A 144,179-nucleotide genomic window follows, 5' to 3' on the forward strand; every position below is an offset into this window, starting at 1 on the left:
CCCTCTCATTATCGTCATGTACCAGGGAACCTCTTTTAATTGTACGGAACTATAACCTGTATTTTAAGCAACGTGTCGTTGTAAAAGAGCGAAAATTATGGCCCCATACAGGGTGTTCGTCCTGCGTGTCACGCCCGTGTGCCCACTTCAAATAAAATATTCAGGTCCTCATAGCGATTAGCCTTACACTCCGCTTTACAAGTGTGCAACCTTGGTCTCTCATGCAGTCGTCGCTAGAGGCCGCTTTTACAGCGACGTTATCCAACTTCTTTCACAGTGCGGCTACGGTTTATTTATTGCCGCCATGGTGGCAAGCAACACAGCACGTTACAAGCAGCGAGCTACATATTGCTATGGCGCTAGCTTAGGACATCTGTGAAGAATGTCGTGGAAAAATTTGTTGCAGGAGTGCGTTTATTCAAGAAACCAAAATGGATCGAGCTGCTTACGAGGAACATGCAGCGGAGCGTCAGGTGTGGAAAACCACCACGACAGCGACGAACTTCCACCAACGCACTGGTGCATGCTGGTTGCTGTATCGATGACGATTACCACACTAAATCACACTCCCCCCCCCCCCCCCTCCTCCCTTCCCGGTATATAAGGACCCATCCTGGCTACTTATGGTGCCAAAAAGGACAGAAGGGTCGTAGTAGGGCTTCAGTCGGTTGACATGGCTGGGCGGCCGGACATCAGCGACCTTGTCTTGCACGACACGCCATATAGTAGGGGCCAAAGATAGAGCCAAGTCAAAAATCGAGGCAGCCAGTATCTTGTAATTCAGGGATCAGGGACAGCTGGCGGGCGATTTTTCGCGAATAGAGACTTTGTTTTGTTGAATCAAAGGGTACCCTCTGCAGGAGTAGAACCGCCCAGGGCTAGTGTGGAATGTGTGTCATCGCAGACAACAGATCGCCGAGTAGAAATGCACTGCTTCGCGAACTCGTCGTAGCTCTGGCAAAGTTTGATGACATCACTGATGGTGGCAGGATTTTTCGACAAGAGTATTTGAAACGCGTCGTCCTCAATGGCTTTTGGGATGTATTGTTTTTATCCGCTCAAACTTGAGCGGGTTGACAGGTTTGCAAAGGTCAACGATGTCTTCAGTATAACTGGTGAAGGCCTCTTCGGCATGCTGAGCCCGCTCTCGCAAGCGTTGTCCGGCCCAGAGCATTCGCACTGCAGGACGGTCCAACACTTAAGCAAAATTATTCTTAAATGCAGACCAAGATGGCAGGTCTCCCTCATAATCGCGAAACCAGATGTTTGCCACGTCAGTCAGATATATTACATTACTTAGCTTGATAATGTCATCCCATTTGTAGTAGCTACTGACGCGTACACATGCCGACAACCAATCGTCGATGCTTTGGTCGGTCGTAGGACGCCAGGATCCAGGACCATAGTTGGGACGGCTGGCGGTGTCGAGGTGGTCTCGTCCGGCATGATGGACGCAGAGGGCAATGTTCAGCGTTGGAGTTCTAGGGTGAATGGGAATGTACCCAACACCTGCATTAATTGTACGGGTGCGTTTATTCAAAAAGCCCAGATGGATTGAGCTGCTAACGAGGCGCTTGCATTGGAGTGTCAGACTTACAGAACCACCAAGATGGCTACCAAATTCTTCGTATTCTGACTCACCAACACCCTGGTGCATGTCGGTTGCTGTATCAATGACGATTAGTACAGTACATTGCAAATAAGAGCACGTCAAGTGTCCTACTAACAACTGGCGCTGTAAAGGGGATGCCGAAATTAAGTCTTCAACAAATGAAAGCAAATATTATATACGGTGACACAGTATCACAGAAACATTTGTTTGCCTTGGCTGTGTGCACTCTTTGAAATTTCTTCCTTTTCTTTCTTCCCTTCTCATGCTTTCCGACGTGGTGGTGCAGACAAAGGTACGCCAGTTTTCATTATTTTTTTGTTTGGTATAGCCTGCTGATTACTGCTCACTTAGAAGTAAGCTCGAAGGAAGACGAGACAAACATTCCGAGAGCACTGAAGAAGCTACACTGCAGAAATTCGAAAACCTGATTGTTGCTGCTGCACAGGATGCGTCACGTTTGCTTTGAATATCATTATCAACTAAATGCACCATCATTATCATTGCTAATGTCATGCTCACGATAGAGGAGGAGAATTACGATGTGTTTCTCACAATGTCGGGCATGGCTTCGATGGCAGCATCCATGCCATGGCCAGATGCACTTGCCCCAGTCCACTCCGCAACCGGTAACATGAGAGAACTCACGGACACAATTGACAGCCTCTGTTATGCTGTCCCTGTCAACCGTAAAATCAGCCACATTGTCTGCGTATACCGGTAGCTTCATTTCGGGGCTGCCTGTAATTAAACCTATTAATATTGTCGTTTTCATTATTTTGATGCAAAAGTGTCAATGTGAATACAAAACAAAAGAAGGCTGAAGGGACAGCTCTGCCGTACCGATCGCTTCAAGCTAATGGGTGCCCCAGTTCTTGTTTATTGCCAACCGTGTCGTACAGTTTCGATACGCTAATCCCAAGCCCTTGCAGACAACTGAATCGACGTTTACGTAATCTAGAATGGAAAACAAAATTTAGTAAGAGACACAATCAAATGCATTTCGAAGTCGATCTGGAGCATTTACCACTCGACTATCCCAATCCCCCCCCCCCCCCCCCCCCCCCCCCATCGCAACACTCAAGAACACTTCGCACCTTATGAACTTTGGAAACAGCCGAGCTTCCTTTTATACCACACGTCTAGTGGTAGACAACTGTGTTCTTAATCACGGTCTGCAGCATTCTAGCTAATATACATGCGCTTTAAAATGGCAGGCTATCACTGTGACAAGGATGCAAGGCCTGCCAAAATTTATTTTCCAGACAGTATGCATTAGTTTATCGCCATACAAAAAGCGCCTGCAAAACCACTCGACTGGCTCTCAAGGGTAGAGCCTTTATTGTCGTTTCGGAAGTTTCAATGTCATGAAGCTAAGCTAACATTGGCTGATCATAATGTCCCTATATGTGCATAGTCATGTGCTATTCTTGTTGTAATTGATGTTTCATTTTGTGAAATACTTTGTGACAAATCCAGGCAATAAAGAAAAAAGGTAATGCCGGGCGGGGTGCAGTTGGTGAAAGAGCTAGGCGGGTGTACGAAGGATTGAGGTTCGATAGCCCGTGGAGACAGGATATTTACCTTTCTGATGATTGACATATAGAGAGGACACTTTCTGTCCACAGTTTTTGTGGTCGCCACTCATGAGCTGTTAGATGATTTCGCATTAAAATATCTGAATATTATGCTTAACGTAACCTGAAATAGGCGCTGGTTGTAACTGCTCGATGTAGAGATGGCTTATTCTTTGTTTCCATCATTCTGGCCATGCTTGTTATACTTAGATGCTGGCCTTATATACTGCCTACAGTCTGGTTATGCGACGTACAGAACAAATATACAGTCTAATACATCAATAGCCATATAACAAAGGCGCAAAAAAATCGAAGCCGTTGAAAGGGATTAACCGCAATGGGTAACATCGCGAGAACCCACAACTCAGCTTTTCTTCATAGAATGAGCAATGTTGAACGGCAATAAAAAGCTGTTATTCTTTACTACAGACAAGATAGGCGATTAAAATTCGCCTTGTAGACTTACCAAGATACTTTGTTGGGCGAGTTGGTACTTATTCATTATCTTGTCTTCGTGTTCGCGCTGTTTAAATTAATAATGAATAAGTTACATTATAGAGTTGGTACAGGGGCACAGAAGGACAGTTTGGCTCTGAATCACTTGTCCTCGAACTTTAAATATAAATGCAGTTTTAGTATTGATAATAATAATAATAATAATAATAATAATAATAATAATAATAATAATAATAATAATAATAATAATAATAATAATAATAATAATAATAATAATAATAATAATAAAAAACTAGGAATTACTAAAGAACACTTCGAATCTGATTTCATGCTTCAATAATATAAAAGTCACGGTTTCATCAAGGCAAGACTTAGACGCATAGCTCCGGTATATGTGCGCAGTAGAATCGATGTGACTTATCGCTTGCTAGCAGTCTTGCCAAGATAACGGCAATGTAAATATGTTTTGCAATCTCGCATAGGGACAGGGTTTCGCTTCGTTGGTACTGGGCCCAGAATTATTCGTTGCAGCTTCAGGGCGAGAGTATTAGCGATAACAGAGATTTAAGCACTCTCTTTGCCAGTGAGACGAATGTTGAGAATGAACAAATTACTTTTACTTAATATTTGAGACGGTCTAAAGCGTGTGCGTCACGAGTTTCTCGACAAATTGTTTCCTCAAATGGCACTACACCTGAATGGTAAAACCACGGTAAATAATATATTGTATTTTTGTCCTTCTAGCACAATACAACCAAGAATTCCAGAAATTGCAAGCATGGAGTTGGAAGACCTGCTTTCTGTGTCTTTTTTTCTTTTTTTACTTACGTTATGCGCACTTGCGGTGAGAGGATACAAAATAAAATTATAGATTCACAACAGCTGCTAATGGAACATTGAATGTTGCGAGCAAACCCCGGAAGAGAGAAAATGTTTGAATAAAAAATGGCGTGGGTCAGCGACCTGTTCCTCGACACGATGTTGGAATGAGCGCTGGTGGGAATTACCCTGAGCTTGCGCGGAATAACGTAAGCTCACGCATCGCTCTCCTGTTAATCCCGTAATCCCTAAAACACGATGTTGCATCCCTTCTCACACTTTCACTGCCGCGTGCAGTAGACACCCGAGCCACGCTATTTCTTTCTGCGGCCAGATTATGTGTACGCATGCATATGTGTTTGTATTCGTAGGGAAGGGGAGATGGGGGGGGGGGGGGGGTGAGTGTGTGCGCTTGAGTGCTTGTGTGCGCGTGGCTTTGCGTGTGCGTGCGTATGGGAGTCAAAACGTCCGTGATAAGCTGAGCTGTTCCCTGGCAAGTATTTACTTAAGTACAGTCAGTGAGGGTGGTTTGTTGACAACGATCTAGCCATTCTACCGCCGCAAAATCCAGTTACGCAGTCGGGTCTAACAGAAATCAAAGAACAGTATGGTCTCTTGATAAACAAAATGAATAAACACTTCACCAATGGTAAAGATATACTTTTTTTGATTGCGTAAGTGAGAATCTAAGTGTTAATTTTGACCCTAACCTTCATATTTTTGTTTCCTTTTGTGGTAGTTGAAATGCCTTCAGTGATCGAACGAGGAGGAAAGACGGCGGCATCAAGAAATGCTGCTAACCTAATGCAAAATTGGAGCACAAGTACCTAGAGTGCCTGGCTATTGTCCAGGTTATTATGACGAGGCTATGCGCTTGCACGGAGCATGGAAGAAGACGATGTTAGTTTGTTTTTGTTTAATTTATGAAACTTTAGGCAGGAAGGAGGAATATGAAGAGGAATTATGAAGCTTCCCAAAGTGACTGTGGCTATGAGAGACGCCTTAGTGAGCGGCCAACTCTGAACATTTCTGTCACCTTAGGTTCATTATCGTACACAGACATCGCAAAGCACACGGGCTTCTTGGTTTTCACCCCCATCGAAGTGTGGCCGCCGCGCCCGTGGCTCCTTCCCACATCCTTGGGTACAGCAGTCTAGCACGCTAACCACTGCGCCACTGCGGCGGGGCGAAAAAAGACAATGTGCATCTATAAGTCTAACTCTCGTTTTTCTTAGTTGCTGAATTGAAACCCATATTGCATTGGAGTTAGTAGCCGTCTTATGACACCTTGAAGCACTAGAACCCCTGTCTTACTTTTTTTTTCCTCATACCTGCAGCTGATGTTGTTATCATGAAGTAATACGGAAAGTTGAGCTAGTTGGTACATGATTGCAAATTCTCCGTCGCATTGTTGTCCGATTGTTGTTCTCCGTCGCAGCGCTCGTAATTTGCAATTGTTATCATGAACTACCGGTATTTGTTAGCATTCAGTTGTTCTGTGAACACTCAAGCACCTGCAAGTGTTTTCTGAATTTCTATTGCGAATAAGTGTTTATAATGAACTCGAGAAGAGCCCTACTGCAAGGCAGTGGAACAATTGGCCGCTGGAAGGGGACCACGTGTATTCCTAAGTAATCGCAGGGACCATTTCAAATAGCTTGTCTTGCGAGCACTTAATCGGCTCAAGCATTAGCCAGGAAGCATTGTCTGAGTGCGAACTATCGAACTTTCTCACTGCTGTTGCTCGCTAAGAGCCACGAGAGTAGTTTTACGACGCCGAATTTTCTTGACCTATATTTTTGTACAACACTGTCTTATCCACAGTTGAATTTGTATGTTCGTTTTCTTTTCATTTAAGTTGGTGTATATTTTATTTTCGTTGAAAATATAAAGCAATCTTTTAGCACGAATAAAGCTGCTTGGATATAATTATGGTGTCGCAACGCTGGCAGACAAGGACAAAAAGACTAGGGACACACACAACTGCGCTGTTATGTGTGTCCCTATTCTTTTTGTCCTTGTCTGCCTGCGCTGCGACACCATAATGTTTGACAACCACCACCAACTAGTCCAGCAGTATACCCTACATTGAATATAATACCACAGCAGCACATTGTCTAAAAATTCATTGCCTGCTAACGTCTATTTACGTTTGAGATAAATAATGTCTCTTGGCTGCTGATTACAGCAATAAGTTTGGCGAAGTACATAAATGAGTACCTAGGCAAGTAAGTTAAGTAAGTAAACAATACGTATACATAAATAAGCATTGGGGGTGCTCGTTGCTAAAGTAAGTTGAAACAATGTCTCTACAGCTTTAGATTTTGAGAAACGTCCGCGCTTCTGCCATTTTAGTACAATGTTTTAGTGCTCGGAAATCTACAATTATTGGTGTTGGTTCAGTTTCGCTTTCTTTCTTTGAAAAGGAATAGCGATCACCTATTTATGACAGAGCATGTCTCTTAGGACATTTAGGTATATTTCATAAAATTCTCTCGTTTCCTTTCTTTGGACGATATGTCTTCACTGAAGTATTTTACTATCTTAGTGCTCTAAACAAGTACTTCCTGCAATAAAAGCTAAGCAGATCTTCGCCCCTGTTTGTGGGCATGTTCAAAGGCGCAGGCTTCAAGGGCAAACCGACTGGACAAAGTTGGATTGAGGGCAAACAGCGAGAAAATCCTGTCTTTGTGGCTGAGTAAAAATGCAAAAACCCTCAACCTACTCAGATGTCTACAAAAAAAAAATGACCTCCACAACTTTCTCAAATTTACGCACGCCGTCGTCTGATGCCATTTGGCGAGAATTCGAATTAAAATAAATTAACTCACGCATTTGTGCTATTATTGCAGTTTTTCATTTACCGGCCACATTTTCAACTTCATTTTTCGATGTTGTTGTGGCTCACACAAAAGCTCTAAAATTCGCGTATAGTTTTTCTCAGTACCAATTCGAAAATATATTCAAGTAAACTGGACTAATCACTACCAGATATTTTATTTACATATATACAAAAACAATATTAATATTGTGAAATGCAGAACATAGTATGAGAGAATTTCTAGCGCGTGTGCCCCGAAACCGTAAATGTAAATTGGTTTATAAGAAAGGAAAAGCGCAGTATCTGTCACACATCTTCCTGGTCACCTTTGAACTGAGCTCTAAAGGAAGGGAGGAAAGTGGTCCCCAAAGAATTAGAAAGAACTACCGCAATTTGGTTTGTGGTCTATAGGGTTTTATTTTTTTCCAAAGCGACTCAGGCTATGGTGACGCCATAGTGAAAGGCTCCTGAAATTTTGACCATCTGGGGTTCTTTCGAGTACTGACTTCGCACAGCACGCAGGCACCTAACATTTCATCTTCGCCGAAAAGCAGCCACCTTAGTGAAGGGCTCAGCAATCATGTCAACACTTGATGCATTCACACAGGCTCACATTTGTTCGCTTGCGGACGCGCGCACTGCCCGGCGGCCACAGGAGCACAGCTAAACTGTCCGGGATTAACCCCTGCGCTCTGTAAGCCGCCAGAAACTCACGGCGTGGTCGGCTATCGCGGGGAACTGCATTAGAAGATGTTCGGGAGTTTCTACCGCGGCACCTATTTTTCTTGTTTCAGTTTCACTCCCATCTTTCTCCCATCCCTTACGGCGCGGGTCAGGTGTCGATAGAGCGAATGAAAAATACTGCGCCTTTCCTTTCCTGTAAACCAATTATAAGAGAAATGGTGTAAAAACCACAGATTAGAAAGGCGATGCTACAGAGGCTATCGACTCAACACTCGCCACTTTCGCTCTATCAGCAGGTTTAAGGCATGCTTAAACCACCCAAATTATTATTATTTATTTAAGGTGCGTTGCCATCGCACAGTACATGCAAGTGTGCGTTTCGCCTCCATCGAAACGCGGCCGATGCATTGCTCAGAAACTGAACGCACCCCTCATCATCGTGGGAACTTTAATGTCTACGCTATTCAATGTGGATGCCAGTGTTCATGTTCGAGCTACTTGGTGTCATATAGTTTAACAACCGACTGGAAACCTCTAGAAGTCCATCTTGCATTGATTACATCTTTGCAAGATGTCTCAGCTGCGCGAAAGCACGCTATACGGGGGATTAAAACAAACTTTCCTCTCAATCTGTATTTGCGTATGCCAGCGGAACATGAGCCAGCACCCATGCATTCCTGCGTTAGCATAATCTAGTGGTAGCATGAATTAGATCGGTAATTTTTACTGTAATCCTAATGTACTACATACGTTAGAGTGCGCTTGGTTTTAAAAAGCTCCTCTGTATTACCCTTTCTGTGATTGCATTAAGCATCGTAAACGAAGTACAGGCCTCAGTGTAGTGGACATTTTCTCATTCGTGCTGCAAGCTCCATTAAATAACTGCTACAGTTGTTATGTGGGTGCAAGAGGGAAAGGCGCGAAATCTTGCAGAGTTGACTTCAATACTTGAGCGCACGTATTGTCCTCTGCACTGTCAATGTCGTGCCCATGGACCTAAACTCTACAAAGAACGTTTGTGCGTTGCGTATGATACATAGGACAGATTGGTATCAATGGCTCGTTACTAGAGTACCCCGCCGGGGTGGCGCAGTGGTTATGGCGCTCGACTACTGTTCCCAAGGACGCGGGATAGAATCCCGGCCTCGGCGGCAGCTTTTCGATGGAGGCGAAAAGCAAGGCGCCCGTGTGCTGTGCGATGTCAGTGCACGTTAAAGAACCCCAGGTGGTCGAAATTACCGGAGTCCTCCACTTTGGCGTCTTTCATAGCCTGAGTCGCTTTGGGACGTTAAACCCCACAAACCAACCAAACCAACGTTACTAGAGCCCCGAATGTGATGCATTAAAGCTGTAGCACCGCTGCCTTAATCCTGGTGCTCACAAGACATTGTTCTCTCTCAATGCGGACGCCGTCCTAAGCAGCCTTACAACATTTGTGCGATCCAAAAGATAATACTTGTGTTATCCTCTTGCCCCTTATAAGTTAGAACTTTTCTTAGTGTGCATGTGGGTTTTGCGCTGTCAAAATCACGCTTTCACGGAAGAAGTCACGTGAATCCACGCTGATCCGTCTATCTTTTACATCGTTTCTCGCGTTTTTTTTTTTTTGTTTATTCGCCACTTGGTAAACACCAAGCTTTCCGGGTTGCGTATATGTTCACTGTTGTGTAGCACGATATGTGTTCCGGGCCGTTTACTTCTGGACATCCTCTTGTGATCGCGAGTGAGCTAGTCGTCCATCAAGAGCGCCGCACGCTAGGTTTCATTTACACTGCTTGGCCCCGACTCTTGGAAGTGCACGCTGTCTTGAGCTTCATGGCTGGTATTCGTTAGCGCAAAGAGGGAACGTTAACCTTACACACAGCAGTTCGCGGTAAACAGCGGTCAAATCTCGGAGGCTCTTTCGGTTATCTGACACCATAAGATGTGTGGCCTAGTGCGGAAGAAGGGCTGATTTTTTTCTCTCTTTTTGTTGGTTCTCCTCTTAGTAATGGTTCGTCAGACAACACCATCATTACTAAAGTGGCGTTAGCAATGCTCGGTGAAGATTATGTTCGGTCCATCGGATGAACGCTATACACTTAAACGCGCTCTAGTACCTTTCTTTTTGTTCTGAGTGCATGGCTTTTCGTGACTTAAATGGCACCGTCAGCTGTGCATTCCCTCAGTATAACATTTGTCCCAGTCTGTGCTTCCTATTTGTTCGTAAGAGAAGTCACTAATTTAAACTTTTTGCAGCGTTGCTTCCGTCTTCCCTTCTTTGCAGCTTTTTAATACTTGTAATTATTCATATGCCTTTTCTGTTCTCATTACATGACACAAACCTGGTTCAGAGAAAAAATAGTCCATTTCAAATCAAGTCAATAAAATGAGCATCATCATAGCAGGCGATGAATGCTAAGACATCAGCCGGTTTAAAATTTGTCATTCTGATTGTGTAAATGCCCTTCTTTCTTACTTACTTTGACGCGCATAGTTGCTTCTTGTAAAAGTTGAAAGTGGCATGACCGAAACGTTTTGCATGGTGCCCCATTCTGTCAGACAAATAGAATAAATAAGGATACGACTAGAAAGCAGATGGCTGTAAAGAGATGCACTATCATATGTAAAATAGCTACTTAAAAACACCAAATTGAACGATGTGATTTAAAATTTATTACCTTTGATACCATGCCTTCGCTTCATAGCATGGGTGATAACTTGTCGCATAGAAGATAACGTTTGTTTTTAAAACACGTTTCCGGGTGAAATTATTCCGCGAATTGTTTGAAAACTGACTTGCAATAATAGCAGTGAAGTTCCCGTACTGCGAAAATGGCTAAAAGGCATCAGGCCAACATTTTTCAGCTTTTTTGCTAGACCTGCAAGCATCAAGTGAGAATTAGGCACTTCTGGTTCAGTCCTAATAATCACAAAATTTAAAATATCTCGCCGTTACAGAGACCGCGCACCTGCAGCAACAAAATTTTGCTGAATGTGGCACTAAAAAATGTAGCACTTGTGTGCAGATACAAGAGACGAGAGAATTTCACTTACCACAGCATACTTTTTTTTTTCTTACCCATTCGTCACCCGCTTCTCCCTCTGTCTCCTTGCGAGAGGAACTTTAGCGATACGCCTAGAAAAAAAAAAAGAAAAAAAACACCAGATGCATAGGGTTCCATGTTTCGCTTTTACATAGATTACTTTGAATTTCTTCTTTTGTCGATGAAAATGCGAAGTCTGGGTGAAAGGTTGGGTGACATTTCCGCCTTGTGACCGGGAAAAGGAAGAAAGGCTTCAGAAGACCGGAAAACTGTCCTATCGACCGCAAACATTCTCACTCGTCACTGTAGGCTAGACATACTCGCAATCGATATAAAAGGAAAAAAAGGGCTGTGTTGGCAGGGGTACCATCTACTTTTTTCTTCAGCCTCTTTCCTTCAAGGGCTACCGTCTCTCTTGAGTGACCTGCTGAGGTTGTGTCGTATTTAAAGACAAAGGGGGAGGACAGAGCGGTGTCAGCACCACCAGAGCTCTCGCTTGTTCGGTTCGCCACTGTGGACGCTCCGCGTTTCTCAATACTTTGAGTGCTTTCCTTGCGTTACACGTTTCGCATTACATTTGGTTGTTGTGTGGTTTGATATGAAGATGCGACGTTCATCGGCACTGTCCATTTTTTTTTCTATTCTTTTTTACCCATTGCGTCTTTATTCCCTGCGTATCCTACACACCTAATATGTTCATTCGCTTTGCGTTTTTGGGGAAAAAATTATAAACGTACCCTTTTGAGTCGCAAATTATACAGCTGCTGCTGCTGCAGCATCAAGCTAACTATTATCTGTCTAAATTGAGAGAAACTTCGCGGTCCCAAATAGTATATTGCTCTGCGTTAATCGCATGAGTGGAGCACATGCATTGATAGTTACGAAGATATTTATTTGCAGGTGAATTTTGTTAGAGATTTTAAGCTTTAAACCGAACTAACGAGAACAACTTTAGATATTTAAATAAGACACTATTCCTTTAATGCATAGTTACGGTTAATTTTAGGAGCCTCTGCTGTTTCAGAAAGGAGCTAGAGCTGTTCAGCAGCCCGAAATATGATCTGAGTTCAGATTTAGAGCCTACTTTGTCTTTTATAGGGTTTTCTTTAGATGTTTGATTAGTCAAATTTAGAGAAGAGGAGGCTTGAGAACACTCTGTGATGTTATCCTATGCGAGAAAGAAGCTGCCGTATTATTTGACACTCAGTCTCATGTGGGGACAAAATAATCTAATCATTACATCAGCTGCTGAATGTCAGAGGTGACGTTGTTATTGTCATAGTTTATTTATTGCAGATTTTAGCTAAACATAATTTTGCCGTGAGACCGGGGCAAAAGGTGACATAGAAGTCACCTGCATGGGAATCCGACACCACAGATGGCATGTGCAAAACAACTTAGCAGGCACAGAGCAGCACGAAATAGTCTGTCACATGTCAGGATGTAATGCAAATCAAACGGGGAGCACTGACATACAGATGCAACCATTAGCGTACCTCAAGAGAGGAGTTTCATGAACAGTACATGCGAGGACACAAAAGAAACAGCTAAACTATTGACGTAAGTTGCAGAAAGTGTACCTTAGAATTTTTTACTAAGGATAACAAGGAGGTTGAGGGATCACGTAGATCAAATATTTCAGGGTGATAAGTTTGGCTTCGAAGTGACTGCATTCAATACCCGGTCCTTGTTCGAGGCTTCAGAAAGTTTACAGTTTTGAAGGCGTAGTGGGAATTTGTGACAATAAACGAGATTTTAAATTTCATAATACTCTTCCTAAAATCATTCGATACAATCGATTCACGCGTTAGGGTGTGATCAACGAGCGGCGAGAAAGTGTAAACGTCCAGTAACTACGTTACCTTGTAATGAAGAGCACGGCAGTCATGTGTCCATGGGGTTTTCTTAGAAGCAATACGCTGCAATAGCGATACAGTTCTTTTGTAGAAATAAATCAAATCAAATTTTATTTCACTCCTCACAAAGATAAAGCTGTTCAAAAAATCTACTCATTATTAGCTTGAAAGGTGACTGCTCTTACTTCTGAAAACATTTGCATGCACGCGACAAGCACACATGGGAGATAATCCACGCTCTGCGTCCCTTCTTTCTGCCGCTCTGGTAAACGTCGCAACGTATCGTAATCCTTCGCAGACGTTCGTGGTTTTTGGAGATCTTAGATGCTTAAGGTTTTTAATAAATACCAGTTAAGGAATTTTTAGAGTAAAAGCAAGTTTCAGGAAATCCGCTCCTGAAAAAGTAAAAGTGTGCTGCCCTAACTTTGGCAACTGTGAGCTGCTGGAGCGTAACCTGATTTCGGCTATGAAAACTCGATTACTCGACAAACAGAGCAGTCATCTGTCACACGGACGTCCAGTCTGGCGCTCAAACGCAGGCAAATGCACAAGTTTGTTTTTCCTTCCTCGCTAGAGCAGAGTGGGGCTTCCATCACGTTGCAGGCTAACAAAAAAAGTTTGCCAAGTTTTTTGACATTTTCTGCTTTGCATGACACAGAGCGTGAACTTACTTACCATGCAGAACACTGCTCAGATGCGTGGGGATGCAGCAGCAATTTGTAAATATTTTCTTCTTCTGCTGTGTCCTCTCGACGAAAATGTTTTCTGTCCATCTAGGATTTCGAGAATCGGGCTGCGTTAATTGGATGATGTTTTTTAAGAAGCGATGCATTTGTGTTCATTAAGAAAATGAAACGCATGCAGTGGTCATGTCTGCAGTTATAAAAGAAATCATGGCTACTGTCAATGCACGACTAAGCGCCGCAGATTGGTAATAACACTACGGAGAACTAGACTATGTCTACGAGAGCACTCCACCATAAATCTGGCGAATGTGCAACCTATGCATTATAAGCTAAGAACGATCACTAAAATTCATTAAAGGGATCTCATTGCACCCTGTCAAAATCCCGGCTGCTTATGCACGTGCTAGGGGGTTTTGTTGTAGACACGCTCTCATTCAACTCTATCTCCCTCATCTGCAGAAGCTAAAGGTATAATGTAGGTTTATGATTTAGCGGTAAATAAAACGTACGACAGCATCACTCTCCGCTTGGACCGACTAACTAGCTAAAGCTAATTTGCGGCGTACATAGTGATAAGGTTGCTGGCAGCTACAATTTTAATTTTCAAGGGATGTCTCCTTTTACAACCTAACCTAACTCATAGATAATATCTCAGCATGGTAACTTTTTTTATGATTGAGGTTGCGAAGGAGCACAAATAATGTTCTGTACTCGCCTTACACTACTCGACTCCAATGGAACTGCCTTTGTGATTACAGATCAGTCATTAGGAAAAGTAAATATTTGGTGCAAGGATAATCATAGTTAATCAGGAGCTGAACGTAGATGCTTTTCTAAATTTCAGGACCAAAGTGTGGTTTGAAGAGAATCGAGGTTTAATCACTACCATGCCAAGCCTCTTGTTTATTCAGAAACTAAGTACGGTGAAGCCTTTTCACACATCCGCCCAGATATTTGACTACCCTTAAAGGGAGCAGGTCATTTCCTCACCGAACCAATAAAAGGAGAGCAAAGCGGCTGATTAGTTTTCCAGGGGACTGATTGCACCCTGAAGCTGTTTGCCTGTGGTTAAATTCAGTGCGGTGTAAGGTAGTTTAAAGTTTATGCCAAGCTGAGTTTGAATAATCTGTATAGTGGTTCCACGGCATTCACGATAAATAGGCGAAAAATAGGCGGTAGCTAAGTTCACTGGTTCCACGATAGATAGGCGCAGGTGTTGATGGTTCAGGTACGTTCAGCATCAATGAACTCAAAATAAGGTCTCACTCCTTACGTTTCGGCAATGGTTCATTACCCATGCAGAAATGTTCATTATTTTGTAACATAGAAGGAGGAACTTCGAGATGGGAATCAAGGTGTCCATCTAAAGCCGAGGAAGAGAAACCATGTGAATGGCTTAAAGTAAGCAGTAGTTGTAGAAACTGTAGTGTAGCAAGAAAAGAACCTATCTTCTATGCATGGGAAAATGCCAGTAAATACGTTACTTTATTGCCCCTGTTTTTGTGTTTTTGTGGACAAATAGGAGAAATTAAATGCCTCAGTGGAAGTTGTGGTAAACGCGCTACAATTGTATATTATTTTGTTCAGACTGCCAAACAAAACGAACCGTTGCTTGACCACGAAACGCTGTCGATGGGTCTTAATTACTCGGTGATGTGATAATGCGTGCTAAATAATTCTTCCGCAACAAGAGCGCTCCGCTTTGGAACAAGCCACTGAGCTTTTTACGTTCTTAGCGGTTCGGGAGAAGCTATTCGACGCTATTTTGTTTCCCTCCATTTGGCGCGCCATTTCGCCCACTATTTAGTGTTGGTAAACAATGTGCACGCCGCACGGAATGCCTCCTGCCCAATCCACTTGGGAGCTTCAGTACTGGTGGGAAGTGCGGCGCAGCTCTCCGGAATGTTTCAGAAAAACTTCGGCGCGCCGCTGTTCCGATTAATAAACATGTCATAATCCAAGAGCACATTCTACAGTTACCGCCGCGCTTCAGGAACCCGGAGCGCGTTAACGTCCAGAACCACGTTCGTTCCGGGTTTGCGGTCAAGTCCGAAGACATATGATGCCTATAAAGGCTGTTGACCGTTGGCGGACGCTAAAACACGGCGGTCTTTAAAACAGGAATGTTGGCGGAGTCAAATTTAGAGGTATATGAGAGTGCGGCTTCCACTCGGGACCGTTATCGCGCATGCGCAAAGCTAGCACTCGTGGAAGAGAACTCTTTAGCTGCAGTGGAGTGCGCTGCACGCCATCTAGCGTGCCAGCGTACGTAACAAGTGGAGAGTAATGGAAGCGTGTCGGCGCGCCTGTGTGTTCGGGACGGCCGATCAGTTAGCGCTATCTCTACGCCAGCGCCGCGAAATGAGATTTTTCATGCGGCCCGGAGCGAAATGAAGGCAAAGAGGATATGGTGAGAGAGAGGAACAGAGGCTGTCATCTGCGCTTTAACCCCCTCCTAATATATGCGATATGCGGAGCACCAATATTTCGGCTGGAGGATTGTTGAAGCTTATTTTTCTTATTAACGTTCGCGGCGCTCCGCCCTCGGTTCGTTGCACTGTACTCTCACACATCGTTCCGCCAGTGTGTGACCCAGATTCAGCGGCGCATATTTCCAAACGTTTCAACAATTTTTGTTTTTTTAGTAGGTGCGTTTCTTAGTCCGCTGTTAAAATTACCCTTTGAGGTATCGCTTATTCGAACAACGAGGCTATTAGGGTGTCATGCCCTTAGCTCCACCAAGAGGGCTGCGTTAGGACATTTCTAATAGGCTACAATGATGTAGCGATTTCCGTTAGCAAGGAAAGTCTTATAGGCGAAGTTACTTTTCAGTGTAGCTTTTAGTCGTACCAAAGTGCCGCTCAGAAAGGCGTCTAAAAAGGAGCATGGTGATGTTCTTGGAAAAAAATCAAGTAATACGTCAACTGCCTGACGCTGACGAACTACCCCGCAGAAAAAAAATCATTTTTACTGATTTTCTATCACCTGTTGGAACTGAAAATATAATGTTAATTGTGAAAAAAAAAATACGGCTTGGTGTTTAACCAATTTTCAGCAGCAAGGGCCGGTTACTCCGATCTGAGCGTTTTATTACTAATCCCAAACACACACGTATGATTCTTTTCTCAACGTAAAAGTTTGACCAGTTGTCATTAGCTTTCTTCTTTTTAGGCTCTTCTTCATGTAATAAATATACTCCGTATTTAAAAAGAAATTGACACATATTTCAACAGCTGCCTTGCTATACGTTTGACCGCATGCATGTATTACATTCTTGGTCACTTGAGCACAAGGAGTACAGTCCTGTTCCTGTGAATGAGAGCTTTCAGAATGCACAGGGGCAGAGGTTGCTGCGTTAACATCCGCACCAAACTTTATGCAGAAGTGGAACTCGCCAGTAGAGTTCTCTTTTCAAACAAACAAATCTATATTATGCACAAGCAAAAGATGTACAAACCGTGTTTCAGCTAATGTCGAAATTGCATCCGACCTGCGCTTGTTTCATCGACGGTATAAATCAAAGAAATTGTTGCGCAGCTCTGTTCATTTTTTGATACGTTGATTATAGGGGCCGGTCGCCGGTCGAAAGAGGGCGTTTACTTTCTGTCCTCCTTGTTGTTGTCTTAGTGGCCCTTCAGTAGGTATGAGACAACGATTGTGAGATTGTAGAATACTGATGCTACTTAAATGCAGTGAACTTCGGGTATATGCAAGAATGTGACTAAAGCAGGTCTCAGAATTTCACGCGATATATCCAGGAACGCCAATCTGTGTTGTTGCTAGCTTTAAACACGTTTGGCTGGGATTCAAGTTGCAGTTCGTTACACATTGTGACAGCCACTTCATTGGAAGCATGAATTCCTTGGGGCTCCGTTTTATTTAACCTGCTTTTCGTACCCAAAGGAGATCAATATGTAAAGCTACTCCGTTCGCTTCTAGGAAATGAACGTTACGTGCGCTGACTGCGCAACAAGACAGGCGAGGAGGAGAAGAAAACAAATCCATGAATTTCGCGCTATAAATCCGAGGACGACAGATCTGCATTGCTGCTTACTTACTATACGTTAAGGTGCTTCTGCTGTGTTCTTCGCGTTTACCCAACGAACCTTTCAAGGAAGCACTTTGCAAGAAATAGGGAGAGAGAGAGAGAGTCGCGAAGAGAAGCGAGAGCAGAAATGGGCAAGGTTAGCGCTGAGCTGCGCCAGCAATGCGATTCACACCTGCGATCGATTTCACTTAGGCGTGCGCGAGCGGAGGAAAACGGGAAGAGCGGGGGGGGGGGGGGGGGGGGGGGAGAGAGAAGTGGGCGTGCGCAGGAGAGGCGGCGATGGCGAGTAATCGCAGGTTAGACCTTATCTCGCTCGCGCACCAAATGAGACGGAAAAATGAATCGCGATCTTCCCACGGCACGTGGTTTCTTCGCGCTAGCCAAACCAAGCGGCCAGCTATACGGTACGCTACAACCGCCCCGCGTTCTTCCCTGCGGCTTTCCCGCACGAGTAGCGCGTGACAAGTACCAATTTGGGATTCGCGTTCCTTTCGCTTCCCCTCTTTCGACCGACATCCTTTTCGGAAGAGGGGCCGTATTTGGCAATCCGCGTACGGAGCCCTGGAATGAAGTTGCACTGGCGAAAATATATACATATGTTTACGCTTCCTTTTTACCCGATGCAACTCAGAGCTTCTTACTTCTGTAGTGTTAGCTCTTTTCAAACATTCGTGGAGGTTTAAAAATATTTCTTTGTATCGATAGTTTGTTCGAGCTCTGCTTGGGAAGCTGTATAAATTGGCACCTCAGGCTAAAACTGCAAGTTAGCGTTGAAGCTATAGGTGCAGAACAATTCATCGGTGTTCTTATATAAAAATTATGTATATTGCTCATCTCGTAGATTGGTGTTAAAAGTAAACGATATGGTAGTACTGAGGTAAAAGAAAGGGTAAAGGCGCTTTCGATACTCTCACTCTGAATCTTATTTGGCAAGAAAGCCATAAAACAGCGTTCTAGGGAAGAGCAGCCTTGGTCTTACTAAAAGAACAATAAAAAGTAAAGATGGCAGCATCAATAGTACATGAGGGCTATATATTTGATGTAATAGTTTTTGATGACACGATTTTACTGTGAGCCAGAAAAATATTTGCTTGAAAAAAATGACATTTAGTATATTGCGCCAACTAAAGTTAACAATGTCCTCGCAGAAGCATTGCCGTTTCAAACTAATGCCTTCTTTCCACCAGATGGTGAGACGTAACCACATATCTAAGCGGTTTGCCACTCTGCTATCTAGAGATTTATCTTGACAAAGGTGACGCTCGAATGCATCATTGGCCAGTCCAACACAAATTTGGTTTATAAACACGAGGCTGATTAGTTTTCCTTGAATAACACACTTACCAATACCTCAAATAAAGTGTTTGATCAAACTCGGCTTTTTCTATAATTTCAACTCGTAGCAACCACAGCATCATGCCGCGAGATGCTTGTGTCTGTCTCAAACATCAATGGGTACATATAAGATACAACTGTCGAAATCATCAAGCTACAGTTGCGGTCGTGTTCTAGGAAAGGAGCCAGTTTGAAATCTTCGTACTGTAGGAAACGGCTTGCATTTACAATGCAACACTACAAACTATTATGGAGGCCAGGTACCTGCAAACCTCATGGTAATGAGTTTGAGCGTTTGATGAAGTGAAACATGCTACACGCCTATGTAAAACTGAATGCAATGCAAACATTTGATCACCCTGCCCACTTAAAGCGGTGTTCTCCCTTTCTGGGTCGCTGTGATTCCTGTGGCTCCATGTATTCCTTAGAGTATGCCGAGCCAGCGGTCTCGGCTTGACTTTTTGAACAGCCATACCTAACTAGTTATGCATCGTCACGGACTATGGTCGCTACGTATTTTAGAAAATATGTAATACCTTCTGATAATGTCTTCATAGCATGGTTTGCAATACTGATACTTCATCTTGGAAGTCATCCTGACATCGTTGGTACCACTGTCAATAATGGCCGAGAACAATTAAAGTAAATTGGCGCAGTTTAAGAACAGTGCTCCGTGAACAATGTTCTGACCCCCAACCCCCGAAAAAAAAAAATTGTTGAGTTTGCATTGCAAGCAAGAAAGGAAACTGTTTTTGATGTGCTAAAAATAGAAGGGAAGGTAGTAAAGAAAATCAACTTTACCAGCTGTGGCACATTTTCATTACTGATCTCTTTTTGCAGTTAAACTTTTTAACACTTGTACTAAGGTGGTTCAGCCGCAGCAGTACAGTGGTTAAGATGCTTGACTACTGTACCGGAGTACCCGGGTTCAATCCCGACCGCTGGCGGTTGCGTTTTGATGGAGGCGAAACGAAAAGACGTTCGTGTACCAGCGATGCTGTTGCTGTTGAGGCTGTCAGACGAAGGTAAAGAAAATGCATGGGCCCGACTGGTTCTGTAGCTGAGCCGCTACCGCTGCCTGATGTATTAAAAAAAAAAGCCGTGCGGACAGAAAAGAAAATAGAGAAGAAAGAAAAAGAGGAGGGAGAGAAAGACGCGTGACGCAACAGCCGTAGTCCACCACCGAAGCGGTGGCGGGTGCAATGACGGCCTACAACATGTCAGAAAGATCCCCAGATGGTCTAAATTACTCCGGAGCCCTCCACTATGAGACCCTTTTATCTAATTCCGATTTCACTCTCATTTTTCTCTATTGCCTCACTGCATGGTCAGGTGTCTACAAAAAATGTGTGCAGATACTGCGTCTTTCCTTTCCTGTAAACCAATTTATTATTTAAATTGACTGAGACAGCTTTGTTTCGCATCCTCTTGCTTGCTACACTGGCTCATTTATGAATATGAGATAGCTCCATCACATGGCAGGCGTTAGCGTACTTTTAAGAAAAAATTGTTGGCTGCTCTGAAATCTTTGCTTATATACCTGGAAGGAAACAAGCGTACTGCGTAAAATGCAAGGAAAACGTCTGAGCGCTATACAAAATAATGACCATATCCCCTTACACTCCTAAGAAGGGCATCTTGTCTGTGAACTTAAAATTTATGTAGGTATGATGCAAGATGGCAGTGCCATCTTTTGTTAGTGTGCTTTACGCATCTAGGTGCTGCGCCCTGCTAAACTATGGTCTCGTTGCAGCGAATTATAATTGCAGGAATCGGTGTCATGAAGACGATAGGGAGAAAAAAACTTCCATATGCGTATAACTGCTTCAGGTTTTACTTTCTTTTTTTTTATTGCTGCGGAAGCAGGACGTGAAGATCGCCGGCAAGCTTTTCGTTTGCCTAGAGGGGCGTGAATGAAAAACGAACGCCCCATTCGCTCGACAGAACGCAAGGATCTGGACGGGAATAATCGCACTACGACACGAAGCGTAAATAAAAAGAATAAAAGCGCAAGAAGAGCTGAGAAAATGAGACGAATAGTAAGAAAAAGAGGCACGGAGCTGTAGAGATGCTAATGACGACCAGTGGAAAAGAAGAATGCGAGACGATCCGCGATGTAGGAAGATATTTTGCTTAGGCAGTGACAAATCTGCCTTTGCCCCCGGCTGATACCTCCATTGCTCCGGCCTCACTCTCGAAGCTGAAGCGGGGTCGGCGCGATGCTCGGGAATATACGTCGGTGTGGGAAAAAGACGTGAGTGAAGGTAGGAAGTTGATGCCGGTAAAAAGGGGGACGGCGGTGAACAGAGCACACGGAAAGAGACGAATACGGTCTATTTTCACGTCGCTGCATCGAAAAAGTCCTGGCCATTTGTTACGTTCGGACTGCACCTCTCCTATTCAATGGAAAATACAAATATAGGAAAAAGCGAGCACCACGGTACTGCATGAATTTCCTTCTCAGATTTTAAAGTTGAAGCTCACGTTTCACACCGACCTTGCCGTTCCTCTGTTTGCCTTCCTTCCTCTTCAATCTGGCGCTTTTCTCTGCCGTCTTTTATCGTCATCTGGGTCATCTTGGCCTCGGGATTCAAAGCCCCGTCGCTCTCTTTTTCGAAAATTTCCTCGTTTTTTGTCTTCCACTGCCGGTATAGCACTTATATACCCAGGCTAGCAACCATTGTTGAATTTCTCTTGATTTTTGTGCGTATATATATATATATATATATATATATATATATATATATATATATATATATATATATATATATATATATATATATATATATATATATATATATATATATATATATATATATATATATATATAATGCCACGTGCCTAGCGCCGCGCGACAGCCGTGTTTGGGGCCGACGACAACGAAGCGGTGGTTGGCACGAGCGGCGCGCTGGTGCTGGACGCTGTGACTCTGTGTTCGAAACGACAAGCCGACCTCATTCTCGGGTCCTTGGCTACGTGGTACTTTCACGGCTCCCTCGGACTTCAGTCGTGACACTGGTGGAGGTGCGATCGATGATCCCTTCTCCTGCGGACGACCCTACGCGGCCGCCTCTCGTGACCACTCCGGTTCATCGTACCAGCCGACGGCTCCGAGGCTTGTCCCCCGAGGCCTTCCCTCTTGACGAAGAGACTCTGGCTGTGGCAACGACACCGCCCGCTCGTACCATGACTGTCCCTTCCACTCCTTCGTCCTGTCTCATCCTTCAGACCCCACGTACCCCTAAACCATTTCACGGTGAGCAGTTTGAAGACGCCGAGGACTGGCTAGCTCACTATGAAAGGGTCGCGACGTTTAACGGCTGGGACGACGCTGCGAAAATGCGGAACGTCTACTTCAGCCTTGAAGACGCTGCTCGGACATGGTTCGAGAACCGCGAGGCCACATTCTCTACGTGGCCGGCCTTCCGAAGTCACCGCCGGCCTTCCGCCACCACACCGTTCACTTCACTCCGAACCGACGTCGACAGGCCCTGGTCTTGGCCGGGTCTCCCTGGACATCCCTATTATCGTCGACACGAAGGAGGTCAGCGCTTTAGTTGATACGGGAGCCGATTATTCTATCCTTAGTGGGCGGCTTACAAGGACACTGAAAAAGGTGATGACGCCATGGAACGGACCAGACATACGTACGGCAGGCGGACATGTGGTTGCACCACTGGGTATGTGTACAGCCCGGGTTACGGTGAGAGGCTGCACCTTTGTTGCGACTTTTCTCGTTCTACGCGAATGCTCTCGTGATGTTATTCTTGGCATCGACTTCCTTCGTGAGCACGGTGCCACTATAGATCTACCGAACCGCTTGGTGACGTTTTCCGCCAAACTGGCCACTGAAAAGCATGAGTACCGCGGGTCCCACTCCACGCTGCGAGTCGCCGATGATAGCCTCACAGTGCCACCACGCGCCAGCATCCTCGCCAGAGTTACTTGTGACGAGCCACATCACGGCCTCCGGGTTGTTGAGCCTAATGTCTCCCTCTCACTCGCCTTGGGAGTTTCTGTGGCAAGAGGTCTTTGTTTCCTTCGTGGAAGAGAGACGGAGGTACTTGTCACCAATTTCTCCAATGAACATCGACACCTGTTCCGTGGCACTGTCATTGCTTACGTCGACCATCTGCACGAAGTCGCCGAATGTTTTGCTTCAGAGGAAGCTACGCCTAGCACTGAACCGGATGATGCCGTACACGCTGTCGACATCAATTCTAGCCTTTCCTCCGTTGAAAAGAGGCAACTTCAAGATCTATTGCTGGAGTTTCGTGTGTGCTTCACGTCTTCATCTAAGGTGCAGCAAACGTCGGTCATTAAACACCGGATTATCACGCATGAAGGCACTCGACCCATCCATCAGCAGCCCTATCGTGTGTCTCCTCGGGAGAGAGAAGCTATCCAACAGCAAGTCAAGGAGATGCTCGCCGATGGCGTCATTCAACCTTCAAACAGCCCATGGTCCTCGCCTGTAGTCCTCGTTAAAAAGAAAGACGGAACACTTCGTTTCTGCGTTGACTATCGGAAACTGAACAGTATGACAAAGAAGGACGTCTATCCGCTACCACGGATTGATGACTCTCTCGACCGACTTCGCCGAGCCAAGTACTTCTCCTCCATTGACCTCAGGAGTGGTTATTGGCAAATTGAAGTTGATGAGAGGGACCGTGAAAAAACTGCCTTCGTAACACCAGATGGGCTCTATGAATTCCGCGTCCTCCCATTCGGGCTCTGCTGTGCTCCTGCCACCTTCCAGCGGATGATGGACACTGTGCTCACAGGTCTTAAGTGGCAGACATGCCTTGTTTATCTCGACGACGTGATAATTTTTTCAGCGACGTTCACGGAACACCTACGCCGCCTGAGAACTGTTCTCGAAGCTGTCCGGTCTGCCAACCTTTCTCTCAAGCCTCAAAAGTGCCACTTCGGGTTCACCGAATTGAAGTTTCTTGGGCACATCGTGAGTGCTGATGGCATCCGAGCTGACCCTGAGAAACTTGCCGCCGTTGCTGCCTTTCCTGTCCCCGCCCATAAAAAAGCAGTCCGACGGTTTTTGGGGCTGTGCTCCTATTATCGTCGCTTTATCAAAAACTTTGCACAGATGGCCAGCCCTCTGACTCTCCTGACTCGAGATGACGCATCATTTTCCTGGGGCGCCGAGCAGCAGATGGCTTTCGACGAGTTACGACGCCGGCTCCAGTCACCCCCGATCCTGGCACATTTCGACGATGATGCCGACACAGAATTACACACGGATGCGAGCAACGTCGGCCTTGGTGCCGTTCTAGTTCAGCACCAAGACGGGGTCGAGAAAGTAATTGCCTACGCCAGCCGTGCACTTTCCCGTGCTGAGTGTAACTATTCCACCACTGAAAAAGAATGTTTGGCGGTAGTATGGGCCGCTGCCAAGTTCCGCCCGTACCTTTATGGCCGACCGTTTCGCGTCATCACTGACCATCACTCGTTGTGTTGGCTGAAAAACTTAAAGGATCCTTGTGGCCGCTTAGCACGTTGGGCATTGCGCCTACAGGAGTTCGATTTCGATGTTATTTATAAGTCTGGCCGGAAGCACACCGATGCCGATAGCCTGTCCCGCGCGCCCGTCGGCCCTCCTTCGTCAGATGCCACCGACGACGATAGCTTCCTCGGAGCAGTCACTACGTCCGATCTCGCCTCCAGACAGCGTGCCGACGGCGAGCTGCGACTGATTATTGACCATCTTGAAGGTGGGCATCCTACAATACCCCGGTACCTTGCTCGGGGGTTGTCGTCGTATTGCCTCCGCAATGGGGTGCTTTATAAGAAGAATTCTACGTCGAGTGCGAAAACATACCTGCTAGTCATACCAGCTGATCTAAGGCACGAAATCCTCCTGGCCTGCCACGACGAACCAACTTCAGGGCATCTTGGCTTTACACGCACCCTAAACCGAGTCCGGCAGAACTACTACTGGCCACATCTTTCTCCGAGCGTTAGACGTTACGTACAGACCTGTCGACAATGCCAGCGACGAAAAAAACCCACGCTCAAGCCATCCGGTATGTTACAATCTATAGAACCGCCCCTCACACCCTTCGAACAAGTGGGCATGGACCTTTTAGGCCCATTTCCTTTATCCTCGAACGGACACAAGTGGATTGTAGTCGCCACAGACTACTTAACACGCTACGCTGAAACGAAGGCCCTTGCCCGAGGTACTGCCGGCGAAGTTGCTCGATTCTTTATGAACGACATTGTGCTCAGACACGGTGCACCGTCGACCATCATTACTGACCGAGGAAAGGCGTTTACAGCTCGGCTACTGCGGGACACCTTAACTCTCAGCCATACCGAGCATCGCACAACAACAGCGTATCACCCTCAGACAAATGGATTAACGGAACGACTAAACAAAACTTTGGCGGACATGATCTCAATGTACATCGACGTTGAGCATAAAATGTGGGACGAGATCCTGCCGTATGTCACCTTCGCCTACAATACGGCGCCGCAGGAAACCACGAAGTTTACGCCGTTCCGTCTCGTATATGGCAGAGAGGCCCGCACGATGTTGGACGCGATGCTCCCGTGCTTGGAAGAAGCGGTCGAACCCGACGCCGCCCATTTCGCGGAACAGGCCGAGCAAGCCCGTCAGCTGGCCCGCTTACACATCAAGGAGCAGCATGCCACCGACGCGCGACACTATAACCTTCGGCACAGGGAGGCCCACTACGAACCAGGTGACCAAGTGTGGGTGTGGACCCCCGTGCGTCACAAAGGCTTGAGCGAGAAACTACTCCACCGCTATTTCGGACCCTATAAAGTCTTGCGCCGCTTAAACAACGTTAATTATGAAGTCGTTCCAGATGGAACTGTGACCGTCGGTGTTCGACGCCAGCGGCCTGAAATTGTGCATGTGGTGCGCTTAAAGCCGTATTTTTCGCGTGACTGAGCGTTCCCTGCAAGTGAAACCTTGCGTTATTGTACAGTTCACCTCACGCCTAATTTTTTTTCTCCTATCACCTTGTCATCGGGACGATGTTTTCTTTCACGGGGGGGAATAATGCCACGTGCCTAGCGCCGCGCGACAGCCGTGTTTGGGGCCGACGACAACGAAGCGGTGGTTGGCACGAGCGGCGCGCTGGTGCTGGACGCTGTGACTCTGTGTTCGAAACGACAAGCCGACCTCATTCTCGGGTCCTTGGCTACGTGGTACTTTCACGGCTCCCTCGGACTTCAGTCGTGACAATATATATATACTTTTTTTTTCAATGGCATTGAGACTTCTCAGCTCACCATTTCTGTTTAAGCTGTTTTGACCAGCGGCGGATTGGTGCTGAGAACTCCCACACGCGATCATGAAAGACACCTCACGTTGCCGTACATACCTTTCAAGCTCGGAAGAATAACCCCGATTCTCAGCCTAGCTATTACCGACAGGTAGCCACCTGGCGTGCAAGTATGCAGAATGAAGTGGTGCACTGCTTGGCTTGCACTGAGGCGGCTTTTTGCGCGGTGTTTTTCAGGCTCTATTCTGGCGATAAGAGCCCTTTATAGTTGTTGAGAGAGGCTAAAAGACCGAAGTTCAAAAGAACGAAGGGGAAGCCAAGTAACAGACGAAACTAAAAAGGCGGGATCGCGAAGTCTTTTTAAAAAGCACAGTTGTTTTTTTGTTTTTTTTTTGTTTTGTTTTTTGCAGGGGGGAGAATTCTAAATCTAAACTGCCCTAAGGGAGTCTGTTTTCTGAAATATTCACAGAAAGCACCTCACAAGAAACGAGCAGGTTCATTTCTACACATATGCAAGCGAGAATGAGACAATAAAGGTTAAAGTGAAAACAGCGGAAATTCAAAAAACAGCTTTTCTTGATCGCCCTGGAAACTTTAATAGGGAGCTCTAAATAATGTGCTGAGAATAATACTGTATTTCTATGGCTGCATAAGGAGATTTCATATTCTCAGTTAGTCTTTTTCAATGAACAGTATAAGGCAAAAATTTAAAAAGGTGAAAATCGAAATCAGGGTTGGGTTTGGGGTATAATTTTAAGTTTAGAGAAAACCTGTGCAACTCAGCGTAACATTAATAAGAAAGTGGACATGTTTGTCAGCTACTGGCTGTAAGGGCGAGGGTAAGATTGCATTCACCTGGCAGAACGTTACTTATTCATTGTAATATTTATTGTTATAGCTTGTCTTCCTTTTAAGACGTTTGGCACGTCCATGGCGTACGAAAAAAATTCGGAGCGCTTAACACTAAGGGGTATTTATATATCTTAGCATGTACAGTTTTGCTTAAACGGCAATGTGGAACCATCTGCCGCAGGAGCTGATCTGCAGCGAATTTCACCGACTAGCCCCAAGGCAACTGTTTCGATCGTGCCCTAGATGGCAGCATTTGAACCGAAGCGAAATACAGACTCCCTTTGCTGTGCAGTGGCCGCGCAGGTTAACCCCAGGCAACTGGAAACTTTCTTCGAAGGTTTCGTTAACCCCAGGCAACTAGGAACCCCCTTCGATAGTTTCAGTCACGACTCCTGTGTTGTTTCGGAATATTAATTCCAACATAAAAAAAAAACTGCAATAACTAGCCCTTATGCACTCTACTCAGCGTAACTTGTCAGCCGCAGGGCTAGCTGCCACAGCTGTTGCCTTAAACTAATATCTTGTGAAGAAAGCCTTAGTAAACTGCTTCAGGTGCGACTATAGCGCCTGTATTTTTGGCCCGCGCCAGATCAATACGCCGTCATCTCTATGTTGCGGCGACGGTAGCTGTACGGGAAGCGTCTTCCTCAGTTTGTCTCTGCAGTAAATGATCCCTGCAGAATCAATTGCCGACAGAAGTCAAGCCGGTTGCTTCATTGCGTACACCAAACCCAGTAGAACATGCGCATTTATCAATAGCTGTTATGGTATATTTCTGCCTAAGAACCATCTAGAGGGCTAAAGCTAGTTCTCGAGCCAAGGTTGCTGTAAGGTAAGTAAGGCTGCAATTTGTTTTGACCTTTTTCAATCAAATCGTCTGTTGAAGTTGCTCTTGTCTATAGGCGACGTTCTGTTGACTAGTTATTGCTTATTTTTCTTAACTAAATTCATGCATTTGAAAAAGAAATGTATTTCTCCATATATCTATGAATAAATTCTTCACTCTAAAACTGCAAGGTCAAGCGACAATGCGTTCTTGCAATTTACCTTGCAGAACAATGCAGAATTGCAGAACCAGCCTCACAAAGCTACGGTTCTTAACACTTCCGCTTTCGTGCCAGCAGTACACAAGCAATGTTTGGCTTGAAGGATTCTCGAGATAGACAGCAACAACAGTGGTTCTAACGCGAAAGCCCCACAAGAACCCTTTGGAGTTGTTTGCTTTTATAGCTGTAGTGGTTATTGTGGCTCTTGTCAACGAACGTTGGAACTAATAAACGTGCCGTAATAAACAGTTTACTGGCGCCAAATTTCGATTTTTGCGTATCAAAACTCTTACGCCATCGTTAACTGCGCTTTATTACAGTTAATGTCATACCATTTAACTTCCGGATTAGCATGTAATTGCTTGTTAAATTCGAGGCTTGATTTCTCAAGAAATTCGAACGGACGGCATATGTATTTAATTCCAAAATCACTTCAAACTCCAAACGACATTACACAGTAGGCGCCGTCAGAGAAGAATGATGAGTTGAGAAGCGATACAAATAGAAAGAGTACGGAGGCGTCTTGCTATCGGCAGCGCCACCTAGAATTCTATATGGCGCTGCTATTGGGCGCATGGTGGCGCGCTTCAGGAGGAAGCGATAGCAACTGCTACCACCCCGTTTCAAAGAGGAAGCTCCTATATTCCATCTATCCATCCATTCATTGATCCAGCGAGGAGCAGCCATCGCGACAGTGGACCGCGTGAGACAGCTTTCGCCTACATACACGTAGGTGTCCATAGTGTACCTGCCGAATTTCTAAGGCGGTATCAAAACACTTTCATTTCAGACATCAAAGGTGATTCCAGTTCAGGTTTGTGGTACTAAGTTTTCTTAAGTCCGTCGTGAAAAAGAAACTTGATTAAGGGAAGTAACAGCTACCAGTGTATGCAGCATAGTAAATTAGGAATCAATGGCGAGACCCCATGGAAAGAGAATGTGGTCGGTTTACCAAGGAAAAATGGCCATTTAAAAAAAAAATGAAACGCGCGATAAAAGATTGTCGACCGAAGCAACCTTATACCTCCACCTCACGACTTGACCCAAAGCATTTGTAAAAAAACATACGCAACCCGTATAAGCTTCGAAGTACAATGCGCAACTTATTCTAAAATAAAACTTTTGGGAGTATGGACAGCTCGTCCAGGACGAAGTTTGCATGGTCATTGAAGTTTATCGTTCATGCTGTTCTACATGCAAACGCAACTCAAGGTATAAGGGGCGCTGTTTAGTGAACGGCTCCGCATCACTTTGCCTTCCGGGATTACTTGAACGCAGACGGTCATCCCTCAGCATACAGCGCTTTAAATTCCAGTTCCAACCGAGGAATTTAGGTGATCATGGCACTCATTAAACGATAGTCGCTGGATTACGATTTCATTTGTTTTGTGAACCTCTCACTGTGGCTGTTTTGTTCTGATCATGCAGGTCATTTATTTCTAAATACTGTACTTGGTAATTAATGCTACCGCTGTAAACGCATGCCATTCACCGTATAATATTCGCGTTGAGGGCAAATATTTAAGTTTGGAATTAAATGCATGCATTCTGGCTAGTTCACGGAATCGAAAAAAAAAAAGGCCTAAGGTGCAACCAGGAAGGACGGAGGCAAAAAAGCGCAGTCTTTCCTTTTCCTTTTCTTCTGCGTTGTTTATAAGAATTTGAGATAGGAGCGGTTTTCTTGAAGCAACGCGAGTAGGATAACAAAAGTGTCGAGCACCCCGGTTACCAGCAAGGTTGTCTCAAGAAAATGAAATTCTCACCTGCATAGGAGAGTCTAGCGCGAACGAGGTTATTGAGGAAAGAACAAAGATGCAAAGGAATTCCCATGGCGCGACTACCGAACGCGTGGAGCAGATCGACACAACAACCCAGACCCCGGCCGAAACGGTACGTCGCGTCACGACAACTCTGGGCTGCCACGCTGCCATGGTGGAGTGCTTTCAGCGACGAAGGAGCGAAAGACAAAAAGGTGGGAGGAGGGTTAAGGGGAGATCAACCAATATCAAAGAAAGGCAGGTTAGGAAGCAGGCGCGCGAAAGAGAGCTTGGAGCGCACGAAAGAGAAACTTTGTAGCGATAACAGGCGACTCAACCGTGGCAACGTACCGTACAGCGTACGATCGGGGCGCTGTCCGGAAAAGAACAATGTCGCGGCGGCGGCGGAGGCGGAAGCACGACACGGCGTACGGCCGTCTTGCTTAGGTGTAGGAGAAAAAGGCTGGGTTCTTTAGGAGGCGACGCGGCCGAAACAAGGGGTAAGTTTGGTGGCTTCGCGATGCAGCCGGGCGCAGCATTCTCTTCTTCCTCCTATAGTAGTCCCGAAAAGAATCATCGATCGAGGAAACTTGCCTCCATCTCTGCTTCCTCGGTAATCCTTTCTTGCTCTTGGTCTCCGTCTCGCTCGGTTAGCGAGGAGAATGCGAGACACAGACACACCCTACCTTTGTCTACACAAGCTCCCCAGTATCTTAGATGACTACTTTTAAAACCATTGAGTAATGCGCAGCGAGATCTAGAATGCTTGCTTTCCCGCTAACCAAGCATCACACTCTCCTCCGAGCCAAGCTAAAATGGCGCTCAGCGTAGGTGTTCAAGAGCGACCAAAAAGACCAAAAATGATCTGGTAAACACACAGCCAATTGAAGAAGAAGCTGGAATTTAATTGAGAGTTTTTTGACCAGCTAAGATAGCATTGGCGTAAGTGGCATGAGCTTGTAATATTGACTGGTAGTACGTGTTAGAAAAGAAAATGGCAACGAAGCACATGATAGAAAGATTACGATCCTGCTTCACTAGTGAGGCGCTATAGACGCAAGGATAATGTGGAACTTACAAAGGTGATAAGCCAAAACATGTATTTCAGTGCTCTGCAGGTTGTGAAGAATGCAGCGGATCACTCTTCTACCTCCGGCGATTTGTACTACCCCCCCTTATCTACCACTACCTCTATGTACTACCACTTATCTGTATGATAACAAAATTTAGAACATTTCCAATGAATCTGTGTATAAATATTTGATGCCCTCAATGGTGCTTTTTTTATAATTGCCGATTTTCACTTTAGGGGCTGAGTGCGGGCCATTTTGTGAACGCAATGTAAATATTATTACAGCTGAGAAAGCGAAGCTGTAAATCGATGGAAACAGCTTGGCGCCAGGCTTATTCATAGATGGCGCCATCATCTGTCAACCTCCCTCACGTAGCACCAAGATAAGCGGAGTCGCGAATAAAGCGTGCAAAAGGGCTCTGAAAGATCCCTGAGGTCGCTGTCACGTACATCATGAATGTTATTCCTCCCACGCGTACAATTGTACATTTCTTTTATATCGATGCTCAATGATATAGCGAGTAACTCTCTTACTACAACCAGAATTCGATAGTGGCGCGGCCCGCTGCGGCCACGGCCTGAGTGGTGGCAGTCTCGTTATACCCGTTTAGGAAGGATGGATGGATGGATGAATGGATGGAATATAGGAGCATCCCCTTTGAAACGGGGTGGTAGCAGTAGCTATCATGTTCATGCTACGGCGGTGCCACGAACTAGGCTAAGAAGGATAGGCGGCGCGCGTGAAACGTTTCATTGTTCCTTTGCAATGCCTTCATCGCGGCGTTCACTCGGCTTTGCCAAATTTTTCTTGTGAAAATATTGGCCACGTTCGCGGCATGCACGCCACAGTGCGCCGCGATTCAGTCACCCGAAAACTCATTCGGCAGATTCTAGCCATGTGCTGCGTAGCATGCATTTTAGGATGACATCCCGGAGAGTTGTAGAAAACTGAGAGCTTCATTCCAGTGCTGCTTCCCTCCTACAAGCCTGAAAAAAGATAGCAGCTCTGGGCGCAGAAACTGGGCATTAGCAAGCCGCAAGCCAGGAACAGCATAAATTTTATGGTCGTGTGTTCGCGGAATGTTATGGGAACAGTGTTTTTCTTCCAAGTGAGACCTTTATCTCGTTAAAGTTTTGTTTTCTTTCGGTCTAAAGGCTTGAATTTCTATCGCGACTAATAGTTGTAACTGCAGCTTCTATTGAACCTTACACCTCCTTGAAACTAAAGTTGCGAAATATGTACTTGTTTATTCAAAACATTTGTTTCTTTTTTTAAAATAAAACATCAGACTGAAGAGAATGAAGGGACGAGAGACGAGCGCAGCTGATGAAGGAGCCGGCGAGCAAAGAAAATTACAGTGGTTTAGCAGGCTTATTCAACTGTTCGGAATGGGCTGCACTAACGTGCTAGACCTGACTGGTGACTTGCACTTCATCCGTTTCCAGCTTGGGGTTTTTATTAACAGCTGCTGAAAAAGTAGCACATATTTAACTCGGCATGGTCCGACATCAATTTGCTTGGCGTTTTAGCGTTAAGAAACTGGAACAAAGTTTGAAAAATGCTACAGGTCTTTATTGCATGGTATTCAACTGGAGGTACATATGTCTTCGGTTCGGATGTCTTTCGCAAACTACCTTCTAACCTGACTAGCAGAAGGATGCTAAACGCGAAGTGAAATGGTATGTCCCCGCACTAAACGCCATGCGAGGAATGGTTGCGCCACAATTTTGACACAAATAGTAGGCAGTCTGGCTCAACATAGTGGTCCGAGGGGGAAGGCGATAAGGGGGAGAGGCTTGGCCATATTAGTATCTGTTGTGAAAACCGTCTTCCCGGTCACCACTTCGCTAGCTCGTGTCGCAGCTCTTATGATCACCAGCGAGACAAACAACATTTCTGTTCGGCTCCGATGATCATAAGTTCAGTTCAGTTCAGTTCAGTCGTTCAGTCGTGTCCGACTGTTCGTGGCCCTATGGACCATGAAACGCCAAGCTTTCCGGTCTCTCACTATCTTCCTAACATCACATAACTTCATCTGCAGTGCCTCGAAGATGCCATCTAACCATCGCGTTCACTGCCTACCCCTTCTCCGGCGACCCTCAACCTTTCCTAACATCAAATCTTTCTCCAGCGACTCCTCTCTTCTCATCAGATGACCAAAGTAGCTGAGCTTTAACTTTAGAATTTGACCCTCCAATGAGCAGTCAGGGTTTATGGTCGACAATATCGGCTGGTTTAATCTTCTGGCAGTCCAAGGAACTCTCAAGAGTCTTCGCCAGCACCACAATTCAAACGCGTCAATTCTTCGGCGGTCAGCCTTTTTCACAGTCCAGCTCTCGCATCCATACATCACAACTGGAAAGACAATAGCACGAGTTATACGGATCTTGATTGGCAGACTAATGTCTCTGCTCTTTACTAGGCGGTCAAGGCTAACCATTGCTCTCTTTCCCAGAAGCAGGCGTCTCCTAATTTCATGGCTGCAGTCTCCTTCCGAGGTAACCTTGGAGCCCAAGAAGAGAAAATCTGTCACAGCTTCCACTTCTTGTCGATTGATGCTCCAGGACTTGATAGGGCAAGACGCCATGATCTTTGTCTTTTTAATGTTCACGTTAAGCCCAAACTTCTCACTCTCTTCTTGTACGCGCATCAGAAGTCTCTTGAGTTCCACTTCACTTTCTGCCATTAACGTGGTATCATCCGCATATCTAAGGTTGTTGATACGTTTTCCAGCAACCTTCACTCCAGCTGAAGACTCGTCCAGACCGGCCTTCCTTCTGATGCACTCTGCATGTAGGTTAAATAGGCAGGGCGACAGTATGCAGCCTTGCCTCACTCCTTTTTCAATCGGAAAACAATCACTAAGACCATGCCAGTTCTGACTGAGGATCATATCAGTGCCCTAAATGAGGATTAGAAGCCCGCCTCTATTACTCATGTTGTCGTGGTTCTGAAGCACAGCTCGAATTCATTGTATCGAGTATCCTTCGTAACGCAACAGACGTGAACAGGCTTGCCTCAATATCCTAGAGCAGTTCTCTGCAGGGCAAACTAGATTTTAACCGTATCTACAGGGTTACACACATTTTATTCCTGCAGTTGTGCAATAATCAAACGTAGACGTGCTAACATTTTTATGCGTTGCGTTTCCCTAATCGAAGAAGCATCAGCGCTGGCGATTTTCATATCTCAAAAACGACTTGAAGACGGGCAGCGATCATGTGCGGTTCGATTATCAAGAGGGTTGATAGCAGTCACAGGCAGTCGATAACAGTTTGTCATCGGTTCACTGTTTTATTCCGACTGATGCAAACAGTTTAGCCAATACTATGCCGTCACATTCAGTGAAACATAAAACAATCGTCAAATACAGGAAACTTGTTATTGCGCTAAGGTTGACCATAGATAGAGTTTTTCTTACAGTTTCAATAACCGCTCAACTGCAGTACCGCCTATAGTTCATGAAAGCCGGCAATAAAATATATACAGTTTCATCTTTCTCGTCATCTTTGTCACTAGCAACAACACGAAAGACAGCTGTACTGAAATATTGTCCGGCATTGGAGGCAAAGATTTCAGAATATAATGCGCATGATACGCTCTAATTTTCACGTCGTTTTATTTATTCTTCCTTCTATAATTCTTCTTTAATAACATTGTTCAATACCTCAGGACATAAAGGAATATGTAAAAAGAAAATTATAAGGGGTATTTTTAATGCTAATCATTTTCCATGCAGTTTTAATAATAGTATTATTTTTCTTTGTAACTGCAGGCATCATGGCAGGAAGAAGTCGAAATTTCAATGAGAAACACACACACGCACACGCACACGCACACGCGCACACACACACACACACACACACACACACACACACACACACACACACACACACACACACACACACACACACACACACACACACACACACACACACACACACACACACACACACACACACACACACACACACACACACACACACACACACACACACACACACACACACACACACACACACACACACACACACACACACACACACACACACACACACACACACACACACACACACACACACACACACACACACACACACACACACACACACACACACACACACACACACACACACACACACACACACACACACACACACACACACACACACACACACACACACACACACACACACACACACACACACACACACACACACACACACACACACACACACACACACACACACACACACACACACACACACACACACACACACACACACACACACACACACACACACACACACACACACACACACACACACACACACACACACACACACACACACACACACACACACACACACACACACACACACACACACACACACACACACACACACACACACACACACACACACACACACACACACACACACACACACACACACACACACACACACACACACACACACACACACACACACACACACACACACACACACACACACACACACACACACACACACACACACACACACACACACACACACACACACACACACACACACACACACACACACACACACACACACACACACACACACACACACACACACACACACACACACACACACACACACACACACACACACACACACACACACACACACACACACACACACACACACACACACACACACACACACACACACACACACACACACACACACACACACACACACACACACACACACACACACACACACACACACACACACAAAGTTATTGCCGGTTCAGTAGCTTTACCCTCCTCTATCGTTCATATCACAATAGACATGGTCATCCGCGCAACCTTCGGATTGGTAAGGCTTTCGAGTCAGCGAGTTTTCATCAGGAGGAAAATACAGACCAGCACATTTCTTGATCTTCGCGTGTTAAAGAAGATCAGTCCAACAAAATATCCAAGTTACTGTTCATGATGCACAGCAAGCCCCATACTGTACGATACCTCTTGGGAATGTCAGGACAAAGCTGACAAAACATTATTAGTGCCACACCAGACGCATTAGCAATGGAAGGCAGCAATGCAGCAAGTCTTAATCATCCAGCTTGTCTGCAAGTCGGATGCCGCCAGTGGAGTCCTAGATTAGAGACACCGACTGTCTAGCTCTTGATAATTATTATCTTTATTAAAATGTTCTGTCACTATCTTGATCAAATTTCTTTAACAGGTTAATACACTGCCGTTTAAGACGTATGCGTCAATCCAAAAAACACAACCAGTGCTTACCTGCTAGTCCTTTGTGTCTATTAGTCGCTTGCAAACTTTACCGCAATAACATGTACGATGTAACTAGGCACATTAGAACTAATTAGGAAGAAATCTTCTTTTTTTCTCATTGTCAAAGTACTCAAATAAATAGCAATTTTAAATGACCAATATTTTTCACATCTAAGGTAACAAAAGTTTGCAACATAGCACTGAGGGTTAAGTCTTTAGAAGCAAATTGTCCATTTTAAGAGGGCATGCTAAAATCAAAATCTTACTGTGAGGCGTTAAACATTGGTTCGCACAACTCTTCTTCTTATTTCAGCGGATATCAGGAAAACAGAACGCATTTACCCTTCGAAAGAGATTTCATTCTGTTTCATATATATCTACTTTTTCGCTGTCGTCATGGTCACATTGGAATGAAGCTTTGTGACGACGTACCCAGAGAAATCTGAGGCGCATTTATAGTTAAGTATGCCTGAGCTGTAATTATTTGACCTACGCCATCCCATCAGATATATGACACAATAGAACAGATAAAGAACAGTACAACGTGGCCAATCTTTATGCTTTTTTTTGTGGCATATTTAAGGTCTCTGGCAAAGTAAAGCAAAAATAAAAAGTACAATGCTGAAATCTGACAAGACGAAATGGAAATGGAAGTCATGTAAAAGAAAAGCTGAACGTGGGGAGCGAAAGTGCAGAAATTTAACGAACAAGTAGGAAAAAATACGTGTAGCGCGGTTTGGAAACAGGCCTGATAGCCCTTCTTATCGCGCCAGTATGGCCTAAAATACCGGCGCCCAATGCGGCATCCCAAGGAAAGCGCTCCAGGATGGGAGAGGAAGAAAGTGTAAACGGCGAAACAAGAAACCAAGTCTGTAAAAGTGAACGCACAGTTTTCGCCTTTTCCTTCTGCGGACGAGAAATCGACTGACAGCAGAGCAGGAGCAAAGAGATATAGAATGCTTCTGGGCGAGGAGCCTGCTGCGACTCATCTATCTCGGAGGTTTTTCTCCTCCGAGCCGGAACCGTAGGAACTACGGCACTGCATGCCCTAGGTAAGGGAGCGGGCGGGGAAAGGGGGTGTTCACAGGAGAGAACGGCAGGTCATCGGAAGAGGTGCGAAGCACGCAAGATGCGCTATTGAGTGGAGAGAAAGAAAAGAATGGAGCGGCTGTGTTTTCTGCATATTTTATCTTTCTTTTTACTATCCTCCTCTTCTTTGCGAGCCCCTTCCCTACGGGCAAAAGGTGATTCGAACCGTGATAAGCAAGCGCTATTTTCAGAGGGCCTCTCACTTTGTCTTCGTGCTTCGACGGGTCCTTTGCTTCTTTATTCATCTCTTCCCATTCTCGCCTCGCACACACCAGCTCGATATGCCATGGCGTGGAGTTGTCGCGCTCATAAATGCCTGCTTCTCTTTATTTTGCTACATGCACCGCCATTCGCAATCTCCAGCAGCGGCGAGAGGTTTGGTGATTATTAGGAGTGTCGATGATGAGCGTCTTCTAGTTTTTGTTTTATATCAGCCGGTCGCATCCTTGCTAAAGCAAAGCAGCGGATCGATGTTATGAGAAAGATTTGTGGTAGTTCGAGATGAGAAATGTGCATCTTTTCATCAGTTATTAATTGCTGGTTTTTATTGAAATGATAATTTACCTCACCCTACAGTATTACTCATACATTTTTATGCGTATATTGCACGTACAAGGACTCCACGAACAACACGTAAAGTTATAAGCAGTATGCTAGATGTGCAAGGCTGGAGCGTATCATATGGCGAAGATCGAAGAGGTATTAAAACTTCTGCACATCTACTTTGTACATTGGAGATAAACTGATGTTTTCGTTGTTCGACTGGTAGTACAATAAAAGCGCGTAAATTTCTACATACGCATGTCATAATGAACGGCTGTTACAGCAGAAAGGAGATGCTTAAACATGAAACCTCCGACAATTCAGAGTGCCGGCTTCACCTTATAGGCACATATGCTGTGGAAAAGCCTCTTTACACGTATAAACTGAATTGGAAGCAGACTCGACAAGAAACAGCCTGCTTTTTGGTGAACGTTGCGCAGTTTCAACTACGTCCTATTCAGTGCGTCGCATGCTCAGAGTTGTGCCATAGAATAGAGGGAGGTCGTATGGCCTAGGTTTAAGAACGAGGGCTGTGCTGGTGCACATGCTGACCACTTTATTGATAATAGACCAAAGGAAGGCAGGGAGCACGGGTGAGAGCGCATTACTCGCCCCACTCGTTCCATAGGAAAGATTATTCCCAACTCATATTTTTTTATAGTCATCATCTTTATCTCGTCAACACTTTACATTACTGGTTCAAAGCTCTGAAATATATATTTTAGATCTTCACTAACCAGTATCAATAATGCATAAACGCGTACACTTTGCTGCCCAGAATGAGTTTAAAAGAAGGCATAACATAAGTAATATTACTTCGCACAAGATATCCTCAGCAGCTTAACGTGAACAAATTCATCCGCCCAACCATCAGGTCATTTTCAATGAAACTGGGATGGAGCTTGCGCATTGCGGTAACTTTTGTCCTGTACTAAGTATGACAATGGAAGCTACCTGTCTGACAACCACAAGGAAACGCATAATCGTCTGTGGCAAGATCAAGGAAATAAAACTGCAAATGCAGAGTTGCCCTCTTCAGCGAATTCATAGCCATGCAACTCTACCGTCGGCGGCGCCTGCTTCATCCAGGGACTTTTCTTTCAAGGAACTAATTGCTTCAACGCCTAAGCCCGTTTTACTTAGCGCGGGTAAAACCATGCTATCTTTATTACTTTTGTCCAACCTCACCATATTATATGTCCTTGGAAGTAGCCAGGCCATGTTGACTTGGTTCGAAAGAGAGAATAATGCTTTTGCATCATATGTGGCCTAAGCAGTGTAAGTACTTAGCCAAGTTTGCTGCAAGGCAAAACTTGCCACAACGTGCAAGCTCCGTGGATAGTTTTGAACGCAATGAAATCAGAGGCTGAGGCGAAAAAATGTTTTCGGCGTTTTCGCAATAAAGATGTATACATCATAGAACATAGCAAAACGCATTTGTATTATTACGGGTTCACGAAGATTACTCGGTATCTCCCAATATACATTTCTGTTTTGTCTGCACGAAGCTTTTTCCAAAGATGCAACCTTTGGAAAAATTATGCTCTGCTATATAAACATAAAAGAACAACTATAACTCCAAGTTCAGAGTTCTAAGATCATTTTTTTTTCTTCGATAAAGGTAACTTTAATCAGGAGACAAAAAAAAATGATTATAATCACAGGAACAAGCGAAACATACTGTGTATTCATAGAAGCTATGTTGCGCATATCAGGTTTTTTTTTTTCTGTTTCAGTGATTGACAAATAAAAATAATATTTGCTTATATTATTGCAAACAGATCTTAAGCAATAAAGGCAATTTGAAAGTTCAGGAATCCATACAGGAACGTATTCTATATTTATTTGTGGTAGTTCGAGCTCCAAGTGCATTTTTCTTCCCCCCTCTAAGCAAAGCTCACGAGGCACAGCAAATACCACGTGGCTAGCGCATTAGAGCTCTGCGAACACGCTGCTCGTTGCTGGCTTTGATTTTAGTGAAATAAATGAGGGACGAGAGCGGCAAGCCAATACTTTTGCAATAATTTCAACATGCGCTTGGGCTCATATGGTGCAAGATGCAGCGATAGCACCGGATGTTTAATGTTACTGGCACAGACGAGGTCTCGAGATGTTCCCTACATGTCAATATGTTAACAAAGCGAGATTATTGGACCATTGAGAAACAAAATGAAATTAGAAGACAAGCTATTTATTTGGAGCTGGAGAGGGAGGAGGGTGGGTTATTTCCGGAATTGTGTCATTTCGTAAAATGATTTTGAAACCTGGAAGCAGCACTTAAGCCGATCTTGTCAACTACTCACGTAAAAGACTGGAGCTTAGGTGCAGCAATGTTTAACCTTTCAGACATGCCGTTCACGGTAGAGGAGAAAGCGCGCACAAATCTTGCTCCGCGAGAATCTTATGAAAACAGAAGACGCGCTGCAGTTTTTGTGTAAATATGACGCCTAACAGGCGGCCAAATTTAATGGAAATGCTTCGCCCCTACTAGACCCTGCAGATGATAGACGGTTTCACGTAGACATGACAGAGCGCTGCATTTTTTTGTGAATACATGGAGGTGTACATATTGTCGTTATTTGCTTTGAACAACCAAACAAGCATCCGTCCTGGCATGAGCCAGGATACTTATGTTTCAAAGACATCACTTGTGCCGTTAGTGCAGAAATAGCACTTGTAACCATACCATGAGCTGCTGCATGAATATCGGATTTTACGAGGCGTTTAAGGTAAAAATGTGCCGGTTTAATTATCATATATAGATGAAAAGCAATCTAGATTTCTTGAGAAAAAGGATGTGGAGTGAAGCCGCAAAATGTAGCATGAAAAGAACTGCCAAACACAAACAAAGCTCGCTACGGAGAGTCAAATTACCATTGGATTTGTCAAGCGAAGTATCATTACCAATGGTAGCTTGCTTGCACCTCTGCGTGTTGACCTAAAGCTTATTGCATGGCTCTGTAAGTCACATCCTCAAAGAAACAGTCCATGAGCCTTGCGAAGTTACCACTCGCCAGGATCACTGACGTATAGTTTAAGAAAGGTGGCGCTCCTGCACATAGCAGAGACAAGGCTTGTACTTCGACCTTGGTTTTTGTAGAAATGTAGAGTAAGGCTAGATCCCTTGCATTGGCCAGCCAGGTAGCCTGATATGGCACCGCCATTGTGCATTTTAATGGTATTACGTGAACTATGTATACATACATACTACGAATCTATCGGTAAGGTATGAATAATAAATAGGCTGATCGGCTTGGTTTAATTTAGGAGGATTAACGTCCCAAAGCGACCCAGGTGATAAAATGGGGTAAGCGGCACGATGGGATCAAAGGCCGCTATAATGCAGCGGCGAACGTATAAGCAAGATGAGCGAGTTGTATCGTTGGAGAAGGTGGCCTGTTCACTTGCACATTATAGACATATCAGCCGGAATGAAAGATGCAAAAAATGAAATACACGGCATTGCCCACCTAACCTCGATAGGTTATTTACTTTGGTGTCTTTTTTTATAAGAAATAGAGCTCCGCTTATGTGTATCCTTCCGTTTTCTTAAGGCTAGGGCTTAGCGCAGCGTTCTCTTTGTATCTCGCACAGACTTGCGCGCTAACTTCCTACGACGGATCTAATATTCTAGAGCACTATACCACGGGTGCAGAAACCATCGCCGAAGCATCGGTTTACCAATGTAACGGGGTTGAGATGCAGCGCCTGCCACAGTTTTCTTTCGTTCACGAGATTGATGTATGCACTTGTCTTTTTTTTTTTTAACGTGAAAAGAGGGGGGGGGGGGCACATTTATTGCGCTCTTACGAGTTGAGAAAAAGGATTCCCAAGGGGCTTTTTTGCCAACAATTTTAATGGGTGTTCTTGCATGCTTCTAAACTTTTCCAATCTCATTTAATGTCTAAAATCAAGACTTATTCATTCACCTTAATGATATCATAAAAGAAGTTGTCATTCGCAAAAAAGAAAAAAAATCAGGGGTGGCAACGCAGTTGAGAGGTGTCAGGTATGAGTAGCGGTCTCCTCCGAGTATCATTTAATTTACGACAACGTCTTTCAAATTAGTTTCAATATCCGGTATATTGATTTAAATGGTGACAATGCATACGTTTGTAATATGGTAATACGATACAGATTTAGCAGAAACCACTGTACCTAACACGCCATTACCGGAGAGCACTGCAAGGTAACAGTGTGAGCTGAAAAAAAATTGTATAGCGCATTAAGAATCGGAAGATAAAAGAATTCCTATAGATTTGTCAACAAAGCACAACAATGCGCGCGCACTCTGTTCGCAGCGATATATTTAGAAGCAAGAGATACTTTTTTTTTTTTTTCTGCAGGCATTCACGGTTGGTCAGCCACGGAGAAATCGCATTGTGCAGGTTCGAGATATAAGGGAGGAAAAGGGGGCTCCGTGTCACCAGCAGTGAGGCTGAAAAGCGATTCTACTTACTTTTGTCTTACTTCGTTACTTAGCCTACACCGCCGCTGGATTAAACTTGCATTGTCGTTCTTCGCAGTAGAAGCCTATGCTGCCCTGGCATGAGTCGTTATTCAGACCAAATAATACGCTCTGTTTTCGTATGACGTCACTTTCTTATTTACATCATAGGGTATTCCCAATTCTTGAGGCGATTCAAACCCTTTCGTTTGTGCTCGCGATTAAAAAAGAAAGATTTTTCTCAAAATTCGACGATTTCATTTCCCGCACTCCAGACGCGCTCAGGATAAAATACAGAATGTATATTCCGAGCAAATAGTATCCACCAGTTTGAGGACGAAAAAAACGCTCACTGAAAAATACATTCCATAGGGCAATGAAGAATTCAGGGACTCTCGTGAAAACGTGCTTCACTGAATCGCGCGAGCCTTTCCGGACGCCTTTTGCCATTCTATATATATATTTTTTTCACTGCCGCCGCCTTTATACATGAATGAGCATTACCTTTTGTGCGCTTCGATATTCGGATTGCAAGGTCCGTCGGGTGCAGGCCTTCATGTCAGTGGCGCTTTGTCTCATTTCTTAGATCAACTTCTTGTCGTGTTTTAGGTTTCTCGAGGTGCTCAGCCTCTGGGAACGCCTGTGTACATTGAATGCACCGACATAGAATTCATACGTGAATGATTTAATGAACGAATCCTTTAGTATTGAAAAGGAAGAGATAGCTCTCGGGCACTCTCAGAGAATTGGGAAAGTTGGAGTCGCCAATGACGAAGAAACATTTCGGTTGTTCACATAATTTGAAACCGAGAGTCGAGAGTAGTCGGCTCCTTTCACCCTACTCGAAGCACGTCGCTCTCACTATACCGTGCGCATTTTCCTTCGTAAGCCTTCAGCATTTTATGCTTAAAATGGGATGAAAGATAGCGACCGAAAAAAAAATAAGCTTAACGGATACCGCCCTATTTCTTACGGCTAGGCTTCACTCGGAGTTATATTGTTCACAATTAAAGCAGAGGTTCCGTTTTAAAATTAGCTGAACAATTCATTCAGCTTTCAAATATAGGTAGCATGAAAACAATCTTCAAGTGTAGAACTTCCGGCGACGGTTTCTCTAATACACTTGCTCAGAGGTGCTCATGGAGCCGCGCTGTCGAGAAACATGGTGTCAATATACATAAAATAAAGATATGCGATATCAATTATATCGCTGCTGCTGTTATTATTTTATATGACCTCCTCATTTTCTTCCGCAAAAAAAAGGATGAATTTAACCGAAGTTTAACTGCTCTTAAACAGATTAATAAGTATGAAAGCAGTATTTTGCATGGTTTTGCCAGGTTTTACGTGGTGGTTTAGCATTGAGAAAGTGGCTCAGCGTTTGGCAAAGTGTACCTTCCACGAAACGAAAATAGGTTGGTTTTACGGAAGGAAAAAACTTTTGGAGACACTTAGATATTTCTTAAGTGCGGTAAGATGAAAGCCTAGCCTTCTTTTTTGCCCTCATTTGCTTCTGTTCTTTTCGTTTTCTTTTTTTTTCTGCTTTTTTACTCTTTCCAATTTTTTTCTCTACTGGTTTTCTTTTTTGTGTTGTTTTCACTCCTTTTTTATTATTAGTAATTTTTCCTTTTTTACTATTGACTGACTGTTTTCGACTTCGTAACGCAATGACGAGGCCTTATGTTCCTGCACATTTTCTTTTGTACAATTATGAAGTATTTTGCAGAATTTTTACGCCCGCGGCTGTTTTGATGTCTGCGCACTATATCGATGTCCTTGGCTATGTTGACGTCGAATTTACTTTTTTGGTTCTAAATAATAACTAATTATTTCACGTTACCCACATTTTGCTCACAGACACATTTTTTCACCCTCTGCCTTATAAAACCATTCTTTCATCAAAAATAATTTAACTTCTCGACAATAGCGGTGTGGCACCCTCCGTGGACGCACAGATTCTGTCCACACTCATAAGCCTTGAGGCTTTCGCCTTAAAAGCGTGTTGTTTGTCCCACTTCCCATTGGGCACCTCTTTTGTTATTAATCTCATACATTTGGCGCTAGATATATGTAACCAGCATGTGGCTGGTGGATAGATGCTTAAGACGCACGGAACAACTTTTCCCTCTACGGCATCTTTAATGCTATATTGGGAAACATAAGTTCATGTCATTTGCTATACGTTCCGCCATTTTGCTTGTCTTTTGCACGACAGTGGCTCACGTGACGGCGCTGGCGGGAGGAGAGGCTCTTCTGCCCTGCGACCTGTCCCCGGACAATGACTCGGTGGCACTGGTGCTGTGGTACAAAGACGCACTGCCCACACCCGTCTACTCGGTGGACGCCAGGCGTGGCGACGTCTCCCAGGCGCGCCACTCGTCGATCGCGTGGGGCACACGCGCCTACTTTGCCACTCAGCCGGTGCCGGGACTGAGGCTACAGGCGCTCTCCGTGTCCGACTCGGGAGTCTACCGCTGCCGCGTGGACTTCCGCAAGGACCGCACGCGGAACCATGAGACCTCGCTGCTCGTCATTGGTGAGTGCTAAGCACTCTTTAACCCCCGTGGTCGGTCCTTACACGTTTTACACGCGAAGCGTGTCCAGCTCGTTTGGTCAAAACGCCGCCGCCGAACCCCTGGTTTGGCTGTGGCGTTATCGGCTTTTTTCGGCACTGTTAAGAACACGGTCGCAAAAATGTAGGCGCGGTTCATGTTTTCTCCGGGAACTGTCACAAATACTGGGCGTTTATTGCCTATGACCAATTTAGACATTGCGTGCAGACGTGCACCGAAATCCCAGGCAGCTACTTACTGCCCCTTCCTTCCGCCAAAAACCTAATTAAACAATAAATATATTATGCTCACTTGACGTGAAGTTACTGTCTTGGAGAACTATTAAGGTAATTAGGAGAAGATTCATTAAAATCGCACATTACAAAGCGTACATGAACCTCACTTAGTGCCGTACTGATCTCGCAGAACACGCACACATTACATCTCACGCATTAGCATCCACGCGCACTGTCCCAGCCAGAGTCCTTGAATTCTACCAGTTGCGAAACTTCCCATAGGGTTTTGTATCGCGGTTTTGATTGGTCAAAATTGGGGTTTATTCAAATAGGGGCGGCGCCCTCGGCCACTAAATGAAACTGCGTCTAAATTGCAAAGTTTCAGATAGTTTATAAATGTACAACTACCTGGAAAATACAATTAGTTGAAGGCTTGCAGTAGCAAGAAGTCTTAAAAATAACAGCCATATAGCTAATTAAAATGGAAAAGAAGAGAAAAAATCGATTTCCAAAAATCAATGACGGCAATAGCAAAAAGCTTCTATTGACTACTTCTAGATGGCATGACAAATCATACGAAATTCACACAAAAACTAGTCACTTTTTGAAACGGCTTTTCAAAACTAGTATGATCCAAAAGCTCTAGTACTAACAGTCGCTGTAGTTCTCACAACACCGTCGCACATGATGCATGACGACGAAAATGCTCTGGAAGCGCCACCACACAGAATCAATGCTCTCTATCACTGGAAATGACGAAAGTCGCTCATAGGAAAATATTAATTAAACAATCTCTAACACTAGGTCGAAAGGACAGTGCTCTTTTCAAGGCCATATATAGGGCCGTCACCTCTGGTACAATTTCTATGCCCCACCTAGCTGCTAGCGAGGTACACAAGAGAAAACCAGAGCTACCTGGGTTAATGACTCCAACAAGAGTTAAGTTGCCGTTCAGATTAACCGGGCAGACAACAAAAATGGCTTGCGGACAACAAGCGGAGCTTCCTGTGTTTTGGGCTCAGCCGTTTGTCTTGTGTTCATCGATCGCGTCTGCCTCGACACCAGGACAGGAACTCGACACTAGGCTTACTGAAGCATATGTTAGGGTAAAATTTGTGATTGAACTATAAATCTTGATTCTCATAATAGCTACGGTTTTGGTGGCCTTCTACGACCTTACATTGTACGTTATGTTGGACGTATGTTTCGATGAATTTATGAGTGCTTTCTGCGTTGATGCCGTATGTTTAAGCTGCAAGATTCGGGAGCGCATTTCGCCGTTGTGTTGTAAATTTCAGTTATATTACATCGGTAACAAAACCGCGAGTTGAAACATCGGAGATAAGCACGCCTTCGAGTCTCCCCTTGTCTCCCCGTGGGCTACTGTTCTCTGTCTTTGAGGCTTTCTGCTAATTGACTAATGTTTGCTTTGTGTAACAGGATTCTTACAGACTCAAACTATTGCAGAAGAAGTTGTCGCAGTAATCGCGCTCTGCCTGTTCATATATTACTAATAGCACAGGTAGCCTGCAGACAAAACATTGTTTAGGTTCTTACGTTTCAATATTTTTGATAATGTTGATCCACATTGTCCACTTCCATTCCGGAATGCCATCTAGTTGGATGAAGAGCGCACAAAAAGGACGGAATGCTTTCGAAACACCCTTGCCTAAACTAAGAGGCTGCGGCAAACGCCGCTGGGCAACTGCTCCTGTATAAAAGTGATGCGACAACATTAAGAATGGAGGAATAGTAGTACAGGCTCTCCGATTTCCGTTTTCGCTTCTCGTCGAAACCCCATTTCCGAGTTGCATGCAACGTGAGGCAGTGGTTAAAGGCGATCGGACGAGCAGAAACAAAAAGGAATTATGTATCGTCATATATCAGATGGAGCTGTCGTCACAAAGATTACTTTTCGAAGTAGGATACGAAATGCATTTTCAAGAACTGTAGACTGTTTGCAGATGACGCAACTGCGGTTTTCAGCTGTGTTTCAAGCATGGACCACTTTGCATTTGTCAGAATTTTCTTTGAGATCACTTTCCTATGTAACTGAACTGGCACTGACGTCGTCTCCATAGCATTTCATCACAATGCGTTTAGAAAAAAGATGATTTGTCAGACTTCGACGACGACCAACACAGATGACACAAAACGAGGAGTGCTGGGTTTCAGCAAATATCTTTACATGTTAAGCACAGAAATAGATAAAAAAGTTCTAAGCAAAAAACAAAAATGCTTACTGTGAACGGTAATCATCGTATAAGCACAACCAACGAGAAGATGGAAGTAAAATTAAATTTTTATTATGACTAAATAACGATTCAATTCAAATAATGGCCCGCCAAGTCTATCCGTCAATCAGTAAAAAATAGATTGGATGCCTGTTTTTCTCCCGCTGCCTGTTTCGCATTGTTTAGGAGCAGCACTCAGCCGCTTTAATTCAAGTCCTTGTGCTGAGCTTGCTAAAACCGCGACAGCATGTGTATTCTAAAGAGAATTCCATCGCTGTGCCTTCTAGATAGTTAGCAGTCTTCACATGGAGGCCCCATCAATGCACACACTGACAACGTGGTTTCTTTTCAAAAGTGCGAAAGCAGTAATCAGGAGGTACAGAGCCTAGAAAAATCGTTTAACATTTCTATGTCCCTTTAATGGAAGTGTCATAGAGGAGTAACAAGATAGTGAGCTTCTCTTTTTTGCAACTAAAACCATATAAAAAATTAGTTTAGGTTATAGGGTGTAACGTCCCAAAGCGACGCAGGCTGCGAGAGACGCCGGAGTGGAGGGCTGCGGACCTTTCTAAAACTGGGGTTCTTAACCTGTACCGGCATGGGAGAGTACACGGGTGCCTTGCGCATTCAGAATAAAGGGCAAATCGTCTCTCTCTCTCTGTACACTTTCACTCCCACAATTCTCCCTTTCTTTACGGCACTGTTCAGGTGTCCACAGAAACAAATGTGTCAGATACTGCTCCTTTGCCTTCCTGTGAAACAGTTATTATTGTATAACAAAAGAAAGGCGCTGTATCATTCACGCTTCTCTCTGGACACCTAAACCGCGCAATATGAAAAGGAAAGATAGGAGCGAAATAAAAGTAGTACCGTAGTGGACGGCTGCGGAATTCCCACCACCTAGAGACTTCATTTGCAGAGACACCACTGTGGCTGTTTCTCTATGCTAAAATGCCGAACAAAACCATGCCCAAGTTTGCTTTGGCACATCTTTGTTAGTTTAAGCTGAATTCAGCTGTCCTAGCTATAATTTTCCACCTCAAAACGAAATCACAAATCCACTCTCATGGGCACTTTTTATTTGTATATTCCGCGTGTGCCTGCTAAATTAACCAAGATTTAAACAATAAAAAAGTGTTCTAGCTCTCCGAAGCCAACTGAATGCTGTTCAGATTCACCTGACCTAGACTGCAATTTTTTTAATTCGTCCCACTTATTGGTAAAGACTAATCAGCCAATGGTTAATTCTTGGCTTGGGTAACAAAGTGAGGCATTTAAAATTTGTAGTCCATTTGTAAGACAGCTAGCTGCGATGTTTGCAGTAGCTCACAGTCTGGCGTTCAAAGAGAGGCGTCACGTTTCCAGCTGCTCGCTTATATCTCTCGCTTTAAGCGCAAATCTAAATCAGGTATCAGAGAGTGCCCTCCAAAGAAAAGTAGTGAGACAACCAAATTTTCATGTAAACCGTAGATGCTGATGGATAGCGCCTTTTATTCTATTTAGCTTCTAGCGTTACTTTATGTGCCTGTTCGTGATATTTTAAAGCGAAAGCCTTTAATGACTCACACGTAACTCTCATAATCCAGAAAATGAATCTTCATGTCTACCATGACGATGATAGTTAAAAGTAAATAAATAAATCTTGTCTACACTGGGAATCAAACCTCCATCCTTCGGGTCCTCAGCCGTGTGCTTTAATCAGCTGCGCCACTCCCAGGTTAGTGAAACAGACGTCATAATTCTCCTTGTCGACAGGGAGGATTATAGTAGCGATGACAATAACGCTGCAATTAGTGATAATGACAACGATGGCATTAGCAATGATAATGGGAGTGAGTTTAGTTCATAATGATAATGAAGCAAACGTGATGCACCGCGTACACCAGGAACGCTCAGGCTTTCGCATTTCTGCACTGTGTATTCCACAATGCTCTCAGAATTTTCTTGTCTATGCCGGTGTTGCCGCTTCTGTATTCCTTTCACAAGCACCTATTAGCCCAGAAAAGAGCTAAACATGAATTCCGAAAAGTGACCGCTGCGGCAAAGATTTGATCCCGCCTCCCTGGGTATATAAGTCTAGTGCCCTAACCCCTGTCTTTGACACGGCCCTTTCATTCCGCAGATTTTATAAGCGAATGCGTCACTGTGCCATGTATCACCCAAGGTCAACCTGGGCGTCCCCTTAGCCTTCAAAAAGCCACAGTTCACATGCTGCTATATATAGCCCACCCAAGGTCCCACTTATGGAGTACCATCAATTCATCTTTGACCTTTCATGTTCGTCATTTGCTTCAGTATTTAACCTTTGACACTTGCAGGTAATTACAGTGTAACATGCTTCCTTTTGTAGTTGACGGCATACTCAGCCCCACAAGCTCGTCATTTTAATTGCTGCAAAACTTTGCCATGTCTATACCTAAGCCTAACCAAAGCAAAAGCTAGCACTACGACGCCTTTACGTCGCCTACCTTGGTTTAGCATGGTTAAACCTCAGCCAACGTTTTAATACTGTACTGTACATATGTCGTCGGCTTGATCCCTGTCTCAAACTTGCTTCCAACTTGACTAGCATATGAATGCTAAATTGGAAGCAAAATGATATAGCAGCACCTTGATCTGCACAAAGAACGGTTGTTGTAGCATAATTTTGATGGGAAATCACGTGTGCATTTGTTTTGTCTGGTACATTTGTAACGATGCCAAGTTATCCCCTGGATTGTCTGAGGCATGGCGACGACTTTTCGGTGCAATGTGACCAGTACAGTCGTCCGTAATAGCGCTTTTTTTTTTTGCTGACACTCCCCGAGTGACTGCCATTTGGAAGCTTCTTTTATTGTGAGAGTTATAATTTAGAATCGGTAGAACAATTTGGCACACATTCGTTAGCTCGATGCAAACATTTTCATCACGTGTTTTCACGACGTCATAGAAGACCTATAAGGCAACAATTAAAGAGCTGCAAATTTTTATTATATCATTGTAAACTTTTGTGGAAAATACTGAAACCCATAACACGCACCTTTTGAAAGTCCTCAGGTAGCTTGTTTCACAGTGCAAGAAGATGCCATATTTTCTAAAAGCTAGCAATCACACTTTCGCTTTTGCAACTTGTTTTCATTTGTCTCTGTGCTTATCCCCACATGTAAGATAGCAAATTAACAAAAAATTCGTGAAGTTTCCTCGCGCAGTTTTCTTTCTCTCTCTATTACGTGCTGCCAGGGTTGCGCTGCTCATTAATCTCATAGCTTGATTGCGTCCCGTCTTCCTCCGCCGTGATTTCGTAGACTCTGACAAAGTGGCGTGCATCGACTGTAGTGAAGTCTTGTTTAAAATATGTTCAGGTATATCTCGTAGCTTGAACTGTAAAAGTATCTGAGAACTAAAAAATGAGACGTTTTGATTTAGATCGAAAGGTAAAGGAATTGCCGCAGTGCATCTTAATGTTTTTTTTGTTGCCAGAAAAACGATTTGCAACAATCAGCAAGTGTTTTCAATCCCGTGGCTTGGCTGATAAATTGTTCTGTTACAGAACATCATTACCTCTGTGCAACTCCTTTTCTGGAATATGTGGGTTAGAATTCTCGTTTTGCACGCTAGGTTAAAACATTCCGGTGTCTTTTTATGTTCAAAGTCGCTTAGATGCAACGGCTTTGTTCTTCGCGTTTTATATGCGGAGAAAGTTGCGGTGAAGGTCTTTTCTTTTTCAGGAATGCTTCCATGTACCACGAAGTTTGTTTCCTGAAGATGTATGCAAACTGAAAGATAGCATTTGCATTGAATGCTCGTGGTCATTGTTTATGAGCGTACATTATTTTTATTCGTTGCTGGGCACCATACGATTGTATTTCGGAACTGCTGCTGAAGAAATGCGAATAATGGATTTTGGCAACCCTCCAGGACGCCAAAGGTATGGAGAGAAGTTGCTGCGGAGAGGTTTCTCATGATCCTTGCGCATTCAGGCCTGCACAAGAAATATTTTGCATTTCCTAATGTAAGCAGCCAGGAGAAAACCTGGCTGGTTATCCTGATTATGTTGTTTCTTACAGTTCCAACATAACGAAACAAGGAGCCAATCTCGCAGATCACCTCAAGACGACCAGTGACGGGCAGAAAACAGATTTCTAATCACAGTGTTCGGCGTTTTTTCTCTGAAGTGCCTGCACTCCCTTCGTCTCGGCAACTACGGGTTAGTGTAGCGATAGGCTATAATGGTCCGTTCATAAACCTCACAAAAACGCAGAAATTGGAATTACTTTGAGAAAGTTGCTACAATGAGTTAATGGAAAATTGGTCGCAAATTTTCGTACCACTCACAAAGAGATGCTGCACGGCCGCCTTCTCAGCTACGTAACCGATATTATAAATGATGAATGTCTAGCTCACCGGTAATATCGCACCCCATTTAACAACTTTAGAACTTGAACTCCTTTTTTTTTTTGTTACTTGTTTGCTCGTGCTATCTTTCTACATAATTTTTCATTCTGTCTTTAAATTTGGTTTGGTTTTCTGAGATATAGGTAGGGGTTTGACGTGTGGCCTTTTATATTTTGAGTATGCGACGTTCTTTCCTGGATGTTTATTGCAGGAAGCAGGCTTTTTTCTTTTCTCGGGATAAATTAACGGAATTTAACGAGTAAAACCACACTTGAGTATTACATTGAAATTTTTTCTGCCCGGGCAGTCAAATTGCTAGTAAGCAATAGTCTAATAGTCGCTAATTATTTCCAATCAATGTTTAGCTGTGCTTGTGCAAACTTACGAATAGGAGTAATAGAACAGTTTTTCAAAACCACAAGTGGAATTTAATTTACAACTGTGATCTGAGAGTCACCGCGCTGTAGCGCTGGGTTGGACGATAGAGAGAAGCAATGCGTGCTGTAAATATTGATGACAGTGATGTCGCTGCACTTATCCGGCATAGCGTGCTGAGGTGGGGTGGTTTTCGAGCCAGGGCTTTGTTACGCCAGGTCTTTCCATGGTCATCGAACCGGGCAATTTGGCTTTGAAGCCAGAAACTTTCAGTTTGTTTTGAAATAAAGTAGGCCGCTTAGCCTTGCTTGACCGAAAACCACACGAGCATGACCTATATGACCTCGATTTTGCCTCTTCTTGCGTTGACCAGTTACTCCATCGACATTTGCGGTTCACCTTGTCCTTTGACACAAAAGTTTAAAATAACCAACCAAAACAGAGTTCTAGCCCTGTATATAGGTTTAGGAGAATAAAATAGTTAAACGTCCGTAATTGTTATCGATGCTTCTGTTAGGTTCAAAGTGTCTTTGTTTAGAGTAGAGACCCTTGATTGACAAAGAAATTTGGCTAGGTGGCTGATGGCAAGGAACAGCGCCAGGCGAGGAGCCTATGTTTGGCGATTAAGTGCATTGAGGCTGCCAGACTGCACGTGCATGTGAAGTAAGGAGGGTTTCCAGAATAATATAGCGTCACTACTTATTTAAACAGTGCACCGTTCTTGCTCCGGTAATTGCACTAAGGCCACAACGATCTATTGCTAGGCGGAAAGTGTTGGCTAGGCACCTTTTAGAACAGAGAACGGTCCTCACAAGACCGTTGAACACAGTAGACATCTACACTGACGTTGCAATTAGAATTGAAAGGGTGAGTGTGGCATGGGTGTGTGTGCCAGCGCCTCAACACAATGGACAGCACACGTGCCACCTAGCTGGAGGAAGAATTTTATACGTCCAGTTGCTTGCCATATGGGGAGCCATAAACACCATTATGGCAGCTGCAGCCAGAACTGATCATTCCAATTGATATCAAATTTTAACCGACTTATATGCAGCAATCGCAGAGCTTAATGGCACCAACTACAGACGACGCAGTGGTCAACGACATCAGAAAGAGGCCGAAGCGAATTCGGGAAGCTGGAAAAGAATTTCAAATTATATGATCATCGGGACATATACTGGCACGGACGGAGGAAATGCCTTCGCGCACGCGGACGCCGCGCAAGCGGGTGGGCTTGCTGACAGGTAAAACGCCCCACACTCCAACTCCCTAACCGGACAGACCTAAATTCTTAGAAATTCTTAGAATAGAGAATGCTTAGTAAAGGCTCCTCTGGCCAAGCGATAATGCACTATGTATTCCCCAAAATAGAACACGACGGCAGGCTTAGGTTATATGAACCAACACCAAAGCCGATGTTTGACAACACGAAAAGGATCACTCGACCACAAGATATATTTTTCAACAAAGTCATAAAAAACGCAGCCTACACACCACACATACTTGACAAATGGTTTCTCGGCAGACACGAAACACTAAAACACTACGTATGCACCTACTGTCAGGAACAGTGTATACAGCAGACCTAAAACATCTTATATGGCAATGTGCATCGTTTTCACGAGCACGAAGCAAAATTACGCATATTCCACATGACGACATGCTCACTCTAGCAGATAAGATTCTATCAAGCACCTCAATACAACATTCCATTGCTACATACGGCAGTGAGAGCGGCCTGCTTCGACTAGTTTGAGAGAAGTCGACTTGCAGCGAGCAGAAGCGACGAGCAACAGATCGAAGAACCGTGAAGACGAAGCGACCCTCCCATCCCTCCTAACTCCCTAATTACCAAAACAGAGGCCGAGAGCCATCCCTTCATTCAAATAAAGGCTTCATTCTTCCTCACTTTGCTTCTAGGTTCTCTATTTTATTATTTTCTTCATTTAGTATATGATTCAAAACCCTCCTACATGTATTATGCTTGTCAAGATACCAATCTGCTTCGGTTAAACCAGAAATCGGAAGGATGAAGTGGTGGCTACTCCTGGCCCTACGGGGCAGGAACTGGTAGGTCACCGCAGCTTAACTGCGGCGGGGGCTAGCCTGCCACCGGATTTATATATGTTGCAGGCCGTCATTGCAGCCGACTCTGCTTCAGAGGTGGACGACGGCTGTTGCGATGTGCGTCTTTCCCTCCCTCTTCTTTTTATTTCTTCTCTGCTTTCATTTCGGTCCGCACGAAGCAGCGGAGGTGACTCAGCTACAGAGCCAGCAGCAGGCCCGTGCATATTTTTTTCTTTTTCGCACAGTAGCCATGGCGACTGTGCGAAAAATAACAACAAATCGGAATATTGAAGCCTGCCGCAGTAGTTAATGGTTAAAAGACACGGTCACTGTCCCAGATTACCCCAGTTCGAACCTAACCGCGGCGGCAGTGTTTCGGTGCAAGCTAGACGTAAACACGTCCGTGTGTTGTGCGAAAACAGTGCACGTGATCCCCAGGCGGTTGACATTATTGCGAAGCTTTCCATTACGGCACCTCAATCTCTTTTTTGCCCTTCATTGCCGCCTTCTTCCCTTCCTTTACTGTGCGGTTCAAGTGTTCACGGAAATTTGTGACAAATGTTGGGCTTTTCCTTTCCTATAAACCAATTTACCAACTTAAAAAATTGAATTCGGATCTAATATATCTTCTTATTGGTCCTATACATAGTTACTTCAGACACTGGCACAACGACTCGGCGATGTGATGATATGGGCCTCACCTATGTGTATCAAGTTCTGACAGCCATCGTTACAGCAAGTCAACCACACGCAAAATATTGTTTTGTAGCGTAAGGTATATTGATTACGAACCGGCCATTTAGCTGTGGCTGTGCTCCGAGGAGGCACAGAGACTGACCTTGAGCCGTTGCCTAGTAACCGCCGCAGCTGGCGGACGCAGCGCGCTCGCCACGCTACTGGCATGACGTCACGCAACGCTGCCCCGTCGTGGATCCGCCGCCGCCGTTTGGTATGACGTCAAACCGCTCGCTTCGCCAGCTGTGTCCCATGCCTCATGACGTGTCGGATGATTTAAAAAGAGAGCTCGCGTGCGCCGCAACCACTGTTGAGGCGGCAATACAGACGGCGACAAGTCTGCTAAGCAGGAGTCTGTCTAAAACAACGTCTCGTCTGTAATGCAACGACATAGCTTGACAACTAGACTGACCGGAACTTGCAGTCAATATTAACCAAGACTCATCAGGCTATGCCTTAGCTTCGCTACGTATATCCTGGCAAATCATAGTTAAGCTTTAAAGTAAGCGCTGCTTTACAAGAAAAAAAAAACATATAAAAGGACGCTGAAGCTTCTTTTAAGAGCAAACGAAAAGCGCGTTTAACACCGCCTTTTCATTGCACGAATACTTTTGTATGTTTTTTTTTTATTTTCTCCAATGCCATTGTTTCGTCCTTACTTGAACTGGGGCGGCAACAGACTCATCGTCTTGACCACCAGTCATCCTAGCTGCCTTAGCATCGCAAGCTGGTGGCCGCATCCGGCCCACGTTTTATGCACAGGAACCAATTCAACCGATGTCAGGATCTCTTCTTGAATAAGCTACTCACCCGTGCGTCTTACACACCACGTATTATGGCTCGCTAACACCGTTACACAGAGGAGATGTTTACATGCCTCCACTGCAGGACTTAAACGCGCGGAGGCATATCCCATCTTTTCTGGTATCACCCTCCCTTTTCAGTATCCTGAATAGCCTTTAGTAGCTTTCTTATTGCACAGTTATCACACAGTCATCTACAAACACACTCGATTTGTTTCCCATGGCAGTCCTAATTATTTGTCGTGAGCAAGGAACAGACTTCAAAACCACGATTTCACTACGCACGGGAAGCTCTGTCCGTTTAGTGTGTTCACCAAACATACTTTGCAATATTCCACAATTCCCTAACAGTGACCTTAAAAACAGTAACAGGCGTTTTCTAAGGTATAGATCTTCCAAGGCAGTTACTGCGAGCCCAGAATTGAATTTAAAGAAAGCATTAGCTGAGGCCATTCCGATTTACCATGCGCGCAACAATACGTTATAATAAAGCAGAGTTGACTATCAATAAAAACGGTTTCATAATCTCAGTTTTGCTTTTTTCTTTCCTTTTTGTTCCCATGTCCACGTTGAAGTTCTGACAGTTATGTTCGAGAAAGCGTATAGTGAACTAATGTTTATGAACCATCGGAATCACGGTGCTTAGAAAGAAAATCCATCACATCTACTGTGTTCTTTCCATGCGATGTACAGATGTTGGGAAAATTAGTAATAGTTTAAAAGATTATAGGGTACACTTAAGCTCCGCCTTCAAGACTGTGACGCGATAGAACTAATTGTTACCGACTGCAGCTTTAATTGTGTTTCTTTGTTCGCGTACATATATTTAGCCCTGCTCGCTTAATTGCCAATTGCCTACTTTATTCCGTTAATATCCTTCAATATCCCTTTAATATTTATTCCCTAATATCTGGTACATTCATAGAGTTTCTTACTCTTACCTAGAGAGAAAGCTGTGCTGCCGTCTATGGGAGTTTACATGGAGTTTCCAGACGGCCAGTTCAGCCACCATGGGCGCTCAAAGCATCATGGGCCGGAGAGCTACCGAGTGCAGAACTACAATTTTTGGCCAAAACTACTGCAAAGATAAACGTTGTTCTACCATAAATAATGTCCTAAGATTGAATATTGTGACTGTAAATTGCAAAAAGAGAGAGAAACAGCATGCCAGTGTAATATTTATCCAATATAAGCGATGGCTCTTTCTCCTATTGGCTTAGTTTTGAGCAGCACAAATACCAATATTTTGCGCTTAATAGGAAAAATTTGAAACAGAAAAACGTTACAAAAATATTTATGGTTGCGCAATCACTTAAGGAAGTTTTCAGAGGCATTTCGGGAAACAAAAACCATTTATTGGTGACGTCTGCTTTTGCGCTTTCGCTACTATGACTTTCGCGGTCTATGTACGCACGATGCTTGGCTGCATCTGTCTTTGCTCTTTCCAGCTAATATGACATGTGCATTCCTAGGAAGGTGTGATAGTTCCAAGTATTTTTGCGTTTCGCCGTTTTAATCAGTTCAGTTCAGGCGTTCAGTCGTGTCCGACTCTTCGTGACCCTATGGACCATGTCACGCCACGCTTTCCGGTCTCTCACTATCTTCTTAACATCACATAGCTTAGAAGCTGTCAGAGTGAGCGCAAATAAATGTTCAATTTTTGCGAAGGTATTTGCATGAAAGGGCAGCCTCTAATGGTTTTCGCTTATTTCTCTGCCTGTTTTTATAATTATGTCTGTTTGGGACAGGTTATTAATACCATAAATGTCGAAACCCCCGTTCACTAGGTGGACATGAATGCCAGTAACTAATCGCTCCCTTATTGTAAGCATAACTACTCCGTGAGCGTTGCTCAATAAAACATCATGTGAAGCCCGCCCTCGAATTTATAGTTTATTTTTCTGTTGGTAAATTAAATTTCAGAATTTTTGCAATAATATATATCTCATAAATATTCAAGGCGTGAAAGTTTTATAATACTCATCAAAACTCCTGAATGCGTTCAAAAAGAAAGAAAAAATGATCTGGACGTTTTCATTCCTTTCGTGTTCTCTTCATAAGCAGCATTACTGTCCACATTCCTAGATTTCCCAAGGGTGGCTTCGAAGCCTCCTTCGAGCAACCTTTAGAACAACAACAAAAAAAGCAGACATCGCCGGTGGTTTAGCTAAGCTAGGCAACGATATACGTAGCGAAAGTTACGCTTAGGATGGTTTAGGTTTGGTTTGACTATACCGGTCGGATTCGAAGTTTTCGCTGTCGGTGCGCTGTCCGCCAGCCGAATGACGTGTTCATCCATCCGGCGTGTCTTCGTTGCTTTTTGCGACTCTTCTCGACGTTCTTCTTGTTCTCGTAGTAATCGGCATCGTTTCGACGTATCTGGCACTCCGCGTCTTGACGTCACCGACTGGCGAGACATTCTGCCCACGTTTAGGTGTCTCCGACGCACACATAGCCCTTGGAGCTTATTCTGGCGCTGACGGGTCTCTTCACGCCAAGCAACGATTTCGAGGTCGTCCAAAGCAGCTTCTCGCAGCCGGCCAAGTTGCCGCCGACAGTACGCGCATAGTTTGCAGTGAGGGGCTCCATGGGTGCGCGCACTGTCAACTTGTGCACCCATGGAGCTCCTCACTGGCAAAGCGCATACCCTCGGGGCATTTTATACGTGAAGCTCCGTAGACAGGGGCAGCTTCAAGACACCTGTAAAATGGCGCAGCTGGTCGCCATTACAACGGTGCATGCCCGGTGTTGAGGCGTAATGCCACGCATTGAGGCGCCGGCTGGTTGCCATGGCAGCGGTGCATGCGCAGTTCTGGCAGGCAGACCTTGCAAAACACTGCTCTCACTAGCGTAGTGTAGCTCTCGCTACGAAAATGTGGTGAGGTTTGACAGTTAAACCGAGTAGACCTACGAAGGCATCTGTTTTTTGTTTTTTTTTTTTTTCGGTCGGTTCATAGCTTTTCATTGTGTTTTCTTGTTAACTTTAAAGACGACATACAATGCAAAGCGCGAGAGATTGATAGTACACGAGCGTTCTGAACGGCTTCTGCAATAACTACGATGTTCAGTATTCGCCTCCTACGTTCAATACCTTGTTCCAATCCACTCCGCTCTGGCGCTTTTCGTTTTTCTTTCACCATTGCTCTGCGTTTACTGTGCTAGGCAGACAGGTTCACTTCAAGGACAAGGAGGACACAAACATGAATTCGGATTTATCCTCTCGTGTAGTAGCGCTTTCCCAGTAGAAACACGCCGCCAGTGAGTTTCGAACAAAGCCGGAGCAAAAACAACAGATTCGCTGTAGCACCCTCACCTCGCCCTCTAGATAGCCGGTTTGTTGATGTAATAAGCTGCCATTCACGTTGTGCTTATGGTGCTGTAGTTTTCATCATAACTATATGGTCTGACAAATGTGTCTTAATGTTCTTAATTAGGTCTACTCTATACTTAAACATGACAAGACTTGGCGAAGCAAAGCTAAAGGAGAATAAAGTTGAATAAGTCGTAAATCATTCTTTTGGATGAATGTACTTAATTAACCAAGCTGTAACACCGCTTAATTTGTTATTTAATTTAACTATGCTGTTTTATTAGCTGTGCACGCAATATGAAAGGTACCTCAATTCAAGTCCTATAAGGGTAAAATAAATCTTTCCTCATCTATCATAACTTAATAACTAGTCACTTCCATGCATGAATAAAAAACAAAAAGGAGTAAAACGTTGGAAAAGAAAGGATAATCTTTTCATGGAACCAGCGTTGAAGCTCATTCTTTGCTTGAAACCATCCGACTGACCAAAAAATATGGCTCACAATAGTTCACTTATCGTTTGTTGATTATGATGGTAAATGGCATGCGATAAATCGCTTTTTAATGAGATATTTGATTTACATTACAGGTATCTACCTAGATGAAAAAATGTATTTCCAGGCGATGCAGCCAGCCTTCATTTTTTATTTTTTTTTCTCTTGGGTACAGTCTTTTTGTACGTCCCATGTGTTTTTGATGTCTAAAAAAGAACCAATCGGCAAGAATTCAGATTTTTCATGTAGTCAAGGTTTCAGCAGATCAACTTACTAGATAGAATACTGTTCGCTCTCTTTGATATAATGAAGCGGCCGCAATAAAGTCGTCGCAATCAGTTCCATTTTTACCTCGCATAAAAATGCAGAAGCGATTTCATTCACGCGTGGCTTTTCCAGTTCGCGCTCTGAAGAGCGATACATACAGTTTTAATATTCGGTTTCTTTTTTGCGTGACGCTCAGCAGTCCGTAAGGAAGACATGGTGCTAAATGAGCGTGTACTCAGCCACCCTGCGCTTGCTCTTTCTGTCGTGAGCAGTAGAATAGAGCGAATGCCATAATGAGCATATTTCGTTTTTATTTCTCCGCAATATTGTAAAGGTCTTGGTGCGGAAAGATTTCTCTTTTAAAGAAGCCTCGCTAAAGCGCCTCGCAACTATACGGGACGATGGGATATTTAGAATCCATTAAACATTGTGCATACTGCGTTCCTGTGGCACATTATCTCCCGTGCGCCCTCACAAGGCATTTCACGGCGCGCCCAGCAAGTTCGAGATTTCCTCAAAGTTTTCAACGTACGGGGATCCCACTCCTTCCCCAAATGACCTTCGCGGTAATCAAGATGCATTTTCGTTTTTACCGCAGGTTTCCCGCGGGACAAAGAACGTTACATTTCCGTTTTTCTTTTTCTTGCTTCCAGAACGATTTCTGGGTGCATACTGAACAGCGAAGATACATCGTCTCGTGAATTTTCCCAATTTTTCTTTTTTTTTTTTTTCATTTTCAGAACGGGAGTCAATTATTGCCCTAAAATTTAGCCACTTTCACCCCAAAATTTTATCACCGTTCGTTCACCTTAAGGGCCTTAAAATGTTATGCTTTCTAACTTTCCCGTTTATGGGCTGCCTGCCCTACGTGCATTTCTTAATGGCGTCCTCGTCGTTTCCGCATGGCTCCTAATAGTCTCACGGTTTTTCAGAAATGAATGTGGCGTAGCGTGTGATGAGAACATTAGCGGTCACGTGCTCTCAATCTGTGTTAGGCGCATTATGTAATTATATTTACTGTTTCCTGCACCTCGTGTCAACGCTGCCTTAGATTCGCTGTGTCGACTGCAGTTTAACGAGAAGGTATAATAAAAATATGGATAAGAGTGCCGATGGGGCCGAAATTTCTGCATAACAGCGGAATACATCGCTATAGCCTAAAAGCAGTCTCCACTTTTTTGCGCTCATTACTACACCGCGGTCGTTTTTCATGGTAATATTGCTGGGTAGAATGAATTTCTTATTTACAAATGAATGGCATGCTAATGTTTAGCACACTGATGCCTCTTTAATTCTTTAAATACTCACCCCACTATTTTTTCTTGTGAATGTTTTAAAGGTTGTTTGATATCAAAAACTGCGACAACAAGGCATAATTCTAACTTGTCTATAAATTTGGCGTTTCATTTTCCATGCTGTGGACTGGACCTCCAAGTTACAAAAATATTTTTTTTTTTACCACTGCTATATCTGTGGGCTGTCTTTTACAGGGTTACTTTAATTTATTCTGCAAGAATGTAGCTGGTAGTTAAAATATCTTCAGCTTCGTCGATACGTTCTTGAATTTTAACTTTAGATGGTTGCCCAGACCGTACACTCTACATGACAGTTGAATAACAAAACTTCTATGACCATCTTGCTCGTAAAACCATAATTGTAAATCTCGTCAGCCTGTTCGTTTGTTTTGCGTTGTGCATTGAGCACAGTAATCTTAGGCAATAACATAAGACTGTGGGAAAACGATAACTTCAGAAAAACACGTCTAGGTGTGCTGAGCTACCGTAAGTTCCCCTTCATGCTCACACGAGAACATAATTCGCCAACTGAGGACATGAACGAAGCCGAAACTATCCACTACGTTTGCAAAATAAAAATACAGAAAAGTTTTCTACACAATCATAGCTCATTTATTTTTTCATGTCGTCAATTAGCTTTGCACATCATCTTACATTTTTCAAGGCAATAAGAATTTATTGCATGCGAAACACCGAGACGAGCATTGTTCCTCGGAAACAGGGTTACTAGCTCCAAGCTCTGAATTGCATTTTATGCTACTGTATCGCAATGATCAACCTTTACACGACGTGAAAAACGATATATATCAACAGCGTATCATGTTTTTGAAATAAACGTTTTGTATGCATGCGCTCATATTATTTCTAGTAAGATATTAAACTGACAAAGTTGCGTGAAAAGTATGTTTTAACTAGAAAAAAAGGTGTACATTGGATGGGCATATGAAGCGGCGAATAGATAAATTAAAATTTGTTATGTTAAAAAGGGCACTTTAGGTGCTGGAAAAATATCTGACATCAGTACATCTATTAGGCTAAGTAGCCTTTTTTGGATCAGGATAGGAGTAATTTTATATTGACGAGCGCATCTCTTTTCTGCAGAAGACACAGCTTTCCACGTATTCTTGATGACATTTCAGCAAATTAATTATATGCCTTGGTGTAGTGTCTTACGCAAAACGTAATGAGTATACACCTCTTTTCCTGAACTTCTTCCCACACCAGCTGCATTAAGAAGCAGAATCCCTCGCTGGAAGTACTCCATGTAAAAACTGTTAACAAAATAAGGATCTGCAGCTGCTGCAATCTGTAAGCTGCTGTCGGAAAACGTTTCTCGATATTAAAGCAAGTTACCGTAACACGTTTTATTATCCGTCTAAAAAAATCGATTCCAGATAAAATTGGAAAATTTATATTTACTCATATAAAGACGAAATATTTTCGAATTCACAGGTACATGTGACGTTCAGATGCATAATTATCTTTTAGGCATATGTCATACCGTACATTTTATGAAGGTGCTTTTAAATAATCTCCTGGTCAAATATTAAGGATAAACCCCCAAGGTGGAGTAGATTTGTTATAAGGGAGTAATTATTCATTGACATCCACCCAGGCGCAGCTATACGGCCACAAAGCAAAGCTATACAGCTTTCTCAGAAACTTTATAGTTAAAAAAAGATTCGTCCCCGGATCAGGACGAATTTTTCTTTAACTACGAAGTTTCTGAGAAAGCTGTATAACGTTCGTTTGTAGCCGTATGGCTGCGCTTGGGTGGATGTCAATGAGTAATTACTCCCTTATAAATAATCTCCTATTTGCGCCCTGAAGCCAGAAATATCAAATGTAATTTATTATGCACTTGTTGAAAATAGCGCTATTTTGATCATCTGTAATAAAAATAACTGGGATTGTTTATCTACAGGGCTGCGAACGGAAAGTGGCTCATGAACATTTTCAGTGACATTAACCTTGAAGATCACCCAAAAACTGCTCACTAGCTTTAACAGGAGACCATTTCTTCCATTATTCTGCCAAGAGAATATGTTTACGACGTCTGAGAAAATGTAGTTTCAGGATTAAGAGATTTAGAGAGGTATGTGATAAAAACAAGCAGACATTTTTAAAAATTACAAATCCGGCAAAAGTTCTGGTTCGAAAGTAAAAGTTGAAAGCGAATGAGGGAAATGTTTACACTCGGTTTGGTTCACTGGCTGCAACGGCACTTTCAACTTTGCCCCGACTGGCCTGCTTTTTCCTCTAGGCGGGTCTCGCGCTGGAAGAGGTCGTAAGCGGCAGTGGCCCGGAAATGCCTCGTTACCAAGTGCTGCAGCCGGCTCGCGCACATCACGTCATTCTCAGCAGAGAAGGTCCTGCCGCATCGAACGCTGCACTTGTGCATCATGGCAATCGTGGGTTCCTTCAAAGGAAGTGCATCGCTGGTCTGTTTCATTTCCCTAGTGGCCTCTTACTTCCTACGACTTCGATCTCTTATTGGAGGCGTGGGATACGAAATCTACTCGTAGCAGCAGGGCATTCTGGAGGTTTCCTGTGCAGCACCAGTTCGGAGGTGAGCAAGTTAACCAGTAGCCAAGGTTTAACCAGTCCTGTAAAAAGAAGTACCCACAAGCCTGCTTATCTGTATGCTGCCAGTTACGGCGGCTGTTCTTGTGCGAGCGGAAACTTTTAAGGCGTTTGTGCTATGCGGCATAACCCGTGGAACTTTGCGAGCGCTAATGTCTTTTTTTTTTTTTTTTTTCATGTGTCTGCCCTATCAAAGTATTCTTGCATAAACTCTTTGACAGCACAATTTAGGCATTCAACCACGGTGAGTGCTTGACGTTTTATATATATATATATATATATATAACTAGGGCACAGCAACGAGCATCGCGTCCGACAGTTGTTTTTGAGGCGTTTGACGGCAGGTGACACTCGATAACAGCGGAACCTTTGAGACTCGCCTGTCCTTCGTCCGGCGCACTGCACCTACGTGCTGTGGAATATCAGTGTGCGGCAAAAATAAAAATAAAAACAACATGTGATCAACATTAATCTCAAGCATTGCATTGCAGCACCGCTCCTTTCCTCCCCTATTTTTTCTCTCAGTTCAGTCGTTCAGTCGTGTCCGACTCTTCGTGACCCTATGGACCATATCACGCCACGCTTTCCGGTCTCTCACTATCTTCCTAACATCACATAACTTCATCTGCAGCGCCTCAAGGATGCCATCTAACCATCGCGTTCGCTGCCTACCCCTTCTTCGGTGACCCTCAACCTTTCCGAACACCAAATCTTTCTCCAGCCACTCTTCTCTTCTCATCAGATGACCAAAGTAGCTGAGCTTTAACTTTAGAATTTGACCCTCCAATGAGCAGTCAGTGTTTGTGGTTGACAATATCGACTGATTTGATCTTCTGGCCGTCCAAGGAACTCTCAAGACTCCGCCAGCACCACAATTCAAACGCGTCAATTCTTCGGCGATCAGCCTTCTTCACAGTCCAACTCTCGCATCCATACATCACAACTGGAAAGACCATAGCACGAGTTATACGGATCTTGGTTTGCAGTGTAATGTCTCTGCTCTTTAGCCATGGCTCTCTTTCCCAGAAGCAGGCGTCTCCTAATTTCATGGCTGCAGTCTCCTTCCGGGATAATCTTGGAGCCCAAAAAGAGAAAATCTCTCACAGCTTCCGCTTCTCGTCCCTTGATTCTCCAGGAATTGATAGGGCAAGACGCCATAATCTTCGTCTTTTTAATGTTCAGTTTAAGCCCAAACTTCTCACTCTCTTCTTGTACGCGCATCAGAAGTCTCTTGAGTTCCACACCACTTTGTGCCATTAAAGTGGTATCATCCGCATATCTAAGGTTGTTGATACGTTTCCCAGCAATCTTCACTCCAGCTGAAGACTCGTCCAGACCGGCCGTCCTCATGATGCACTCAGCATATAGGTTAAATAGGCAGGGCGACAGTATGCAGCCTTGTCTCACTCCTTTCTCAATCGGAAACCAATCAGTAAGACCACGCCCCGTTCTGACTGTGGCCTCTTGCCCTTCATACAGGTTCCTGAGGAGTCTAATGTGTTAACCTCTATTGAGTCTATAGGGGACTAGGGTGCCCGGTTGCTAAGTCTGAGACACCGGGATCAGTTTCGCTCATGGCGGTGACGTTTCGATGGAGGCGAAACGCGATAGGCCCCGGTGTGTTGTGTGACGCCAGTGCTAATTACAGAGTGCACGTTATACATCCCCCAATGGTCGAAAATATTTCGCAGCCATCAATAAGTCGCATTTGTCTCTTTCCTTCCACCTTCCTCACTTCTCAGACCGCATTGTTCATGTGCCCACTGAGAACTGACACTAACTGCTTCCTTTTCTTTTCACAAATACAATCGTCCTTTTCACGCTTGAAATTCAGTTGGCCACTTACACTTACAATGAGCGCAAAGAATACAGGAGCATCCAGCAGCCGTCGTCTTTAGTTGGGCTAAGTGGTTTGTGGAAATCTTCTACGCCTTCTGCTACCTTTCAGACTTCTGAAATGTGCGCTTAAACCACCTTTAGCAGCCAGCGGAAGCCATCTAAGAAGTTTGAGCACTTCCGTCTTCAACGCTGCAACGTTAACACTCCTACCCAGTGGAGAAGGTGATGGCGCTGTTGGCATAAGAAACAAAAACTTGTATTGATCTAGAAGATTTGATTTCATGCGCGGTCTAGCGGAATTGAAAAACAAATAAATTTTGCTGAAAAGAAAATCTAGGGAGGATGAGACAAGGATCGAACATGCGTCCCTTGAACTATAGTGCCTAGAATATATTCTAGGCACTGTACCTGAACTATGAGTCAGGCATGTTACAAACAGGCCATGAGGCACATTTCAACTTCTTGTTTAAAGCGGGTCTTTGCACGTATTTCTATGTCATGTGGTATTTCAGATAAAGCGGTAGCTTACAACTGTGCGATAATAAGTATGTGTGAAGTCAGAGAGACGTTAACTAAGGAACAGTGAATAAGGAAGCAGAAAATTTGATTTGAAAGAGGAATGAGTTTGTGTGAATTCTCCTAAGGAGCAGCTGACGCGAGCCATTAAGGCAGCAGTGTCATGCACACTTCATACCATTCATTTGATCACTTATTCATTCTTCATCTCATACCCTACTGATGCCCTGAAACAATAAATATGGTTACAAAAAAAAAAAGCAACGCTGAATTTAATTTTCTTTTTGCAGACACATGCTTATAACTTTTCTTCCTTTTTTTCAATTCATAAGCAAATTTGTTGCAAGAGAATGTTTGTTATTAGCTAAGTTTTCTAGTAAGCAAACACTTTTGAAGAGATAACCTTACAGCTTACCGTATACGAGTGTGCAAAGCCGCAATCGTGTTCAGGCCAATTTGTTCAAGTGATTTGTCGAAATTCTTAAAACCTTTTAATCCATGTCTTCCAAAGTCAACAGCTGTGCAAATGGGCACCCGTAACGTGAGGGGCTTTCAGATGACGACGGCTGAGTGCTTCTATCGTCATTGTTTTTTGCAGCATCAACCACTGTCAATTCATCGCTCTCAGGGAATTCTTTGGAGGTCCGTCCGCGCATTTTGGCGCCATTTTCATTTCATGTGAAGGTTGACCGACTCATTTTGCCAGTATCCCAAAGGTGACATCCTTCGATTAGAGGTAGGCCCTTAACTTCGTGCGTTGCAGCATCGAAGGTTCGAGCTGTCGCATATACTGAAATAGACGGAAAGCGGGCACCCGGCTTTGGAGTCGGTACGTGCGTGCGCATTATATGTATTCAGAAGGAATACGCCACAGCATTAAATGAAAGCTTTGCCCCAACATTACTGTCTAAAGGTTTAACATTACTTGCATTTGAGTGTAGTTAAGAGAATAGAATATTACTTCGCAAAGACTGGTGACAAGGGAGGCGAGCCTGACTGCCCGAGCGGCATTCAGGTTCTAGGTTCTAGATATAACGTTCATCTTCGATAGATAATGCATTTTCTCTTGAATATCGTTCAAAATTAACTCAAAAGGTGTACTTTCTTGCAAAGACCACGTATCTCGAAAATTTTTGGAAAACATTTCTTCGTATTTTCTTACATATAATAATAATAATGATTGGTTCACAGGAAGAGAAAGGACCAGTATCTGTCACAGTTATTTCTGTAAACGCCTGAACCGCGCCGTTAGGAGAATGGAAGGTGGCAGTGAAAGGGAAAAGAGAGAAATAGGAGCCTAAATGGAGGGCTACGGAGCAACGTCGACCACCTTAGAATCTTTAACGTGAACTTGCATCGTACTGCACAGCGATTCCTCTTCGTTTCGCCTCCATTGAAACGCAGCCACCGGCTGTCGGGATCGAACCCTGGTACTCCGGCACAGTATTCGCGCATCTTAACCACTGCGCAACTGCGATCATATATATGCGAGAGGTTGAAATTTGTGACAAACTACGAGCTATGCCTAACCCTAGGTCAACCTCCCTGAGTTGGTGCTGCAAATAAACAATTACACCACCTGCTTCTTTTCTCAACTCGTACGTTTGAGGACATTTACGGCCCAAGAATCTGCTCAATAAGGAAAGAAATAAATCGGAAGTCTTCATTGCTCCCGTTATCAAGGCGTGTCCATGCGACGAAATTACAGAAAAATCGGAAACACTATGGAAGCATTGCTTAAGACGTAGTAGGGTACTCGATGGGGAACTCCTAAACATCCTCGAAGCACTTCGGAGCAAGCAGTTTTAGGCGAATCCGCTATTTTCATCGAACTTCCGGTTTCAGCATGGCGACTAGGACAACATGCAGAAAAATCTATCAGTAAAAGAGGTCAACCAGGGCGTTCGGTGTCGTCCGTAATTTTTGCGAAGACACTTTAGGTATATCGAGTTAAGTGTGACTGAAGTCATCCGCCGCTTTTCGTTTCCCACGTTGGCAGTTGCCTTTACGATAAACTTATTAGAGCGCTGTCCTTAATGTAAGTAATGCGACTGCTTGTAGTAGCAGTGAGTTGGAGGTACCAGTTATCTCCTGTGACGGCCACTACCGGCTCCTCGCAATGTAGACTACGTGCCGTGCCGCGGTCGCCGGTGCTAATGTCGAGCTTCTTCATGCTACGTTGCTTCGCAAGCAGATGTGTGCGCTCCACAACTTTTCCTATTTACAATAAAGATCATGATCATGAAAATAGTAATACAGCGCCTCTGCACACAGTAAACTTTTCTTATTGGGAAGTACGCAAGTAGTCAGCGATCAAAGTACCACAACGTGTAACATATTTCAGCAATAATAATAAAAATACACCGAGGTAACTCTAGGTTAAAAACTAAAGTTACCTCGTGACTTGCATATTAATGTTTTAGTAATATTTTAAAACACACCGACGCTTAGTCATATATTATCGGCTTACTATCTGTCTAGGAGACTAACGCCGTCGCCGACGCTAATTAATGAGCGTCCCTTTCGTCTTCACCTCTCGTGAAATGGATCGGCTTAGATGTTCCACGCCCTGCAGTTATATAGCGGTAAGCTTAACGGAAACGCAGTTTTCTAAAAAATGTCAGGTAGACAAACTACAATCGCCTGAGGGCAAAACAGTTGCTATTTTGTTTCCCTTCATTTCAGGGATGTTTGTGTAGCCACACATACTGTGGGATTTTAAAAACTCGAGAAACGGGGCAATCTACTTCAACTATTTTGCAACCTTCGCCTTTATTTCCCTTAGGCAATGGTCGTTCTTATTTAGGAAAGTATGCGGAAGAGTGATGGTTTCACGTGGGTGATAAGCAGTTTTCACTGTGTTCGCTTTTTTTTTTTACCTGTATTAAATGGATTTTGCGAAAAACCATACCTATAGAAACATGATTTCGATACCTCGTGCAACTCGAATATTCCATTATTAGGAAGCTTTGTACCAGCGGCCTCACAAAACTTAGGCGACCTCAAAGCTGGTATTCGAGCGTAGCCCATGGTGTGAACTCAAACAATGCTTCATTACCTTATTTAGCTCGTGCTTGTCGTAAAAGCCCGCGAAATGATTAGGGTAGTCTGAGCTACAGTCAGGGACACAGCAGCCTTAGAATAAACACAGCAATCATTGGAATGGCGCAAGGACATGATCACAGGAAAGATGACAGATAGAAATAGCACCTTCATGGCCCCGTGTCCTTCCCCGTTTTAATGAATAGCATGAACCAACTAGCCCTACAGCATGTGCTCTTACAAACAGAGCTGTCTGTTTCCGAACAGCCTTTGATTGCTCACTGGCAAAGGGCTAAGAACAGTACAATGCTCATCATCATTCTCAGCCGCGCTATACCCCCTGCAGGGCCAAGGCCTCTCTCATATTTCACCAATTAGCCCTGTCGTGGGGCTAGCTGCAACCATTTGACCACTGAAAACCTCTTAACCTCATATGTCGAAATGATTTCCGGTCGCCCCCTGCTATACCTTCCGTCCCTTGTGAATCATTTTGTTACTCTCAGCGACAAACATTCATCCTTCTATTTCCTACTATTTTTTTTTTCTGCGAAAGCACTCACGCGCTCACCGCCACCTACTAAGAACCTTGTTCGAACTTGTTTGCACAATCGCTCTTATTGACTAACCTATTTCGTGAGGTCACAACCACGTGGCTTAGCTCGGGTAGCCCAAATTAAGTCCGATGTAGCAGTTCCAAAGTGCGAATCTCCCCGACAGGACTCTCAAGTTCGCCATTCAACTGAGAGCGATGAAGCCTAGGGCAAAACCGTGACTGTCATCATAAAAGAAACCATAGGAGTAAATTCGAACAGATCGGACTTGAAATCAGCTCTCCGACCACTAGATAAGCACCTTAACCACTGAGTCACCACAGCTTTCTCTTATGCAAGCAAGCACACGCATGCCGCAGTGCGTTATTTTGCGCATTGTAACCAGGAAAAATATATACATCCGTCACAAATCCGTCGGCCCCGTAATCAAGAGCGCCATTACACTAGAACTTATCTCGGAGGCCATGGTTAAATCTGCGCCATTTGACACTGCGGCTCCGAGATGGCGCCACATGAACTGCCGAAGCTGCAAATTCTCGTGTTTTCCATTGACAATCGAGATGATCTCTGCCGATGTTTTCTCCGCATTGGATACAGTGCGATAAAAAGTTCTTTTTTTTTTCTGATTTGGCCTAGGTTGCCAACGGCAAGAATCAATGTTGACGTCGAGTCGAGTCGATGCTGAGGAAAAATGTCTCGAAACTTCTTACCCGCTCTGCATTGTCGCGATACCATTTGCAGAGCTGGTGACATATGGGTAACGAACGCACGCAAAGCGTCGAGCCATATAGGATAAATGCGCTCGGAGATGAAGTAGGTTTTTTGTATTTTGCGTGCTTTGAGAGAGCTAAAGGAATAATTTCTGCGAAGCTCAAACACAGCGTTTGCAAACCAGGTGATGTGCTTACAACCAAGGACGGTAATATGTTACTATTTATCAATGGCTAACCTAAGAGCCCAAATCGCTACTCTTACAGACGGCTTCACCGATACCTACCTCACAGATTCCTGCCCCCCTCTGTGCCCCCAGACTCACATACCAGGTCCCTGCTCATTCATACCACTGGCATTCTGCGGCAGTAGGATTAACTATAAAGGGATGATGTTGCTGGTGCATCCGGTAATTCCAGCTTGAGCCTTATACACCTTTTTAAAATCGGTTTTCCTTCTTTTAACTTTCTATCTCCTGCATCCCATTCCCCCTTTCTCAAATTATGCCTTGTGGCAAACTCTTCGAAAAAAAAAAAAAAAGGAGGATATGAATAATAATAAGAAGACTCGGTCACCCGCAGCTAATGATTTCACTCCGGATTAGGTTCAGCAGCATTGAACCTCTCTCATTTTTTGCTTCGAGGTCTATACTGCTTGAAACGCGAGCCGCATCATGCTTGCGTTTCGCGGCCTCAATTTCAAGTAAAGGATGCTTGACACATATATGACACGTAAACGTTGTGCGCAGATGTTTGCGACAAGCAAGAGGAAAATAAAGCTGAATCATCGCTCCCTCGCCATTGCTTTCCCGCGTGCAAAAAGGCTTCGCTTGCTTCACATGCCAAAGCGTCGTGTTAGAAGGGCAAACTAGAGGACGGTGCAAAGTAGTTAAAATTTAATGGTGCAATAAATATTATGTATGCCTTTTAGAAAAAAAAAGTCAAATTGTTTTCGCATATTGCTATTTTACTTTGCTTTCGCTTTTGCAGCAGCAAGTGTTTTCGTTTACTTAGTAGCTCCATCTATATACACAGGCCCACATACTGGTGTCCTTTCAAGCAGCCATTGCATTTCATGTTGTTGGCAGCCTTTTGATTTTATTTTATGAACTTTTTCTCGTTTACCCAGTACTTTCAATATTTATAAGCCCGCATCTTGCTGCTCTTTCAAGCCACTGTCTTATTTCACGTCACGCGTTTGAACTTGACCATGTGAGCAACCTTGCTGCAGACGTCCCGGGCCTCCTGACATCGACCTCTGTTTCCATAGCAACCGGTGCGAGCTGTACACATAGGATGAGCGCGTGCGTTTCGCTATCTGTTCACTCTTCCTGAACTTTTTGCTTGTCTACCTTCATGTTTGAAGTTCCGCGATGTGATCTCGACTGTGCCTTCATGGTGCCTAAAAGGTATCGTACCGCCGTGTAGGCCCCTATACAACGAATGATTTCATGAATTTTAAATAATATTTGGATCAAAATTGAAAACAAAAATTATTTACAAGAACAAATTATCTGCCATGGCGGACACACAATGCTGAAAAATATATCTAATCAATAAGCCAATTACTAAACCCACTAATTATTTCATGTTTATCGCATTAGTGTGGTTGGGCACAATGGGGAGTTCGAAACAGTTAAAAAGACGATGCCATACGAATTTTTAAAAATGTAAGAAAGCTCAATTTCTAAAACCCTGCAGGGCGAGAAAATCTGACGCTCTTTTCTTTTTGTCCCGCGAAGCCATAACTAAATGCAATGCATGCGCGGGAAGCTTCTTACAGAAGCCACGTGCGGTGATGTGCCTGCTCTATAGTGACATGTCTTGTACTTTACCTCCATCCGTCGCTTTGAATAATAGCAATCACACAGCTGGCAATGACTGGCCTTCCTTTCTGCCAAGTTCAGAAGCAGAATCATATGGCGCAATACCGGTTTGAGTTAGAAGTGCCCAGTCTGAAAAAATTACACAAAATGTTATGTTGATACGACAGAATTTCTGTGCGGTTTTTGACGGGAAAGCTGTTGTGACAACAGAACGTTCTGTAGTAACATCAGAAATGCCTGTTGCTACAACAGAAAGGTGCTACAGAACTACAGACAATAGAAATATTCTACAGGAAAACTACAAAACTAAAGAAAATTACTACAGAGCCACAGAAAAATCTGGCGTTTACGACAAAACTACAGAATATTTTGTCGTATTTTTGACTCTGTTCTGCAGTTGTTTTTTCGGCTGGGTGAGCTCACTGAGTTTCAATTAGCTTGGTGGATAACTAGAAGAAATCGGGAGCGTGTCCTGTCCTCCGCGGCAGACAGTTCCTTGTGACCCATGTCATTTAATTCTGAACGCAGTATATTTTAAAATTACCCTATATTTTGCGCACCCGATTTTTAAACAGCTGGTGACGTGAAACTTTGACGTGCATATTTTCCTAGGTCTACACTTTCTGTTATTCTTATGATTATTAGTGATGATCTAATGTCATCCAAAAAACAAAGTCCTAAAAAGTGGCTAATTTATGTACTTCTTCATTTAACTTACTGCTGCGTTCCTAATATATTACCTGTGGTTGCTATAAGAACTTTTAATAAATAATAAATAGGAATGAGGACGCTACATTTGGCTCTATCTCACTTAATAAAGCTTTCCGTATAAAACAATTATGTGCTCTGAAATATTTTACGAAGTTTTCATGGGCTAAAAGAGGACAAAAGTAACTCATTGTCTGTTACTGTAGTGTTCGCTATTTACCGGCAAAAGTTCCGGGATGGCAAGCGGTCTGTACTATACTATACCAAAAGTAACGTAGCGTGCCGCTTCACTCCGGACGACATTGTAAAATACCAGACCATACCACACTGCAGCATCATGTTCTATGCTTGGCCAAATAGCATCAGCTATATTACATTAATAAACTTGTTTACTTTAAGAACCCTATAAAGCAAACTGCACAGTGGGTGCAAATTGTGAACGATGCCAAGAATTAAGCCGTCGAATTGTGCCTGTTCTGTTACTTTGTGTTCTCCCTGTCTTCAGAGCTGTTTTTTTCCCAATATAATATGAACTCATTGAAACGATTCCAGCAGCCCGCCGTGCAGATTATTCTTACATGCTGACGTAAACCGGTGAAAGCACCATCGATTGAGGGCATTCATTATTTGGTGTTTTGCTGAAAATCTTCCTGCTGTCATGTTCACTTGGACATACTGCTTCCCGTGATAAAGGCCGGCGCACTACTGAAAGCTGTTTATTCTCGCCTGATTTACTGGCTTGAAACACAATATTGGCCATCACTCTTTCTGAATGTTTTGAGGATAACACTACGAAGCATACTTTTTTAAGCAAACAACCAGAACAATATTGATATTGCTACGAAGGTGACGAAGCGGGCAGTGGTGCGGGGCGGAGCGCTCGCGCCAGGCCCGCTGGCCATTAAAGCATATTTCATCGTCATGTCATCGCGTCGTTCTGTTTCTGTTGTTGCGCCGTGTTCCATCGCTTGTCATGCCACCACGTAACAATATTGTTAAACTTATTCGGTTGGTCTTAGTTGCTTCATTGTAGTGTGAAACATTTACAAGTAAAAAAAATCCGTGCATAACCGAAATGTGCAAAGCAGTGCAGATATTTCCTCCTGACACTTCAGAATCATAACATATAGTGAGGATATTTTGAATTATGTAGAATATTCTTGCTGCAAATGACCAGTGCTACGAGTCCCATACTGAAATCGGCAACTTCTTTTTGTTTGTTTGTTTGTTTTTTTTTGCTTTCTACGCTTTGCTTTCCATGTCTTTAAGTTTTTAATACGATGTTCCTTAGGTTGATGTTGAGATCAAGAAAATATTTTTTTTTCTTTCCAAGGCCTCCTGGAATATAACACAGGAGCACAGAATCACTAAATATTCTAGATGGCTCTTAGAATTGGAGGATATGGAAAGTGGCCACGGTAGTGCTGCTTCATTTATTATTCTCTCAAACAGAAGTGAAGTCGCTTCACTTCAAAGCAGTAAAGACTTCTTTTTTGCTCTTTCCTCGTTCTTATTTTTGGAGTTGCAAAAAACAAAAAAGTGACAGCTCAGTGCAACACTTCAAAATTATGCACAACATACGTTATACACACGGACGCTCAGGGAAATAGAAAACAAAGGTTGCTGTCGTCAGCTTGACGAAAACGAATGAGAAGAACTTGAGAGTTTTAGTGCGTATATGGAGCGCATGGTCGTAAATCATTGGAACACCTCGGTTCCAGAGGGACGTATGCTAGCGCCCACCATTTTGGGCTGTAAAAAAAATCCCCTTCCGCGTTTTAATATTATTAGCACTTTCTTATTAGGATGGTATCTTGTAAGCAAATGCATTACAGCTTGGTCATCCCGATGGAAAAGGTAACTTGGAAAGCTGCAAATAAACAGCGATCGCCGTATATCCGACATTGTTGCCAAAACTGCAATTTCCATATAACAGTCATGGCGCGTATCGCAGTGTTATAAGCCATCTACGGACTGAGCAGCTGCGTCTAGAACAGTTGGTAATCGTGGCAGTCCTGCATGCGGGGCCAACCAGGCGTAATTTGTGTATGTACTGCCAAGTGAATAATACCTGGATGGGGCTGCGAAAAGCGGCATCTAAATGAGGAACGCTACCATGGTGAACCCCACTGCTGCACTTGCAGTTAGGATAATGTGTCCGCATATTATTTTCTGAAGCACAGGCACGTTACATGGACTACAACTGCTTGTACGTACGCCAGTTAAAGCGTAGAGGAAGAGCAAGCGACCCACATGAAGAAACGCAGGTTTTTGAATTCCGCTAAAACAATTTCTGGCTAGCGAAAAAAAAATACGCGCGTCCGTCGTATTGCATAAATAGGATTTTATTTCGTTCATATTGTATAGCGAGAACTCAATTTTTCTACCATGGTGTAGTACATTGTCACCGCCTGTATGTAAATAAAGCAACCCACCCCCCGGCTTTCCGCTCCTGCAACTGCGAAACATTATATCATGGCAGCTGTCACACTAGTGGCGCATATGAAGGGGGAGTGGGAAGGGATACTCAGAACATCTGGCTCCCGACAGACCGGTATTTTGCTCTTTCACGGCGTGACGTCGCGAAGTATAGAGCTTAAGAAGCTGTTAATGATCATCGTCTATCGTCCCCCACTCTCACAGTAGGTCGTCAAAATTTTTCGTTGCATCAGTGGCCTTCATTTACTGATTTATTTTTTGTGTGTCCCTCGAACAGCGCAGAAAGCTCGTGCGAATATACTCACCGCATATAATTACAGCAGAGCTGTTTGATCCCTAAACAGCGAAAAGCATCCTCTTCTATCAATTTCTTACGAGCTTACAAGCGTACTTTTGGCTCTTCATTTCGCTTCCTTCCTTCTTTGCCTCCTCCCTACCTTCCTCAACCTTCTTAATCAATGCAATATTGAAGTTTAGTGCTTTAGGTGTTCTCATTCGACGACCACATTGATGGCGCCAGCCGGCTGCACAATCTGGCCTCGTCACCTCACGGTACAAGTTATGCAGTGTATTGTGAGGAGTTGGCATCAGTGCTGGCTTTCGTACCATGTCGGCCGACTTCCAACGGTAAAGAGAATGTGGGGCGTATTACATATGGAATGTGGCATGCATTCGTTCTAGATGATTGTAGACTCCTGCTTGTACCTCTCGTCACATATTTCATGACCGCTAACGGTCCCAGCAATGTAGAAATTGCCGACTGCGAAATCTAAAGGCTGGACCCTCCAGCAGCCTGCAATAACTCATCTAAACCATACTCAACTTAGTCAAGGAATTAGGCCACACTAATTTTGTCCTGCAAATTAGTCTATAATGGTGCCTAATGCAACGAAATCTAACCAATGTCGCTATATATATGCACAATAGAAAGTAACTGACCATTAGCTATATCCGTGAAACTTATACCCCGCGTTTCTGAAACCTTGTAGTTCACTGAGTTCCTTAAAGTGTCGCCTATAGCTCTCATATTATTATTATTCATTTTTCTACTCATCGTAATTACGCCCAACAAACTGAGCTCGTTTTTCTGATGCCTCTTTCTTAGGCAATCTTTCTACCAATACCTGAAAATCACTTAAGATATATTTTATTGATAAAATGCGGACTTTTTTATACAACTATGACAGCTAGCTTCAAGGTGCTCAGGATTAAAAAAAGCGCCCTCAACAAGTCTCAGCGCTACTGATTATAGCAGAGCCGTGTGTGCCTTCACTGCTATCCGTCTTTGTCTTTGAGCGCGGCCACTGAGACTAAGGCAATACCTCTTCGTCATGAGAATGCTATTCGCAAGCTTCAGACATCAGCAAGTAAGGTCGGAGGGATTCTCTTTTTCGGGGTGTCGGGTTTAAATTTTCTTAAATTTTCTCTTGAGCGTCTGTCCATTTTCCTCCATTTCGAATTAGTTTTGCATCGATAACCTCTCGTGTGGTGCGGACTTTCTCTCACATTTATTTTATGCTTTTTGTATGTCTTGGGAGTTCTACAATAAGAGGGTGTCGGCTGTGTGCAGAGCCTCCCGGAACTCCAGTGATCCGGGAATCCGGTGGAGACCGTGAGCCCTTGCGTAGTCTCATCGGTCCCTACAACGAAGGAGACAGCCTGGCTCTTGTGTGCGACGTCGAAGGCGGTGAGTACTCGGCGCTTCAGCTTTTCTCCCTTTTCTGTTTCTTGCTGCAGTTCAAGCACATAGGGGCATTAGCACACACACAAACAAAAAAACACAGGAAGCTGCCTGAGGTTCAAGACTAGAGAATCTTGGTTCTTTGAAAAACGAACACGGCTCGTCGGCGTCCTTTGGGCGACACTTGACGGCAGCACTCAACCTTAACCGAGGTTAGACGCCATTATTCGAAGTTAAGGTGCAGAGTGGCTCAGGATTATATCAAGTTGACCGTGTTGAAGGGTACGCTTTTAGTTCTGGAGAAATTAGAAAGGTTTGGTGATTGATTTGCTTATGCACCATGCACGGGTTGCAGGGAGTAGCTATAGCCGTCATAGCAAATAAAAACACTGATTGAAGAAGAACGAACCACATCTCTACATAAACTAGATTTGCGGTTTCGTCACAGCTAAGCAAATCGGCAAAGTTGCGCACGATCCAGGTGAATGAGTGTGGTTTGAGCCGATGTATACTGAACCAATTTTTCAGTTCCCTGTAAATGCCATTCCTTTGAGAAATCGTGTACGTTTGGCGTGAACCATAAAAAATTACTTGAAACGAGATTTACGGTGTTCAATAAGTTCAAATATTTAGGAGCTAACCGTCTCGTTGTTGCCATATGCTCAGCTCAGCTCAGATCAGGAGTCTAAGATGAGCTCAAGATCGAAAAAGCTTCTACGCTTTATAAGAATAAAACATTAACGGCTGCGCATAGAAGAACAAGCAGGAAACCTCGTTTCTCTGTCGCCACGTAGACCAGGTATAAAGAGTTAGATGTTTTCAACACGAAATTCAAGCAAAAAAGAAAAAAACAATAATGCAATACACGTTCCCTGTTTTTGCAGCCTTTGCCGTCATACTGCACTGAATTAGTAGTTTCGAAATCCTTGCATGCTTAACCAGGCTCATACGTAATACGGGCTGCTTGCCTAGAATACTCGCAGTCGGTGCAGTCTTGCCGCGGCAGCCACGAAGAAAGTGGGAAAGTAAAAGCTGGAATGATTGAGAGAGCCAACTCCAAACGCGTGTAATACTCTCTTGGCGGCTCGTTGAGGCAAGGTCTGAAAAACAGATGAGCAACACGTCGTCTTTCTTCCGCTTTCTTTTGTCTCTTTAGCACGACTTTTTGGTTTGATAATTCAACACGACACAAATCCGTCACGCCCAGTCGACGACAACGACTTGTTACAACAGGGGAAAGTTAACCATCAGCACAAACATAAAAAATACCATCATCCGGAATACAGAGACAGCGCTGCGAGAGACTGCAGATGGCAGTTCGTTCGTGGACGTAGAAATATAATTCCTCGCAGGAAATGTGAAACGTTCTTGGCTGGAAATAGGGGCACTCTCCGTCGTATGCTTCTTCAGACTAGTTGGAGACATCTAGACGTGTACAGCGTGCTCTGAGGCGTCATTTGGAGAGCACGAACGGATGAGATACAACGATCTGTCTCGTCCATCTCAACGCTATCGTCCGCGTCTGTATGAGCGCTGTACACGCCAGATAGTGTTCAGCGTTATGCAAACCAAATATACCCGTTTTATTTCGCCATACACTACATCTTTCAAACTTTATGTACACGAAATCCGGTCTCGAAAGTCTGCTAAAGTTACCAGTAGCTTTCTGAGCTCCCTTTCCGGCCTAACTAGTGATGTTGGCGAAGTCGTCAGACCATGCTTACTCGCTTCAGTGCCCTCTCTACGCGGAGGCGAAAGGCGAATCGCAACGCGGCATTTTTTGGTACATACAGTCGGAATTGCATGGGCGGAAGAGGGAGTGCTTAATTGTGGCGGTGAAACGAAAGACCACAGTCTCCATTAAAAGTGCCAACTAAGGTCCCCGCCGCGCGTATGATGCATCCAGTAGAAAACGGGTAGCTCCCACCGCGACACTCCGCCAGCAGCGATTGCTCCCTTTTAAACAATAGGCCCTTCCAACGCACGTCTCTGGGAGTAGCGTGGGTGTGTTCGCTCTCTTTGGGTGAACAAAAGAACCACTGAGGAGAGGCCATGGGGAGGAAGGGTGGTGGTGAGCTGGGCAGGGCCTTCAAGCGAGCCTCTTCGTGGCTGCGGGGCTTGTTCTGAAAAGAACTCTTTAGTGCTCCAACGAGGACATCATGAAAATATTAATAGAAGAAAACAGGCTAACAGAAACCTCTCAGATCGGGTACAGCACCGGAGGGCGCCAGAATGCGCTGGTTCTGCGAATCCTTTCTAAACATTTCCATGTGATATACCGCGCGTCGGTGAGCGTGTGCATGTACTGTTGATTTCTGTGCTTCTTTCTGTCCGCTTGCTCATTTGTCTCACAACTGCCTTTTTTATCGGACAGATATTTAGCTAGAAACATAGAGACTGCCCCAGCCCTTTCCATTTTGCGGCAGTCAGGTGTTTTGATGATCATCTTCTCCTTCTGCGTCCTTACCGGTTAAGAGTGGGAGTCGTCCCCAGGTTACCCCTCTCCTTTCTGTTCCGCGTAGTCATTTTGGAGACAAGAGAAACCGCGATATGAATAGAACCTTTTTTTTCGCGGGCCGCCGCGGCACTATTAATCGACCGGCCCGAGGCAAGAGCTGTGTCGGCATTGTTCAAGTATTTCTCACCAGCGTGTCACCCCCGCGCACAACTTCCTGTTAACCTTCAGGGCAGGCTTTTGTCTTCCACACGCACTCTCATCATCAACCGCAGTCAGCTTTATCCCTTGAACCAGATAATTTTTTCTTTGATCAGGTCTTTGCCTATTACACAGAAGCTTGTGAGGACGGCGACTACACCGCAGATACTTAATTCCCTTTTATACTTAAAATCATTACAAAACACGTGTTTCTTAGTACTTTTATCGATCTTTGGGTTGCTGTGTGTGTCTTAGCGGCGAGTTTCTTGTGTGACTTTGTCCCCAGACCTTTGTGTGTCGTATCTGATTATTGGTCTTCTGCAGAAAACAGCGCCAATTCAACGGTGCTCACATGACTTGGAAGACCGGATTATAGCAATTTGTTTTGCTTTTTAGAGCTTTTTAAGCGTATGCGCCTTGTCGTCGCACCACATAATACTTCAATTTTGCTTTTATTCTGTCTGTACGGCCACTGTATCACACTATTGCGCTTTCTTGAACTTCACTATGACAATGCTGTTGTAATTTGAGGGTTTGTGAAACTTATTGTCGAGCGTTTTGCAGTAGTCCACAGCTAGCATTCCGCAAAAATGAAGAAATCACAAATTACTTCACAACAATTACTTTGCTGCGGCAAATGTCTTTCATGTTTATTTGTTGTGTATCATAGCGAATAATGTGTTGTCTTTCAATCACTAAAGTTATAGAACAAGGACCTCTACTAAAACGAAATATTGAGCCAAAAATCCGATTCCTGCCTTTACGTAACGCTTGGGTGTTAGAAACCTATAGCAACTTTTATTATTGCAAATAACGAAACACGGTCATCAAAAGCCCAGGTTAGCGCCCTGATAAGTCAAATATTTCTGACAATCAACTCTCTCTAGTTACAAGACAATCATTTACACGTTAGCATCATCTTTATTTATCCTTATTATCCATCAAAGTCAAATTATTATTTGATAAATTTTATTACAAACCTTAGTCGCTTTGTTCGGTAAAACTCAGTTGGCAGTGCACCAAGATATACTGTAGTTTCACGCTGATTAATAACTTAAAACGCAGGCTTTACAAACTATATCACTTGTGATAATTTACTCTCTTGAGATGGTATAAGGGTGATAGTACCAATTAATTTATATAGGCTTCGTTTGGACGGACCTCATTTAACACACGTACTGGTCGCATTGAGTAGACACTAGACATGACTTTAATTTTTCCGTGCAGGAATAAATTATTAGATGAACTGAGACGACGACGGTTAAGCTACTAGAAAAAGATCGCCTGGTACATTTCTCAATGCGCCATAACATTGACGACATTCCTTCTTTGCCCATTTTATACGAATCGCCGCCAGCCTTTGTTCACCTTGTCATATTAAATTCTGCATGCGCGTCGACATACGTCGCATTCTTGCATCGAGTGAGATACGTCGTCGGCCCATAGAAACATGTTTCTATACATGACTTTGCCTCATGCCTCCCATTCTATGAACCTGCATTGAGAAGAAAGACGACTCATTAACGACTGTGGGAAGCATGTGTCAGTATGATAAAGTGACGAAATATGGTTGGGAAGCTTGCTGACACAAGACATGTTATTTCAGAAGACTGGACGCGATTATGAAGCCGTGGCTTAAACGTAAGGGAAGAAGATAATAGGTAATGGTTAATAGGTTTAGGCCTACGGATTACGACTCCGACTCAGGTATTGCACTATGCTATATTTGTGTGTGTAAATTCTGACGGTTGGAGAGAGTGCCATTCCGATGAGATGAGAATAGGTGTTTGTAAACGCCACTCCTAGACGCAGGCGACCCAACATTGTAGCATCTTAGCGTGGGAGGCCGAACGGTATCTGCAGTTAAACGTGTGAGCAGTGGGAGTGTGTTGAACTGATTGCGCCCATACTTTGTGACTGCCCCCACTCTGAGCGCGAGCGTGCATTCCTGCTACTACTTTCCGCCGCTTGAACTCTCGTCCTCTTACACAAGCTAAGAATCCGGGCCCTTCGACGCTACCTTCAACAGAAAAGGACGCAGTGAAGGCACTCTTTAAGGAATCAGGGTTCTGTTCTGGACTTAAGTCAGCGCTCTCTATCCTCTTTTACTATATATCTCTGGATATGTGACAGACTCCTCTCCTTGAGGCTCTTTCTTTCCCTTTTCCTCCCTTTGTTTCCATTTCCACGTGCAGGGTAACCTACTGGGCATCGTCTAGTTAACTTTTATGCCTTCTTATTCTATTTCTCTCTCTTTCTCTCTCTGATGGTTATGGGGCAGAGAGTGGTAATGAGGTGCTCCGCAACACGGACAGCCTATTTTGTGCGCCTAAATATGATTTGGCAATCACATCAATGTCATTAAAAAATATTGGGAGCAATCTTGAAGCGCCTTTGTGAAGAAGCTACGTTTCATCGGCCATTTCCTGTTTCCTAATGATGAAATTGAAGAAGAAGTCAATTTGGCGGATTATAAGCTTTGAACACCGGCATGTCGGTGGTTTTTCAAGTTAGGCCAGACTATGCAAGGGCTCCTACGAACTGGTTCTCCAAAAGATTTCAAGCATCGCTCATGGCGCATTCGAGTAGCAGTTACCATCGACCATAAATGAGAAATAAAATATGCAATTTCCTTTCGCGCAGAGTAAGCTAATTCCTCACAGTACTGCTACGCGTCGCGAACAGTTAGCGCACTAGTAGCTCGCGCTAATTCGGCACCACATTGTAATCTTATCCCATTTCTGGATATGGGACTCTCACTAAAGAAAACATTGTAAAGAAAATAAATAAAAAAACTTTTGGGTTCAATCTGCGCTCTTGTTCAAAAAGGCAGTCAAAATTTGCTTGTTTCGTTTTCCAAAAACCTATATTAATTTCCAACGCGGTGGTTGACAGCACTTCGGGGAGCGCTGTTAAAATGGAGAAGAAGAGAACCAGCGTACGCGGTCTGCGAATAATTGCATCCATCAACACCAATTCATAAAAACGTGGTCTGCGTTCTGTGTCGGCGACGAAAGCAAATCATGAAAACACTAGAACATATGCTCTTCATCGTTTCCATATAGTGTGGCTTGACGAAATGTACTCTTAATATTGCTTGCGTTTCTTTCAAGACACATAAAACAAAGTTTTCCTGCCCCGCCGGGGTGGCGCAGTGGGTACGGCGTTCGATTGCTACACCCAAGGATGCGTGATAGAATCCCGGCCCCGGCGGCCACTTTTCGTCGGAGGCAAGAAGCAAGGCCCCCGTATGCTGTGCGATATCAGTACACGATAAAGAACCCCAGGCGGTCGAAATTTCAGGAGTCCTCCACTAAGGCGTCTTGCATAGCTTGAGTCCTCCTACTGAGCTGTTTCGGAACAAGTCCTGTAAATACGATAGACATTCTGAGTGTGAGCGTTCACGAATATAAGGTCCCTCCCCTTTGAAGTCACAGGTCTTCAGGTCTGAACCTTTGTGTATGTACGTGCGAGCTGTACGGTGCAAGAGGACGTAGCACCTGGTATGTTGTCTGCGAAGTGATCGCTGCCTGTCAGTGTACGTAATAGTATATTAAGCCAACATACACTATCACACCACGTATTTTTCTGCGAACCCCGACTCAACGCATCTGCAATTTGAAGCTGTGTCTTTACTCACATTCATGCTATTATCTGCGGTAAGGAATTATCTCTTGCTTCAAAATAACTGCATTGCCAACTCACCGTCACTCTACTTGGGCACAGAAAGACGCTTGAAACGTGTACTATGCACGGAGCGCGTATGAAGTCTAGACGAAATATAGGAAATATTGAATAACAGTAATGTTTGGCGCGTTTTGCATTTCTAGGGAGGAGTGGGTAGCCCTGATTAGCATGCGTGATCTTCGAGAGCCGAAGCTGGTTCCGTTTGCTTGAAGCAGTTAGCTTGTTGAAGGCGTCTGTGTTTTGAAATGCCGCTTATCTCCTACACTCTAAACATGAGTAATCCTATAAGGGAATAAAAAAGGAGTAACACGTCCTCTAGCGCACTTCCTTGCAGAGGCAGGGTATTTTCTTCCAGCCTTCAGGGAGATTTTGACCCCTAACTATAGGGAATGCTATACTTTGACAACAGAAGCATATTCCCTTCTCAAATATTATTTATTTCTTGTAATTAGTAACAAAATAGGGTTTGGTTTTTACACCATTCACCAGAAGATATGACGCTAGCAATTAGAAGACACAGAAACTTCATTTAAAATATTTTTATTTGCTACAAAGTAGCATAGTCTCATGTGTGAATTCGCTTTTATATGCTTAGTGATGAAAATCCCCCCCTAGGGTAGGGCAGCATGCCTTGACTTTAATGTAATGCGTTAGAGGACAAGCTACACCCTTTTTACTCTTTTATGTGCTTATTTGTGTTTCTGTGGCGTGTAAGCAACGCACGTGTGAACTGTCTCGTGGACAGCGCGGCCGCGGCGAGGCTTTTTCCACAGCTACCCGTTTCGCGTGGGGTGACGGATAATATCCTGCTGAGCTAACCTGCACTGTGGTGCATGGTTTGCGTACGGTTGATCATCATCAGCCTAACTACACCCTCTGCAAGTCGACAGACTTTCCCTCGTCCCTCAAACTAATTCGGTCTTATGACAGTTGCTTCTATCTGGCTCCTTCAAACTTCTTGTCCGCCTGCCTATGTGCTCTTAAGGCTTCAGAGTAACGCGATAGGAAGTGAAATTAAGTATTGCATTCATATGAGGACAGGGCAAAATTTATAATTTCTTTAAGGAAATCGTTCAGACTATAATCGCCCGCTCAGTTGTAGGAGCAAACGTTTCTTTTTCTGCATCCAGAAAGGCTGGACAAGCGCATTTTGTCAACACGGTGTCGTGTACGAACGCAATTTTTATAATATTTTATGATTGCTTCATAGCAATAACAGCCCTATTTTTGTTGAAAACTGCATCTGTTGATTCCTTATGGCAGCCTTAACCACTCGGTGCGAGCTCAGTACAAAGCTTAAAGCAAGATTTGCTGTGCATCAGAAGGTTGGAAAACTTCTATCAAGATATCCATAATTATGTCTTACAATATTCCCCAGCTGTCTTCGTTAATAATTCAAGTGGCGTCCAAGATTGCTGCTCTTGCTTTTTTTTCTGCGCTTCTTTAGGCATTCCGGAGCCCAGCGTCACCTGGTGGCGGGAAAGTGTACCCCTTGAGAGCGTGCTCAGTGAGCACCGTCCGGGGGTTCGCCGGAGTGCACTCGGACCATTCGTGCTCCGCCGCCAGGACCTGATGGCTGTGCTCGTGTGCCAGGCATCAAACTCAAATCTCACGGCACCGCTCACTACCTCCGTGACACTTGATATGAACTGTGAGTATTCTTGGAGGCCTGTGTGAACGTGCAGACCATTTCGAATAGTGTGCAACAAATAATCATATTTCAGATATTTGCCATCCTGGGAAACTCCACTCAATTCGAAAAGGGAGGTGTTTCGCTCATACGGGTAGTGGTGAATGAATTCGAGAGCAAAAACAATAAACAAAGATTTCTGACATGAAGAAAAATACTTGATGCAATACATTCTCAATGTGTGTCTACAAATTATCTGCGCAATACAGCCGAGCCGTTGTATGCCAGTTTCAATTTCCAGCCTTATCTTTGCATTCAGAACGGCCCGTCAAACTCGGCAGAAGTATAGAAACACCTTTTTAAGCTCGTTATAAATTTTAAATACCTGGATGCGTGTCAATAATTCAGTAACTGAGGCAAAAAGGGAAGGAAATGGCCAGATCACTACGCAGATACGAGGAGACCTGGTTTCATATACGAACTGGTTGCTGAATCGCTGCTGCACTCAATAAGGACACATATCGATAGCTGTTCATGAGTCTGCGGTAGAAAGAGGGTATCGTTGTAGCCGCCAAGGTTGCTACATATAGCGATTTCTATACTGTGATATGCATCACTTGTGCTTCTAGCGGACGTTTTGCTGCTTTCGCACCGCGCTCTTTCAACCTTTCTGCTGGGATATTTTGCACGCGTTAAAACCCGCGGCTGATTTTCGGCATTTTAATTCGCTTTCAAGGCAAATAAGAGGTATTCAGTTTTCCGAACGATTGTGTTTCAATGGCGTTTTTATTGCGTGAATGCAGTTCCCGGAGTCTTTTTTTTTTTTTTTATTTTCGAGAACTGGAGGCAAAAATAGGCTATTGCTTTTACTCGAGCTTTCGAAAAAGTCGGTGTCAGCGTTTTTACGCAAGGTATTGTAATCCACCTAGAAGCGAAATGAAACACTCACAATGTGACATCGTGACTTGTTTTATGTGTTTGGAATTTAGGTTGCACATATGCGAAACAATGCGAAAAAGTGATAGCGCGAAAACTATCACTTTTTAGAATTCATCGCTTCGCCCAGTGCACGGCTCGGTTCACCATTCTCCTAATATATCCCCTCTTTCAGTACGTTTTTGCTAGTAAAGCAATTATTCGCAACTGGTCCACATGAAAATATCTAAAGCTTACTTTTAAACAAGCATGCAATTGTGAACTTTCCATCTTGGTCTCGTTAAAGCAAGTGACGTAACCAAAGTTTTTTTTTTCCGCAAGCATATTGAAAACTTTAGGGAGACGCCTATGCTTCGTGTCAAGAGCAGTAGTTTCGGAAGTGTCTTTAAAGCCAACTTTTGCAATGCGCTATATTTTCTATTTTTCGTCTTTAAATCGTCTCAATTTTAAATTTAGTATTCCTGTAAAATCAGTACACATCCTAAGCACACGTTAGTAAGTCCTACGAGCCAGAATGCTATCAACGGGTGACTCTTAACATGATTGCTATCAACGACCCTTCGTGTCCCACGCGTTGCGCACCCGTCTGGCATGCAGAGGACATAGATTCTAGCCCGAATTGCAAAAAAAAAAAATATTTAATTTCATTACGTCTATTCTCTGATATATCGCAATTACATGAACGTAATCATCAATTATGGCTTGATTTGAACATTTTCCCATCCATTATATAGCTTTGGTGTGAATGAGGGGCATTTGACATTGTCGCACGAGGTCACGTGGTTGTGGCGTCATAACCCTGTAGACCAATCAAGATCAATGGGCGCGAACATTGCCAACACGCTGGTGCCACCTACTAAATCAACTACTCTTACTACGCCGACGACTTTTCGTCCGAACGAGCTGTATACGCCGCGTGTAAAAATCACAGGCACAGGAGCAGATTGGAGACCCCATCGAGTGGGTCGTAGGGCAGAGTGCACCGCGTTCTTATAGGACTCATCTCCTCTCCGTGGCCTTCCTTTCGCAACCAAACACACCTTCCCCGGAATCCAGAGCCGATATTTGAGGCTTTTACCAAATTGATATTGAGCTCTGAAGCAGCCTTTTCTACGTGATTTGTTTTTGGAAGCTGCAGGAATAGTGGTAGCAGCAATCAGCATGAGAGCCCTGAAAACCATGGAGTCTCTGTTCGGCAGTACAACATTGCGTTCTGTGCGTAGAGGTATTATTTAAGTGTATTTGTTGTACTTTTTGTGCCTATATTAAAGAGGATATTTTTGGCCTACTCTTTCGCATGGAAAAAAGCATATGGCTTTTGGACAGCGCTGCTATCGAAATTGATAACAGCCTGGGAAAGCCGTTACTAGGAATTTTTGTTTTATCTGCGCAAATAAGCCGCTCCCGGCAAAGACACGGGGCAGCAATGCAGTACATACAATAGGCTATTTCTGCGTTCGAAGCACATCCTTCGCAATATTCGCTTCAGTGCGCAAAATCAGGTTGCACTCAAGCAAATATTACCGCATTTTCAAACCGAAACGAACACGGCTGTTGAGGTGCGAGAGTGCAAGCGCCAGCTTTCTCACACCGAGTGCCGCCTTTTACTACTGTTCCTGAGATGTGGTACCGTGGCGTGCAAAGCGTTTGGTATAGCTCCGATCAATGTTTATTCACGAGGATTTATTGGAACCTAGAGCTTTGAACGCCGCACGCTAATTGCTCTAGTTAGCTGTGCAAACATGATCACGAAATACTGAAAACCAGTGCGGTCTTATCGCCTTTTTATTTTCTTCGGGCAGTATTGGATGCCTTACTAGTTAGCAAATACTTGTTGATTGCGGTCGGAGTTATCAAACTCTCTGTTTTCTTTTTCTGTGCCGCTCTTCCTGGTGCTCACGAATAACAAGCTCACTTGGCCATTAGAGTCAGTTACTGGAGGCGTTACTATTCTGGGATAGCGTTGCAACTAATCGAAGTTCCGCAATCTTATTTAAGTTCGAAAGTAAGCATCAAAGCAAACAATAAACAGTGCCTGTGAAGGAGCAAAGAGTAGACCGCAAAATTATTCACAGATGAGAAGCAGTGTAAATACGGCACTCTGAACAGTGAGGTCAAATGCTGGTCAAATTGCGATGAATTTCGGACATCGGACTACGATGGATGACCTTCTCGTGTGATGTACTTAATATAATACGTGCGCCGTGGTTACAAAATTTAAGGTTTTAACAAACGAAACATCATTGTTCGGATCCTTAGCGCCAAGACAGCATCTATTGTGCTGCGTCACGTTCTACTGACCTATAGTCAGCATATTGTAAATTTTTTGTATTAGAGGCGTACAATGTCAATGCAGCAAATAGGGCTCACGTGCGGGAGTTATCTGTACAGATTGATCAAGCTAGGCTTAAGTAAAGATCATTGAAGGCTGTTTTTAAAACAGACTTTATGTGAAACTTGAAATTTCTCCAACCATCACTTTTTTATTTTACTTTCCAATACCCGACGTGGTATTGGGTGCAGCTCGAGGGTGCAGCTATAATATATAGCTGCACCCCCGAAGAAGGAGCCGAGCCGGCTCCGAAACGTCAGATTTTGTACATTAAAATAAAAAAACGTGATGGTTGGAGAGATTTCAAGTTTCCCCTAGTTATCAACCTGACTAGACAGGCAAATCTGTCGAAATATTTAGCTTTCAAAACTGATTTTTGGCGTTTTCTGTACTGCTCTTAAGCACGTTGGTGCATACCAATTTCTAAAACGTTATGGCGCCAGCAAAAACAACAAAAAACTAAATATGCACGCTTACATAAGTTTGAGTCATTTCTATGGCTAGCTGAACATGGATTATATGCTTCTCGTAACTACTTCGCGTTTCATAGCTCTGTTTTTCTTGGTCAGTTTTGCAATCAGAAGCGCTTTTAATTGCATGAATTTACCAATTTGTTTCTCAAGGGTGTAATAAGATATTAGTGAGACAAAATAGGTACAACCAAGACTTAAAAGCACTCCTTAACCACAATATGGATATATGAGGTCCCGATAGTACTTAACTAATAAACGAAGGATGTTTAAATTTTCACATCAGTTCTTTGAACGCTTCTGGTAAAAAATATCAAGAATATAAAATGCGAACAATAAACATATATTGAATACTCAGTGATATTCTTAACTTAATTGCAATGCCTGTACCGTACGCTATCGCTGTTTATATAATACAAGTAAATTACACATATCCATAGCGTATAAAGCTGTTATTTTGAATGGAAGAATGCAATTCTTATTATAACATATTAAGGGATGTACTTTCTTAGCATCTGACGAAGGAAATGCTTTCTTTGCACACTGTATTTAGGCACAGAAAGCTTTTCTTGGCCCTAAAGACAAAAACACGAACCATGAAAAGAAATGGCGCCAAACCCAAAGTGAGTTATAAACACTGAAGCAGGAGGTTTTAGACAGAGCGGTGCGTTAGGCAGAGCTTCCTTTCGTATAGTTTTGTACGATAGGCTCTGTTTGGAAAACACACCCTCCTATCTACGCCCAAATGCCCCAAGGCACGCAGTTTGCTAGCATTACTTCTCGTACGGTATAAGCAAACTTGAGGATGTGTTTGACGATGACCTGCTCTAAAAATATTTACCCGCTAGAGGAAAGCTCTCATCAAACACGAACATAAAAATAGCATCAGCTCTTTGTCGTCGCAGCTGAAATGTTTATCGCGTGGCTGGAGCTGATAAAGTTAACCAGAGCGAAATAAAATAGTGAATTTCTTGGTGCTACCATGTTTACTGATAGGTGAATGAATGTACCTCACGAGCTTGTTATTTGAGTGAAAACTTGGCCAACGGTACGTGCTAATCGCCACATCTGTAAATAAGGAAGACTGAAATATAGCATTTGTCTTCGATGCTTTTAGCATTTGTTCTTTATCCGGTTGTCCTATTGATTTATTAGAACCTATCAGTAGCGTCAGAGCTAGATGTCAATATATTCTTACACCATCCGTCAGAGAGATTTCTCTATAAAATTCTACATTCAGGCATACGTTTAGGAGTAAGTGCTTGAGTATTTAAACTAGATTGGAGATGGCGTCTTGTATTCGGTGTCGACTCTTAACTAATCAGGTTTCTGTAACGTACTCAAAGCAGGGCTCACTGAGACAGTTCCTTCGTTAACACATTGCAGTCCGTCCGCTTGAGGTGAGTGTGGAAGCGGTGAGCCCCACGCTGGAAGCCGGAAAGACAGGCTGGCTTTCGTGCCGCGCCGTCGGCTCGCGGCCGCGTTCTCGGATCACCTGGTTGCTGGGAGACCAGGTGCTGACCGGTGCCAGGCAGAACGAGTCCCTTGACGGCAATGTGACTTTGTCGTGGCTCGCACTTCGGCCCACGGCACACCACCACGGACGTCTGCTTCGGTGCCGCGCCGATAACGATCTCATCCCTGGCTCCGATATATTTGCAGAGTTCAGGCTTCAGGTGCTATGTGAGTACTCCCCTCACTTGGCTTTGGTGCGTAGTTGTTTTTAAAAGAGGAGATCCTCCCCCCCTCCTCCCCCCCCCCCCCCCCTCCTTTTGCAGAAGGAATGCCGTCTAGAGTTCCAGAACTTTATCTGAAAAACATGTGCGCAGTATTGCAGCCTCGTATTAGTAAGAAGGGAGACGGAAGGAGACAGCAGCCACTGACAAAATGCTTATGAAGACATTTTTTGTTTGTCTAGGTGACGGTATGTGGTTGCTTTTTTTTTACTATCTTACCTTATCAATTTTCTCGACGATTACATTATTATTTCACGGAGATTAACACACAAAAAAAAAATTCGCTTGCTTTCCTTTATATTAATGATGTTAGGTCCCTGCTTATGTTTATCAAAATGAAGTCCTTCATTTTCCCTTCATTTCAATGCTGATTAACCTTGTATCGGGTCACTCAAATGGCGGAAGACTAATGAAACATTCGAAGCCAATTTTTTTTTTTTTTTGTCAGTTAAATTTTAATAACCGCCTTTTACAATGTGTGCCTCAGTGTAATTATATATATTATATATATTCTTTTGCATTTGCTTTCTTTTCGTCTCTGTACAGTCCCACCAAAGTTGACTCTGCGACTGGCGTCCAGTCTCCGACGCTCGCAGCTTCGCGAGGGCCAGGACGTGTACTTGGAATGCGTTGTCGACGCAAATCCCCCGGTCTCCGACGTGAGCTGGTGGTTCGGCGACCGCGAGCTCTTCACGGATGCGACGGGTGGCGTCCTCGTGAACAACCGGTCATTAGTGCTTCAGAAGGTGCGCCTGGACGCCCGTGGACCCTACAGCTGCAGCGCCGCCAATTCACAAGGACAAGGCTCGAGCAACACGCTCTTTCTGAACTTCCAGTGTGAGTATTGCGCCTATTATCGGAGCTCGCCCGTACATGCCCGCAATCTTTTTCCTGTTGCTCCCTCACTGACTCGACTACTGAATCCTCAAAGCTTACGCTGTGAGGAGCTGGCTGTCAACGCATTGCAAAATTACAAAATTCGTCATTACAACCGCAGGAGTGGTGCCAAAATAGATAAAGAGGAAGACCAATGATAAGAATAGTATTATATGTTCTATTCATATATTTATACAAATACACTTACAGAAATCAGGCTCTGTTGAAGTATCATGGTGGACGGAGATGGTACCAAAAAGCATGGCAGTAAATACTGCGCAAGAAAATGATTACTTTTATGAAAAAAGAAGGTCAATATTTTAACACTGATCAAAATAGCTCAAAGTGTTACCAAAAATCTATCTCAGGTAAAACATGTTTCATTAGGCAGAACGCTATAAAATTACTATATGTAAGAGTAATCTCTATTTGCTACTTCAATATGTAATAGGAGAAATAATAACAAAATTATTATAACACTAATAATGTTATATTACCAGCTCAATAGACACAAAAACACACATAAAAAAAAACACAAATAGACATCCCGCTCTATTATCAGCTCCTCAACGGGATTGTAATAAGAAGGGTGGTGTTAGTGATATTACCAACACGTGGAAGGAGGTATTTTTGTAGACGCTAAGTTCGTACAGTGCGTTGTTAGATATATTGGCAACGGGCTGATCGAAAATACATTACGGGCACATGCAGATGCTCCAGTGTGTCGCCGTGGCCAGCAGCAAGTCTACGGAGCCGCGTCCAATCAGCCTGTGCGCGTCAACTGCGAGGTGCAGTCGGAGCCGGCTCCATCGGCCTTTCACTGGCGCTTAGGCAACGATACGCTAACCAACTTCACTTCCTCGGGTCATACCAGTCACGTGACCCTTGTGCCGCGCCGCATTCCCCAAGACCTCGCTCCGCGGCTCTTGTGCTGGGCTTCGAACGACGTCGGCACTCAGCGTGAGCCTTGCGTGTTCAACCTGGTTCCCGCCCGAGACCCGGAGCCACCGCGAAACTGCAGCCTCCAAAACCGCACCGCGAGCGCATTCTCCGTCGAGTGCGAGCCAGGAGACGATGGAGGCATGCCGCCTGTCTACGTGCTGCAGGTGAGAAGCCGGAATGACAGGTTAAACTATATTTATGGGTGATGAATGAATTGCCGATACGCACTTGATTGACGAAGAATATATTACTGTTTTCTAAAACGCTAAGAAGGGCAAATGATTGTGGCCATGATTTACAGCACTGCCTAGAAAAGGCAGCGTCTACATTTAAGTTTTCCTTTTACCTGCCTTTCAAAACATGTCAATTTTTTTTTGACGTGTCAAAACTTAATAGCCGTCTAATGTGAGACACATAACGTACTTTTCCCTCCGCAATTACGTGTATTTATGGTGACTTGAGCCTGTACGCTCAGTACACGTCGTATAAAGCGCATATGTAAGGACCAAAGTGTCACCCAGAAAGGAGGTGCACAAACTTTCCGAGAAGAGGAAACAAGCTAATCGTTTAAATATTTTTCTGTGCAATTCAGCGGCTTTGGGGCAGAACGTTTTACCGAGGCGAGTAATTGCTCTAGAGCCTCAACAAAGCTACAATTTTAACGCAAAACATCAGCTCTTGCTTGATAACAATTTTCGACAAGACCAGTTGAGCACCTACCTACGCCATGAAAAACATTTATAATTAGAAACTCATTTCCGACTTGGTTTCTTGCTTATGATGGCAGCCTTTTCAAAAAGCCAATTATTATTAACGCAATTCGTCCTCTGTGCTTCATTTTCTAGGTACTTGACCAGTTCAACAGGAGCGTGCTGCATTTGAATGCTTCTGACCGTCCCGCCTGGACCGTGAGCGGCCTGAGCAGCGGAGCTCGGCTGTCGCTCGTGTTGTACGCAGTGACAGGAAAGGGTCGCAGCGCGCTCACTCTTCTCCGCGCCAAGACACTGGCCGGCTCACAGTCTCTCACGGAGCCCCTCTGGCCAGGCAGCCTGAGCCCTATCCTCGTCGCACTCATCGCCTGCGCTGTCGGACTGGTGGCTGTCGTGTTTCTCGTCACACTGCTCCTCCGCTACCGCAGCGCCAAGGAGAGGCACAAGCGTCAGTACTCCTCTTTCTTTACCCATTCTCGCGCTCGCACGCGATATTTTCGAAGACTCAGTTTTGCGACCGTTCTAACTAAACATTTTCATCATCATCGGCCGTACTTATAAAGCTCAGCCCGAGCGCCAGCCCGGCGCAGGTTTATCTTTTCATCAATGCATCCCAGTCGGAAAAAAACTACAAAAAATTTTCTGTGTGGTTTTTGACGACAAACCTGTTGTGGCAACAGAAAGTTCTGTAGTAACATCAGAAATTTTTGTAGTTACAGCAGAAAGGTGCTACAGAACAACAGACAACAGAAGTATACTTCTGAAGAACTACAGAACTGCAGAAAAGTACTATAGAACTACAGAAAAATCTGACGTTTACGACAGAAATACAGAATAATTCGTCGTATTTTTGACACAGTTGTGCAGTTTTTTTCGACTGGGAAATAAGTTCGCATCATACTCGCCGTTGCGTAAGTGAGAGCGTAGGCCACATTTATGCCATTCAGGCCAGTTTCAAGAGGCGCTGCCTGATAGAAAATAAAGCAAGTAAAGTGCAACAGATGAAAGATGAGCGCTATAAGAAGGATGTCTTGTGCGTACTCTAAGGACATATTTGTGCCAGAACAGACGTTCACAAGGAAATAGGCTTTAATATGTTACCAATCTCAAGCGCAACCACCGGAAATTTGCTCCTACTTAAGCTGCCCTGAGGGTTTCACAGCGATGTCTGTAAACTATTTTTTTTTCTTCCCTTATTATTCTCATCGTCAAAATCTGCTATTTGTTCGTGGCATCGTGTTTTGTCATCGCAACTGGTAGGGCTTAAAATTCTCGCGTATACATTTCAGGTGCGCGGATGGTGACAGGTAGGCTACAGGATAATCGGTTCGAGTGCAGTTAAGGTATGCTGACAACCATACTTAAGACGCGAAGAAAGTCGTCAGTGATGTCGTCTTCAACCACGCTCACATTTTCTGCTAGATTTCCAATACTTGCTCTAATCAATCCAGCATCGCAGAATGCTGGATGGAAAATTATCACCGCGACGAAGATAGCGCACAATGAAGCTGATGATCCTTAATGCGACTTCGTATGCTGCACTGCCTTGTGGTTGTTCGCCCTCTAAACGGTATGGCATTTTGATCAATTAGGAAAATAATAAATTACAGTTAGTGGAGTTAGCAAAATACTATAGGAACGCAATTAGTTGTCTTGCGAAATTGAGTTGTGGCATTCTTGTTCGGGTTTGAAGGTGCTGAACAACAAAAAGACAGCGTTTCACTTTCGCAGGTCGCGTTGTCTATTTAAGCTTCTGCTTGGCGTGAAGGTAATGTGCGGGGTTTAATTTCCCATTTCTAACAGTAATGAGCCATTACTAACTATTGGACGTCTGGTATTCACTTCTCTCCGTGCTGAGGTAGCTTAGTGGTCAGTGCACTCTACTGCTGATTTCGAGGAATCAGGCTCAATCTCGGCCGAGGAAGGCGCATGGCACAGCGACGTGTGCTCTGCGATGTCACTACATGTTAAAGAGCCCCAGCTGGTAAAATTACCTGAACCCTCCACTTTGGTGTCCCTGGATGCTTACTCCACTTTGAGATGTCAAACTCTAAAAACCGAACCAAGCAATATTAACTTTTATAATAATACACAGGAAAGTTTAAAGACCGAAATTATGCGACCATTTGTAAAGGAAAATTGATGCCTTGCCTGATTTTCACCAACCGGTAGGCAATTGTTTTATGGCGTTGTAGCTCCATCACAACAAAGCCATACACATCGAGGAATAAAACAGGAAAGCTCATATACCGTGGATTTTGTTGCCTCGCTGGCATTCTCTTTAGCATAGCATGAATAGTTGGATGTGCCAGCTAGATATTTCAGCATCCAAAGCACCAATGGAACGATGACTAAGATGCCTTGCGCAGTGCGTTGTGTGCCAAGGTTTGAGTCATTGTGATACCAGTAGCAGCAGGTGTCTCGTGCAGCCCGTAAAATTGAAGACCGCCGACTCTCTTCTATCTGTCACGAAAAGGGCAAGGTTTGGAACGGCACGTCCAAGTAAAGGCTAGAAATATCATGCGCGAGAGGCTTTAGGGTCCCGCTGGTATTTCATTCATGAGCAATCGTTGCAAATGGGACAATTTCGCTACGGTTCACATAAAACAGGGCCTGACCATTGACACCATTTAGTGCGAACGAACTACTGTACGACCAAACTTCCAAAACCTGAGCCGAGTTTCAAAAGTGACCTTGAAGTGACCTTCCCATCCTAATGTATCAAAGGCATAGCAGTAGAAGGCTCAAACGAGAAAAAAAGATCGCGGCAAGGAGCAGATTCAAAATCTCCTACTTCTGATGAAAAGCGAATACGGAACCCCTTTGCTATCGCTGCAGCAGTCCCGAATATTTGTTTAACTCTCCCGCGTTGTTCATTGCATGCTGTCTTCTTCAACTTCGTCACGCTTTTAAGGTACGTTAATGATGTAGAAGGTTGGTGTAGTGAACTTGACCTACCCTAAAAAGTTGAGTGGCCAAGCCTCAAATATGATTTCGCGCATTTCGAAAATCTATATTTATAAATTGAGTCAGCTGCCATCAATATCGGGTTGTCCTACCCAAAAATAGATATGGCTCACCCCATAAATTTTGCCAGACCACCACCAAAATTAGATCGAAAAGCCATTAAATGCAGATGGACAGTTTGCAATTGGACGCTTTCACACTATAGTACGCTGGCTTGTGGAGTCAAGCCGTCTTTAATTCTTTTTATGTGCCACGCACTTCTCAACTCATCACGGAAATGCTAATGCAGATTACCCTTGTTGGGAAAATGTAAACCTGTTCATTGTTTTTCCAGTCGCGGAATTCGAGATGATTTATTATCTGTTCAGAAACAAAATATTTTTAACCATACGTAATTAAAAACTTCGTGAAAACTTATATCTGTCATGTTCAAATGAATCTGTCTTGTTCCTGTATAGCCGCCGGGCAACTGGGGTAGCTTACTGTGCCATCTATTGAGCTGTATAAAAGCAGCTATAAGGTTTGCCTCTCCTCTCTTTGGTAAAATGTGAGTGTAAGACGTGCTGATCGAATAAACGTCTATTGTTCCATTGTTCGCTACTCAAGTGCTCGGCTACTTCACTTCCTCGATTGCAATGCACAAGAATGCGACACTGCCGACGAGGATGTGATTGACCAAGCAAGGAATCCGATGAAGCAGCAACGACCAGCGACAGTGAGCCAGCCAACGAGGCATTGAGTAGCACAGCGAACGTCGCATCGAACAGAGTAAGCATGAGTCGTGTAGGAAACATCGACCCGTAAGACTGATCGTCGCGCGAAGAAAGGCTTACCTCGTACTTGCAAATCATCAAGGTCGCCGAGGACGATAAGGTGTTTAGCGCGGAACAGACAAGGACAAGAGAGGCACACAGGACGAGCGCTCGTCCTGAGTGCCTGTCTTGTCCTTGTCTGTTCCGCGCTAAGCCTCCCACTTATCATGTATTACCAACTAGCCCAGAACTCTACTTGGCTCACGATAAGGTGCACGCCTTTCTAAGGCTTATCGGTCTCAAGACAAACGACCTGCTGAAGCCACTGTCCGCATCGTAGCTGCCATCGGTCCGGACGTTCAAGGCATTGAAGAGTTTGCTGAGAGGACACCTCGCGCCACAGACGTCCGTCATCGCGAAAAGAGCAAAATTCTACAAGTGATCGCAAGGAGAGGAAACCATTGCCGAATTCATCGCAAAACTGCTGCAGTTTGGCTCAGGCATGTGAATTCGAAGCTTTCCTCGACCGATCGTTACGAGATCGTTTTGTCCGCGGCCAGAAGAGAGAAGATATCCAGGGCGTCTTGTTTACAAAATAAAAGAAGCTGACATTCCAAAGTGCTGTGAAAAAAGCGCTCGCTACGAAAGCACCAACCAAAAGAACTCTACTGGCCCACGCACCGGAGGGAGCGGAAATGGATGTGTACAAGGTCCACGCCGTCCACGCAGAGCGGCGTGCATCGACGCCTCTTGAGGTTTCGGATTTCGTCCAGCGCCGTGCCGGGAGCAGCGGGCCGACAACTACGTGCTTTCGATGCGGTTCGACACTCAGGGGAAAAGAAGGGCAACATTCAGCGCCCAGCGGGCACAGTTTCGTGAGTGGTACCCACTCTCTGACTGCTAGTGTTGCCAGACCAGAAACGGTGCATTCCGCTGTTGATCAATGTTGCGAGACAATCTCTTTTTCTCCCCCTCTCTATTTTCACCTTTCTTCCATCGTCGCCTCTCTCCTCTACTCTTCCCCCTTCGAGGTCAGCCGCGCCGCTCTCGCCTGGGGGAAAACGCGTTAATCGGACAATTCACAAGACGGACGAACCGTCCGCGGACGGAGCACAACGTCATCCCACGTCACTGACTCCGCCTCATCCGCGGGCGACGGACGAAGTGCCGGACGACGTTGCGGACGGAAACGGCCGGAGGCTGGAGGCGCACCGCTTTTTGTAGCCAGAGTTTCTTATTCTTACCTAGAGGGAAAACTGGTGCCGCACCATGGGCGCCCAGATCATCATGGGGCGGAGAGCTACCGTATGCAGAACTACAATTTTTGGCGAAAATAATGCTAAAATAAATGCTGTTCTACAATGAACAATTTCCCAACATTCAATATTATGTTTATAAATTGCAGAAAGGGAGCGAAATAGCATGCAAGCCTAAAATTTGCTCAAATTTTCAATGGCTTTCTCTCCTGTTGGCTAAGTATTGAGTAGCACGGAAACCAATATTTCGCACTTATAGGCACGCATTAAAAAGAAAAAAATTCTGAAAATGTATATAGTTGCTTATTGGCGTTGTCTACTTTTGCTCCTTCGCTACTATGGCTTTTGCTCTCTACGTTCGCGCCTAGAGATGATGATAATAGGGAGGAGGAGACATCTTGGCAACACCAATCTGTGTTTCCGACAAAATGCGATTATCCCGCACCAAGTAGCTCACCGGACCATGATTCTTAGCGCAACCGTGGTGGCTAAAGGGCAGTTCCCTCAGCTTTCCCTCTTAATAAGACTAAGTAACTATGCTTGCAGCTCCACCACCACTCAGGAAAATGGCTGGCGATGACATTCCAAGCAAACCACGCCGCGCTGTTGACTAGAGTGCCGCCGATGGCTAGGGAGGCGAGAGCGTCGACGCACTCAATGTTGACACTAGAAAACCGCGCCCTCTACTTCAAAAAGAGACAAAAATAGCATTGCTGCCCTACTTATAAGACGTACTTTTGCTACAAAAATAGCAGACTGCCCCATATTTTCACAGGGGAAACACAAGCGCCAGTTTTTGGCTTGCGAAAGCTAGCCGTTCGCGGACGAGGCGGAGCCAGTGACGTCGGGACACGTGGTGCTCGTCTGCTCGCGGACGACAGCGATTCCATTTCTCGAGTGAATCTGCCTTTACGGGGCACATGTCGCAGCTTTCAAATGCGCTGTAGCAATCGGCGCTCGCCTGTTTCGTCCTGGAGTTATTAATGCGAGAGCATTACTTCGCTATGTTCACAGATTTCTGTCCTCAGACCGCGTCCACAGGCCGCGTTCGCAGATCGCAGGCCGCGTTCGCAGATCGCAGGCCGCGTTCGCAGATCGCATCCGCAAAATCATGTCCGCAGTTGTTGTGAGTAATTGAAAAGCGGTAGAGGTTAATGAGTGGTATCAATCGACAGAAGGTTACGTATTGGTTTCGCCGAAAAAATAATTAGGCCAATGTGTTAACTAGGTAATTAATTACAGGCAAAGAATGTAAACGTTGTTCACAGTAGTTGTGAGTAATTGATAGGTGGTAGAGGTTAATGTGGGATGTCAATCGATAGAGGGTGACGTATTGTTGTGCACAAGAAATTAATTAAGCCGATACGCTATTTGGTCATTATTTAGAGGTAAAAATATAAAAGTAATGGTGAAAATGGTCTATTAGCCAATGCCTTGGCACCACATTTGAATGTATCAAATACTAAAGTAGTTAATTAAATCAGTCAATTAAGGTGACGTCAAGAATGGGACGTCATGCAACCTGAAGTCCAGCCAAAAATATTACAAGAGTTCAACGCTGCTGAACCAAATATTTAGCGAAAGCCTCACCTGCGGGTAACCGAGCGTTCTTCTTCTCTTTTTCTTCTTCCTTAGCCCACACATAACGCCCCGTTTTAACCAAGCCGTATGAACGTGCCTTAGGGGCCTATAGGGGTAACGTGAATGTCAGGGTCCTAGCAGGCTGGTTCTGACATAACCGTCCCATGTGAAACGGGAGACCCAAGTTGCAGTTCCTGCCAACTGACCGCGGCTCCGACCGCTCCACGCCGACCGCTTGAGTTGGGAGCCCATCTCTCGCTTTTGTGTCACGTGGGGTGTGACATCACAGCGTCACGTGGGTAAGACGTGGCTACCGCCGCGCTACGCCGACCGCTTGAGTTGGTAACCCAGCTCTCAACCTAGCGTCACGTGGGGTGTGACGTCATACGTGGCTACCACCGCGCTACGCTGAAGGCTCGAAACCTAGAGTAGTATTGCTTTCGCAATAAAACGGCATAGGAAGGCACTGGCGCGTAATTTGAAAGTACCAAAGACTAAAGTAGTTAATTAAGGCAGTCAATTAGGGTGACGTCAAAGATGTGACTCGAAAAAGGGTATAGGAAGAGATTGGCGAGCAGTTTGAGAGTACCGAAGACTAAAATGGGTAAACAGAAGTGAATTAATGTGGCGTCAATGATGTGACATCACGCAACCGGAAGTAGAGCCGGAAAAGGCATAGGAAGGGATTGGCGCGCAGTTGGAAAGTACCAAAGAATAAAACGGGTAAACAAGAAGTGAATTAAAAAACCAGAAGCAACCAACAGCAGCATCCGGGCTTTCAAATTACTCCAATGTAGATTCTGCAGTGCTCTTTAATTTTTCATCCGCGAATCAAACATGTTCCTTCATCGACCCAACGTCTTCCGTCTCTAGAAAACGAAGCGAACAGCGCGACGCAGTGTAAATTAAGCTCCGCACACGTGGGTACCACTGTGGTAATGCGAAGCACTCGGCTACATTATCCATATTTGTCGGCTTCAGCACGTTTTACTTACTGACTTTTCTGCGAAGTATTGCATACATTTTACGCAACATGAACTGTAAGGGTTGCGTTTTCAGTGCTTGGGCTCGCCTTTCTGCTCTCAAGGGAATGGGAAGGTGTGGTTTGTTTATGGGGTCTAACTTCCCAAACTGACTCAAGAGACGCCGAAGTAAAGAACCTCGGAAAGTTCGACAACGTGGTGTTCTTTTAAGTGCACTGATATAGCACAGCACACGGATGCCTCCGTTTCGCCTCCATAAACACGCAGCCGCCGGCGGTCGGGTTCGAGCCCGGGTACTCCGGGTACTCCGGGTACTCCGGGTACTCCGGGCAGTAGTCAGGCATCTTGACCACTGCGCCATCGCGGCGGGAAGAATGGAAGGAGTAAATTTCATGCTGCCTAAAACAAGCGGGCAACGAATGCAGTTGACAACAAGAGGTCATGTCACAAATGTTTTAGATTAAGGGACATGCTATTAAACCCGTCCTTCACTTTTAGTTTCCGCGATTCTCGTCGGGCGGACTGATATATTCGTCACCACGGCGGAGGCATATATATAATGTTGTAAATATATGCGATTAACTGTATTTGCATTAGCGTTGCCGCCAGATCGCGGACATCTCGATTTTCATTTGGCGCTTAGGCAGTCATGCACACTCTCAATTCCAACAGCAATGACCTTATAGTGCTGCGTCGTCACTTTTGAGTTGTCCAGCAAACATGCATACTATGACAATGCAATGGTCTGAAAATGCGTACACATGTCTACGACTATGCTTTTACAGTTGAATGAACGACCTGCCAGAGAACAGTTTGGAACTGGACATGCTGAGGTCAGTGCGCACGTGTACATTACGAAAGAAAACGAGAACTACAAGCCATGGCACACGTGTTGAGTATGTGTATCAAACTGTTCGATGACTGGTCACTGCTTGCCCTAGAAGAGCGAACATTATCAAGGCGCCTTTTTCAAGACGCTAATTCGGCATTGTCTGAGGACTTCCTGGAAACAAATGAGGAAACAAATGAAAGTAGCTATATAAGCTGAAGATGCACACATCTCAGCCGCCGCCAGATGACACTTGCAAGAATTTGTTACCATTATTTTTGTCTTTGTCATGCATATTGAGGCATTAAGTGCCTCCTAGCTACGCTTCTTTGGTAAGGGTCTATATAGCTGCACTAAAAAACAAACTGATATTAGAATTCTAATGGCTTGATGGCTTTCTACTGCGTAATGACTACAAAAGATATGCAGTGCCATCAAGCGCTATTCGTCACACACTACTTTCACACTAATAACAATGGCGGCAGTAACACCGTAAACTGATATTAGAACGCTGACGGCTCTGCAGATTTGTAATATATACGTTTTCGTAAACTAGATGCAGCGCCATAAAGCGCCATTGGTTAGCGGCTATATAGCTGCATGAATAACACATGGTGACTTTAATACTTTAACCTGCCGCTGATGACTCGGAAGCTTTTTACTCTGTAGTTTATCTGCAGTTCCATCAAGCGTATTTGGTTACAGGTTTTACAGTAGCTTTAATAACTCACGTGAGGCTAATAGTGTAAATTGGTATTGGAACGTTAATGAGTGCGGTTTTGTACGGTGTAACATCTGTGAAGAAACCCTGCAGCGCCGCAAGGCGCGGTTCGATAGAGTATATAGTAAGCTGGTACCGTAAGCTGATACTGAAACATTAACAAGTCGGCAGCTCAGTACTTATGAGATGTAAATTCCCAGAAAGTTCAGTGGGCCGAGAAGGGATGCAGCAGTGAAATGTTTCTGATATATTTAGGATGATCAAGAATTGTGAACCTTGAAATTGAGTCGCTCAGGACACACGCGGTGTCGTATTTCGCTCCCATCAAGATAAGAATCTGAGGCCAATTCTCCTCGTGAGAGCTTGGTCTCCAGAGTCAAATATTTATGCTCTTGAACCATGCCATGACTGAGGCGAGGTTTATAGCTATGCGCAAGTTTCGTGTTAAAGGGGAAGGCTGTTTGACGTTGCTCTCAACGACAGTTTCCTTGCGGCCGCATTCAAAAGTGCTAAATAGGCCAGGGTTGTTACCCAGTTAGTATGGCTGAAATGTGGCAGAGGGTGAAAGCCGTCATAACGCCGTGCGAATCCAGGAAGAAACAGATTCAAAAACAGTGTATTGAGCCAACTATGCCCCACTCCATACTTGAAAATGTTTGGCTTTTGGCAACGAGACAGACCTTGCGCTTTATTTGCGTGAGCTTGAAAAGAAGATATATAACCTAGTTCGTATACATTACTGCCAGCACTGATGCACTGACAGACCGGTTTTACGGTCCCTCCCGCATCGCAGAAATTTCTACTTTTTGGCGTAAAGTTTTTGACTTCGATGCGTCTGGTGCTGGTTGGTATATTCGTTGTCTATAAAATGTTTTATGCTCATTTAGTTATTTACATAGCGTTATTAGGAAACGTTTTCAGTGCTGGGATCTCATCGCAGACGGAACGCCAGGGAAATCTCTCATTCTAAACATGTCATTGCAGAACAACGCGAAATAAATGCTTTGCTACAAGTAAAATGTTGCGATGAGAACCAATTGACAGCAAAAACCGGGTTTTAGCACCACCTTACACCACTGAATAGAGCTAATGCATTGCGTTCTTTAAAAACAAATGTTTAGATATCAAAGTTTTCTGCATATATAGAACACTTATGATGCTTGAGCTGCATCGCAGACTCTGCTGGTCGCAAAATCCGCGAACACTGTTTCACAGTTTTCCTCGATCGGTTGTTCGCAGCGGGAAAAAGCTAGAGGACATGTCGCTCTGACTAGTCATTTAGATGAGTCCGGGGCTGATGGAAATCATTATAATCACACCACAGTACTTTACCTGAGGAAACCACTGAAATTTTAGTGAATCTAGGCATTCTTTCTTTACTTCTTCCATTGGCTGCGTTTGAAAACTTATTTTGTTGCTCACCTATATTATCTTGGAGCTGTAAGGCAGCACTCTGTCATTGTTCTTTTTTTGCCGGTTACACCTTGATTGTGAGGTGACAGAAGATGGGAAGTGAAATTTATTACGGTTTATTTACGCCGAAAGGAACAATCCAGGATGAGACACAAAAGGTTCTTATAAACATGTGGAAAATTCCCGGCCTCGTAGAGCAAGAACGGTACGACAAAAGTAAGTTATAAATAATAACATTCACCATGATGATTACCTAATGTGCATAAATAAGGCAATTGCAAATAAAATAGAGCAAGAAAATTAACCGAATCTCGTCAATAAAGAAAAATAAAAGGTACGCACATGCGTAATGCGACACAGGGACTGCAGATAGGCTGCCCACGGGTTTGGGGAAATGGTTTTTATATTTTATTCAATTCCACAAAGAGCGATATGCCAGGACACAAATAGGGTACAAAGAATAACAGATATATGTACAAATTTATCCCGTTTGGGTGTTGGTCTAGCTTCCATGAATGATCTATATTTACTCCTGTCCCTTGTTTTGTTTGCGTGTTTCTTCCTCCGCGTTATCTCAGGAGTTCATTTTAACGTCTGCCATGCGGAAGCCGCCTTCCTGTTTAGAGGTACGGCTCGCAAAGCTCGCTGACAGGATGAACTACCCCCGCCTGAGCAAGAGGGAATTACAGAGAATGACACATAAAATAGGTTCCCCTTTCTGAGAGCCAAATTTTCTTTCGCCGAGGTTTGTTTTCTGCTTTCCCATTAGACTTGAAGAACAGCGTGTTTAGCATTTTCGCTGCCTTTAAATGGTTACTTTGTTTCAGGGCACCATTCCACCGCGCACTTCGCCCAGTGTATTCTGCGGTGTCTCGTACGTCAGGGTTCCCGCGAAAAGAATGAACAGCTCTCGACAAATTGAAATGCGCCGACTACACCGTCTGCTCATTCGACCGTTGTGTGCGTTCATTTAATTTCGCAAACAGAGCGCTTCTTCTGTACTTGTTTGTTTTCGTTTCCGTACTATCTCCTCGGATCTTAAGCTCTTTGAAGTGAATTGATCGAATAGAAACGTGCCGTTTCTTTTTCCAAGGGTCTTCACTCGTAATAACATAAAGGAGAAAAAAAAAAGAACGTGAGGAATTCGAACGAATTAGGAAAAAATCTTATTCGACCGCGTGCGCTGCAAATGTCGAGTATTTATATTTTCGAGAGCAGAGCCTCGGTTTTGCAGTTTGTTGTAATGAGTGGAAGTAGGGCCGATCGAATTTGGAGTGATCGTGAACACGCGCTCGTTTGAAAACCCTCAAGTCAAAGGCCTTACGGACTATGTTAAGAGCAATGCTGAAGAATGTATTCAGGGCAGCATTTGAAAAGAATGGAATGTTATCAGTGCGATGATGCAGAAATTGCTTCCTGAATTAGTTTTTCGAATCGAATGAAGGTGTTTTTTACCGTTTCTGTGCGTGAATAAGTGCGACAGAACTATTTTGATGACTGCTTAATCTTTTGTTTATCATACGATCATGTGAAACATGTAAGGTAAGGTTGCTGGGAAGTGTACGTCGCTTGTGTTGGCGACAAAAGCCTTGACGAATTTTCTTTCATTGTGTTTTTTGCTTCATAGGCCGCAGATGCGTTTCGTCTTAGCGGATGTCGTACACTAAAATGCCGCAAAATTAACAAGCGCTTAATAATTAAATGAGCGGCAAATATGCGGAGGTGTTCTCGCTAATGGCTAGGGTAACAAGAGGCCTCCAAAAGTTGATCAATTTTTTAGCTATAAATTGTTACATGGACACCATCAGTAAAGCATAAATGAATATACCAATAATGAAACAGTTTGAGTGTGAAGAGGAGTAGGCTACTACCTGGCCATGGCGTGTTGTTTTCTTTAAATACTCTAGGAACGCTGAAGCGATTACCATTATAATTATGGTATTTCCTTAGGGCAACTGCTTATCTCTTGCTCTGGTTCCTTAAATCAATTCAAGGGATTCATGGCGCATTTATTCACTTGGCCACATGAATTATTCGCACTTCAGCTACATTTAGTTGCTGCATAAATAGGTGCTTCTATTGGTTAACCCGGCAAATATCCCGCCACAGGTTTAGTGCTAAGATCTTACGGGCTCATCTGACCAAGGCTTAAAAAGCTTCCTTAGGGATATCTTACTAAGGCGTACGACATGGATGTTATATCATTAAGCAGTTTTCGTTAAATGTTGAATACTTGGCCTCGAAGCTGCATCCGCCCTTCCCACTGACGCCTAAATGCGGCCTTTAATGCAGGATAAGCACTACTAGTTAAGACAGTTCAGTTCCATTGACGTACTGTGCGGAATTATCCTGATTTGATAGCGTTCCAAATTAAGCGGTAACGGCGAAAGTTAGGACCCGTTTATTAAGTGTGCTTAATCTCACCCTTCTCACCCGTCTTGTGAAAGGGTGACAGTTAAGAGCAAAATGCGCCTCGAAATAAGAATTTATGTCTCACGAATATGTCTTTTTGTCTTTCTTCTATACAGCGGAACCAATCAAAGGAGATGACGAACTGTGAGTCTGTCTTTTTTACTCAGTTAAATATAATTCAAAGTGAATATTTAGGAAACTGCTTTCTCATTACAATTAAAGAGCAGAGAAGTATTTGCTATCTTTGCATGATATTGCAGCGTGCTCCATGCTTTTATATTCCTGTTAATAACGAATTTATATATAGACATTGGAGATACTTGTGCAGAGCATTAATTTGCGTGTTGTTGTTACTATTTTAGACAAATCGCGCCCTTGCATCAGTACCCGGACGGCGTGCTCAAGCTCCGTAGTCCACAGAGTGAAGAAAAGTGTCCCGATGTCGTCCTAGGTATGTTTTCAAGATGTGTTTGGTGTTTCAACGCTTATAGTGTTTGAACCCATGTGGTTTTAATCATGCAAGTGTCAACAAAAGTGCAGCTTGAATGAAGTCACTGAATAGAAAGGATTGAAAAATCAGAGAAAGTGTGTAGAAGTTAAGGTAAATTGGAGGGGAGCTACTCGTCAACCCCTCACAATAAGCGCCAATGTCAATAGTAAACTATGCTTATTGCTCATTTGCTTATCATGTTGCTTATCATGTTGATATCGAGCGCATTGCGCCGTTAACCTGCTTATTTACCATCAGAGCCGCCTACTACTTGCTTAACACTGTCAGGTGATCAACAATAATGAGGCATGCATAATGCGTGCAGAAAAAAAAAAAACTCTTGCTTAAGCAAAGAGTCGGAAAGTTGAGCAATCATGACTTCTAATGAGACAATATGCATCGTGTCGCAAGAGGAGAGTAATGTTCAATTTGTCTCATACAAACATTAGTCGGCCTCGCAATGAACCTTGAGTAAGGTATCATTATTTACTGATTGCTAATAGCTGTTCTGCTATAGTTCTCGGGGTGGCGATGCTCACCGAGTAGAGAATAAACGACGTGAATGAGCCGTGCAATCATATGGCTCTGAAAAATCATAAGAGCGATTCTAACGAGCAGAAAATCATCGATGACTGATTAGATATCTAAAAAATATGAAAATTTCGTTGTTTCAAATGCAACAATTCAGTATATTTTGATAAATGTCATATATTTTAAACATGGTACCTATTGTCTACCTCAGAACGGCTATTCAAATTGGCGAAATGTAGAAAGCCCAGAGCAATGGGGTTAAATTTGTAAAAACGAGGAAAGTGCAATACTTCACTACGTAAATACACTTCTACACAACATCCGCATGAAATGAGCTCTGTGTCTCGTCCAAATGTCAGCACCTGTGGAATGTTGCGCAACGGCTACTTTTATTTCACGGTAGTATATATCATAAAACATATACTTCTATGAAGCAATATAAATACTTAGTATAGACCAAATTCTTTTGAATGTGAGCATGAAAAATTTTGTGCATTGGCCGTGACAACCATATCGGCGGGATTGCTTGTGTGCTCAGGTTCGAATTTAATGAAGTTATCTGTCTTGTGTGTGACACGGCTTGTGTCTATACCATCGAAAATCATGGGCACATGTATAAACAGCCTTTGTTGTTTTGTTCATTTGTTTCTATTTTAAGATGTCAGCGGAAGCGAGGAACGACTCAAAGAAGAAGAGGACCGACCTTCAGAAGCGGTGCGATGGAAAGGCTGGACAGAGGCGGAGCCTGAGCATGAAGTACGTAGCTGTCATTGCGCCACCTTCTTTCTGTGTCTTCAGATCTACCGTTACAATTTCTGTAAGCTAGTATATACATACACATAAAAGTGATGTAGACACTTCTACCCCAGCAATACAGCTACCGCGCGCCGTCAGTCCGTTTGCGCAGATCCCCTTGAGGGCGCGCGGCACGTATCCGCAGTATTACGGCGCACCCGGCTCATGAGGCAGTTGAGGCGTGCGGCAGCTGTACTCTCAAAGCCTCTTGTCTCTAATGGCTGCCGTTACGGCTACTCTTGCGGATTTTCATACGTGTACCTCGCGCTTCGGTTTAATTGACAATTTAAGCTGTCTGTAGAAACATACTGCTGTTTCGTATTTCGCTTCATTTTTTTGAGCTAGGGCTTCGAAGAAAAGTAAGAATAATTTGTTCTACTGCTTCATATCTGTTGCCTCTAATCAAAATATATTGGTTAAAATAACGCTTGACGTGAACATTTCTCGACCAATCCTGATTTTCTTGACACGCCGGTGCCGCGAGGTTCTCCGCTAAGCAGCAGCCTCAACGTTGTCGCAATAAAACATAGCAGAAAAATTAGCACAGTTCCAATCCCAACCACTGAATTCTGCCTGCAGTGAGCGCGTCTAAGCTTCGCCAGTAGGTGTCTTAGCACCTAATGAGATGTGCCGCTGAATTTGATGTTTGACGACGTAGATCCTCGGCAGCCGTTCAGGCTTAACCTCGGTGGTGGCGCACTTTCGTGGCTCATTATTTTGGCCTCTGCCAGCACTAAGAGACTGTCTGCCCTACTTTGGTTTTCTGCTTCTTTGTCTGTCAATAAATGGGAGCGTGCACATAAATACTACTATTTGATGCTGCAGTCTATTGGTTTGTGCACAGGGAGGCCACATGACTGACAACTCAGTTGGAAGAAGTGAGGCGCCTTCACTTGCAGTCCACATTCCGTAGACTCCTCATACTGGTGTAGTACCAAAGCACCCATTGAATGCTTTCCAGCGGTATTCACTGCTATAAACTTAGTCGTCCTGACATCGCGGATAGAATGAGTTTATCAAAAATAGGTAGCTCTACTATAAAATATATAAAACTTTTTTTCCCGCACTTCAGAAATCAAATGCCTCGACAGCTCTAATTAGAATAAGCGTTTTTATACTTTTACCACCAAGAAACTGGGCTCCGCTCAAACAAGGCAGAAGTGTTGGCTGCGGCATCTTCAGACGTGGCAAAGATTCTTGAAAGCCGTGAACGACAAGTTTTTGTGCGGATATGTTAAAACCTAAACATACATTTTGTATTTTGTCACTCCTATAAAAAACGAAATGTTGCATTTCTTCATAATGATATTTCCATATATGAAGCTGAGCTCTCACAACCATGACCAATAAGAGACGACGCTTGCTCACGAGCCGCGAACGATTTCTCATTACAGATTGCATTTTTGTTCAATCGCGCTTTCGAACGGTTGGGGCGTCATAATGATGTTTCGAATATGTATTACGTGTCAAGTTTAATGCGTCCAAACTATTTTTATTTGCAAGTATTTAATGTAAACTTCAAAAATTACGATCAGGACGCCATTCAGCACATAACTCCCAGCACCCAGAAGACCCTTAGAGCGTATTTAAAATGTAATGTATAATGTCTAAAATAGAACAATTTCATTTTGAAAACTGATGAGACACCATTTTTCCTTTTGCATAGATCTGAATTCTCTGTTGTAACTCAGTGTGCTAATAAAAACATAAAATTAAAACTTTAGCAATTAGATGCCTCATTGGGATGGTTAGTCAAGTAATAAATGTCTTATTTTCTGAAAATATTTCATTTAGGTCTCAATCTTTTTACCCTATAATTTGTAAATTGTTCTCTGATACATCTATTTCCTGTATATTGGGACATGGGCCCTGTAATGCCTTTTTCACATTTTTTTTTCTTTCAGTGCACCACACCTGACTCATTCGACGAATAAATGTTATTTTATTTCATTATAGCTTGTTGCATTTCATAGTATATATGTGCAAGTGATTAAGAATCACCTGCGTTGTTCCCGGAGCTTTGATTTTCAAATGCACTGAACATAGTACATTGAAGTTTTTATTTTCATTTTTGCTCGTAACCTTCTAGAGTACTACGCTAAATAAAACAAAAGGTAAAATTAAGAGACATTCTACATTGTTTCTCACTTTTGGTTTGAAATTTCTTACGTCGTCCTTTTTTTCTCATTTGCAGAAGGCGGGGCAGGGCCGACCGCCCATGCAAGAGTACCAGGCCAAGAATGGCGGCCAAACGCGAGCTAAGAACACCGAACAAGCTACGGCCGTCGTGACGTCAATGACTGCTACTGTACCCGCCGTCGTGATCTCTCCATCGTTGTGCACGGAAACAGTGACAGAGGAAGTCTCCGAGTGCGTGGTAGTGCCACCTCCGCTAAAGTATCGCCAGACCATCGTCTGAGGGGACAGCTTCAGCACTTCTTTAACGCAAAAGGACGGCAGCGTATGCTGAATGAAGTTTGTGCCTGTGGCTACTGCGCCGAAGACAAATGTGTGAAACAAAACTGACAGCACGGCAGGCTTCACTGCGCTCGAAGTGTGTTGTAAACAAAATACTCAAGCACTCCCTTCTCAGGTCTGTGCTCGAAAGTGTGACTCAAACCGTAGCTGACATCCTGCTGTTCGTAAGTGACTTTGAGTCCTGCCGTAGCAAAGGGACTCGCATTTTGGGGCCTGCGGATTAAGTCGTGGGTTTTGTCTCAGGTGTTCGAAGTTGAGCTCATTATGATAGGGAAAACAATGGGGCAATGACAGTTCGAGCATTAAGCCTCCGTGCCATACGTTCTCCTTCAAGGTGCACATTTAATGTAGACTTAGGCGGAAGGCATACGTGTATACGAGACATCCGCCCTAATATTTCTACAGTGATCCGACATTGGTTGTTAGATTTAACCGTAGCGCTGAGTAGGTGCTAGATTTATACCTGCCTTTCATGGATACCGGAGGAGTTGACTCAAGGACATTTCACACGCGCTTATTCACATGAGCCCAAGTGACCTCAGAATATATGAGTTTTTGTGAGTTTCTTCCAAGAGGTTTGTCTGGAATCTTTTGGGGCTGCCATCAATGGACGCTCGCAGCATCTTCCCCAGCGTATGACAGTTTCGCGCTCATTCGCTTAACAACTCATGGATGTGATACCTATCGCATATAAACAGACATCCACATCGTGATGTGCAGAAAGGCGGGTAATCATCAATGTGAGCAGCCACCTTCGTCCCACAGGTAGACTGCGTAAGACCGGTGGCCGCCTTATCATCCAACACCAGCGTCCTACAACAATGTGGACACGAGCTGGAACGTGGCTGTTGGTGTCACCACTCGATCGTTATTTCGTGCACAGGGCATGTGAAGTGAGATTTTAATAAAAAGTCTCGTGACGTTAAAACAATAAATACGAACTACATTAACTTTTGTAACCGGTGGAAACATTTACATTTCAATTGATATGGAAGCGGAAGAGAGCGGTAGAAAAGAAATTTTTAGGTATAACTGGAGATTCTGGTAAACTGGAATTCCGTTGAACAAAGAACCTCTATTTGACAACGTTCTAGCTTGCTGTAAAGATGTGACTTCTCTTGGGCGGGGCATGCAATGCGAGAAGAAATAATTCTTGATCTCTTGCTCCTCGAATGCAGACGCAGAAGACAAAACGTATTTAATGGCAGCGGGGTGTCGAGTAAAAGTTCAAAACAAGTAAACTACCCGAATATGATGGCGGCTCTGAGCGAAGAAGGTGAACTGAAGACCTGCGAAACCTCTCGCCTGCGGCGCATGTTATCTGGCTAATGACGGTGGTGCAAGGAATGAAGCAATCTGCCGAGAAGGTGTCAGACAGCTTTGATGCTTCCGCACCACATGATGTAAAACGTACGCGCATAATACGGCGAAGAGCATGGCTCCGTATCAGCCAACTGGTATGAAGTCTGCGTTATACGCTTATTGTCGCCTGGGATAGTAAGAGCTGGAAACACATCATCGTGATGGAGACTGTGGTGGTGGTACTCTGAGGAACATGTTTGTTGAAACTGGACATCAATGCCATTGCTACATGATTCATTATTGTTGGGACTTAATGTATATAATGACCCTGACTCGATCGCAGAGAAAATGTGCGAAAGAGAATTGTGCTGTATATGTCACATTTGTTTCCAGTCATCTGTTCTCTGTAACAGTTTACACAGCGTTCTGTGGAGTTTTGTGGCATCACAAGAGCAACAAGTTCAATTCAAAGCCCTTTCAAAGCATGGAGATATTTTAGCGTAGAAATACAAGTTCATGGGCCAGCCATTTGACATTCTTGACGGCCTAACTTTTCACAAATAATTATTAAATACAGTAAATCATCGAAACTATGGTCGCTGCCATTTTTCGGCCATCAATCTGTGTCTGCAGCGAACACAATATAGCTGCCTTTGTCCTCGACGCAAGCTCTCCCTTTTTGCTCATAAAGTATCGATGCTTATTATTTAATAAAACCGCATCCTACATTTTATAAAAACTGCCTCTTGGCTCTTATCGAAAGCACTCGCAGGACAGGGGTGCAGAATTTTAGACTCTTGAATGGGTCAGCTCGCCTCAAGCTACACTGCATCCAAAGGAAAGGCAACGCGTAAGCCCTGCGAAGCTCTATTCTTCAAGACCGAGTTTCGAAATTCAGTTTGTTTCGCATGCGGAAAGCCTGAACAATGTTGTAAATCTACCCTGAACATTCAAGGTAGTTAGAAAGGCGAAGTTATACGACCTGGCAAGGTTGCAGGCCTTCGAAGCCTACGGACAGGTGTGGCTCATATATTTTAGCGTTCGTTTTATTTGTCTTGAAAACATACTAAAACGTCTAGGCAAACATCACCAATGCTTCGGCGGACTAAGTTTCTGGAAAAGTCATTTTATCACTACGTGGTCTCCCTTGATCACGCTATTATTCTCTTGCGACAGTGGCATTGATAAACATGTAATGTGGTTTATATGTAGCCGAGTGTCAAGAAATATTAACCAGCTGCGTAACCAAACTGGCTTCAATATTCTGAAATTGTTTCCTGGGTTGGAATTATTCTTCAATACCAGATGCATTGAATGGGAGGAGACTGTAGCTGGTACATTCGCACGCAGAGTGCACGCTCAAAGTGCGGCTGAGCACGCAACAACGTGAATTGGAATTGCTTCTTGGAAAATACAACACACCGTTATTAAAGTAACTGGCATGTACTAACAACAGGCTCCATGGCTGTCGACTAAACACACATTCAGCTAGAGTTGTTTCCAATCTGCTAGTAGACTTGCTCTTCCAGGAGGAAACTGCGCGCAAAAAAGAAAACCAATTACGATCAACTATCACCACCATCTGTTATTTGTGAATCAATGCCGTACTTGTCTTTGCACCGGCCCATCGGTGTCCAGACTAACCATGTAGAACATCGCACTCACTGTACAGAAACATGTGTTGTTGACAAAATGTATAATGCTTCTCATCATATACTGGCCACCTTGCCAGTGCGGCGAGGGACTGTGATAACTTACGAGGACGCGATGACGCGAGGACATCGCATGTGCAGTGTGTTACCGATTCAGTCGACGCCTGACTCGAAACTGACTTCGTGCTGTCCGCACAGGCGTTTATTTCTTCCCGCGAGTGTGCTGTCTAGTTACGGAATATCTGTCATGTTAGAAATAAACTTCAAGTTTCTTCTTGTTTTTTGATCCTGTCTTTCTAGACGTCTTCACCAGCCAGCCACTAATGTAGACAAGATGTTTCTGGACTGCAGGTCGACAATTTTTATACACAGCTTTTTAGGATTTTGCAAGTTCATATTACCTGTTTTGGCAGATATTTTAAAAGAGGTCATTGGTGTTTAGGTTTGAGCTGAATAACCAATATCCAATAATTACATTTGAACTATTACAGCTAACCGCCTGGTTGCAATTGGAGACTTGTGGTTGGCCTAAATAAATCGCGGCATCAGGTTTTATAATTATAAAAAAAAAGAAATTTCTTTTACTGCTGTGGACAAACAATTTTTGGCTGCCAGGCGCCTAAAGGCGCGTACGTTTACAAAGGCCGCGCTCTGCACAGCGACCAGGCGATATCAATCAATGTTCAGTGCTCAGTGAGATTCTCTGTCCCACGTGACCTGGAGCAGTGAGCAGTGGCGAGCACCATAGTGCTGCAGAGGCAGAGAAGGCCATTAGGCACAGGTGCCATTCTGCTGACGTCACTGGACCTTTGCTCTGAGCACCGGGTTTCAAGAATAACCTCTCTTTAGTTGGGCGGTAGTAAAATTTTCTGCCTACAGCGTCAAGACAAATTGCAGTTTCAGTGATAAAAAATGCATGGACATAGCTGACGGCTGGCTACAATTCCCACTCAGGTGCGCCTCCTATAGGTAAAAAAGCGTTTTATCAGAAATTAGTCGGTGAGAATACCAGGTACCATCATTCGCCCTTTTTATTTTTTGAGGTCTGCTCAAACTGCTCACATAGAGCTCAAGCATTTGTCCCCATAAATCAAATAAGTAATTTATTTAAACATTAGTATCTGGCTGCCCTAAAACACATACTACGTTCAGTAAAGTCCCTAAGAAGCGAAATATACATTCCGTAAATGTTATAACGAGACGACAATGATCGGGGCAGTGTAAGTAATGACGCTCCCCAATTACACTAGAGCACTGGAAGTTCATCCCACGTAATAGTAGTCGGCGGACGCTATTCTCTTTCGACATCTGCGCTTCTTCATTTGGCCGCACCGGGTGCCATGTTATAACTATATCACATGGGCGGCTCGACCTCAACACGGTAACAAGGAAGTATGGGTAAGACGCCTGAGCCCCACAAATCCTACTTATTCAAGATAAACAAGAACACACATTAAAAAGAGTCGAAATTATGTAAAAGGAGCTTTCCGACAATACGTAGAGGGCCCTCGCTACGCAGAAAAATATGAACTGCGGTCGGAGCCTGAAAAGAGAGCTGACAAAGGTGAGGCTCGCCGCCGAGCCACGCACACTACGCTACCGCCTTGGCCACCCACCACCGGTTTGAGCAGAGGGCCTCAAAGATGCTCTATGTCTCGAGACTTAATGATAGTTCGGCCACAAGGCATGTTATAATGAACATGAGCGACATCGGCCCTGCTAAACTGGCCCCAGCCATCGGCGGCGTCGTCAATATTAACGGATAGAATGCACTTCTTGTTGATCGAGTAAGTATTCAAGCCTAACTGCACGGTCACGGTCAGCTACCTTATTCGGGAGCCAGCTGTTGGCCTTTATTAAAGTAAAGGAGGTCAAGTCTGGCAATATTAGTGTGGACATAGCCCAATTCGCCGGCAACCGAGGTATTAATTTACTGAGCCCACAGCTACGAAAACGGCGTGGTCACTCAGCGAGCAGAGTAATAGGAGCTCCGACTTAGCAATCCTGTGTGCACGCAGGAAGGAACAGACCATACATATTCTTTTCACGTTTGCCGACGATAATCTCTCAAAGGGCATTACGTACTTAGTCTCCACTTTTCAAAATTCTCCATTCAAGGAGAGACAAGAAGCCTGTTTCAGTTGCTGTAAATTTGAGCTCAAAGTTTATGGGCTCAAAGTGCCGGACGTGTGGAAAAGAACACGTGCCGCCGCCCACCGGGCCGATTCAGACCATTTGGAAGAAGTTGCGGTAGCACTGACAGCAACCATAAACCCAAAAGCAACAGTCCAGCAGCAGCGACGGTGGTGATCAGGCGCCCCTTTATCTGCTTTGTTTTCGCCTTATAGATTTCAACGACGAACCCTGCTGCGCTGGTCTCAGTACAGCTCTAAGTGTGACGTCACAGACCTTTGCGCCACCGCGCTTCTGCCGGCCGGGCTGCAAACGGGTCAAACGAGCAGCAGCGACGGTGGTGATCGGACGCCCCCTTATCTGCTGTGTTTTCGCCTTACAGGCTAGTTACTCCTGACTGCCTGCGGCCATAGTGCACTGCCTTGCTCTGTCCTGAAGGTGTACAGTGGTTTTCAAAAATACACGGCCCACGGCTTCAGTCCGCGGAGCGGCTGCCAGGCCGCACCGCGGCGCTGCTATCTTTGCCCGGCGCCATGCCCGGAGCTCGGTACGAGGGTGCCCTTTGTGACGACAGCTTTCTCCCTCTCTTTCGCACTGTAAAGTAACAGGGCTTCGGAACTCTATGTGCGGCGTTCGTCCGTTTCGCCTTTCTTCCTCTATGGTTTCGCCGCTGCCGCTCGCTACGAAAGAGGGCGTCTGGACTCTGGATATTTGCATCACCGGTCTCGGCGCGCGTTTGCAAATACTGGCGCCCTGCTGCCGTCCACCAACATACGTTCATCGCCGTACGTGCATCGAGACGCGAAAAACGAGTGTCGTGCCTCTCTCTCGCCGCGCTGTTATCGGACCTATGTCCACGGAGCGTTCAGATGCCGCGGTCTGCAGTGGCGAGACCTTGCTACTCAGTCTGCTTCTCTTGTGCAGTTGTGGCGAAACTCAGTATGACTTTTTTAGAAGAGTCTGTTCTCCTCAATGCAAACTCTTCGAAAAAAGAAATACCAAGTTTAATGGGACAAATGTTCTACCACTGGCCATTTTGTCTAGTACAATTGCACTTGACAAATCGGAGACCTTAAACGTCTACTGTGAATTATATCAGTGGGAATAAATTTGAACATTATGATACATTTAATGTTATATCACAGGATAGCTTGTCAAGTATGATAACACTGTACTAATTGTGGGCATTAATGAGTTGTCACTAATTTGTAATCTGCGATTTATTATTTCGCTATACCTTCAAGTCATAAATTGTTGGATAGCTATGCAGAGTATAATTGTTCTGGACTAGCTCATTGTACTTTTCAATTAATCATCGCTCTTTTGTTAATTGCAACTAAGTATGAAATATTACACCATGAAGTCATGCATGGTTGGAAAATTTGTTTGAAGTATTATAGCAAATAATGATTGGTAGGCACTAAACGACTAATTTGTAATTTGTTATTTGCGATTAAATATATATGTTGCACTACTATATAACCTCAAGTTACGTATCATTAAATAGCTTATATCGAGTATTATTGCACAGAACTAATAATAGGCGTTAATTATTTATCACTAGTTTGTTAATTGCGATCAAATATATTATACACTACAACCTCAGCTTATATATCACTTGATAGCATATGTTGAGTATCATTGCAGAGATCTACTAGTTGGTGTTAATTAATTATTGCTTATTTGTTATTTGCGATTAAATTTATGTGTTACGCTACAACCCGAATTTATATATCATTGGATAGCTTATTCTGAGTATTATTGCAGAGAACAGATAATGGGTGTTAGTTACTTAATTATCGCTGAATTGTTTTTTGCAATTAAACATTGAGTGCCATGCTAAATGTTCAAGTTATGTAACTTTGAATAGCTTATGTTGTGTATAATTGTACCCCACTATCAAGAAAGATCAGTAAGAATTACAGTATCTTGCTTTGAATTAGGCTAAATCTGGTGTACTATGGGTAACTGTGTCTATGGCCATAACAAATTAGCGATAAATAATTAACCCATATTATTAGCTGTGTGCAATAATACTCGACATAATCTATCCAATGATATGTAACTTGAGGTTGTAGTGTAATATATATATATATATTTATTCGCAATTAACAAATTAGCAAAAATTAACGCCTCATATTATTTACCTGATATAATACTTTATATAAGTTTTCCAACCATGCATATTGCATATTTAGTTACATATAAAATGAGGGCGATAATTATTTGAAAAGCACTATTAGGTGGTCCAGTGCAATTACTATCCAACAATTTATGACTTGCAGGTGTAGCAAAATATTTATTCGCAATTTAAAAATTAGTAACAACTCATTAGTACCAACAGTTAGTACAGTGCAATCGTACTTGAGCTAAGCTATCCAGTGATATATCATTAAATGTAGCATAATGTTCATATTTATTCACACTGAGATAACTCACAGTAGATGTATAAGATGCAGTGCAAGTATAATAATGGTAGAACACTTGTTTCCATTAAACTTGGTATTTCTTCTTTCGAAGAGGTTGCATTGAGGAGAGCAATCCTTTTTAAAAAGTCATACTCAGTTTCGCCACAACTGCACAAGAGAAGCGAACTGAGAAGCAACCCAAGTAGCACTAAGTGGGCTATGACGTGGGGGCCCGCGTTGGGCCCGTGAGGGCAGCCCATACGGGCCCCATGCGGGATTTGCAACACGTACCCAGAGGGGCCCCGCGTGGGCTGCCCAATTTCGCCTCGATCGGTCCCACACTGTATCCGTGTGGGCAGCCCAAATGGGGCTGCCCGCATGCAGCCCAAATAGGGCTGCCGGCATTCAGCCCAGGTAGACGAATGTGGGCAGCACACCAGAACCACTAATGGGTCCCACGTTTGTGCAGGCAATGACATCCCATTGATCAAGGTTTTATTTTTTAAGTCGATTAATCCCTCCAATACCTGAATTGTACAAGCGCGGGATTTGCGAAAGCCAGTCCGTTTCGGGCTGACCCACGTGCTGCCCTCATGGGTTGAATCAGGCATTTTCAGGGCTGCTCAAGTTCTAATAATCAAGCGTGAAACATTAGGCACTATTTTTTTTTGCTTCTATGCTACACTCAGTAACATGAGAGAAATTTATTCCCAACACTACAATATTGTGGGCTCGCCCACATCACCCCAACTTGTTGGTATGAATATTTATTTCGGTGCTGCGTGCAGAATAGTAATGCCGTAGGAAACATTTGTAGGTCGTTCAGTACATACTCGTAAAGCGGAACAGTTACTGTTGCATATTTTCTGTCGATACTGCATAATTAACGTAGTTTGTAGAGTAAACATAGATAGTCTTTATTCATTGCATAGATATGCTTAGGACAGTTATGTGAAACCTCCAGAAGAGGCAATTAGTGGCCGGTATAACATGATTTACATAAATAAAATGGTGCCTTAAAGATAGGGTGGAGACGTTTCAGAGCGGTATGCCCGCCTACGGCCAATTTGGGGCCCACTGCGGCCTTTCATGGGCCGCCCCAATTGGGCTGACCTTATTTTTACCGCATGGACTACGAATATATGTTGAATTTTCCCGCAAGTAGCCCAAGAAATACCCGTGTGGGCAGCGTGGTGGTGTGCTCGCTTTTCAGCCCGGCCGCAAACCATGTGGGACCGATTCGGTTTTTGCGTGGACCGCCCCTATCGGACTAGCCCGTCATCTATTTGCTTTAGGCCCACATTGCATCGCATCTGCCCTAAATTGCCCCGCAAGAGACCGATGCGGGCGGAAGCGGGAAAGAGTACTTGCCTGCCCCGCTAACGGCCATGCGGAAATTATCGAGGTTTTTGATGGGCAGCCCTATTTGGGGCAGCCCAGGAATTTTCGGCATGAATTCCACATTTTTGTCTGACCTTCCCTCAAGTACCCCTCAAGGGTCCCATGTAGGCAATGTGCGGGCATACCCGTATTTAGCCCCGCCGCAGCCCATGCGGGATCTCTTTGGCTTTTGAGTGGGCAGCCCCAATTAGATTAGCCCAGGCTTTTCCTACACAGAGCCCGAATTTTATTTGCATCGGCCCTAAAATTTCCCAAGCGGGACCCTTGAGGGCCAGATGTGGGAATATGTAATCAGTTAGCCCTTTCCGCGCCTATATGATGCCAAGATGGAAAAAGCAGGGGCAAGCCCAAATTGGGCTTGCCCGCTTAATCCCTAAAGTGGGCCCTCATGGGTGTTATTGTGGTTACCCAAGCCCGACTTGCCCATACGGGCCCCAGGTGGCCACGTAATGTGTGCCACTTGGGAAGATCTCCTCACTGCAGAGAGCGGCATCTTAATGCTTCGTGGGCATAGGTTCGCATAACGGTGCGGCGTGAGAGCCACGGAACTCGTTTTTCGCGTCTCGATGCACGCCCGCCTATGAACGTATGTTGGAGCAAGGTAGCAGGGCTCCAGTATTTCCAAACGCGCGCCAATCGCCCACGTGGTGAGCGCCGAGACCGGCGATGCGAACATCCTCAGTGATTGAGTGAGTGAAAAACTTTATTAAGTAGAGATAAGGGAGAGGGATGTGTAGGTTGGGGTCCCTAGTCCAGGACTCCAGCGGCTACTGCTGCTATCCGCGCTCGTGTCACGAGGGCTCGTTGGGCCTCTAGTACAGAGCTGGATAGGGCAGCCTCCCACCCCTCAATTGTTAGCACTGTATTTGTGTCATCTGGAGGCCCCAAATAATGCAAATATTGCGGGGAGAAGGCAGACCTGCGCCACATGGTGTGAACCTGCCCACACAATCCTCTAGATGACCCGAACATCCTACGAACATCCAGTGTCCAGACGCCCTCTTTCAGAGTGAGCGGCAGCGGCGAAACAAACGGACGAGCGCCGCATATAGTGTTCAGAAGGCGTGTTACTTGACAGCGCGAGAGGGAGATAGCTATCGTCACATATGGCACCCTCGCGCCGAGCGCCGAGCAAAGATAGCAGCGCCGCAGTGCGGCCCGGGAGCCGCTCCGCGTACCGAAGCCGTGGGCCGTGTATTTTTGAAAACAACTGTACATTGCAGTGCCTACCGACGCTCAGCTTCCGTGAAATACTTGCATCTGCACACTTCAACGACGAACCCTGCTGCGCTGGCCTCCGGACAGCTCTAAGTGTGACATCACAGACTTTTGCGCCACTGCGCTTCTGCCGGCTGAGCTGTAAACAGGTCACACGAACAGCAGCGACGGTGGTGATTGGACGCTCCCTTATCTGCTTTGTTTTCGCCTTACAGGTTTGTGAACAACCTACTTTTCTACTATACATTTATCTTTCATCACCGCTGCTGCTGCCGTGTTGCTCGGGGCTTATTTTTTTTTACCGCGCTCTCGTTTGTAGTGTTAGGAAAAGCATTTTCTAATTTTAAACCTGCATGTTGCATAAGCTATACTAAGGCTAACATGCCGGAGACATGCCCTTCCTGCTAAGAATGTCTGCCAAGTGACGGACTCGCCATCAAGTGCGTCGAATGTGAGTACACCTACCATCTCGACAATTACTCTGGTGTGTGTCAACCTATAAGGGAAAAGGCGAGAAAGGTAGCAAAACGTGGCGATGTCCAGGCTGTCGTAAACCAAACGCAGGAAGCTCTGACACGCCCAGTACGCAGCTAGACCTTGATAGCTATTTAGCCGGCATATGTCAAAAACTTGATGCTTTTGCTGGCCTGCTTGATCGTCGATGAAGTGAAGAAGTCCATTGAACTAATGTAAAAAAAAAAATACGATGATATACTTGAGCAACAAGGGAAACATGATAAAGGATTTTGTACCTTAAAGAAACGTGTTAGTGCCCTTCAGACCAGAGTCGACGCTGATGATGTTGAGTCGTTGAAAATGACTGTGAACGACCTTGAGTGGCGAAATAGAAAGCTGAACCTTGAGGTGCATGGCATACCGGTGACAAATGATGAAAATCTGATGGAACAGGTGAATGATGTAGCAAAATCTGTGAATTTGCCAGAGCTCACTTTGAACGACGTCGATGTTGTGCACAGACTTCCTTCAAAGGCAGTGAAGGTGCCCGGTATCATTGTACGGTTTTCAAAGCACAACTCTTGACATGTGGTTTCAGAAGCGGACAGCCTTAAGAGATGCTCAGTCGGATGTTTCGGTCGCTGAAAACATGACGCGTCAAAGCCGTGAGTTGTTGAGCTATGCAAAGGCTTGGGCAGGTGAAAATGAGTACCAGTACGTTTGGAACCAAGAATGGAGAAGTGTTCGTTAGAAGGAAACAATACGACCCTGCGATTGTCATCCGTTGTGCAGCACATTAAAACCAGTTGTGAGGCGAGTAATGTGCGGTAATACGTGGCACTCTTTTTTCAATGTCTTTTTTACTGATCTAGTTGATCTCTCTGACCTTAGTAGTTCCATTAAGCTTGATAATCTTCATTGCTGGTGTTGTATTCACGTTAATCTCAGATCTGGCCGAAATAAGCAAGAAGTTGACTGTTTTTACAGCGAAGTGGAAACTCGTTTCGATGTTATGTTTTTGGAAACGTGGTTTACTTGTGAAGGTGACGTTTATGTTATACCGACGTACAAGTCTGGCACTATCGCTTATGTTCTAAGTGATCACTTGCCAATATTTATATCTGTCAATCTCACTTCGAATTCCCAACGACAACCGCAACAAACGCCATTTTATCGAGTTATAAATGATCACACGTTATGCGAGTTCAAGGATCACTTATCTATTGTAAACTGGGAACATGTTTTTAGGAAAATGACCCTGATGAAGCATGCGCAAAATTTTTAGAGATATTTACTGACCTTTATTATGCTTCCTTTTCATTAAAAAAATTCTCCCAATCAAAGAAAAGTAGAAAACCATGGGTCGACAAAGACTTACTGCAGTTGATAAGAAAACGAGATAAACTTTACAGACTGTTTTTACAAAGTAGGTGTCCTGAAGAGCTGAAAACGTTCAAATATTTAGGAACTTTCTCACAAAGCAACTTCGCGTCGCTAAAAAGCAATAAAAAGCAATTCAACTAATGGACAATCTCAAAAGGTCTGGAAGGTTTTAAAATCTATCTTTGATATTTTTTCCGAACCGACCACGAAAATTATTCATGAAGGTATTGAATTAAAAGGTGCTGACCTAGCAGATGCCTTTAATGACTACTTTCTTTCCTTTGCTGATACATCAAATGGCGACGTAAATCTGTAATATTAGTACCCGAAATAGTGAAACAATATTTCTAACACTGTTTACAGTAAATGAAGTCATTACAGAATTTTTATCACTTAATAATAGGAAAGCTACAGATGCGTCATGTTTCCAGATACAGCCCATAAAATTTACTATCGACATTCTTGCACCTTGCCTTGCTCGTATCTTCAACCTATCTTTGGTGTCCGGCGTTTTCCCACGTCTTATGCGAAGGGCAATAGTTACAGTAGTATATAAAAATGGAAACAAGAATGAAGTGGCAAACTATCGCTAAAACAGACGCTTGGGCAAGTTGGTAATCCATTGAGGGTAAGCAGCGCAAAAAAGACGAGGACGAACGAAGTACACAAACGAGCGCTGACTTTCAACTCGCTTTATTGCTTGTCCCGCGAAAATATATACATGAAACAAACAACAAAAGAAAACGTGAAGACACTGATAACCAAAGATACATAATATCTCCAGCTGCGGATGACAACAGCGGCGTCATTGCCTTGCATTCAGAAACCTCATTTCCTTCGCTGTTAGAGCCACCGAAGCACTACTAAAACAATCATCATCTATCTTCGCGATTTCAACGGCTTCCAGAATTTCACGGGTTAGCTGATTGCGGTGTTTATCACTCTCGTTTGTTCAAATTGTGGAGTGCAAATATCACAATCCCTGCAGTGAATGCCAAGGTGCCCTTTCACTGCTTCGTGCACATTGTAATGATGTTCTTTGAGGCGTTCATTGAGGCAACGTCCCGTCTGCCCGATATATTGTTTACCGAAAGAAAGCGGAATAGTATAAACAACACTTTCCTGACAGGGCACAAATTGTTATTTCTGTCTAACAGAGCAACGTTGTGCAACGAACGCAGCGTTGTTAACCTTCTTGCAAATCATCCCCAGCTTGTTGGGTGCCGAAAGGGCGACTCTGATAATAAATCGGCTTCCACAGGTAAGATTGAAATCGCCCGATATCAATCTTACCTGTGTTTTCAAAAGTCCTCGATAAAGTTATTCTTAAACGGCTATCGTGCTTCACTGAAAGATATAACATTATCACTACAGCTCAATATGGCTTTAGTAAAAACAGATCGATTTAGTCAGCTCTCCTTGCTCAGAAAGAGTTCATACTAAAACATTTTCAATTAAAGAACATGGTACTTGGATTATTTTTAGATTTTTCAAAGACGTTTGACCTTGTTGATCACTCTGTGCTGCTTAAAAAATTGGATCACAACGGCATCAGAGTCATAGCTTGTATGTTTATTTCCACATACTTGCGTAATAGGTCTCAGTTTGTTAGTATTGCCGGTGAATGCTCCCAGGGTGCACTTTGGGTCCATTTCTTTTTGTTCTTTATGTTAATAATATTGTCAACATCGACAGCCCTGCTAAGTACATAATTTACGCAGATGACACTTCAACTGCTGATCTCGCAAATCGAGCTAATAAGACCTTAAAAGAAATAAATACTTGGGCGGCTGGTAATCACTTAAAGATTAACGTTAGCAAAACTGCAGCAGTCGTGTTTCACCCACGTCATAAACATTTTGAACCTCCTATAATTGAATTAAATAATACCAGAATATAATTTGTGGAGTCTGTGAAAACTCTTGGCGTTTACTTTGCAGCCGTTATGTCGTGGAATGACCATATTAATTAGGTAGTTCAGAAACTTTCCAGAACAGTTGGTATCATGCGCCGAAATTGGTTTAATTTTTCTACGTCAGTTAACATGTTACTTTACCACTCTTTGTTCTCTTTCCTAGCCAACTACGGATGTATGGCGGGGGCAACAACAACAGCTGAAAATATTAACAAACTCACTGCCTTACAAAAACGCATTATACGCATTGTATGTAAAGTGCCACATTTCTTTCACACTGCAAGCCTTTTCCATCAGAACAACGCTATACAAATGAAGTCTATGTATCACTATAGGCTGTGCTATATATATAAATTCGCCATAATGAAAAATGATGACTTCTTACTTACACTTGCTGGGTTAGAGCAAAGCAGAACTGTGTATGATAACCGCGCAGCAGAACCTTGGCATGTTAAGAAATGCCGCAGAGACTATGGCAAGCAAATGTTGCAGCATACCTTACCGACCCTTCTGAACCAGTTGTACTGCTTCGAAAATATTGATTTATCCAATATTTCTCTGAAAGAATTGCCCCAAATGTTCTTGTAGTTTTGTATTGTACAAGTACAATGTACTGCGTACTGAACGTACGTGTCTCTTTATTTGTACCGAAGATGGTTTTTTTTTCCCCTCACATCTTGTTTGAAGTTGTACTCCGCCGCCGTCAATGCTGCTCTGTAAGAGGAAGCCAGGACCTCTCAAGCTGTCTGTACAGCTTTTCCCCTGGCTGTTCTCGCAACACCAGTTGCGGAAGTAAACCTTCAACCTTCAACTCGCAAAACGCCTGCTGTAGTCTCCTGAGGGGAACAGCTAACGAAAAATCACTAATACTAACGACTAAACGACCTCCCATACTTGCAAGCCACCGTGGTGTGGTTGCCGGGTCATCTGGGACCTGACTCAGTGGGAGGTAGCGAAGCCGTAAATAGGCATGCCCGAGCATCCCAACTGAGCTAATCCTAAACTGGTCGTAGCTCCCACGTTGCATGACATGGAAAGACATTCAGGCTCAGTCGACGTCAGCACAATGTCCCACGGGGAACAATTTACTCAACACAGAAAGGTTAGAAGAGTTTACCCGACACCTCACTAAACAGTAACCTTAGAGCCAAATAACATACGCTTCGACGCTCACACACTCCCCATACAGACAAAATTACATCGCTGGTACCCGATGCTGCACAGCGCACAATGTAAGCCCTGCGACCGAATCGCAGTCATATACTAAATGATATGAGAATGCCAGGACATGCCTCAGGTATACCCAATCCTCTACCCTTTTAAATAGTAATGAAAGGCCATTTCGTGCAGTGATGAGCCATAATGTTAGTGACTACTGATGAACAGGCTGAAGATGCGCTGAATGCCAACGGACTCGGATGTCCATGCATCAGTTTAACACAGCCTTTTGGAAGCAAATAAAAATCTTTATCCCTTTATCGCACCAATCTGCATAGCCTGTGGAGGGTCGCACACTCCAATAGAAGCCGCAAATATAAATTAATGTGAAAAAATAACCAAGCCAGGAAGACGGAGAGGATTACCGAAAGCGGGACGCCGGCGGCGCAGCAGATGGATCAAGACTAGACATCGAACTGGAGAGTGTGAGTAGTAAGAGAACGCGGCCTGTTTTTAGCCAGATATGGACAGCCGAGTCCCTCCCACCGTTGCTAGTCTGAAGTGCAAGCCAGGGCAACGGTTAATAACCACAGCCCTCGGTAATCTCTCCTATTTCAAGACAAGATTAGAAATCAAGTCAAGTAACTTGGTGGCATGAGATACTACGGTCTAGGCTATTTAAGTCAAATTTTTCACCTGAACAACTTCACGTAATCAAGGTGATAGAGCAAATCAAATTATGTCAACACCAGCAAGATGCTGATCTTAATAAAATTAGAAAGCAATAGAATAGGAATACTTAAGTGGCCCTCCCCTCCCAAATACTCAATATGCGAATGAAATTGTTGTCTGTGTTAGGCGGCAGTCAGAAATTGGCAATTACGTGGAGTGCGGAAATGCTCGCTGCGCCTAGCACAGAACTGCAGAATACTAAACTCATGGCGCTAAAGATGCCTTACTCCTTGAATTGCGTTTTGAAAATACTAAGCTCGTCGTAGCACGCAAAACTGCGCAGAAGTAGTAGATTTAGTTTAAAGCGTTGCTGCTCTCAGCACTCCAGTTACTTCCGCTATGTCTCGTATAAGCGTAAGGCTTCAGATAAACGGTCAACTGAGCTAACAACGGCAAGTCATGTAGCGCTTAAAACCACCTCTGTGCATCGTGTAGCAGAGACATAGCGCGTGCGGCTGCACGCCTTCTACAAACTACCAGTGCCCCACCGGCGAAACGCGATGTCTTCCGTTTAAATGGTTATTTGGCAGTCGAACTGCATAGTTTTCACAGCCGTTCAGCGTGCTCTAGAGTAAATACTCTGATGTCGCAATGTTAAACCCGACATAATTGCAATCCAAGAAACGGGTTCTGAGCTGGCATGTTTCACAAATTGCAATGCAATCACTGTTCCTTTCCTTAACCCGGCCACTCCTTTTCTACCTAACTGCCGGCCAGATTGATTCACCACGTACGGCAATTCTGTAAATGTTTGTGCAATTGTTGCCCAAAAGAAGGCCTGATTGTTCGATTTCTATTCTGAACGTGTTACACCGACCCCTCACCCCCCCCCCCCCCCCTCCCCTCCTTCCGCCAAAAGGATAGCAGTGCATCTTTTGTGACATTTTTATGGAACGCTAATGCTACCGTCAAAAGCGAGACGTTTTTCGATATTGAGCCTCTTAATGCACCGATTTCCACAAGAGGAGGGTGGGGGGGGGGGAAGGGCACAACACTTTGGAAGGTAGCCCGATGCCGGGATCATATATTATTTTAGGGCCCAGAATTACCAACTCAGAGAGAAAATAGTCGTACTCAGAATGCCCTTCGCATCCTACTTCTATTAATAATATCAAAATTGCACAATAAGAAAATACTACAATGAACATTGGCAGTGATCATCACGTTTTCTCTTTCTGCCAGTTTCTGCAAAGGTTCTTCAAGCCTATAGCATGTAAAATAGGATGCTGTTAAGTGTGTTCGTAACAAGGTGCGTTTACATATATATCTATATGCTACAGGAATGAATGGGTACTTAAAGAAGTGAAGAACGCCACAATCTAGGCCATGCAGAGGATGGCCCTGACCCAGATGCCAGGCGAATACACTCACAAAAAACGTAATGTCGCCTGCTTAAACGCTATCCTAAACAGAATTATCCCAGGTTCGCAAGCATCTAGTCTATCTGGAAAGAGAAATTGAAGCCTATGCATGAGAGCGCAGTTGCCAGCACTGGTATCACATCTTTCACTGCGTAAATGGTTACGCTTATTATAAACTTCCTTGGTCTTTGCTCAAAAAGTCTCGATTACGATCACTGTAAATCTGCATCTCAGAACAACTTGCAAGGATTGATACGTGCATATAGTGTTTCTTGTCTTATCGCACCCTCGGAAGCATGTACTTAGCAACAAATCTGCCTTTCCTCGGCCTATGAATGGGTACCTATAAGAGGAGAATATCAGCGTGTATAAGAGCAATGCGGCCTCAGGAGTCAGAACCGTTTTCAATAGTGTTAAAAATACTGCCACTGTTGGCGATGACTACATATCCAACAACATATTGGAAAACCTGAATCACCAAAGAGTATCTGAAATCACAAATGTTTGGAATAAGCACTGGAAGGATACCAGAATTCTTCATAACTGGAAATGTGCTGAGATCATCTCTGCCCAAACATGGCAAAAAGCTGTATTTTAGAAACCTCCAAACCCTCTCCCTCTCCGCTTTCCCGGGGAAGAAGACGGAGCATGTTAATATTGTATAAATATGCCTACACATATGTTGAAGCTGAAATATTTCTACCGCACACCACTATTGTTTTCAAGCCTGTCTGGGCACGCAAGGCATCATGTTAAAGGCACAATATGGCATATTACTTCCGGACCACTCAGCGCCACTCGCACTATTCTTGGACCAGACTTGAGCAAAGCTTGGGACAATGTCTCACATGAAGCCATGCTCCCCATTCTAGTTCCGCGAAATGTTATAGCCCGTGCTTATAATTGCATTACCGATTTCCTTGCAAAAAATTTGAAAATATGCACCCTGAAGAGCTTAAGAGTGCATGTATCAATCTCTCTACAAGAGGCTGTATGGAAGGGAAAATTGTATCCTCTTTTTTCTTATTTGGCTGTATGAACCCTGCCTTTGCTATGAAAACATTTCTGTGCTCATTGTGTAACAGTTTGTTCAAATAGCTGGTCTAAAGAAAAAATATGCGAAGCTATGCATATTGCTGCATATGTCGTCTCATCCTTCATGCTGCAAAACGGCCTAACCTGCTCAGGTAAGAAATCTGAGCTCTTATGTATAAGGGGTAATGGGCATCCTGAAGAGTGAAGTTGAATGGGCCTTAGCCAGCCTTGCTAAGAACAAAGCTAGTGGAATTGATGGTATTCCAGCTGAGTTGCTTCAAAACCTCAACCACGACGCTGTTAACACACTGCATACATTATGTCAAAAGATTTGGACAACCCTGCAGTGGCCACAGGATTGGAGGAGGTCAGTTTACATCCCCATTCCAAAGAAAGGCAGTGCCAAAGATTGTTCCAACTACCACACGATCGCGCTTATTTCGCATGCTAGCAAGGTGATGTTAAAAATCCTGCAAGGTAGGCTGCGGCAGTATGTGGATCGGGAGCTTCCGGACGTGCAAGCTGGGTTTCGCAAGGGCAGAGGAACTAGAGACCAAATTGCCAACCTTCGCTGGATCATGGAAAAAGCAAGAGAGTTCCAGAAACCCATCTACTTCTGCTTTATTGATTATGCAAAAGCGTTTGACTGCGTAGATCACAGCAGATTGTGGCAAGCTCTCCAAGAGATGGGAGTTCCAATTCACCTCATCTGTCTCCTCAGGAACCTTTATGAAGGGCAAGAGGCCACAGTCAGAACTGGGCATGGCCTTACTGATTGGTTTCCGATTGAGAAAGGGGTGAGGCAAGGCTGCATACTGTCGCCCTGCCTATTTAACCTATATGCAGAGTGCATCATGAGGAAGGCCGGTCTGGACGAGTCTTCAGCTGGAGTGAAGATTGCTGGAAAACGTATCAACAACCTTAGATATGCGGATGATACCACTTTAATGGCAGAAAGTGAAGTGGAACTCAAGAGACTTCTGATGCGCGTACAAGAAGAGAGTGAGAAGTTTGGGCTTAAACTGAACATTAAAAAGACGAAGATCATGGCGTCTTGCCCTATCAAGTCCTGAAGCATCAATGGACAAGAAGTGGAAGCTGTGACAGATTTTCTGTTCTTGGGCGCCAAGATTACCTCGGAAGGAGACTGCAGCCATGAAATTAGGAGACGCCTGCTTCTGGGAAAGAGAGCAATGGTTAGCCTTGACCGCCTAGTAAAGAGCAGAGACATTAGTCTACCAACCAAGATCCGTATAACCCGTGCTATGGTCTTTCCAGTTGTGATGTATGGATGCGAGAGTTGGACTGTGAAAAAGGCTGACCGCCGAAGAATTGACGCGTTTGAATTGTGGTGCTGGCGAAGACTCTTAAGAGTTCCTTGGACTGCCAGAAGATCAAATCAGTCGATATTGTCGACCATAAACCCTGACTGCTCATTGGAGGGTCAAATTCTAAAGTTAAAGCTCAGCTACTTTGGTCATCTGATGAGAAGAGAGGAGTCGCTGGAGAAAGATTTGATGTTGGGAAAGGTTGAGGGTCGCCGGAGAAGGGGTAGGCAGCGAACGCGATGGTTAGATGGCATTCTCGAGGCACTGCAGATGAAGCTATGTGATGTTAAGAAGATAGTGAGAGACCAGAAAGCGTGGCGTGACATGGTCCATAGGGTCACGAAGAGTCGGACACGACTGAACGCCTGAACTGAACTGAACTGAAAAGTAAGAAAGACGAGACGGTGGTCCTGGTTACCAGTTTGCTGGACATGCCCATCTTACGCGTAAGGTGAACAATGTCGAAGCGTCAATTATTTCACAAGTGTCGCATGCCGAATTGATGGACTTCCTAAAAAATAGCCAAAACGCAAAGGTGAATGAAAGAGGCACACTATGCCTATTAAGCATGCTTTTCACGTTGGTCGAATAAGATATTATTTGTATACCACCTCCCTCTTGCTGATATGAACTCTGAACTGCGTCATAGACGTGGCCTACAAGGCTGCCCTCGTCGTACTTCCTAATCACGCAACAGTGAAAGTCTTTTGAGGCTACGTGTGTACAACACCCTTGAAAAGTTGATTGGGGCTCACGAATCAGTGCAAATAGAAAGGCTCTCCCGTGTTAGCAGGGGGAGACGTATTTTGATCAAACTCGGTATCAATTCGAAAATGAATTATCGAGGACGAACGACGCTTCCAAATGTGTTTCATCACGATTTGGTAATTTTTCCGTAGTGTCATCACTCTGCAACGCTGAGAGGCTGTTACGTTGCATCGTGTCCTTAGAATGATCGGCAAACTCTCTGCTTTACACTGCAGGCTTACGTGAAGTAAACATTCTGTCACAAGCACAGCTTCATTGCAGCTGAGATGCGTACGCGCACACAGGTGATTTGAAAATTGGTTGCGTGGTGTATTCGAGAGGTTTCCGTTGCAATGGAATAGACCTTTCCTAACTGGCGGGAATATGATTCGTGTACTTTGTGGAAGAAGGTATGGCCTTGAAGATTATTTCTTCGCCGGATGCATGAGCGATGTCATGTTAGTCGTGCGCTTAGTAATGAGTAGTTTACATTCACCTAGTCGAGAAAGAAGGAGCCGTTTTTTTTAGTGTAAAATCGACGCGATGTTGAGAGTATTGTATCTTCAGTCAAGGTAAAGGAAAATTCTATCTGTTTAGGTCTCATAAGTGGCTATGGTAAACCCGTGCAGATCACTTTCTGGCGTCTTCCCCAAGTTCAGGCGTTAAGCACCCACAAGAGCTGTCACACGCGTGAAGTTCGTGTGTCGGCTTCAAAATTTTATATATTGGCCTGCGAAGACTGAAGCGGTTAGAAGGAAAACCCTTTAGCTATCCACCAGAGTTCAAAGTCAGGCAGTGAAGCAAAAAGTAGGAAAGTAGGATATGCAGGTGCACTAACATGACAGGTAGTTTTCTTTTCTTAAAATTCTCATTGAGTTCTTTTGATTCCCATTCGTTAACAGCACATATGCTAGGTAAATTTTGTAGAGGCCACTCAAGGTTCCTTGAAATATTAAATATTGAAAAACTAACAAAAAAATGTCAAAGTTGCGGTGCCCTCCGCGCGTCACTTAGTATCCCCTAGCGATGCCTCAATGCAAACCGCGGAAGGCAATACGCTTGGTTTATTCAACTGTAGCTTGCCTAAAGTTCGTTTAAACGAGGAGACGCGGTTGAGAACCATTTGCTTTGTAGATAGCTCATTGGATTAGCTTGGGAAGATCGTTTGCCCTGGTAAGAAACTTAGGAGCATTAATCCGTTCGAGCGCACGACATGCGAATGTGAATGGAGCCGGTCTGATATCGTGAACAGTCTTGAAATTATCACCTTAACATACGTGACCGGAGCTTATACAGTGGTGGAAGATTTCACGCATTTATAGAAGGCATCATTCAGCCCTTATAGGGAAGCAAATGTTACTTACTTCATCGACTGCCGAGGCTTGAGTGAAGATATGATTTGGAGCTGACATTTTTATGAAGACATCTGGCAAATTACAAAAACTTCTCTCTTCTACGACTCTGTAGCCCGGTACGCACACCATGCTTCGTTCGCAAAAAGTCCACACCTCAATACACTGTTCAGTCAACCAGCCTGACAGATCTGTAGCTAAACAGTGAAATCTCATAAGACGACGGGAGAACCTGACATAAATTGCCATTCAATTTTCCTCATTTTAGTAAATACATATATTTATATGCTTATTTTCAAATCAAAATGAAGTATGTTGAGCCAGAAAAGTATATCTTGGGCCGACCTATACATAGTGCAAACCTAGGACGATCTTAAATTGCAGTGTAATTTCTCTGCTTATAGATAGATAGATGGATTTATTGAAAGGAAAAGGCAGAGAGGTTGGCCCGAATAATTCAAATCTGGCCTGCTACTCTGCACTGGGGAAGGGGAAGGAGAGAAGAAAGAAGGTCATGATGGGTGACGATGTGGGAGAAGGCATATGAAATATATATACAGACACAGCAGCTTGCTTTACAAACGTGAATCAAGTCCGCTGGCGCTCAAATAACGGCAAAGAGCGCGCACTGCCTGGACGCCCTTCCCCTTGTCCTGCCAAGCGCCCAGCAGCAGTTCCTCCGACAGAGGCCTCTTGTCTAAACGCTTCAAGGAAGCAGCTAGCACATTTCTTTCGTTCGCATACTCTGGGCACACCAATAATACATGGTCCACAGTCTCTGGGATGCCACAAGTTAAACATTCCGGTGAGTCCAGCTGTCCAATTAAATGTAAGTACTTGCGCGTGAAAGCCACGTTTAAACGAAGTCGATGTATCAAGCATGTCTGATGACGCGGAATATCACGCGGAACATAAAATTTAAATGTTCGATCAAGCCTTCTTAGACGGATGTGTCGGGCGTCTGGTTGAGCCCAGTAAGCTGCTGTAGCAATATTCATATAACTCTTTAGAAGACACGTCGTATCCGCTCTTGAAAAAGGCACAGCTGTTTGGAAGCCATTGATGAGTGCGCTTTTCGCTTCAACATCGGCCTGCTCATTTCCATGGAGGCCGCAGTGGGCAGGAATCCATTGAAACATTATCGTGTGGCCTTGCAGCTGGGCAGATGTGATGAGATCCATAATGTTTAGTGCCAGGGACTGATAGGCAGTGTGGCGTAAGAAGTTCTCTGCTTATCCTTCATGGCCTTCTAATTCGCGTTTACGAACCGATATAAACGTGTACGAACAGTAAGCCGGTTACCGCGCCTTTTCTTTCTTCATAACATCCATACCTTCCTTCCACATATTCAGCCCACCTCGTCGTTTTGCAGTGCCAATTTTTTTCCCTATTTGAAGAAGAAATGCACAACAATCTTAGTCATGTTTTGATCGAATGCTATATATAGGTGCGCGCTATCGCCTGAAGAGAGTGGCTAGGAACAAAAATGCGCTGACATGGCTGGAAATAAACAGCCCACTATGTTGAAATGTTCCGACAGGCAGCCGCGGCGTAGTTTACAGCTCCGCAAACCATGCACGTTCTCTTCCTACACGTATCCCAGAACCCCATTTCCCATTCACAGTGCGCACAGCCAAGCTTGAATGAATAAACGGCTACAACATGGTATTTTTGGAGCCCAAATGGCGCTGGTAACAAAACAAAAAACAAAAGCGCATCAGGAATTGACATGGCAGAGCAGCTTGGTGTTTCCACTACTTTTTGCACAGCTTTGTGCAGTCCTCTGCCATCCCTTATTTTCGCTTGCACTCGGTAGGATGAAGAAATCTGTCTCCTTTTTCGATCAATACCGTGTTTGTAATCCATCCTTGTGTTTCGCCCCGGGGTTCGTTCCGCAAGCTGGCTTTTAGACGTAGAGCCTGGTAGATGCCAGGCTGCCTCGCATCTGCGCGGCGGCGTTCCCTCACATCAGGCGCCGAGAATGCGCCAGGCAGTAGGCGCTTGGAGAGCTTCGGCACGTCGAGAATCCACTGAGCCGAGAACAGTCGTTTATTAGGCTCAACTTCGGCAGGGAATGCCTTCACCCATCGTCTTGATGCGCGCGGGTGCAGGCGGAAAGGATCAACTTTCGCGCATGCCATACACCTTACATGTAGGACCTGGATTCTGGGTCGAGAAGGAACATGCAGGTTTTTCTTTAGAGTGATTTTGACAGATTTCTTAGCCTTGTTTTGGTCTAACTTCGGGGGTAATCTCTACTCGCCGTCTCGCAGGTGGCTCTCATACGATGTGAATTTGTATACTGAACGTGGTGGTTCCATAAGCCAACGGCACCGCTTCACTCGCACGGTGCTTACTAGAAGACGTTTTATGAAAAGCTGCATGATGGGTAGAAAAGAGGCTTTTGTTGCCAACGCAACACTACGCCCGTCAGCTCAGCTCGTCGCCCATGCTCGTATGCCGTAGCCACAAATGGCAGGCGCACCGAAACCGTGGCAGCAGCTGCCAACTTCGGTCTCTCGTCTCACATGGGACGGTTATGTCAGAATCAGCCTGTCAGGACCCTGGTATACACGTTAACCCTATAGGCCACTAAGGAACTCTCATACGGCTTCGTTAAAGCGAGGCTTCATACGTGGGCTGATTAGCCTACGCTATCGCGTCATACCCTTAAAGGCGAAGCTTAAGTGATACTGCGTTTATTGCATCTAAATATCGGGAATATTTAGATGCAATAACCGCTTTTACCACTACCAACTAAAACGCCGGTGAACTTTGATGCGTTTAACGGAACGCGCTCTAACAGATGGCGCCACCGTCGACCCTGCTACTGTCGCTGTGTGAAACTGTGCGAGGCGTGGGTCGTAGTAAGAGGGGTGTATATGTCTCCATAAGCCAGCGTTGAAAGGCAACCGAAATGCCTAGCCGAACTGAAAAGGAGTTGGTTGTCGTGACGGGGGACTTAAATAAAGACAAGAGCTCCGCTTTCGTTCAGTCTGCAGAGGAGCGGTTTCTACTCCAATTGAGCCAGCATCAACCTCAAACCACCACATATTGGGGAAGCAGTTTAGACTTGGTTTTCCACAGAGCCTCGGAAGATGCAGAGCACGTCGTCAGCAGAGTGAAACCAAGTCCCGCTACTTCACTGATCATTGCAGTGTCATCATTGACATAAAGAATAAAACCTAGTAATTACCTGAAAAGTTTGTCTAGTCTATATAGAAGAGCTAAACCAAGCGCTCAGCCACGAGCGTAGTCACGCAGCCGTTGCTTTCGCAATTCAACTCGGGTTAACCAGGGTTCATCCACAGCGAATTTGTTTCCTCGAAAACGTTTAGAAATGCTTGATGGCGTTTGCGCGAGGTGCCTTGCACTTACGACAGCCAAGGAAGTTCCTTCTTCCCTGTAGCCAATCCGATCACACAGATGTAAAATCAAAATGCAGCAAAGTTCATGACGTGAAATAAAACTACACAATGGCGAATGAGCAGGGAGTATACTCTTTCGTCGTCAGTACTGAAATGTCGGCACAAAAAAAGACACGAAAACATTGCATGGATATAGCCACCCGGAAATCACAAGGATAGCTTGCAACAAGGTTGACGACTGGGCAAGTTGGTAAGGGTTCATATTTAACAAGCCAAAGCCTTGTTCTGTCCTCTTTTTTCCTGTATCTCGTCCTTTGGCTGGTTAAATATGATAGCTTGCATCCGTGCTGTTATCATCAACTTGACAACTTTACTTTAGAACAAAGGTATCACCTGTAAACTTACATTCAATCGTTTCTAATTAACCCTATTACCACAAAGTGCTTAATGGTATCTCCCATCTAATCTTCTGTGGTTACTTCCTGCACATCATACCCCTGAAATTCAGTTAGCTACCCATAGCGACAATCAGAAATCTTGCCTTTGGATTACACGACCTTACACTGCCCCATTTCTTCTTATTTCAACCAGAATACCAATAATTTGCGATCAATCTCTGAGCCACTCTGCAATTTCCCCTAATGTAATGTTATACCTATGTTTTCTTTGGCAAAGCTCGTCTGGGTTCTACTCAATATAGGCCGAGCCATTTTTAGTAACGTCAACATTCCCGTTCATATATAAATGTAAAAAAGTAAGAACAACTATGAACTTTTCTCTAGAGAGATACTCATCTCTCGATTGTACCTGCCAAGGCTCTCCGCCTCATCTAGGTATTTGAATCTGAAATCACAACCTACCATAAGTATGCGTAGTACCTTACCACTTACAGTGCCTGTTGATTCATGCGGTCATTAAGCGTCTAGTTTTCAGCATATTACTTTTTAAACCTGCCGTTTGGACTGGAACATCTAGGTCTTTCATTATACACTGCCCCTAAATTACATAACAAGCCCATGTGAGCATCGAAACACAGTTTTTCAAACCATCATGCATTAAATTCTATCTGCAAATCTTGCCACCACAGGCTACATGTACTTTCGTTAGCATGCAGTGAAGAGCATCTGTGAGACCGTCGTCCCGCCTAGCACAAGTCTTTATCGAGATTTTATTTTGTTATTTTATGGAGGGCTACGGTGGCTGTTTCTTTTCTGTACGTATTCCTTCAGTTCTTTTTGAGCAAAATCATAAGTTAGTGGATTGAAATTTAATGTTGTCCTGGTTGTGATAGTAATTACCCGATCAATACCTTGCAAGCAACGAACTCAAGTGAACGCAGATACATGGGCAAGTTGGTAGGAATACACAGCTAACGTGAGTGGATCAACACTTACACTGAGAGCATATAGGGGCAATAAGCGCTCACTTTAACTTTTAACATCGCGAAGCTAATACACAGAACAAAACAAAATATCTAGAAATCCAGAAAGACAGCAATGCCACAACGAATTGTAAAAATGAACAAATAAAGATACAGCAAAAACTAAAAACATTATACATAAACAAAAATAAAAACAAAACCGCCATATACGCGGCTAAAGCATCCACGTGTCACACGCAATAACATTCATCCCTCCACAACCAAACACTAAGTACAACAAACACGCATTGAATGTTGCTGCTTGGGACAAGTAAATGCTAACTGGGCAGTGTATGCCGTGTTTTCTATTTTTGTAATGTTCTTATTATATTTATTTATATTTTATAATGTTTTTTTTTATTGTTGTTATGTTTGCTATCCTTTGTGGCATCAGTACGTTTCGAGTTATCTACATATTTTGTTTTGCCCGGTGTATTCGCTTCCTGGAGTTAAAAAGCTGATGTGAGCACTTCTTAGGTCTCTATATTCTCTCTGTGTTAGTGTTTAGGCGCTCATTTTCGCTAGTGAACTGTATGGACTGTAATGCTTCAAGTCCTTGACACATGTATTCTTATTTATTGAAATAATATGACAGTTCTAAGATTTCATTGCTCATCAGGTAAAAAATCCATTGCGCTTTAAAAGTGACGTGTTTTTCGAGCACAACAGCTCTGCTGCTACCTGATCTTCATCAGCTGTTTTACCTTTCAAATGCTTCTAAACGCTTCTTTACTTCCTCTTGCGCTCTACCCAAACTATGTCCAACTGTTCTGTGTTAGTTGCTTTCGTTTTAGATTTGTGATTGCTTCGGATGTCTGCTTAAATCTGTGTAGAAACCATTGGCTACTTCAACTCATATGTATCATCTATTTTGGCAAAGCCATCACTTGTTGACTCTTACCGAGTACCTATGTTTTTCCGAACCCCTTTCACACAGCGGCCACCCTTTAAAGCATGCTCAGTTCTCTCCCGGTTATTCGCCCGTATATTTTGTTTACATTGCGCCGCTTTATTACCTTTTATATCTCTGTTAATTATATTCAGTCGGTGGGTTTAGATACTTTCATACTTTGGCAATTCTTAATCAGATCTTTCGTCTGTTCACAAAACTTATTGGTATATTCTACCTAAATACCCAATCGGCGACTTCAGTTGCGCGCTGCATAACTATGCCTCTCAAGTTATTTATTGCTTGTGCGCTGAGGTTGTCCTCCTCGTTTAAAGCAGAATACGTGGTCTGCTGAAAGATCACCTATTCATGTATACAGCTCTTACAGGTAACGCGGTAATATATTTCTTTACTAGCTGCTTACGTTTACTCATAAAGTCGCCAATAAATCAAAACTTTACTGTCCTGCGGGCTTCTTGGGCTTCTTTGCTCATTGCCCATTATCAGGTCGTAGCGAAAGCCTTCATTCGACTTAGCATCACGACTTGTTTAATGCGCTTATGTATGTGACAACTTCAATTTATCGTTTTTATTAAGCTTGTAGTACTGATACCTGCCACCCTTTTCTTTATGCTGTCGAAAGTTTCAATATGCCCGGCTATATATTTGTTCACCAGTGATCTATGCTATCCTGGCATAAATATAAGAAGAGAAAATGCTTTGACTCAAAGCAATTTGAGTCAGTCATTTCTCTTCTGTTCTTAATGCCAAGCTAGCATAGCACATGCCAGCTTTTAGCACTGCATGTATTTCATACGTCCTCCTAACATCCTCACGACAACCATTACCGGCTAGCTCCCCAAACAGCACAACCAGACTAGTAACGCTGGGTAATGTCCTATCATAGAACGTTGAAAGGGTCTCAGTGGAGACGTGGCTAGCGCTAGAGGTTTTTTACAGCATCTGGGTCATTTTCTACACAGCCGCACGGTTGGAGGCTGGGGCCTAGATGGTGCGTTAGTTTAGTAGATTGCGTCCAGGTGTAGCACAAGGGTGGCCAAATCATGCTTTATTGAGGAAGTCTATTGCTGGCTTTGGTCATCGAGGTGAAAGCTCAACACCGGAATGATTATGTCATTCCACGAACATGCGTAGTTTTATATATATTTTCCACGGAGAATGCATAGAATAACGATCCTTTTTTCACGTCACGCGTTGCTGTGCCTTTAGGCGATAGCTGTATCACTTTGACTGCGAGTCTTATGTCTTCGGTGGCCCATGTTAAGAAAAGATTGCCAATTTATGCGTCCTAGGAGGCATAAATAACTCTCAATACTCAAGAATATAATGGGTGAACATATTCAACATTTTTTTTTCCTGAATTACTAAATATATTGCCACCTTGTTACAAAAATGAAGTGTTGAGGCGCGATTGAATCCAGGATTATGTAAATAAAGCTAGCACCATGTGTGATCACTTCGGCTAAAATTTAAAAGCTGTTCTGTGTAGGCGAAGAAACAAAACGACTTTTAGGCTATTCGCGCGTTTGTATGCTCAAAACCAAGTTATTTTGGGAGGCGATGGACTGTAGGTAAGGCTGAATTCTACCATCATAACATTCAAAATGTTTCTTGATATTTTATAATACACTGACTGTGGCTTGATGTTATGTCTATGGAAAGTGGTTCGTATTTCTGCAGCAATTGTGAAAAGTGGAAGATAGATCCCTTTTCTATGTTTGTGCATGGACAGCAAGGTCTTCAGTATGCACTCCATGTCGTCCGCGTTGTGATTTTTTCAGAACGCAAGAAATCGATACGGACTCTATACAGAGCAGAGAACTGAAAACAGCTGAAAACACTACAGCCGTGAGCACCAAATGCAAAGCTTTGACATCCCAGGTGTTCCATGTAAATACAATGAAGATATTAAAAAGGTATACTGACTGACGGCTGTCCAGGGTTGCATGGCTTTCCGATATATTTATGCCTCTAAAATAATTTCAAAACCATTGATTTGTTAAATTTTCTTTTATTTCCTTGGTGAATATAGGCAAGTTGCGAAATTGTATAGGGAGTCTTCCAAATACATGGTTACAGGGCTTGTGTTAAACAAATTTTTTACCTCTAATTACTGGCCTTAAAACAAGCTATCATGTGATCAGGTTCTGCCATATATCTCTCTTCGAGCGCGCTCTAAAACGTCCTTCGGGGCAAGCGCACAAAATAAAACAATTTTCGTCTGAGGCCCACATTTGGACGCTAAAATGGCATCTACTGTCACCTGGAACTAATTGAATAACGTTCTAGTTGTTTTTTTTTAAGGTAAATCCAGATTACGTTAAGTAAACAATATCGTTCTGCAAATATTTGCCTTTGGTTGAATATACGGTAAGCTTATTCAACATCATGTCTCGCCTAACGATTGGTCATCCGCGGGCCATCGCGTAGGGGGCTCATCTCCTTTCGACTGCACGTCTTCTTTGCGTTTTGCGGCCTCATCTTTGGTCCTGCCACTATTATTTCTTTTCAAATACCCTGTCAGCATTTGTGCGTATTCTACCTCCACGTTAATAACTGCTTAACTATCATGGAATTTAGTTGCTTTTCGGCGTCATCATACGTGGGAAGCCTAGGGTGGTAATGACGCACAGGCAAAATTGAACACTGGCTATATGAAGCGCCGTCTATACCGAAATATCAGCAATGTAGAAACAAGGATCTGTACCAAAGTGGTGATAATACGTTAGTGTAGGGTGATCGTGACGTAATTATAGTGATGATAGTAGCTTATCGAAGTTAAAAGTTGGGCAAGATTACGCAGTGGTATAGTTCGTCCTCAAGGAGGGAGGAGGAAGAACAAAGAAAGAGAAAGTAAAGAAAAATGCTTATTGCCCTCCCTCCGTATCACTTAAAGTGATCAACCCCCCCCCCCCCCCTCCATTTCTGTTTGCACATATTATAAGGTAACGCATCTACAAGAGGGATGCATCTACAAGAGGGAGCAGGATGAAGATGAAGCAGCACGTTCAGCCGTGTGGACGATGAAGCGTCACACAGTGCTCACACTATTGGTGTCCATCATCTACTCATACACAGACAACGGTGTACTCCGCCTGGGTCACTATCTAATGACGCTAAATTGTGAGCCCCTGACTAGTGTAGTAATTGATTATCAGAAAACCTCAAATCAATATCAATCGTCTCGTCTGCTCCTCCTCGGATTGTGCCACTGGATGGCGTGATGACCGCACTAGGAGTAAAATCTTCAGTGATTAGATGCTAGATTCATAACGCAACCAAGCGAAACTGATGTTAGAGCGACCCGCAGGCCTGCGTGGCCTCAGAAAGCGTAGGGGGGCTGCTTTGAGAGCGCCGCTGACACGGCCATCAATCAATTTCCTGGTGGCCTCAGATGTACCTTTGGAATCGGTGGTTTTTCGGCGTGCTCGGCGTTTATTATCGGCTAGTATGTGGGTTAATTTGAAAGATGTTAAGGCACCTAAAACGCGTAGCTTGCATCAGAGGAGAGACCCAGACATAACCCCAGTCAAAACTGCTTTAGTTCGCCGAAAACAACATATATATTCTCTCTCGTAACATTCGCAGAGAATAAGTTTCAGCTTCATGTGCGATACGGTAATGGACGGTTTTATACACCGTTACGGAGATTTCATTCACACACAGGCTGCCTCCCTTGCTGATATAAACACTGCCGTAAATGACATTTTATTTCTCTGGCTTTTGTATTGTACCGTCTGGCCGGAAAACGGGCCCTTGACCTTTTGGAGCCATGCTTTGGTGACACGCAGAAAACAAATAGGCATGGACAGGTCATGTAATACGAAGACAAGATAACCGATGATCACTGAGGGTGAGAAAGTGAATTTAATCTAAAGACAAGCGTAGCAGGGACTGGCGTTATGTTGTTGGATGATATTAGAAGTTTGTTAGGGATCAAATGGCGCAGCTTACACAAGCCTTGGTTAATTGAAGGGTTATAGAAGATGCTTTTGTCAGCCACTAGGTAAAGTCATGCTGATGGTGCATACGAGTGATGGGGATGACACTGACATATGATTTTATGTTTTACCGCACTAGTCAATGCTATTATCTATCCACCGAAGCTCAACGTATAAATTTCTGCTCAGAGTTACGTGTTGGTAAGGTAGAGAGCGCAAATGCTGCATTAGATAATTAAAGGCAGGTTCCTGTCGAGTAACACAGCTATAGTCTTATGCTAACAAAAATAATCTCGGATTGAGGAGAAGCCTGAGCCATCTACCCCGCTTTTCACACAAGGGACTCCACATACCATCCTTATGCTGCGATCTGAAATGTTACCGTTTTCAACAGGCCATGATCCGCCGTGTCAAGGAGCACTGGTCGTCGCTCTAGATCAAAGCTGGTGACACTGAGCAAGTGCTCGAATCCGGGCTTTCTCCAGCTGTGTGTATAGCTCTGAAGTGTCTACGTGTCCTTGTTTCGTCTGGCACCTTCGCGGCTTGTGTACAAACGCCACTGGTTTTTCTTAACCTTTGATGACCTTGTATTTTTTTTTACTTACCTGCTTCCCTAGCTTATTCTACGTGAATGCGCCAGCGTAATAATAAGTACCTGATAAAGAAATAGAAGAGAAAATGATGTGTTCTATAAGCCATTATCTGCAGGTCTGGCACACCAACTCGTAAAAATCTGCCTCCTGGATGATGAAATTAAGTTTGCTCTTTGGATCGAGGTCCAGCCTTCCTCGTCTGTAACGACCTAGGGCTTACCGGCCGGCTTTTCTCCGTCGATTACGGGAAATGGATCTCGGGCCGTGAGCGAGAACCAGATGATGGGAGCCGAGGCGAGGAAATCGACACTACTTATTTTAGCCGGCGCGAAAATATCGCCTCACGTCCAGGGCACTTCTACTTATTAACAGGATCAAGGAGTGGAAATTGCTTTGTATATTTTGGTAGGCTTTTTTACTGTCAAGGTTAGTATATGTTTATTACGTTTTCTTTTATGAGCGCGAAACAGCATGATAATGCTTCTATCTCCTAAGCGCTGATAGGCGAGCAGATTTTCACGCAAGCGGCCAGATCACAAAGTGCGTCTTGTGCCTCCAATAATGGTACACAGTATATTTTTCGGACGAAACTTGGAAAGGTATAGAGATCCTTAGGAGCCACTAGGCCACATGCTTTGCTTTTCAGTTAAGCAGCGGGACATTTTCCGTGCCTTCCAGCCACCGTATACTTTATAAAGATGGAGTATTCGAAGGATAAAGTAACTGCGCAAAACCGAGACAAAACGCAAGTAAACAAAACACAGTGAAGTAACATTTTCCTGACGTCTGAGAAGCTAGTAAATTCAAAGCGATCCTAGTATACGACTGTAATACTTAAAATGCAGGCCTGGGGGTTTGTGAACGTTTGAAAAATTCTGTACAAAAGCTTGACGCCTAAGTTTCTTGCGGACAAGCTTCAAATCCAATGTTTTCTGTATATTGCTTTCAATAATAATAAAGCTAAACAAACTGAAGCAACTATTTCTGCGATCATCACATACGTTGTTAATGTAAAATAAAAACTTAACAAAAACGATTTGTCTAACTGCACACAATTACGAGCCCTCTACAACCGATATGAAAGTCTCAAAGATATTTTATAGACCATGCGTCCCAGGTAATTTGTGCCAAGGGTTAAAAATTTAATATTTGAGACAGGCCACGGGCAAATAGTTGCATACAGCTGCCAGCCATTTTGCCGATCGTAGGCAATGCTTTTGGATATGATTAATGACTTAATTAAGTAAATTTTTCTGATTTACGTGATATTGACTTAAAAAAATAAATGTAATTTGCACATTTGGGCCGCTTCTTCAGAAGCCACCATTCCATTTATTTTCGATAAAGAAAGGCACATGTGCATCTTATTTCCGCGCTCCAAAGTAAGCCCGCGTAATTCAAAAGAATGACGTGAGCTGTGCATTCGGTAGCCAAAATTGCGCTGCTCTCAACCATGAGTTGAGTGAGCGAAATCAGATGTGGCCGTGGCTGCATGACCCCATTTTCAGTAGCATGCTTATATGACCGCGTGAACTAGTCGGCGCATGCGACAATGCAAGTTCAGTGAGCTCAACAAGCTGACTGAGCGGGCTGCAGCCATCACCAACTGATCAGTATAACTCTGGAGCTGGGCCGTCGAGTATAGGAGATGCACCTTTCCTTTCCTACAAGCCAAATTAAGTAATTTAATTTACACCGACACGTGGCCGTTCAGAGAAGAATAAGGATGGCATCCGCGAGGTGGCGGATGCTTCGCGTGGAAGCCGTACACTTCCCTCGTCATCAGCAAAAAATTTAGTGTCAGCGCTAATCACAGTGGTTGCCAATGTTCATGAGCAAACTACTAGGGGCAACAAATGGCAACCCACTTTACAGCCCTATCAAAGTGCATCTTGCATTGGTTACAGCTTTTTACGACATGTCCATGCAACCAGCATGAACTGTGGTATAACGAGAGAAACAAGATTGTTACACACTATGAAAGCGCCATGAACAAGGGTAGAGGCGAAGCCTCAGTTCGCAATCCGAGCCAACCTTTCGACAAGTGGACTTGTCTCCGTCTGGGCAGCGCGATCAATACTGGCAAGGTTTTAAATACGCCTTTGTTCCCGAAGACGAAAATATAGGGAGGGGAAAGATAAGAGAGTTGGGTAGAAAAAAACTAGGGCAAGGAGTGAACAGTTGTTCCTTCAGTATGTATTTCTAAGCCAGGAACCGCTGATCCCATAGCCCTGGTAGCTTTTTACCTTCTTTTTCAGGCCACG

General features: G+C 44.0%; 1 protein-coding gene across 1 annotated transcript; it reads left to right on the plus strand.

Moving 5' to 3' along the window:
- Positions 1-35,757: 35,757 nt before the first annotated feature.
- On the plus strand, positions 35,758-113,287 carry LOC146185849 (cell surface glycoprotein MUC18-like). Its single transcript, XM_084607935.1, has 13 exons — positions 35,758-35,784; positions 42,892-42,958; positions 44,498-44,818; positions 76,809-76,925; positions 84,710-84,913; positions 90,017-90,313; positions 90,913-91,203; positions 91,954-92,348; positions 93,030-93,342; positions 105,925-105,952; positions 106,171-106,259; positions 107,488-107,585; positions 109,819-113,287. Exons 1-13 carry the CDS (start codon positions 35,758-35,760, stop codon positions 110,041-110,043), a joined length of 2,472 nt encoding a protein of 823 aa, XP_084464061.1. The 3' UTR covers positions 110,044-113,287.
- Positions 113,288-144,179: the final 30,892 nt, after the last annotated feature.

Source organism: Amblyomma maculatum, chromosome 6, assembly GCF_055883805.1.
Source record: "Amblyomma maculatum isolate TAMU_Amacu chromosome 6, ASM5588380v1, whole genome shotgun sequence".
Lineage (NCBI taxonomy): Eukaryota > Metazoa > Arthropoda > Arachnida > Ixodida > Ixodidae > Amblyomma > Amblyomma maculatum.

What these genes read in the sequence shown, in the direction of transcription:
- LOC146185849 (XM_084607935.1), top strand. Translation starts at nt 35,758, where the DNA reads ATGGTCATCCGCGCAACCTTCGGATTG. An exon ending in GACCTCGCTGCTCGTCATTG is followed by an intron (nt 44,819 to 76,808) that starts GTGAGTGCTAAG and finishes GGCTGTGTGCAG; the next exon opens with AGCCTCCCGGAACTCCAGTG. An exon ending in AGGCGGAGCCTGAGCATGAA is followed by an intron (nt 107,586 to 109,818) that starts GTACGTAGCTGT and finishes TCTCATTTGCAG; the next exon opens with AAGGCGGGGCAGGGCCGACC.